General features: G+C 37.4%; 9 protein-coding genes and 2 pseudogenes across 14 annotated transcripts; 6 read left to right on the top strand and 5 right to left on the bottom strand.

Moving 5' to 3' along the window:
• Positions 1–1,624: 1,624 nt before the first annotated feature.
• Positions 1,625–5,559, bottom strand: LOC103704325 (PTI1-like tyrosine-protein kinase At3g15890). Its single transcript, XM_039131657.3, has 4 exons — positions 4,995–5,559; positions 4,615–4,765; positions 2,585–2,847; positions 1,625–2,504 (listed from the first exon to the last, which is right to left on the bottom strand). Exons 1-4 carry the CDS (start codon positions 5,036–5,038, stop codon positions 1,835–1,837), a joined length of 1,128 nt encoding a protein of 375 aa, XP_038987585.2. The 5' UTR covers positions 5,039–5,559; the 3' UTR covers positions 1,625–1,834.
• A 15,707-nt stretch (positions 5,560–21,266) lies between these two features.
• LOC103704399 (NC domain-containing protein-like protein) lies at positions 21,267–25,428 on the bottom strand. Its single transcript, XM_039131666.3, has 3 exons — positions 25,266–25,428; positions 25,059–25,132; positions 21,267–22,171 (listed from the first exon to the last, which is right to left on the bottom strand). The coding sequence occupies exons 1-3, from the start codon at positions 25,283–25,285 to the stop codon at positions 21,483–21,485; spliced, it is 783 nt and encodes a 260-aa protein (XP_038987594.1). The 5' UTR covers positions 25,286–25,428; the 3' UTR covers positions 21,267–21,482.
• Positions 25,429–36,772: 11,344 nt separating this feature from the next.
• Positions 36,773–42,165, top strand: LOC103704400 (aluminum-activated malate transporter 1-like). Its single transcript, XM_008787669.4, has 6 exons — positions 36,773–37,055; positions 37,201–37,341; positions 37,636–37,917; positions 39,751–39,863; positions 40,299–40,448; positions 41,726–42,165. The coding sequence occupies exons 1-6, from the start codon at positions 36,773–36,775 to the stop codon at positions 42,113–42,115; spliced, it is 1,359 nt and encodes a 452-aa protein (XP_008785891.3). The 3' UTR covers positions 42,116–42,165.
• A 1,791-nt stretch (positions 42,166–43,956) lies between these two features.
• HDA08 (histone deacetylase 8) lies at positions 43,957–48,220 on the top strand. Of its 2 annotated transcripts, XR_016399105.1 has the most exons (5): positions 43,991–44,362; positions 45,226–45,806; positions 46,269–46,575; positions 47,567–47,738; positions 47,836–48,220. XR_016399105.1 is itself a non-coding variant. In XM_008787563.6 (4 exons), exons 1-4 carry the CDS (start codon positions 44,098–44,100, stop codon positions 47,569–47,571), a joined length of 1,158 nt encoding a protein of 385 aa, XP_008785785.4. In that variant the 5' UTR covers positions 43,957–44,097; the 3' UTR covers positions 47,572–48,220. The 2 variants fall into 2 exon arrangements, 1 of the variants encoding a protein (XP_008785785.4); XM_008787563.6 differs by having other exon boundaries at positions 43,957–44,362; positions 47,567–48,220.
• Positions 48,221–57,111: 8,891 nt separating this feature from the next.
• On the bottom strand, positions 57,112–58,881 carry LOC103704327 (E3 ubiquitin-protein ligase PUB23 pseudogene; annotated as a pseudogene).
• Positions 58,882–70,476: 11,595 nt separating this feature from the next.
• Positions 70,477–71,875, bottom strand: LOC103699652 (uncharacterized). The gene has a single exon (XM_008781661.6). It carries the CDS (start codon positions 71,785–71,787, stop codon positions 70,885–70,887), a length of 903 nt encoding a protein of 300 aa, XP_008779883.4. The 5' UTR covers positions 71,788–71,875; the 3' UTR covers positions 70,477–70,884.
• A 14,800-nt stretch (positions 71,876–86,675) lies between these two features.
• On the top strand, positions 86,676–90,406 carry LOC103704402 (putative disease resistance protein RGA3). Its single transcript, XM_088715121.2, has 2 exons — positions 86,676–90,095; positions 90,213–90,406. Exon 1 carries the CDS (start codon positions 86,822–86,824, stop codon positions 89,903–89,905), a length of 3,084 nt encoding a protein of 1,027 aa, XP_088571247.2. The 5' UTR covers positions 86,676–86,821; the 3' UTR covers positions 89,906–90,095; positions 90,213–90,406.
• A 3,627-nt stretch (positions 90,407–94,033) lies between these two features.
• On the top strand, positions 94,034–97,733 carry LOC103704328 (putative disease resistance protein RGA3). The gene is made up of 2 exons (XM_088715120.2): positions 94,034–97,423; positions 97,541–97,733. The coding sequence occupies exon 1, from the start codon at positions 94,176–94,178 to the stop codon at positions 97,416–97,418; it is 3,243 nt and encodes a 1,080-aa protein (XP_088571246.2). The 5' UTR covers positions 94,034–94,175; the 3' UTR covers positions 97,419–97,423; positions 97,541–97,733.
• A 5,208-nt stretch (positions 97,734–102,941) lies between these two features.
• LOC148714525 (ABC transporter G family member 22-like) lies at positions 102,942–107,111 on the bottom strand (annotated as a pseudogene).
• A 14,056-nt stretch (positions 107,112–121,167) lies between these two features.
• On the top strand, positions 121,168–122,487 carry LOC103704404 (nuclear speckle RNA-binding protein B-like). The gene has a single exon (XM_008787673.5). The coding sequence runs from the start codon at positions 121,423–121,425 to the stop codon at positions 122,107–122,109; it is 687 nt and encodes a 228-aa protein (XP_008785895.4). The 5' UTR covers positions 121,168–121,422; the 3' UTR covers positions 122,110–122,487.
• A 6,874-nt stretch (positions 122,488–129,361) lies between these two features.
• LOC103704329 (glycine-rich RNA-binding protein RZ1A) lies at positions 129,362–135,434 on the top strand. Of its 5 annotated transcripts, none has more exons than XR_003385085.4 (5): positions 129,362–129,499; positions 131,839–131,964; positions 133,332–133,878; positions 134,302–134,515; positions 134,593–135,434. XR_003385085.4 is itself a non-coding variant. In XM_088715118.2 (5 exons), exons 2-4 carry the CDS (start codon positions 131,854–131,856, stop codon positions 133,854–133,856), a joined length of 792 nt encoding a protein of 263 aa, XP_088571244.2. In that variant the 5' UTR covers positions 129,362–129,499; positions 131,839–131,853; the 3' UTR covers positions 133,857–133,878; positions 134,302–134,341. The 5 variants fall into 5 exon arrangements, 4 of the variants coding, with proteins under 4 accessions (XP_088571244.2, XP_088571243.2, XP_088571245.2 ...); XM_088715118.2 differs by lacking the exon at positions 134,593–135,434 and adding an exon at positions 132,180–132,335 and having other exon boundaries at positions 134,302–134,341; XM_088715117.2 differs by lacking the exons at positions 134,302–134,515; positions 134,593–135,434 and adding exons at positions 132,180–132,335; positions 133,965–134,246.
• The last annotated feature ends 8,745 nt before the right edge of the window (positions 135,435–144,179 follow it).

Raw genomic sequence — 144,179 nt, 5'->3', positions numbered from 1 at the left:
GTTGGAACTTAAATTGGAGCTTGAGTCGCCTGTGCTTGATGATTTCATAAAAATAAATGGAAGCTTACTTTTTGCTTAAAAGTTTTTGCTTGGTTTTGATTGATGACAGGCTTGAGATGTTGCAAATAGTTGAGGGTCGGCCCGGTGGTAGGCTCGGCCGAGCTTGTTTGGCTAGAAAATAAGCTAAGTTTGAACTTAAATGGAAGCTTGAGTCGTAAATGAACCAAGCGTGGTCGAGCTAAATTTGCTTGTCAAGCGAGCTGTACTTCGATATCCATTGTCAAGCTCACTTTGAGCTTGAATATGCCCTTTTTATAACAAACCAAGCTTGAGAACCATGATCACCAGTTCCACTTATCACTTTTGCAACATGTTGGTAAGAATAATAACATGACTTGAATATCAATTTGCTTGTCAATGACTGATGAGGGGCCCCCAAATCCGTGCCTTGTCCGCTATATTTTCATTTCCTCTGCCATTTCCAGGGTTCTCTGCACCCACAGTCAGAGATGCCTGACTCAAGCTTGCTGCCCCCCTTGGGATGGCGACCAAACTGCATCCCTTTCTGGAATCCCCCCTCATCTCATACTTCCTAAGTAAAGAGTGACCTCCCCAGGAGTTAAATATGCAGGTTGTAAAAATATTTGCCAAAGAAAAAAAAAAAAAAAAAGAGAAGGAAAGAAAAGTAATTTTATTTTTCATTTAATTATATTCGGTACATCTCAGAATTAATATATACTCGTGTACAAATGCCATTTAAGAAAAATAACATAGCCTGATGTAGGATCATGTTAATATTGAAAAATATTATGGGTTGATATAGATTATTATGCGATTCTTAAAACTACGCCAATACAAATTTCTCAAAGCATCTAGACTTAGGATTTTAATAATCAAATCTGCCTTTGCCATTTGCTAGTATAATCTCTGTGTCTTGGGCAACTAGTGGTTTCATTTGAGAAGCTAGATAAAAAGGATTCCGAAATCCCACCAACCTCAGAGTGCTTTATCCATTTACGATTAATATGATCTTCCAGGATGTACAAATTTCTCATGAAGAATCACATCAAAAGTTTCATTCTTAATGTCAAAGGGAAGTCAAATTTTTGGACCTTCTTAAAGATATGTTTTAATTGTCCCATGTATGTTTCCATACGAGACTCCACCAGCGGACCCCATGACACGTTCAGGCGAGACGATCAACACTAGTTGTTTTATATGATCATTTCAGCTACGATTTGTAAAACTTAATGTCTTAAGCTTAGCAAAAGCTAGGTCTTGTTGGACATCATTGTATGAAAGGAAAGGAAAGAAAAGAAAAGAAAAGTCTCTCTCCTGTCAATTAACCAACACTAAATAAATCCAGTCTATTGTTTAGACCTTGAAAGCTCAAACCGCGTGCCTTCTATCCCTCTAGCAGCATGGCAGCGGTCCATTTAACAGCCAATCCCAGCTTGGTGCACCTGGCCGGCTGCACCATTGATCCTCTCTTACCTGGAGTAAGTTGTCATCGAATTAATGTTACAGCAGAAACAATTATAACCAAGGATCTGGTGCAGTCTAAACCATGCATATAGTCTACGTTGAGGACACTAACAATGCAAATCACTACAGGACACATCCCTTGTAGAACATTATAACATCATGCATTTCTTCCAGTCCTCTCAGCATCCCTCAATATGAAGGTTACAACAGCAAGCCACATAAGATACAAGCCCTACTTTCCAAAACCCTTTGAATATATTTGGAACCAAGGAAGAACCATCAAAAAATCTGCTATCTACAATCACAAAAAAGAACTTTTGTACTCAGGAAGGAATTTGCTGCTAAAAGACTAGCTAATATGTGCTGCTGCTTCACGTAATGAATAAGTCCCTTGTTTCACATCAACTCTTGAATCCGTCTCCTCTGTAATACAGTCTGAGTTATCATCTGGACCTGACACTCCTTGGCAACTCATTGTTGGTTCTGGCCTGAACATCTCATCATTTTCGAGATTTGATAACTTCTCCTTGGACTCCCCTTTGAGCAAGTCCACCACCTCAAGCATTGTGGGTCTCTTCTCGGGTTTGCTTTGTGCACAAATGAGAGCAACAAGCACAACTCTCTTCAGTTCTGCCTCCTCATAGTTCCCATTCAGTCTTGGGTCAGCAATTGCCCCGAACCTCCTCTCCCTAGCCAAAGGAAGAGCCCAGTCTGTGATTGCTTGCTTCACTGCTGGGCTTCGCATCTCTATGGGTTTCTTTCCACTACCAAGCTCTAGGAGGAGTATTCCAAAACTATAGACATCACAACTCTCTGAGGCCTTCCCCAACATAGCATACTCGGGAGCAAGATAACCAAGCGTGCCTTTCACCTTTGTGGTAACGTGACTTGCACCATCCGGAATGAGCTTTGCGAATCCAAAATCTGCAACCCGTGCCTGAAAATCTGAATCTAGCAAAACATTGCTTGCTTTGATGTCTCTGTGGATGATATGAGGTGTGGCATGGTGGTGAAGGTAGCTGTGTCACAAGAAAACAGTAAGTCAGAAGCCATGCGATAGACAATACCTAAAGCTGTGCACTGGACTTTGCAAACTTACGCAATCCCCTCAGCTGACCCTATTGCAATAGACATTCGCCTACCCCAGTCAAGAACACATTCTGCTAAGTGCCGACCATGAAGATGTGAAAGCAGACTCAAGTTAGGCATGTACTCGTATACTATGAGGCGTTCCTGCCCTTCAGCACAGTATCCACGTAAAGTCAGAAGATTTTTATGCCTTACTCTACCCAAAATCTCAACCTCAACAGCAAATTCCGTCTCGGCTTTGTTGCTCCAAACTCTCAACCTTTTAACAGCTATCTGCACTCAAAAGGTCAATGGCACTAAATTCTTTCTTTGATGACACAAAATGAAGTACTGTTGCAAAAGAACTAAGAAGCGAGATAAAAATTACAGAAACAAAAAAAATGAATGTAAGATAACTAATTCGCAGCTAAACGAACAGCAGGTATTTCCTTAAGTGCTGTTAATTTGAAAGATACACCCACTATGCGTATAATTACCCCAAGGAACAACAATTTTGAAAATGCAGTTACCTGAATATCTTTAAAATAGACGAGGGCTTACTGCTGACAAATTTACTGATAGAGCTCAGTAGATATTCTGCTTCAGATGCAATGCTGAAGTTCCTTAAATTAGGCAAGGACATAGCACCAACAAATTTAAAGAATGATGATTTTGATGGGTATCTTGAATGCATTCCTGATTTATTCTGCATTGCATATGGATCTTCAGGAGGAGCTGTAATTCATGGCATGCCAAACTGCAGAATCCTATACCATAAAATACCTCTCATCTTTAAGCTCTAAAAGAAAAAGTCAGTCTAGCCTACAACAGTGAGTTTTATGCACACTTGTTTGTGAAAGCATCATGATCTTAAGAAATCCAAGTATGGTTAATTAACAGGGTAACTTGCTTACTCATTGGGACTGCAAATATGATAATATGATCAAGTAATGATAATATCGAGGCACTCCAAAAATTATACAAGCTAGGAAAAGAATAATCATAACTTGTATCTTGAAAGCTATGGCTGTTACGGAGAAGAGAATTATATTCTACAGGTAAAAACTCATCTAGTTCTAAGCTTTTCAGTAACTTTAATTTGCACAAGATGCTTGTGCTGTGCGGATCTCGTCGTCCAAATCTACTGTGTTCAAAATCCTTGCTCAAGCTTTGGATTTTCATGACTTAATGGTTCAGATTAATACCAATATTTAGAATCAAATTGTTGGATAAAGGCTCTGGTTCATCTTGATTAGTTATCATTTGGGGCTTCCATTTTATATGTTAGGTGACAGCAACAAAAAAAATCCAAACAATAGGCAAGAAAAACCATCATCACTGGATATCACCAAGACTAATCATGCAGATAGAAGCTTTATCGAATAAAACGAGTGCAATATGCAACTTCCTCCAAAAATTTACATATTTTGGATCTGACTTCACCACATAAGTGAAAAAGAAAAAGCACGACAACTCAAGGGTGCTCGGATTGCAAGAATATTAATCCAACATGAGATGGATGTGAATCTAACTCATAAGATGCAATCTGATTGTGCAAAAGTGGATCCTGAAAAATGAATATCAATTAGGGAGCTAAAACCAGTTCTATGTAAGATCCTGGCTTGTTCACTCAAACTACTTCAAAAACTACTAGTTCTTGTGATGTGCATTATAACCATAAGGAAATGTCTCATAGGGATGAAAAGTGAGAGTAGCAAGAAACCTCACCTCCAATCGAATTGAGCCACTGAAAAATAAAGGCACTAACAATCTAAATACATACAAGATCTGGAAGACAACAGGTGCATATAGTTAGCTCCATGGTTGCTACTTGATGTTGAATATGATAGGAAGAAAGGTTTGAAAACTTGGTTTCAATTTCAGTTTTAAACTTTGGTAAGACAAGTTCCCTAATGTTCAGAAATTAATTTCTGGGATAGAGTTGAAATCATTCGACAACTTGCATAAGAAATCGGTACAAAAGATCCAAAATCCAAGTCCAAACCCACAAAACAGATATGAATCAAGAAAGAGAGAGGACGAAGAGAAACGATCCAAAACCTGAGACCCGTCCCAGAGCTGGCCCCAGTAAACGCTGCCGAACCCCCCTTCCCCGAGCTTGTTGTCATAATTGAAGCTATTCGTCGCCGAATGCAGCTCCTTGAGAGAGAAAACCCTCCACGTCGTCGAACTCTTCTTCCTATGCTCCCTCCTGCACACCAAAGTCACCATCTTTTCCCTCATAATCCAATCAAAAATCCCGCCAGCTTCCATCTTTTCACTCAGACTCCAATCAAAACCTCCCAAGATCCCATCTTTCCTACTTGTGCCCAATCAAATTCACTAAAAATTCTTCTCCCACCTCTTCCAGTGCTCCCTTTTCTTTATGACAGAAAAAAGTAAAAACACACAGAGAAAAAGAGAGAGGAAGAACAACATACCTATTGGAAGTCATTCCACAGCAGAGCAAGGAGCAGAAAGCCATCTGAAAATTCTTCGGGTCTTCCGATCAGTCGAGAGATGCGTGGAAGGAAAAAAAACAAAAAACAAAAAAAACAGCACAGCGGAAACGCGGAGATTTGGAGTAAATAAAAGAAAGAAACAAGAAACAGGGCTGGATATGGAGAGGGAGAGGGGGAGAGAGAGAGAGAGAGAGAGAGAGAGAGCGGAGGTGGCAAAGGCAAGAAAGACACGCAAAATGGTAACTGGAATTACGACGATGGAATGAGGCGTGAGGAAGCGCGAAGAAGAAGCCACCAGCAACAGCAAGAAAGCGTCAAACACTGCCACCTTTCGGTGGCGTCTTTCTTTTTCTTTCTCTCTCTTTTTCCCGTTTCCGTCAGGGATTCTGGGGCCTGCTCACTCGCGGAGGCACTCCGAGGTAATGGACGGGGCTGGACTCGCGCCGGAAGAAGACAAACAAGAAAGACGCATTTCCCTACAGAAAGCTGAGGGTGCCTTCCCTCGGTTGGATTCCAGGAGGACGGAGACAACAGTCTCACACCAGTCTTGGCCAATATTGGGAGTGCTTGGGAGAGTGCGCTTTTTTTTTTTCTATTATTATTTATTTATTTACCTGTATTGTGCGACAAATAGTGCGGTAGACTGAGTCATTCTGTATAGGATGAAATTTTCTAAAAAAAATTTATAGATTACTTCGTAGATTCTTCCAATTACATTTTATAATATTTTATTTTTTATTTTTTCTGAATGTATTTATATTAAGTTTGTACGGTCAATCGTCCTATAAAATGAGAGATTTCAGAAATTTATATCATAATAACCTGCTAATTGTAGAGCTAACATCATTTTATGTAACATATAGTGTCCAAATCACGCCGATTGGCATGCAGACATGACACAGACTAGCCGAGGGAGCAGCCTGGCGGCTGCCTTGCAAGGACCAAGAGACAATGTTAAAATTTTTGGAGCAAGGACAAGATAAAAATTCAGGAGGATATTACTCATAGACTTAACTAATTAGTAAGAATAATTTTTAAAAAAAGCTGAAGATAAAGGTTAGCCAACAGCTCTGGAAAAACATAATAACTCATAAAGCTGGAATTAACCACCATGGAAAAGGATATCTATTCTTCGATTATGATCATTTGCACCTCGCAAACATCAAGTTCTTGGTCATAATTTTTTTTTTCTTTACAGTCGACCAAGTGTGGCCCAAGTGCCCAACTATCTCCACTGGTACAGCAAAGAACATTTATTATCAACATTGCCGGCATCGTTAACGTTAGTAAGCGTTTGAGATAGGTAGAGTATTATGCACTGTTAGAATTATTTGATGGACACGTAGAGGAAACAACGAGGATCGACATTATCATTGGTCATATACTTAGATAGCATGGGCAGTCATTTGAGACTTAGTATAGGTCTATAGGCCTAGCATTAATACGTGCAGCTAGCATAGACTCCTAGAGGAGACAATGAACATTGCCAGCGTCATAACATTAATTATGAAATTCTAAATAATGTTAAGTGAAAATTGTTTTATCAACGATCTTACAATTTTCTTGCAGCAAGAACATTAGTAGATGAAGCCGCTCCCTACAATGCTTTAATCCATGGCAGAATTGGATCATGTTATTGGTTTCTTGGATGTAAACATGGATGTTTTGGAAGGAATTGCAGCGTTTGTTAATTTGAGCATCCATTGTCAGAAAAAAAATTTATCAGAAAATAGATATATCAATTAATGAAATTTAAGTAATTCCTAACAACCAGGACTTCTAGGTTCGAATCTTATCTTGGATGATGTATCTCCAGATATTTCGACTTAGGTAATTGAATTACAGATTGTTGTCCCTCCAGCCTTCTATTTTTTAAAAAATAATTAGTGAAATTTAGAAAGATATGGTGCAGTTTGCAATATCATTAATATGAAGACCAAAGCAGCGGCAACTTTACCAATCGGAGGAAGAGCTGGATTAGGAGGGCGTCATCACTTTTATTTTATTCTATTAATTTTTAGTGATGGACGCGGAGAGTTATATTGGCTGGGCCAGGTGAGCAATAATACAAACATGAACTGCGGATCACCAGAAACGCCTACAACTCGCTTCCCGAAGGAATGCCCACGGGGGGCTATTGGAAGTAGTGAATAGTTATCCAGTTGCCTTGTTTCCGGTGGTTTTAAGTTTTCTCTAGCCTTTTTATTAATTGATCAATTCTTGGTCTGGTTTGATAATTCTTGGTCTGGTTTGATGGTACGTTTTATATTATATTTCTTGGAAGCCAGTACGTTTGTGGGATAATTGGACGGCATCCGCAACCCGTGAGTATGACGACAAGTTTGACGCCAAGCGCAATGGGAGGAGACCTTTCCCACAATGTTACACACTCTTGGGGGTGTTTATCGCCTCTACGCTTTATAATATAGGGCTCGTTTGATTCGGAAAAGAAAGAAAGTAAGAAAGTATAGCCAACAAAAAAAAAAAAAAAGTAATGAGATGTCTTTTATAAAAATAAGAAAGTTGTATTCTCATAGAAATATAATTTTCATATTTCATGAAAAAGTTTTTTTCATGAGAAACATGAAAAAGTTATTTTTCCATGAGAAACATGAAAAAATTATTTTTCCATAAGGCGAAAATCATTCCATCTTTATTTTTTTTCAAAAAGGCCTTTCAGCGTTAAAGAGGCATTAAACACCTAATTTTTATTAAGAGTATAATAGAAATTACACATACTTTCCTAGGAAAGTGGATAGTCAACCAAACATAAGTTCTCTGAAAATCTGTCACTTTCTCATTTTTAACTAAACATGCCAAAAGTACATTTCCAGACATTCTCTTTCTAAAAATCTTCTTCTCAAGAATCATATTTTTAGGAAGAAAATGCTTCCCACGAATAGTGATCAAGATGTGTTTTAGATGATGGCTGTCGGTAAGGGGGAGAGCAATATGACAGTTTATATAGAATATGAAACCAATAAGATAGAGTTGGATATAGTAGAGGCACCCTCTGCACTTCCATCTACCCAATAAGAGATTGATGAGGAAGCTGGCATCTAAGGGCATGAACAAGGGCAGGAGCAAGGCGAGAGATTAATGGATGTTAACATCCAAGGATTTGAGAAAATTCCTGAATAGGGCAGAAGGTTTAGTAAGAGGCCTATGAAAAAAGAAGAGTACCATATAGTCAGTTCCAACAGTGATGGTTGTCTACCATTGAGTGACTACCTGGATTTTGATGAGGAGGATGATGAGCTGTCTGAGGAGTATATTGATGACTTAGTGGATGATACAGATGTTCAGTGTCCTCAGAGAGGAGCTGTAGAAGAAGAGAAGATGGTTAGGAAAGAGCCTGGGCTTGGTGATAGTGATGAGCTTAGAAGCATTGGTAGCTCATCTGTAGGAGAAGGTGATAGCTCCATTTTTCCAGAATTCAATGAGGACACAAATTTCTCAAAGCCTATAGAATTGAAGGTGGGAATGTTTTTTTGCTTCAATTAATGTATTTAGAAAGGCTTTGAGGTAGTATGCTATATAGCAAGGCTTTGACTATGTGTACAAACACAATGAAAAATCTACAGTCACGGTTGTGTACAAGAAGAATTATGGTTAAAGGATTCATGGCTCCCATCTATAGAAGGCATCTACGTTTCAGATTAAGAAGTTTAAACCCACACATAAATGTGGAAGATATTTTAAGAATCACCATGTGAACTACAAATGGTTGCTAAGATCTACATGGAGGATATCAGGTTTGATAGTTGATACCAAATGAAGTGTTAAAGAATTTGTTGCAAGGGTCAAAAGGAAGGTTACAGTGCAGATCTCCAAAGCTCAAGCCTACAGGGCAAAGAGATCTCCAAAGCTCAAGCCTATAGGGCAAGGACAAAGGCGCTCCTAGCTAATCATGGGTCGCATAGAGAGTAATATGGAAAGCTGTGGAAGTACTATGATATTATTAAGAGGACTAACCCCGGCAAGATCTTCAAGAATACCCTATATGCAGCAGGAAGGGCTTCTACTGAATATATAATCCGGTTAAAGATGAAGGCGCTAGCTGACTTAGATAAAAAAGAAGCAGATTGGCTGCTTAGGTTATCCCTATGGTGTAGGCATACATTCAGTCTTAGGCTAAGGTGTGACATGATACTCAACATTATAATGAATCATTTAACAGTTACATCATGGAAGCCAGGGATGAGCCAATTGTCACATATTTGAAGACCATTGAAAGGCTTCTGATGCAAAGGTTCCAGGCCAAGAGGCAGGCTGCTTTAAAGTACAGTGGTCCTATATATCCTAAGATTCAAGAGGTGGAGTTAGCAAAGCTACAGGCCATGCAGTGAGGCAGCAGTTTTGAGGTGGATCACTATGATTTTACCCATATGGTTGATCGAAAGAGAACTTGTGGATGCAGAAAGTTTTAGCTTACTAGTATATCATGCTGCCATGCAGCGGCAGCAATTATGTTCTCTAGGAAAGAAGTTGAGCATTATGTGGATCATTGCTATTCCAAGAACATGTTCATGAGAGCATATGAGGAATCTATCAAGCCTGTACTAGGAATGCAGTCATGGGATCCGTCTTAGTTTCAGCCAGTAGCTGCATCCGCACTTAAGAGAGCTTCTAGTAGGCCCAAGAAGTCGAGAAGAAGGGAGGAGGATGAAGTGCAGGACTCTCACAAGGTCAAAAAACTGGAGGCAGTCTTAGGTGTAGCAACTGCATGCAGTAGGGGCACAATGCCAGGACCTGCAAAGGTCCTAAGAAGGACAAACCCTGTAGATAAGAAGCTTCCAACAAAGGCTAAGCCTAAGCTGCACCCAGAGATAAATATGCTTGGTTTGCATTTTTTTAGGTAGTGAACAAGAAGCTGGCACATTCAGAAGAAATGAACTTGAGGTGCATTGATCATCCTTTATTTAAATACAATCTCAAACTAGTTTATATGTACTATTTTGTCACCACCAATTTCAAATGCATGAAAGCACCCCTAGGAGCAGCTAGCTATCTGAAGCAGAAGCCTCAATAGCAGCCTCAACAGCAGCCTCAGCAGCAGCTTCAGCATCATTTTCAGCAACAACAACCTCCAAGAGTCAACTAGCAGCCTCAAGCTCTACCTCTAACCATTCATCCCAAAGAACTCCTTGGAGACCTTGATGTCATGTTTTGTCATACATTTTTTTTATATACAATGTCTTTTTTGTGATGCTTAAATGGTGATACATTGACTGATTCAATGGTACATTGACTGATAGATTGTATGTGGTGATACATGACTGATACATTGTATATGGTGATACAGTATCTTCTGGTGTATAAATTTAGAGATGCCTCGTCACTTACTAGACTTGTAACTTGAATTTTTAAGGAATTCTTTGATTTGTTAGGTAGACTTCGGTTAACATCTGACCTGACTTCTCTACTGATCTTGATTTTTCCTAACCTCTTTGAGTTTTACTAAGATTATCATATTCGGGTGCATTTGTGATGTTTTCTTTAAAAATTAAATAGTTGAATACAAAGCATATATCAAGGCTGTATTGATATCATAACATCACAAGTTACATCAACGATGACTAAACTTAATTACCTTTGTTACCTTGTTCATTTGATTATCATGATGAAGATTTTTTGTTAGTCAATAACTTATCTATTTGTTTTGGCAGCTAAGCTAGGTGTCATTATAATTCCAAACATTTCAGGTTACAAACAAAGCAAATCTAGCAGGGTTTGGCAAGAAAAATGTTTGAAAAACATGTCAAATTAATCATGCCACATCTTTGATAGACCTATGCCAAACATAGCTTTGTTTCATACGCCCATCAATAAAATCCTAAACTTATTTGCATTTGTTAAAACTTTCACCTATTCATTAACACGCTAATGTAAACATCACAAGTTGAATCTATTTTGTAAGTCTTGCCTACCTATTGAGATATTTCATAACGTGTGTAGAAACTGAAGAGCATAGATAAATATAAATGCCCTTGCAACACTCCTTGGCATCCAAAATGACATTTTTCTTTAAGAAAAAAAACATATTTCTGGTAACATCTGTGAGATGGTAAATCATCATCTCAGCAAATACCCTTGTCAAGAACTTTATGCTCTCACTGAATTAACATTTCTTAATAACCTTTAAAAACTTCAATGAAAGGCATTACAAAAGTCAGCACTAAAAAATATTTTCCTTTTTTAATCCTACAAAAAAAGAGAAAACCATGCCAGGCCAGACATGACAGGGAAGTTTTGTTGTCCATTTTATCAGTTCAAAAGCCCTATTTTCCCAACCAATTACATGACTTTCCCATCAAAGTTAATTTACTGAAAGTATACATGTGCATTGTAGACTCTAAGCATACATAAATCCTTCATCATGTTATTTGGCATTTATTTCCATGAGTTTCTACATTAACTTATTATTGCATAAATGACTTCTTTAGCATGAAATAAGTTTGAGAACTACAGCAGGATAACTGTCAGCTAAAAACTTTAACTTGAGTAAGAGATCTCGAAACACTTCCCAGATACAAACCTAGACCTTTCTACATAACATATGGCAAATTAAAACAGGCTGAATTTCCACCTTAAAAGCATCATTCGCTAAACGTACATAGTCGACGCTTCTTCGATGCTTTGTTTTATGTGTTGGTGAGAAGATTTTCGACGCTTATTAGCATCGGCAATTATATTAAAAAATGCACAAGTTTTCCAGTAGCGAGAGGAGCTAGGGGTGGGAAATCTTCTATGGTTGCTGGACAACAATAATTCTAGTTTCTTTTTAAACTTTGTAGTGCATTGCACCTGCCTAGCACTGGTCTGGATGTCTATCAGCAATCCAGCTCCAACGTACATATATGCATGTGATGGTAGCACCCATCGTTCTTATTTAAATAGTCTTGGATACTGTCCTATTCTGTCACAGTTTGGAACGCGTACAAATCAGTGCCATACTTTCTGTTGTAGTAGAAGACAAGGCATGCATGCTTCCAGAAAACGAATATCAGAAGACAAACTAATAGGTACTGCTGGGGTCGCACTTCGTAGCCTCCCTTGTCATTTGCTGGGGTGAAGTCTGCTATTGTTTGTCAGATAACAAAGGGCTCTGAATGCCCTGAAAATGACATGGTTGGAGAGGTTTCTAACCATTGAGTCCTTAGAAATGTTCCCCCTCCCTCTGGCTTTTGTTTGCAAACTTTGGATACAGCATCTGAAATTGCTAACCAGTAGTCTGATCTGAAAAGTTATCTGTTGGAGTGGGGCCACTCCATTTATGTAAAAGATTGTGAGGACTTGTGCGGGTGTGTGTTTAGTCCCACATCGCTTATTCGTTGGATAGATCTTGGATATTTATACAGGATCAAGAAACCTAAATAATACCTTCCGGGTAGTCATTTTGGATGAAGTTTTGGATTTTACAAATGGTATCAGAGCAGGCCCGGCCCATAACCTATGTGGACTAGGGAACGCTGTAGCACGAATCCACTGGGGCTGACCACGGATCGATTGTGGTGTTTGTCATTAGATTTGAATGGATTGAACCCTTAGCCTGATGTGGGACTAAACACACGCCCGCATGGGTCCTCATATACGGAGGGATCAAGATACCCAAATAATACCTTCCGGCTAGCCATTTTGAGTAAGGTCCTGTATTGTTACAAAGATAGTGGGTAATTTATGCTCTTCATGTTCCAATGTTAAATGTAGTCAGACACTTTGCACTTTAGATTGGTCAGGTTCAGCAGATGATGCAAGTAAAGCTATAGGTTGATTCATGCAGAGCGAACATGGATTGAAGGAATGGGGATCTCAAAGTTCACCATGCATCCAATGTGTTAATGAGCCCAACCAGCATGAATGCCTAATCTAGCGCAATAAGAATCCAACCATAGTCTAAACTTAGGGCGCGTTTGGTTTGCAACTAGAATCAGAATCAGAATGAATTAAAATGAGAATTGGAATAGCCATATTTTCCGATATATTTGGTTTGTGACCTAAATCGAAATCGAATTTGAATACTAAGGAAAAGTAGGAATTGGGTTTTGGGGCATTTTATGCTCCCCATTGGATCAGAATAGGGATAGGACTTACCCCAACCAAATAGCTGGAATGTGAGTCACTCATTTTCATTCTAATTCTAGAATCTAACTCTTTCCAACCAAACTTACCCTTAGCTCTAGCATTTGTAGGCCATCCTTAGTACAACTGGACTTGGCCTGATGTTTTAATCTATAGCAGAATTGTGCTCAGACCTGGCTCAGCCAATTACAGCAATTGAGGCACACTGGTGACATTTTGGTGATTACCCACGATGGGCATTTTAATTTGATCATGAATGCATCATTCAGAGAGCAGACACCACTAGACCATTGGTCGATTTTTTTTTTTTGATCACAATGATTACAATATACAGGGGAACATAGGTTTATCATTTAATTCTAGGGAAGCAAAACAAAAATCAGTATCAATAATCTTTTCCGAAGGTCAAGAAATAAGAAAGGCTGTTCTCCTTCTTCTTTGATCTTATTTTCTTTTTGTTTCCCTTCAAATTTTCCAGGCTGCAATTTGGTTGCTTCTTTACTACTTAACCTTCTACAGTACTGACTCTTTACAAAGGGTTATGTGAAAGAAGTCATTTATGTCTAGCCTCTTGTATTACTTAGGTTACTAAATATCCGTTCTGTAAATGATCTAGTCTTTACACACAAGCACCTGGAATAGTAAAATTGACATGATGAATCTTTCTAAGTAATACTGATTCAACATTAGATTTTACTTTTTGTATTAAAAAGCAGTATGTGAATTCTGAACTAGTCTCAGCCCTTAGAATGCAGGGACTAGTTGAAAATTCGCACAATGATTGCATGTGGCCCTTGTAAGGAGTCAATATTGCAACTCTCTTTGTAATGATAAAATTATGGACTCTTGGACCAGTTCAAACCTATCATTAACTTTTTTACATGGATTGTAGATGCCCTATGATTGATGCATTAACATCGAACAACATTAAAGAACCACAGATCTTGAAGATTCAAGGTACCATCACCATTCTCGACCTTCTACTTAAAATGGCGCAACATGTTACATTGCACACAATGACTTAGCACAAGCACATGGAAGGTTAAAAATCTAATCAAAATTTTCAAATTTGTGCATTACTCTAACCGACAGCAACTTAACTATGGTTGAGCAGCCAGCCAATGAGAGAGATTACCATGCAAGGACATCATCTGAAACTGCACACTTGTATACCTGATCTAACTTAATCAAAGCCTTTACAACCATTAAATAACCACAATTACAACAATGATTTAATTTGCTAGTATAGAATTGTTTTGGTTTAGGTTTAATTTGATGGTCCAAGGAGCTCCACAGAACCAATTAATCTCTCTACAGAAGGCTGTCCAGTAACCAAGACTACATCACTTATCTGATTTATGAACTCTCTAATCAAATATTTCTTGCATCATCTACACATTCCATAGCAGTACCATTCAAGATATAACTGAAGCTTAGCTCCCCTCATTCCAAGATACTGATCTGGAGCCTCTGCATATTTACGTTAAGCTAAGAGACAGGGCACAGCTTGAAGGTTCCATACCCTTCAACATATTGGCAGCAAAGATGTGGAAAGCATCAGCAAGAGTTTTATGCATTGAATAGAGAGTTTTACTTTAGTTTTTGAGCAAAGTTAGTCTTTTGATGATCATCTTCCACAGGACCTTGCAGAATTGAACTCCACAGAATTACCTATGTATCGTCTCGCAAAGAACATGCAAGACTTCTCTCAGTTATCTGCAAGACTTTCCAAGTTTCTGTTATACATATTCACCATGTTCTCTACCTTCCAAAATACCGTATCTTCTCTACCTTCTCATTTGCTTAAGGCCCTACTACTTAGGCCATAATGAAGTAGCAGAACTTGACTCCTTTCTCTCAAAAAATACATATTGACCTCTAACTTTCTTCCACCACAAGTAGTAGGTAGTACTCCACTTTGTCACCATCCCTAATGGAGAGATTGTCCTTTAACATTGAGGAAATTTACTATGGAACCAGATACCAATGACCATCAATATACCAATAAGGAGCTCTTAAGTGCTCCAAATGCATAGCTCATATCTCTTCTGATCATCGCCTGCTTGATTTCATGAAGTTCAACTGCAAGATCACTATCTGGGATCTTGACAAAGAGTAATATCGACAGCCTCGACTGCAACATATAGCGTTCCATTCATTTCTGAGATGCATCATATCCAACTTATGACCAAACTGCTTCATTTCTTCCCTTGCCTGCTCCACAGCTTTTGAAACATAGGGACATGTTTGCAAGACACATGACCAAGCTTCTTGCAACTTGGTGAATGGCTGGAGATCCCTGAGGCTTATGATGGTAGCTTTTCAGAAATCCTAGATGGGCTATGATGTGTCATCATGTCACAGCCCTTGGAAGGGAAGGATTCCCTAGGTTAGATTGATGTGATCCTTATATGGTGATGGCAGGCTGTTCAGCGTGTTTCTGTCATACTAGAGATGGACTTTGTCTTAAAGTTGGCAATTGCACGCAGATAAAGTTTTATCAGCAGTCCTTGGTTACATAATGTACCTCCTTAGTTTAAGTGGCCATGCTTTCCCAATAATCTTCAGCCAAACAGTGTGGATTTGAGTTGCTGAATGCTATGCTATTGGTCAGAACAGGACCAAAATTAGCTCTCTCTTATGCTTACATTGTGACTAACATTCTCAATTCTTTAAAATTCACAATATTCCTCTCTTGTATGAGTTTTGAGTGCTATTGACAGAAGGGAATGAGCTTTGGCTTGTGACGAAATAAGGCCGCCACAGAAGATATATTCTCATGTGGCTTCACATGCTTTAGTGTTGGATATGACCGTGACAGATCATCCGGCTAGCTATATTATTGAACAAGTTGTTCCTAGAGTGCCAACCAGTCTAATGAAAGCTGTTATGAGACCAGCTATATATATACATGGCTGTGACAGATCCCACTTGCTGCATTTTTGTCATCTCTTACCAGAATCTATCAATCACCCTAAGTAGTTTTGCATGCCATGTAATAAACTTAGATAGTCTGATTGACTAGAATTAAGCCAGGCATGGGACTGGTTCGAAGCCTCATTTTTGCAGGGCTCCAAGAGACTAGAATGGGTTAGATGTCCCTTTGCTACTATGCCATGGATCTTATGCAAAGTCAGAGATAAAATTTCAATTGAAGAAGCTTAGATAGCCGATGCCGGCACTGCTAGAAGGTTTTCGTGTTACGACTATTCTTATGTTGATCTTTCCAGGGTGGCAAGGGCTAGAATAATAGAATGAAACCATATGGGACAACCTCTATCATCAAGGTCAAAACTCAAAAGCATATGCAGCTGCACGCAGCCAAATTATTCTGAAGCTTGGGCAATCAAAGAGGCCTTGATGTTGGGTAAGCAAATGGGTAAGGCATATTACGTTTCTTTTCTTTCTTTTTTTGTTCCAATTGCAATCCGTGTTATGTTATTACTATAGAATATGACTGCTTGCTATTATATGGATACTTCAACAGGAAACAAGGACCATGATATCAAGCTATCTTAATGGACACTAAGGTCGCAAGAATGCTGCAGTAGGTTAGACATCGACATGTGGTAAGGGAGCCGAATAAAGTGGCAGACAAGCAGCTTATTGTGATCAACAAGTCGAGTAACTTTTTTGTTTCTGAAGTTGTTAGTTTGATGCATTTGATACTAGCATAGAGCCATTACCCAACGATTGTAATTCTTTTGCTTATGGATTAAAAAGAAAAAAAAGTGCAGTTTTAACTTGTTTTTCAAGGGTCAATCCTCCTGCAAATACAAATCATAGAATGATGAGATCGAAGGTTCTTTAGTTTAGCAAATTGAAGATGTGTACCAAAAAAAAAAAGAGAAAAAAGATGCACATGACAAGAACAAGCAGCTTGGGTTCTAAATGAGCTGCTTGCAAAACACTCAACTCATGCTCAGCATGAAATTCTACTTGATCTCTGCTTGCTCAATTAGCAAATGAGCCGAGCTGGAATATGGCTTAGCTTGCTTAATGTTGGTGTAATTAATTATTTTGATTGCATCATAGTCTTAATTTGAAATAAATTTACTATGATACATTATTTTGATTTATAATTAATAAATATATAAATTTGTTTATATATTCTTACTTTCAGTTTAAATGAGCTGACAATGAATAGCTCGAGTCAGCAGGCTCAAGCTCATTTAAACCCCTAGAACAACACATTTGTATCTTCCACAACACTCAGCTCTCCTTCCAGTTTGTCCACATTTTGCAGCCTTACCACAAGAGACAGGCAGCCCTCACACTGTCATGCCCCTATGTATCATAGCCCCGCATTGAGTAATGAAAAAGGTGCCACATGGGCATATTAGTTTGGGCTGGTCCTCCTCTCAACAGCTTAAGATTTTGGACTATGATACCAAGGTCGAGGACCTGATAGGATCAAGTAGGATATGGGCCTCCTCTCTCGAGTAGGAGCCAACCGTAAGGAGGGCATCACAAGATTGGGTAGGAAAATTGTTATACTCCTACATCGATTTATAAAAATAATGCCACATGGGTTTATTAGCCTGGATCGATCGTCCTAGTAGCAGCTTATGTTTTTAGACTGTGGGTCCATAGCACATGGCAAGCCTTAGGCCACCATATACCATTCCTTGACCTCTCCAAACACAGCTCAGAAAGGCCATTAGGTCTCCTTCCTTTCCACCCCTACAAATATTCAGACTTTCTAAAATCTCCCCATGTCTATGTTGTTCCATCAATCTAGTAGAACTTCCCCTGCCAAGCCTCAAGAACCCGCCGGCGACTATGGAAGGAAGGCCACTATTGGCCTCCCATTCAATGAACTAAGACCAAACCTAAGGAAGGCATATGACATGTTCGACCAACAGCGATGGAACTTCCGATGGCATGCGCAGCCCGAGTGGATAGTCTTCGACTATGCAATCCACTAGATTCAACGACTTCGATATGCCATGCATGTAATTCAGCCTCAATGGTGCAGCCGTGATGCACCCATCGTCAACTCTGATGGGTCGTGAAGCTGCACGGGCAACACCAAAGCAATTGACAATGTCACGCTTCAGATTCGAAGTATGACACGACCGTACTACCGAAGAGTACAACCCACGATAACACGAAGCTAAACATTACATCTTAAATTTCAAATCCATCTTAACTTCCAAATTCACCTAAAAGAAAATAGAATAAATAGAAATCTAATTTCATTATCCATTAAATGCCACCAATATTGGTTCAGAGCATCTAAATCCAAATATAAATACCAAACCTATAATCCTCAATATTCAGAAAATCATTGACTACAAATTCAAAGTCAATTTAAAATATTAAAATTTTTCTACAAAATTGCCAAGTTTGCTAGCGCGAACTTTAAGCCTGGACCATCCTTTGTTCCTATCGATACCAACTTTAACTCGTCGGCAGATAGTCGTTTTCGTTGGATGCTAGTTTCAGGATATCGATTTTTCTAATATTAAGGACCATACATAGCTATCTGAGAGTCTTTAGAAAACTTATATTTTTATCTTAAAACATACACATAAATAGATGAAAAAATACTAAATAGCACAATCAGATTCATATTTCATAATAAAGTTATTTTTATAAAATTATTTTTCATAATAAAGCATAATTTTTATAGCACATATGTTGATTCAAAATTTTAAGAAAAAATATGATATTTTGAAAAACAATAAGAAGTGCAAGATCTACTTTTCTCTTTTGTCTTAAATTGTCAGACTTCGCCAGACGACTCTGCTAGACCTATTTAAAATATTAACAGCGAAACTAATTTCTAATTGATAACTATAATCGAATTAAAGTAATAAGAAACATGGATGATTAACCGAATGATAGCGTTCGACGATTCTGGATGGATCAGGCCTGAGCAATTCGATTAATGAATCATAGGACATGGACTCGATCAGAGCCAAGATCATTTAACATAGTTCATCATCAGTGGGTTCTATGAACACTAGACAAGGCCAGGCGATCGGTCCATTAGGCATCTCGAGCACCAAGGGAGTTTAGAGCCTCCTTTCAGGGATCGACTCGGATTTATAGATCAGGTCGACATGACCCAATTCTAGATTCCTTAGATCTTCTAAAGAGAGAATAAAGGGAGAAACAAAGAGAAGAGAAAGAAAATAAGAGAGAGAAAGAGAGGGATGGTTCTCTCTCTCCTCTTCTTTTTCTTTTTTTCTTATTTCTTCTTTCTTGGCAAAAGAGAGGAAAAGGAGGCGATTGGTGGCTGTGGTCATGGTGGTCCGGCGAGCACAATAACGTGCAGCTGCAAACTCAATAGGAAAAAGAAAAAAGAAGGGGAGAGAGAGAGAGAGGAGGATTGCTTAGGATAGAGAGTTCTGGAGGGAGATAGCTCTTTCTTTATAGAGGATCCCTAAGGTTCCGGCGACCCTAAGACTCTGAATCCTAGTCGGAGTCGCCGAAGGAGAAAAAGACTCCCTTTGGGAGTTTTCTACCCTTGGCCCAGTCTGGGCCTTCATAGACAAAGTTGTCTACTAGCCTCATGAGGCCTAGGAGCTCCTCGCAGCTTTTTTAATGCTTGCCACATGCCTCTGGCATGTCTGAAGTCCATCAACTTGGGAAGGCCTTTGAAGAATGCCAATGAGTCACAAAGCAAAGCTGCATGAAGTTCGAACAGGATTGGCTACGACAAGTCAAGGAGCTCTACCTAGAGCCAATCCTAGTAGACTTGTTGAACATTCCGTGGCATGCATCCAGCAATAATTCAACCTATAAATTTGCGAGTCATGAGTTGGGCACTTTAATCATTCAGCAAGAGTTCATCCACTCATCCCTTCCTCAGCCCACAAGACCAACGTTTCTACACTGCTGACCTCCCAGAGTTCAATCAGAAGTGGGTTTTCAGCTCTGCCCATGGCTGGCTAGTGACACTCAGACTGGGATTCGACTGCAATCTCCCTCCATCTTAGCTAAGACCCATCGCCTCATTCTGCCAGTTCCTTCATCTCCAAGACCATCTCAAGCTCCCATCTAACTTTAGCTCTTGCATTCACATCAACCATGATAGTGATCCTTGAGCGTGATAGATGGCACAGTGGACAATAGAGGCTATCCCCCTCCCCTCCTTTTCCACTTTAAAGCCTAGTATTTTCAGGCCAGATAAGGCTGAGAAACATTCTTGACCTAATTATTCCTTCATTCTTCAAGCCAAGGAGGTTTGTTAGATGAGGACTTCATACAAAATCATATGATCCCATTGATCGGAAAAGCAAAAATGCTAACAGAAATATGGGTCCTTATGAGGGAGGGGGCGATGAAGATTGCATATTATGACCAAGAACGGAAAAATATGAAAGTTTTTGCCTCACATCGCCTAGATTTATAGAACCTATGTTGTCGTTAGTTCATATCCAAGCAACCTGCAGTTAAGTATCTCATTCAAAGTCTCATTCAATCACAAAACAGTATTCCTTTCTCTCAATAAAACTATATTAGCAAGTAAACATATATTGTTATAGAACTCGCTGCTTTTTGGTTTCGTCTAAAGCCATTTAATGAAACTTAACAAGCAAACAACTCCAACTTGTAATGGAAATAAGATCTTACAGTAATAATCTATAATCAGATAACACTCCCTTCAACTACAGAATCATGATAGACAAAAATCCAAAAAATCTTGTCTTTAATTAAATCCTACATTTTATTGCAACAGACTCTTTCCTAGTTCAGATAAATTTCTGACTTTAATGCACTAGAACTTTCTACCATGTTCCCTTGTTGCAGCAGCCAAAGTGAACAACACCACCATATGACCTCGAAAACATCATTAACTAATCCATCAAGTTCAAAACGTTACAGGCTCCATTCTCTTCCTTTAGAGGATTCATAGTATAGCAAGTTATGTGTGTGTGCACGCATGCGCCAGCGTGTGTTCGAGGATAGGGTAAGCATCAAGTGGGCAACGCTGACGGAAATAGCCCAAATATTAACTGTAAATAGTCCTATCCAATCAAGCTTAGCTTTATACCAACAAATCGCAGTTTATCTATATATCCCAAGACATTTTCAAATATCAAGTGAGTCCACTCAGCAAAGCATTTTAAACCATGAATGACTAAATTAGCATATTTTCACTGCCACATAATATCCCTTAAATTAAAAATAAACATCCAAAGACATGAAACCAGAATATAAATAACATTGACTGATTCATCTTTTCCATGATTTAACAGCAAGATTTTTACAAAGAACATAGAATAACACATATGAAATCAGTCCAATCAAGCAACTTATAGAAGGCCATTTGTGCAAGCAAGCCTCAATTTAATGTATGCTTGAAACAGATATATATTTAGAATACAAGCAAAGTTATAAATGATATACCTTCATGAGGCATAATCAGAAGCACTAACCATTAGCAGGCAGAGCCATCTGACTTCCACTCTCGACCACCTGAACTCTACCTGTTGCTAGTCCTGCTGTCAGATCCTCCACAGCCACTTTTATGACATCCCTCCGGTTTCCAATGTCAGCAACATATCGGCTGGCACAGTAAACTCCAACAGCTGTTGCTGCCATTCCATACACATTTGTTGTAATAAGTCGGAATGGTGTTGATAGAACTGCAGCAAGTGGCCCACCTATGATTGATATCGCCTGTCCACTTTGTCCAACCACTCCTTGTTCCGCCACAAGAAGTCCTGTCTTACAGTAAATGGCAAAATCCTCACAGTTGTTCTTGAATACATTGTAGCATCTGAAGCCATTGTTGAGCAAATGCTTAGCCCGATGGACCACTATTTCATCCAGATCAGAGACAGCAAGAGTGCATGTACCACCCCGAGCCTTGGCAAGGAAGAGGGCAGGGCTAACACTGTACTCAAAGCGGTAAAGGACTCCACCAGCCAGGAAGCAATCTAGGCATGAGGACGCTACACCATGGGACTCAGCTAGATGGGCGCTGCAGGTTGGACAGGGGGTTCGTCTTCGGTTGGGGCCAGAACTTGTAAGGACGAGATCTAAAACAGTTCCAGTCCCCACTTCTTGGCCTTGTCCTCTAGTGAAATGGATGACCTTATCATCCCCGACGTAAATTCCTGTTATGCATATAAGAAATAAATCAAAAGAAAAGTAATAATAGGAAGATTCAAAAAAATAAAGTCAGTTATACTAGAGATCTAAATGTGGAAGTAATATTGTTGTTTGATAGATGAACATCAAACACATCTTGGAAGGATAAAACATGAAAACAACAGGAGATCAATCTTAATGGAAATGGAAATGGAAATTTGAAGAGAAAAATGGTACTTCAGAATGATTCTTGAGATAAACTTGTCGACTCAAGGCCATCAAACACTTCTTAAAATGTAAGTTCCCATTAATTAGCATTATAAAGATCTTTTCAATTCATAAGCAAAAATAGATTAAGAAGCAAGATTAATTTTATGCAGTTGCACTCCATATCTTGATGGATCTACCAAAATCCTCTGTACATTACTTTTTCCTTCTGGAAATGAGGGGGAAAAAACCCTAACTTCACCCTGGACCTCCATGTAGGAAATGGAAAGAGTAGTCATGACTCATAAGAAATATATTTACTTTTCTAGTTGCCAAAACATTACACTGTATCATGATAATATATCTTAAACATGCACATAAATAGAGAACAAGCAAGGTATAAGTCTAAGCTATGGAGGGAAGAAGTCAGTAACATCACATTGCTACAATACATGATCATCTAAGCTGGTCCAAATATTAGTTCTTAAAGCAACAGATTTTAATCTTCGAAAGGTACAAGAATCTTGATGTAAACAATAGGAATGCCATTTAACAAGGAGGTGTTCTGCGAATATTATTTGATGATAAGAAAATAAGAGACATAAACTTATATGTGGAAAGGAGAAAAAAGAAAAAAAAGCAAAACATCAATGAAAGATAAACATGTGAAGCCACCAGAAGCATAAATTGACAATACGTGATAAAGAATGATGTAGGAAAGAGCTCTCCTTGTCATTTGTTAGGTTGCCTGTACTTGCAGTCACACATAATAAAGAACTCAATCAACAATATAAGCAAAAAAGTTACGATATCTGAAAATCCGGAATAAACACACAACAGCAAAGATACATGACAAAAGCTGAAGCCTATGTAAATGCCATTAGTAAAATATAAAGGCAAATTTGCAAGAGTAAGAATTATCCCACTCTAAGATTGTACTTAAGCCACTAAAATTTGCTCCTTTGTCAAACAGACACCTCGCCAAAATAGATATCCCATAATAAGTGGGTTTAAGGAATACTACCATCCTCACTCATATAAAAAAAATATAATAAAAGTTGTTCTTTTTGAAGATCATAATTGGACTTTTGATCAAAAAGAATGCCAATTGTTTGTTAATTTTTGTATATGAGTCTTTGGTCCCACGATGATGCTAATTTGTCGAATATTTCTGACTCTCCTATGCTTACGACCTATCAAAACTTTCTAGGGAGACAAAGCCATGGATGCTTCATTGTCAATATTGCACCATGCCGGTTCAACATGGTTTAGCACCAACTGGTACCAGTCAAAACATCTTTGGACCCCCACCCATTTTCTCTTTCATTTTTGGCAAAGCTTCTTTATCTTAGTTATCCGTAGGGGAGCTGAAAGAAAGGGACACTTAGCAACGTGTTTACCAGGGTAAAATGAAAGAAACCATACTAACAATGTACAGCCTACTCCACATCCTTACTTTTTAACTTTTCATAACCGAAAACATAAAATATGGCGAGCTTCTCAATCTAAACGAAACTAATAACTTCTTGACCAGTTATTGCTAAGAATTGCCACATTGATGCATTTAAATGTGAATTCTACAAAACCAATAGAAGTGATTTTTAAAAGGAAAGAGTTCCACCAGAAAAGCATTCACTAAAATCACCGATTCTGAAAAAATCAGATGAAATCATGTAAGTCAGATCAAATTTCAGACATATAGTTGAGTAGGACCCAATCTCATGATTGGCTGGCTACAGGACTGGCAGAAACCAAAAAGCTCCAGAGTTAAGTAGGCCACCTCATCCTCTTAGGCGTCATCTTTTTCGCTACTTCTGGCTTAGGAATCTTAAGTTCAGTATGTCGATCAGAATAGCATAATGGTTCCTTCTTTTGATGAAAATAAAGGATCCATCTTAAAGAAAATGCCTCGCATATTTATTATCTCAATATCATGACAAATTTAGTTGCATGCAATCAACGAGCAACCCAGATAGTATAAGGTAACATTCAGTATTCATCATTGAATTTAGACTGAAACATAGAGAGACATCCATATTTCTCCTTACTTGCGGTTCCCTTTCCCTTCATCTGATGCTCAATCCAAGCTGGTAAGGTCCGATTTAACGAGCAGAGAACTGAGCAGCGAGAGCTCAATCTTAGACATGAAGGTTTTTAACAACCAGGCTGTATGATGATCAAATGGACAGGAGACAATGACTTCATCATGCCCCACTACAAGCGCCTCTTGTTTCAATCAATGCCTTAAAACTAAACTAATTAACACGAAGAGTTAGTCAACATGAAGAGTTCTCCTCCATCCAACAACTGAAACATTTGGGTTCAACCAATAGCCTGCTTACTAGTTCCTACCTATTGACAAGGCGGTCTATTTCCAGGTGAATCATGATACAATTAACTACCAATCAAGCCCACGTCACAACGTCCTCTTATATTTTTACTGGAAGAATTCACACCAATATATTTGTGATGTTATAACAAGAAAAAAAGGACCTTTGTCCCTTTGTTTACAATTTTGGAATAATTCCTCCTATGGATCTCTATAACCAACACCAAAGAAACAAAAAATCCATCTATCAATGCCAATAAGAACATAAAAGAAGATAGAAACCCCCAATATTAAAAAGTTTTCATCACTAGCCCTAATAGTAATAATACCATCAAGGGAAATCACGGGAAAAAAGAAGGGATGAGAAAGAAATCGACCGTGATGGGCATAGACGTAAGCAGTCCTCCACGAGTAGATGTGATCCCCTGGCTTCAAGCTCTCCTTCCCGATCCTATTCCATTCATCATCAAATTCACCAACCCACCACCATCCAAAAAAAATAAAAAAAATTTTAAAAAAAAACCAAAATTGGTATCTGATTCAAAGAAAACACAAATAAATCCAGAAAAAAAAGGAATTAAAACCTGTTGGAAAGAAGCCCCATTCTCTCAGGAGTGCTACCTCGATCCCGATGCCGAAGAGAGAAAGGGACGACGGCAAGAAGAGAGAGAGAGATTCGGAGGCTACCGGTTTCTACTTTCCCTTCTTCGGCTTCTACGGGAGCGAGGACGTAGATGGGAGACAAGTGTCGTATCTAACGGTTCCGAACGTTTTGCTTCTGTATCTCGCAAGACGCCGTCTGATCGCCTGCGGGTGGATTGATATTGTGCAGTTTCTAGGAGCCACACGAAGATCAACACGTGTCCTGCAGGTTTGAAACCGCCACCGCCGGGTTTCTTACATGCCTCGGAAAGCGATGGGAGTTCGAAACTTGGATTCGGCACTCGATTGTGACGGATAGGAGCGGCTCCATCGGGGAATCCATCCATACGTATACCACGTGCGTCCATTATTGTTCTCTCTGAAGGATTATATCAAATATCTGCAGGGAAACCTTCCATTATTAACACGACAAGGAAACCATTTTGGTGACTTATGCTAGTGTAATTTTTCACATGCAATATCGGGTTAAATATGCCCTGCATTACCTAGACCTTCAATTTAGGATTGAAAATGTCTCGCCCCCGTCTCCGCAGGGCATGTGAGGCACCCAGTGCCCACGTTGGGGCCATATGAGGGGAAGAAATATGGGACTCCTCTGTTAGATATTGTCCGATTTCGGAGCTTCACGCAAGCGTCCTTCACCCCTTCCCGATTTTATTTTCCTTCCAAAATACGTATGCAGGATTTGAAGACACCCGCCTCATATGTCTAGGCTCTGTAACGAATCTTTCCGATATAGGACTATTGGGTCTCACGCCCTTCCCACCATCGAATAAGAGTCGTCCTCGGCTCTGATACCAAATATCACGCCCCCACCTCCGCGGGGCACGTGAGGCACCTAGTGCCCACGTGGGGGCCACATGAGGAGGAGAAATACGAGGCTCCCCTGCCAGATATTATCCGGTTCCGGGGCTTCACGTAAGCATCCTTCATCCCTTCCCGATTTTATTTTCCTCCCAAAATGCGTCTGCAGGATTTGGAGACACCCGCCTCATATTCCCTGGCCTAGAATGAGTCTTTCCGATGTGGAATTATTGGGCCTCACAGGAAAGGCATTTACAAATTTCAATAAACTAAATAGAATATTTATTAAAAATAAATTATTGGTTAAAAAGGAGTCTAAAAATTGAACAAGCAATCATGATGATCCATATCTTGCAGACTATTATATGTGGTGTTCAATATTTTGTCATCACAAACATCACGGTATCTAGTCAAAATGGCTTGCAACTCCTTACTAGTCCAACATATACGAAATAAGATTATGCAAAGAACGAAGCATTCAAGTATAAAAAGCTTTTGCTCATTAAAATTATCTTGTTGGGATATAATATCACATATCATCTCCATCAAGAACTAACTATTGATAGACAATGCTGATAAAGTTCAAGAGTTATGAGTTACATCACATATGGGCCAATGCTCAACGATAGGTTCAAGTTAGCGTGGACTGAACAAATACTACTCCACTCCACGTCAAATCTTAACCTGAGTAATATTATTGCTGTATAGATAAATATTTTCCATTCCCCTTGTTAGATCAAAGTACATATTTGAAGTCATATAATAATTAAAAATTTTGTGATGATAGAGGGACCCCGCACCCTCCATCATCCATCCACTACTATCCCTATGGCTCCGAATACTATTTCTCTGCCTCAAGATCACTGTCAATTGATGAAAAAATTTGGTGCTCCGGTCGCCCTCCAAAATCCACTGCACTCTGGACTTCTGCTAATAGAAGGTCTCCTGCTGGCGTAAAAGAGAGTTATGCATAGACAGCTTCAATCTCAGCTCTGACAAAGCCTTCGAAGATACACTTTCATGCTCCTCCTCCTTGAATTGGAGAGAAGCAATTGTGCCTTTTATCTCTTCCAATCTCCTAAAGATGTCGCCTGTCTCTTCTCTGTTCCACCTCCAGAGATGGTGCTTGAGTAATTCAAGCTTGTGGGTCACTCGATACATCATGTCATCCCTTACCGCCATATGCCACACCTCTTTGACAGACCTCAAATACAAGAGCCAGATCTTCTTGAAGCATAAGGGGCAGCAATAGGGAATGGAGGACTGCATGCAAATGAGGATCGGGCAGTGGTCTGATCCAATGTGGGGTAGGTGACGCATGTGGTAGTTCGAGAAGATTCACCCTGCCATGGTAAAAGCCTTATCAATCCTCTTCCAAATTCTCACCGACCTTGGGGGTTGTTGCATCAAGTGAACCTCAACTCGGTGAACCCAAGGTCCACTAAACCATCAGCAACGATAAAATCTTGAAACTCTTTGACCTCGGCCTTGCCAGAGAATGCCTTGCCCCTTGCTTCTCCTAGAGCCCATCAATACGGTTGAAGTTACTCGCCACCACGGTGATCAACTCTACTCTTGCCATTGGCTATCACCGAGGTCCACTTCGGCATCATCATTCAAATACTACATTGTGAGAGAGAGAAGGGCAAACGAAGAATTGTGCATCTCAAACAACTAAGCCTTCTACATCTCAAATTAACGTTGGATTGGCTCAAATGAAATTGACTCCTTGGAGTGAAAATCCCAACAATAAGGGATGGCACGACTCAAAAAGTTTTGAGGAATAGAGCGAGTTTGGCCAACCATGGCTCTCCAGCGATGAAGATATCAGCGACACGACATGAGGAAGTTGGAGTAGGTTGAATTTGGATCGAATACCATTACATCTGCATTCATATTTATTTTGTTAGATGAATACAAATATAGATATGGATGTTAGTCAGATGTAGACATTTATATCCATATTTGTTTTAAGCAGATATGGGTATAAATCAGATGCTGGAAGTATGGATATAAATACGGATATATATCGAAGAATTAAAATTTATGATCAAAGAATCAAAGATATTTCTAAGTTGAAGGTAAATCAAGTTAATAGCATGTTAATGTGGTTATTTATTTTCTTTAAATGTTCATGAGTGTTCAATAAAATTAAATAGGATTACAAATAGAATCGGATATTCGGATATGCATTGAATAGTTTTCTATCCATATCCATATCTATTTTTTTTTAATGGATACACATATAAATATGAATATTAGTCGGATGCTCAAATTTCTATCCATATTCTTATAGATTCCAAGATAATAATGGGCATACATAAACATTATCTGATCCACTTTCACATCCACTCCTAACTAGTAGTGCGCATGTGCCATGATAGTGATCAATATTTAATTTATAAAACAAATAATTAGATTGTTATATATATATATTAATAATCAAATAAATATCTAATAATTTATTGTATTTATTGAAAATAATGATGTAGATTTATCTTCTTTTTTCTCAATAATAGCTTGCACAACAAAGTAGACTTTTCCTCTCCTACAACATAATAACAATTTAAAACAATACATATATATATATATATATATTGCATCTTCCATGATTGAACTCGAGATAGTAGTTAAAAAATATTAAAAAATTATTAGCTATATATGTTATCATCTCTAACTATCAACAATATATTAGTAGAAGGAAGTATTTCATTTCAAAATATAATAGCATGTATAGTTCATATGTTTATTTAATCAAATTTAGGACATGAAATGTGATGTCATTTTGGGTTAACTATTTACCACTTACTAAAATTTTTAAAAATACTTCCATGCTATAGTTATCAATATTTAATTTAACATCTCTACCAAGCGAAGTATATTTAAACTTGATCTTTATATTTAAATAATTTCTCATGTAGATTCATATATTATAAGTTTATTCAGTCATAGTATCAAGACTCTCTCTTCAATTGCCATGCCTATATTTATACTAATAATAGCTATATATACAGATTTATGTAAAGTAAATGTTACAAGCAGAATCATATTTGAACCTTCTGGTCTTTTTTCTAAAGAAGGGACTTGGCTTAAATTCATCTACTTGGGTATACAATCAAAAGGAAACAATTAGTAATTTTGATACTTTATTTCAGCTAATAGCTTTCAAGAAGTTATCCTGAGAATCTTTTCTTACCTGGGCCATCCCACAATGCCTCCAGTGATATAGTGGAGTTGTGGTAGTAGAGCCAATTTTGGAACCCCTATATAACCTATTAACTAGCCCGGGTCGGGGGTGCATGTTTCGCATGTAAGAAGGATTCACTTTGAGAAGGATTCACCTTCTTTTGCACGAATCTACCATTGGATCATCCACCGATCATTTTGAGATCTATGCACGCAGATGAATGACGGAGTTCATAGTGCTTTGAGTGCCCAAGATAAAGGAGAATCTCTAATCATAGTGAAACTATATTAGTAGATGAGGCATGTTCTAAGAACATCCTAGTACTCTTTCCAGCATTAATCTCCATGCAGTATTTCACTTAGGTAGGGGGAAAGCAAAGCACAAAAGCGACAATAACAACCAAGGCCAGCAAACAGGCAAGATAGCAATAATATATATGAGTTTCCAACAAATCCTACATGATCCCTCAACTAGATTTATTTGACAATTCCAGATGTCTTATGTGCAGGCATTCATGACATGTGGAGGCCAAAAGTCATGAGGCCTTCATATTCATGCTGATTGTGGTCAACAACTTTTTATAGTCAATAAAATTTTGGGACAGGTAACTTTCACTATTTGAGTGATAAAACTACTTAGTTGGCTATCAGAAATATGTCAAACTTTGATTGGATTTCAGAAAGCTTAGGATCTTAATGGATGCACCTGGCGTGAGCTTGCGATCCTCTCTGGTTGGATAAAAGTTCTTACCCAACATTTGATACATTATCCATCTCATCTTAATTGAACTCCAAAAAGGATAAGCTGTGCCAAACTAAGCACTAAAAGGTTGAATCCAAGGACTCCATTATACTGTCCCTTACGCGTTTACGTAAGCCAAACATGGCTATCTGAGTAGCATGTGTCATCAAATTATCTTTTTAAAACAAGTTTAACCTAACATAATCATGCTAGTGCTTTATCATTTAGTTCAAGAATGCGCTTACGTGACCGTGACATAATTAGACCAAGTAAGTGTTATCATCACAACATAATCAACTTTGTTTCCCTATGTGACACTTCTAAAGCACCACCATACTTTTCAGAAGCAACATGAGATAAATTAAGGGGCTGACTGAGCTAACACTATACTTGAAGCAACCTATTATTATTAATAATGGTTGCCTAAGAAGTACAAGAAAACATGCAATTCTTGGTACGGAAAGGTTTTAATAGAAGAGAGGGGCTAATAGCTCTTAGATTTTTGCTACTGTCTATAGAAAATAACTAAAGAGAGAGGAGAATGAACGAACTAATCCGTGTCTTAGTCACGACAAATAGGCAGTTTAGGTAATGAGAAGGAAATCTTAATGGCATAGCCACTAGGGTATTCCACTAAAGAAGCCCATGCTCATCTCATGGGGCTGTCCATTAAGAAGTCTACGTCTGGAACCAGGGAGGTCATAGGCACTATGACTAGCATTCGCTTAGAAAATGAAACATCATTGCATGAACGCCACCTCATAATTTATAGAAGAAAGCTATAGAAAGTACCATAGATGGGCACTAACCAGATCCTCAACTAACTGTATTGGATGAACACCCCAAAAAAACCCCAAAACACAAGGAAAGAAAAGTAAAGTGCTGCCCATAAGATCATTAAGCTCCTCATCAAAGAGCAAGCAGAAAAACTTTAGTATTATGCAGCACCGACAAATCTTTAAACAACTTCAAAACAAATATGAGGACTGACATCACTGAACTCTTGTTGCCCAAGAATTAATATTCTTTCATTTCATTCTTTCATTTTACTATGCTACTTATTATAAGCAGGTAGAAAACAATTAACGTATTATCAAAGGAAAAGAAAAAACAAAATTTGTGCCATTTTGGGTGAGATCTTGGGTTGTTACAAAATTCATGGACATTTTGGTAAGAAAAAGGGGTACATATTATATTAATGAATCAAAGTGAATTGTGTGAATGGAGCATATCACTCATTAATTGTTTATTATCCGCCAATTACTGAATCAAATCAACAGTTGGCTGGACAAAATATCCCCAGGCAAAAATTCACTATATATGCTTGCATGGGATGTAACATCATCTTCATAATTTGTGGAGGTCTTATGCTAAATATATATGTTTTCACAATTGGTAATAGTACCCCTTCAATAAAAAAAAAAAGAAAGAAAAAAGATAATGGCAGATTCACTAGCTATATATGATACTATTAATTAATTGATAGCTTACCTAAGGTCACAACTCACAAGTGAGATAAACATATGTATGCAATATTCACTAAGAATATACTACTCAAAGGTATGCATGCGGACAAATTTAGTATTAATTCACTAAGATTCTGTCCATGATGTTTCTTCTTTTTTTTAATAAATTATCAAGGCATGTAATAGTAAAGCACATGTCTTCTGGTTGATGGAGAACTAGATAGTGGTAGCTGGGTTTTGTGTACCATGCAGAATAAGTAACTGAGCCAGCATGGAGAATCATATCTGATGGGCATCAGATCATCAAAAGATTGTTTCAAAGCACAGAGGTTTCTTTTACTGAATCAAACACACTTGGACATGAGAAAAATATATTCCAGAGTAAACATCCTAAACAAGAGCCCAGAAGGCTAAGAACCCCTGATAATGTTCAGGAATAACTTGGCAATAGCTGGATAAACTAAGTGTCTGCATGCAAATGCTTGTGTGAATGTATATATTCTCATATATTCCCCATGTCTGGCTAATAAACTCTCTTTTCATCTTTCTGAGGGGACTGAACCATTTCATAGCAGGTATGCATGCATGGCTAGAGGTGTGTAAAGGGATTGAGCATCCAGAAGAATTAGGGTACGACGGAGAGCCGGAGAGGCAAGGGAGTGGGAGTATGGTAAAGGTATAGTGGGCTGTAGAAGCACCACCAGTTTCCTCGTGAGAAGGTACAACCTCCAACTTGTGTAGCGAGAGCTGAAAGCATCAGTTAGATAAGAGCAAGAATTAAAGTGGGACTGTCGTCTAATCACGGGCTTCAGGCTTTGTTATCCTAAATATAGTTGTTAAGAATCTGAGAACAAGAGATTGAAGTAGATATCAATGTTTGCATTTTAGTAATTCATAATAGGCAATACATCGTGAGAACAATGATGGATTAATCGAAATATTTGTTCTTGAGATATCTAAAGGAGCCTCTTTGTCCCATAAACATAAAGCTTTATGAAGGATTTTAGATTGGCTTTAGATGTGATCTCCATTTAATAATTATTTCTATTGAGAACTAAGAGTATCACAAGACTCATTATAGACAAATTTGGCTTGTTCAAATAGATCTGGATAGGGTCTAGAAGCAAAGACGTAACTTTCGGAAACTTTAGCTTTCTTATGCAATATTAATTTTTAGCGAGACAAATACAACCGAGTACTAGGGGACTGCTACGTACCATCCCTGTAGAGATTTATCGGACCTCATCGACATAGATTTTATTGATGTTCGGGGCATGAAATGAGCGGTTCAAAATGAAATTTCTTGTTGAGTAAGCTTTTGACTTAACATATGTATTGCAATCTAAAAATAATTAGGAGATATAAGGCAAAGTTGATATAGAAAATTAGATTTTTCACATAACCTTTTATTGTTTTAAAAACTTTCATCTTTTCTTAATTAGAAGAGGAATTTGACAAGAATTGGAAAAGATAGAATTCACTACTTAAATGCTAAAACCATACTTTCAAAAATATTTTATTTTCATATTATTTTTGTGAAGGTTTTATTTTGAGCAGATGAAAGTAAAACACTTCTTTCACTCTTCGATCATATAAGAAGAAATGCCTTGTAATGATGACTATTATTTATTTTATAATTTATTTTCTATTCTAATATTAAAATGCCACCTTTTCCAATTCATAAATGGGATTTACCAGCATTTCTCTTTGATGATTTTGATTGAAATCAAAATAATTTAGAGGCCTAATGTAGATTTATATATGACATATAAAAGTGAAAGAGCTTTTAATTTATTATTTTTTTCTTTTAACTAGAAGTTTAGTGGGAGTGCCACTCTTTGTTCAAACCAAAAATGTCTTCCCAGTATTCCATTATTAATTCTTCTTTAATTTTTACTATTAGAATCACTAATAATTTCACTAATAAGAACAATATCCACATGCATTCTTGGAAAGCTTATTTTAGGTCCTATTTTGATGTTTATTTTGATAAGAAAGATGCCTTGCATCATTGAAAAAAAGTAAGGAGAGAAAACAAAAAAAAAAATGAGTTGGAAATCTACATGAAAAGACAGCCTTACATTGAATAGTAAAAGAAGGGTGAAGGGGTTGGTATGCTAGTTAGGTTCAAAGCTCAATGGCATAAGTTTTTGGATCAAGTTGGATTTTGATTTTTATGCTAAGTCACTTGGTTCCAACTCCTCGTCTACTTAATAAGTGATAGCAAATCCAATGGTAATGATTTTGGGCATGAATCTTGAAGCATTAAGGCACATAAATATTGATGGCTTTTAGAAAGATAATTATGGATGATGGAGTTGAGCTATGATAATAATGACATGCTAAGTTGATAAAGGAGACTGGATGGAGAGGGAAGTTAGGTTGAAGCTTGAGCTTGATGTGGCAAGGAAGGTCGATAGTTCAAGATATCATATCAATGCACAAACTTGAGCATGATTCTTAGAAGAGCAGGTCTCATGATGTAGCAACTAAACCCTAGCATGGTAAAAGCATGAAGAAACACATCATGTACATTCAGAATAGCATATGATAAGTAAATTTGAGTGCATATGATGGAAGCATGTGGGAGCACATGATGAAACATTTGAAAGAGATCATATTGAGAGTTGTGGATCTAATGAAAAGAGAAGTTGATAAGGATATGGACGAAATTCATACATGAGCCAAAGATTGTTGGAAATTTATATGAGAAAAGATAGTTCCATATAGTAAAAAGAAAAAGTGAGAGAGTTGAGCTACTAATTCACCCAAAATTCAATGGCATAAGCTTTTTGGTTAAGTTAGGGTTCCATTAATATGCATGTTTGTTCATTACAAGTTGTGAGTTCCACTCTTCCTAGATTTTCTAGATTAAAAAAATGAGAACTTATAACAGCGTGTGCCTAGCTCCACTTCAATTAGATTATTATAAAAAATGTTTCATGGTGTTTGCTAACGAATAAGAAAAGTTTTTATTTTTTGGGCCTACATAATATTTTCATGAAGTGGGTGCTATAAAGTTTATTGGGCCCACATAATGTTGGAATGAAATGAGTGCTACATATTTTCTGGTTAGTAAGTATATGGATGTTTCTATTAGGATAAGCTTCAATTCATCATGGCATTACTCTTTTAAGATATTTTCCTATTTCAATTCAACAAAAGATGATTTGTTTGGAGAAGATTTGGATCACTATATATGGTGATCTCAATAAACGAAGAGATGGCTGCTTGAGCATTATCCAATAACACCCTTTCTCTTACAGTCACTCTTGTACTTTGAATGGGGACAACTCAATGCATGGGAAGCATTGGATCTATCTTCGCTTCTTTCATTGACCATTCCTTTCTGTCTTGCAGCCACTAGGTATAAACCTCAACCTTCTCCAATTTATATATCTATAATACTAGTGGAGGACAAGAAATTACAATTTTAAATACTAAAATCCAACGAAAAGGGATTTATATATTCCCACAATTTAGGGTTTTCTCAAAAACAAATCTAGCGAGAGTGATAAGTGGAGGTCAAGAAAAGAAAAAACCTATCGAACTTGACCTAGAATGAAAATATAGAGAATTCATATAACGACTAATCAGGATCTCAACCAAAAAGGATGGTTGATAGGTGTTATTTTGGTTCTTTTTCGCTATATAAGTGTGGGGCCTTACATACTTTTCTTTTTGAGCCATGATATCCTTACTAGTCTAAGTGTCCATATCTAATCAAAACTAATCACAAGCACAACAACAAACCTGTGTTAGTCCTAAAAGAGCTTGTGCTGCAATATTCTCTAGTTCACATAGGTTGTATACCAAGTCCTTTTTGATGCTATATATAATAACTAAGAATCTTACACAAAAAAGCTAGACAAAAGATATTGAGTTCCTTATTTCTGTGTAACCAAGATATCTCTAGTATAAACTAATGTAGGACTAAACCCATGCATGTAGGGGTCTCATGTTTTAAGTCTAACAATATTTTCTTGGCATCCTTTGCTCACTTATAATCGGCCATGCATTTACCATCACATAAGTAAGAAAAATGTGTGATCAAAATAGGGCCTTAATCTTTTTCTCCATTATCAAGATCATCTCTTTATAGTTTGTTCTCTATTTCTCTTCGAAAGTGAGATATATTTGATCTTAGGAACACTAATGCACCAAAGCGAAGTTGGTATTTAGTTTTTCAATCTCAGGAGCCTTTATGAAAACTTGTCTAGAGAGGTTACTCGGTAATTTGTGGGGTTAGCCAAGATAATAGAAACATTTGCTAATATTCCCAATAAAGTTTCTAATATGTGAGAATTTTGACCCTTCTTGACCAAATAACACACTTAAAAATAAACTTAAACCTCCTCGAAAGGCCTACTTGGATTTTCCTATTGGATTGGGATGAAAATCCTATATGATTTATGGATTAGGCCAGTCCAACCGACAATAACACAGACTACATACCGGATTAGGCATGTATTCATAAAATACCCAAAAATAGCTTTGGAGTGGACAGACCTGAATCTTATAGGGTGAAAAAAGATCTCAGCAGGTCTTTTTTTGCTTTCTATAGGATTTGGGCCAGTCAACTCTAAAGTTATTTTTGGATATTGTGCTTAACCTTTGATCATGGTGGTTGTGCTGGCCCAATCTACAAATCCTATAAGATTTTCAGTCCAATTCTATAGAAAAATATAAATAGACCCTAAAAAGTTTTATCTTGCTAGCTCCCACCTGCAGGAGGCTGGCATCTATCTAAAGGAGAATAAATATCAAGTGCTATCCTTTTGGGATCTAGTCTCTAAACTGGGTCGGTCTAACCAAGACCACTGCCCTTTTGATTAGCTTTTCCCTATAGTATTAAAAGCTTATTTCGTGCTACCCTTGCCACTCTAGCTAGTTTTTAAAACCACCACTGATCTGGTTCAAAGATTTTACATTGCTGGTGTATACCTGGGTCAACATATTAAGGATTTCCTTTTGGAAGGACCATATCCACTATATCTTTGCTGCTGCCCCATTGCACCTTGCCAGCGCACAAGATCATTTATATTTACTGAGACTTAATTACTAGTCTCCTTCCCGTATAAAAGCTCCACCACTGGGGACTTCTCTCCTCCGTCCCACTTGCCTTTTCTCTCAAGAAAGCTTTTCCCCAGACAAGAGCAAAAGAAGGCCCAACGAGACCATTTTCTCCTTGGTTCATTCAAACCCCCCATATCCATTAAATTCTCTCACCATGGAAGTGGGTCAAGGATGCACCGATGAGGTCAGTTACTTACCATGGTGGTCAAGTCTTAGCTTGGCACTGAACAAGTTCAAGGCCAAGGTGGTTGGATTGGCAAAGAAGGTGAAGAAGATAGGAAAAGACGATCCCCGACGAGTGGTTCATTCTTTCAAAGTAGGCTTCGCACTCTCCTTAGTTTCCCTCTTCTACTACATCTCAGCCCTATTCGACGGCTTCAGAACATCGGCCATTTGGGCGGTACTAACCGTTGTGGTGGTCATGGAATATACTGTCGGTAGGTAATTCATATATATCAAGATATCTCATAGAACCAGCTGAAAGGAACACACACACACACACAAAAAAAATACTACCCCTTCGTCCTACTTGAATAAAAAGAGCTCTGATTCAATTTATTATTTTCATGTGCTGTTCTCTAGGTGGAACACTGAGTAAAGGCTTGAACAGAACTTTTGCAACATTGTTGGCCGCTGCACTTGGAGTTGGTGCTCACCAGATAGCCATTCTCGCAGGGGAGAAAGGAGAGCCTTTCCTCCTTGGGCTTTTTGTGTTTCTTTTAGGTACATCATTCTATGCTTGTCTAGTACATACATACATACAGTTGCACCCAACATGCAATATTCTATACGCAAACTGGGTATATAAGCACACATGGGTCATCAACATGCATATAGATGCATGCATAGTTCTTCATGTTTAAACATATGGGGGAGCCTTGTCATGTTGCATCGCTATTAAGGTGATATGAAGATATCAACATCCGCATGGTGATGCATAACCAGTTCGCCAATGTGGTCATTCTTAGATGCATGTGGTGATTAACGTACATGATAATTGGGCCACTGGTCATGCAGCTGCAGCGGCAACGTTCTCGCGATTCATACCAGAGATCAAAGCAAGATATGACTACGGGGTGACCATATTTATACTGACATTTAGCCTGGTGGCGGTGTCGAGTAATCGAACAGTAGATGCATTTGAGCTTCTGCAGTTAGCTCATCAGAGGATCTCCACCATTGTCATTGGGGTAGCCATCTGCCTCTTGACCTCCGTCTTCATTTGCCCTGTGTGGGCCGGGGAAGATCTCCACAAGCTTGTGGCTGCCAACTTGGAAAAGCTAGCCAGCTTCTTGGAAGGTAAAACTCAAAAGTCCAGTATCTAAAACAGAGTGGGCTTACATTATGGGACATGGGTTGTATCTTTTGCACCAAAGAAGGATCCATCTTCCTTCATGCGAAGCCACCATCATTGGATCACGCAATAGTTGCTTTGCGATCTATGCAACAGATAAATGGAGGAGTTAGAAATGCTTTGAGATCTATGCAGGGTGTGATCCAATGGTTAACATCGCGAAAGAAGATCGATTATTCTTTCGTGCCAATGATACAACCCTAACTCTGTATTATCAGGCCTAAGCCCATTTTGAAACCCATAAATATTGTGATTGAAGATTCCTACTTGCTCACAATAAAAAAAATGGGAGATGAAACTTCAAAACAAAAGGTAAAAATAATGACGAAAAGGGGGATAATATTGTCAGAACAAGTTTTGTTATTTTCAGAATTATGAACTATAAGCAAATTATTATAATATCATCCACCATTATTATTATTATTATTATTATTATTATTATTATTATTATTATTGTTGTTGTTGTTGTTGTTGTTGTTATTATTATTATATACAGAAGGGGCCAAAGACCCGACACCACAACTATGATTTTGAAGTATACTAAAAAGTAGAATAAATTACAAAATTTTTTTAAATATTAAGATAAATTATGTTTATACCTAATAGTTTGAAAAAACTATGTTTACATCCATGAGGTTTATTTTTGTCCAATACTTTAACTCATAACTTAGCAGAATATCAGTCAAATCATTAACCTTAAATAGAAAGCAAATACTATGTCAGAAAAAAATTTTAAAAATAACCAAAATAACTTTAAATGACATAACAACCATTCAAGAATATAAGAAAATGCGTACATCTTTCTGTCCATCTAAGAATAATTTTGACTTTTTATATGAGGTAAATGGTTTTATTAATGTCGTTAATTTAACTGAGCGTGGTATATATTTTATAGACTATTAGATGTAAGTATAATAAATATAAATCTCAAGGAGGTTTTTTATAACTTACTCTAAAGAGTATTATAGCCATTTTGTAGGGTATTGATTCGAAAATAACAAAAGCAATATCATTTCACATCACAAAACAAGCTTTGTAATTATGGATTTTATTGACCAAATTGGGCCCCTTTGAAGGGGACATGCTTGGGCATAAAGCTTATATGAATTAAGATATCCCATGACCAAACCATGACTAGAATCATATCTAATGCATAATATGGGTCCATATATATTAGCTAATCAAAGTTGACCCTCCATAAACAACTTTGAAGTTGAGTCCAATCCATAAATGGAGGCTCATTTTGAACTTGACTCAAAATGTCCCTCTTGATTTACCGAGTGAATCATATCTCGGAGCAAATCCTCAACCAAATCTACTAAGGTTTAATCTTGCAATTTGGCTAACAGAAACTAAAGTAATAGGCTTGCATATATCCTCATATATTTTCTCCAGGTAAAGCATTCTCGCCAGACTAAGGATCTAAATTTGTTCAAATTTAGTCTCAAACGCCACGATCAGCTCATGATCAACCCAAATGGACCTGTGTTGCAGTGTCTCTTAGTCCACATGGGGCATGAGCTCTGATACTATTCGTTACAACCTAGAATCTCATAAAAAAAGGCTAGTCAGAAGGTATTATTTGACTTCCTTAATTCTCTATAAGTATCTAAGATATTTCTAGTGAATAACCGATATAGGACTAAATACACTCATACACGGGTCCTCACAATATGGAATAAAAGAAGACGATGATAATGATGTAGCCGCACTTAAAGCCAAACGAAAACCTTTGTTTTCATTTTAGCATTATTGTTGATAATGGGATATTTTTGCAGGATTGGAAGAAGTGTACTTTGGGGAAAAGGTTGGAGGAGAGAGAATGGAGAGCAAATGCTTCCTCCAAGCTTACAAGAGTGTGCTCAATTCCAAGTCCAATGAAGAATCTCTGGTGAGTTTGCTCATTATCCGCCCCCTGCCTTCAGTGTTTGACAATTGCATGTTCAGCTTAAAGTAGCAAGGTTGGAAGAACTGTCTCGCCAAGCAAGGGAAACAAAACTTTATCCTGACTTTATCCTAGACACATCCAAATTTTAAGCTTATGTTTATATCAAAAGTTTTTTTTTTTTTTTTTTGATGAGGCACGAGCAAGCCGGCGGTCGTAATAAAAAAAATAAAAAATAAATAAAAATAGACTACCATACATTAGTTTCCATGTGTACAGATAACAAAAGTTAATTACAAATTATTCTTAGATTGAGCTATTTCTCAATGGGAATAGGTCAGGTCCAATGCCATTAGTCAGATTATTAAATGTGCGGCGGGCCTAACTCGCTTTGTTTCTCAAAGGGATCCCTTTACTTATGTCTGCAAGTAACTAATGCAGGCAAATTTGGCGAGATGGGAGCCAGGACACGGCCATTTTGGGTTCCGGCATCCTTGGAAACAGTATCTGAAGGTTGGGGCTCTCAGTCGCCAGTGCGCCTATTCCATGGAGGCTCTCATGTCCTACATCAACAGTAATGAAAGGACCCAGGTATGTGCAAAAATGAAAATTCTTTCTTTTAGTGCCATTTCATTTGAACCCCTTAATTTTACCATTGAATCCAGAACCTAGACAAGTTCCTAGCTCCTTTTATCTGGCCTCTGAAGTTTGAACCAGATCATTTGTCAGCATCATAACATCTAAGAAATAGTTTGGAAATGAGATAGGATATTCGGGGATAAGCTATCATAATCTCCAATAGATATACTTAGTTTCAGGATAATATAGGATAAGGTGGGATAAGTTTCTTTTTTCGACTGGTTCTAAGGTCCCTAAGGCATTGTTGGAACGGGAGATAAAAAAGATTTATCCCTGCTTATCTTGGGGATAACTTTCAAACACCTTCAGCTGTCGGGTGGATAACTTGTGCTCATATAACTCCCACGTTTTTCCAAACGAAAATTAAGATTTATTCCTATTTTTTACCAGTATAAATTAATGGATTTTTTGCTACAAATTTTTTGTTATCCCCAAAAATAATCCCTAACCAATAAGTTATTGCTAATCCTTAGTTATCCGTGACCTGACTGAACTATTGAGGATCAACAACACCAAGTTCATTTTTTGCATGCTTATCATTTATTCCAGGGATAAACTAGGATAAATACCTTATGCTACCTCTTATCCAACTACCAAACTAGGTTTAAGGGTATATCCTGTCGCGTTCTCCATCGTGTGATCCTAATCCACGAATAATCGATCATTCGCTGAACCCAATTCATATTCCTGAGCTTGCCATGCATTATAGACAGGCTCAGTGTGGATGGCAGAATAAATATTTTAAGAATAAGATGATGTTATTTGGAAATGTTTGGAAGAATAAGGCTTACCTCATGACACACAAATTTTGTACATTTGGTTGGAGTGATACAAACATGCGTTTAATATGCATGGAATCTGCCAGTATTTGGATTTCATCACAAGTACCAAATTGCTCTCCCACTTTATTGGAAGGGATAACTTTCTTTTATTCTATAATATAAGTTTACTTCACCAAAATGGTGGAATAGAATTATGCCCTCCTACTTATCTTTCCTCATGGTATAATCCTATTTTGTGTTTTTCAGCACAAAAAAAAAACACTATTCCACCTATCCAAGAATCCTTAACTTTTGGCAATGTTGGTACGAGCGAGACAACAAAAATTATTGAATCTTACAGGGACCAGCCACTAAAATTTATACCTGACTAACCCAGATAACTTACAGAACACTTATGATTTGAGCTTTATTTATTCTTTGCTAAACAATTAGGCTATGCCTTTACAGACTCCTGCAGATTTAGAGCTCAGAAAAATGATCTCATCCACATGCAAGGAGATGAGTATTGAGTGTGGCAAAGCATTGAAAGAACTGGCAGCTTCCATTGGAACAATGACAACACCTGGTGTCTGCCGCCATAATATTGCCATCGCCGCAGCCACCACCACACTGAAAGCTTCGCTCTCCGAGGAGGGCATCCCCTCAATGATATTAGAAACAGCTATCACAGCATCCTTGCTCTCACAAGTAGTCCAATGTGTGCCCCAAATTGTTGCCTCAGTGGAGGAACTTGCTCGGCTTGCCCAGTTCAGGGATTGCGAGACCCTTCATAAAGCAACAGTGAAGCCTTTAACTGAAGGAGGAAGCCCTGGCGTTGTCATTACTGTAATGGAATAGCAGGATTATTCCGTGGATTATATATGTATGGCAGTATGGGTGTTGAGGAATCATAGTCTCACTAGGGATGATAGCGCACAGATTTTTATCATACCTTGTATGACAAATTGGGTTCCATATGTTACATTTACAATGAGAAAAATATGGCACCCATACAGTGATTCATTTTAGATTTCTAGGCTAAGTAATGGTTGTGGTCTTGATAGCTTCTTGCTGGAGAGTTTGGAAACTTGCTGAGTTTGAGTTGATATCCATTCATCAGGGTAAAGACCCCTATATACACACACCTTGTCAGCTACACATGGTATATGCAATCAGTTGTACATGGAATGTATTTCTAGCTACATATAGTTTGTAGTATCGACTATGATCTTAGCCATAATCACCCAAGTATCGAAATATCCTTCTATTCACAGAAAATTTATATATTATTGGACTAATCCAAGAGGGCTTAGCAGTACCAGGAGAGGAGCTTGTGAGAAAGTAGTCCAGATAGCACCTGTTGCGGCTTGGCAGTTTGAAGTTTCAAACCATGTATATCAAGTGAGTAGGGAACTAAACAGATTCTGGCTTGGTTAACAACAGAAGTAAATCCATCTTCATTAGTTGATCCCAAGATCTAAATACTTAAATATATAATGAGTTTGTATGACTTGGTTATGTTTAAATGGTTAAGATCCACGAAAGAAGATCACATAGCTTTATGTACCTCAACATATAAATGTATTCCTATTTTATATATGTTATAGATATGGATTTATATTAAGCAGGGTCTTTACTATGGTGCTAAAAAAAAAGTCCATACCATATTAAAAAAAAGAAAATAATGCTTTATATACCTCTAAGTGCCGTGCTTATTAGTTTAATTCATTTAATTTGATTCAATTTGTCGTAGGTCGAGTTAAGTTACCCATTTAATAAAATGGTCAGGTTCAGATCTGAATTTTTAATTTATTTAATTGATAGGTAAGATTTAGGTTGATAGATTTTTTATTTATCTTGTATCCAATCTGACCGATATTTGATCCAATCTAACTCGAATGCGATCCCTACCCGTTGATGTAAGGCTTCGTGTACCTTGATCCAGATTTTTGCGAACCATCAAGGGTAAAATAAGCAATCAAATCTTCTAAGATAAATACACAGGAATAAATTAAATTGAAAGCCTCTTAATACGATGCCTTAGATTGTAGTTTAGTTATTCCATTGCTTGCAGGTTACCTGTTACCATGCTCTTTTGACAACCGATCAACCATTTCCACTGCCTTTGCCATTTGATTTATTTTTTCTTGTGATTTAAGTTTGAGTGTCAGCATTTGTAGTTTCATGAGGTATTGTTCTATTGTTTGCAAATTCCTTCAAAACTGATATTGTGGGGGAATACACTTTTTTTTTTTTTTTGGTGAAAATGAGAACTCCTTCAAAACAAAACTAGATTAAATTAATGCCTGAGAAACAAACGACAAGCTTGCTCTAATATATTAGAATATGATTAGAAATATTGTATTTTTGAAAGAGGATTAAGGCCTTTCTTTTATAAAATTGCTAATATGTGTCATAAATCCAGCTTCTTTTTCTTCTTTTTTTTTTAAAAAAATATTAGGGTGGGTTGTCAATTTTTTTTTTTATAATAGAGGGCGAGAGATTCTATTCTATATATGCTAGACTTATTTATAATTAATAATTATAAAAATTATTAAAATACATAATAATTATCAAAGAATATTTAAAATATATTAGTTATTTATATTTTTATATTCCGAGCTAATTTGATCCAAATTTGAGCAAGCCAAGCCTAGCACAACCTAAACTCATTTCCTTCCCAAGAGAGCCAACTTTGTACGAACGGTTCAGATTTTATCAAAGACGAGTCCGCTGCTCAGACCCTGACGCCATTGGAGCCCCCCATTTAGCTCTCGAACCCTCCTCCCCAAAACCCTAATCTCCGATTCCATAACCCCCGGCTCCCCCGATCCATCGCCATGACTCCGCGATCCTCTTCTCCTCCTCCCGATCTCATCCACGTCTTCTGGCACGAGGGCATGCTCGCCCACGACGCCGGCACCGGCGTCTTCGACACCGGCATCGACCCTGGTTTCCTCGAGGTCTTGGAGAAGCATCCGGAGAACGCGGACCGGGTAAGGAACATGGTCTCTATCCTCCGCAAAGGCCCCATCGCCCCCTTCATCTCGTGGCACTCTGGTCGGCCCGCCCACGTCTCCGAGCTCCTCTCTTTTCACTCCCCAGGTGATCCATTTGTTTTGGATTGAAAGAAGGATAGTTTGCCATTTTTGTCCTTTTGGTTTAAAATTAGTTTTTTGTGATTTTTTATGCTCAAAGATTTGATTTTTTTTTTTTTTTATAGTTGCGAGGGTCGAAGCTCCAAAGTGTTCCACTTGCTAGATTGTTACTGAAGTTAGTCCAATAAAAGCGAGAGGAAATGGAAAGTTACCATCTTTTTAGGTAACAATTTGTGGAAGCAAGTTTGTGTCGTCAGGATAGTGGAAGCTTGGGCATTATAGTTACCTTAGACAAAGTCTTGAGGCCCTGAAACATAGATTGTGCACTCCCCTCCCTCTCATGCAATCTATATATCTTCATCACTAGGATGGTAGTATATATATGGGAAAGAAAGAAAGAGATTTTGAGTGTTTGGTTATTTATTGATGCACATATCTATGCTTTATATATTTATTTAACAAAAAAAAAGAAGATATCAACCAGGGTGTTTGAAGGTTCAAATGCCGCAGTTTGAAGTACAACTGAATATGACATCCACTGTCTAATTCAATTTTCCCTTCTGATAAGAACAAAGAGAGCAAAAACGTTTCTTGCCTTGACAGAATTCAAAGGTTATCTGATGTATCAAAACTAAAATCATGCCATTTACCAATTATATTGACGTGGAGGTATCTCCAGTTCTAACATCTTCTCCCTTAAACGTTAGCTGGTTGAGTTTCATATTTTATATGTCAGAATGCACAGAGGGTGTACAAAGCATTTGCCTGAAATTGTGCAACTTTTGTGATATGTTGATGTGGTAATGGCCCAAGCCTAGTACTTGCTTCGATAAAATCACTTTTTTTTTTGTTTTCAAATTCATATGTCAGAATACATAGAGGAACTTGCACAAGCCAATGGAGCTGGAAGCAAAGAGCTCTGTGCTGGAACTTTTCTGAACCCTGGGTCCTGGGGTGCTGCCCTTCTGGCTGCTGGAACCACATTATCAGCAATGAAGTATATATTAGATGGACACGGGAAGCTTGCTTATGCTTTAGTACGTCCGCCTGGTCATCATGCACAGCCTTGTCAAGCTGATGGTTACTGCTTTCTAAATAATGCTGGGCTTGCAGTACAACTTGCTCTAGATTCTGGCTTCAGAAAGGTTGCCGTAATTGACATTGATGTCCATTATGGCAATGGCACAGCTGAAGGATTTTATCGCTCAGATAATGTTCTCACTATCTCCCTTCACATGAATCATGGTTCCTGGGGTCCATCACATCCTCAGAGTGGCTCCATTAATGAAGTTGGTGAAAGCAATGGATTTGGGTACAATCTGAATATACCTTTACCTAATGGAACAGGGGATGAAGGGTATGCATATGCAATGAAAGAATTGGTTTCTCCAGCTGTTCAAGTATTCGAACCCATGCTAATTGTTTTGGTTGTTGGTCAGGATTCTAGTGCGGTAAGTTGATTTCATGCCTGTGTCATTTTAGTATTCTTGTGCACATTTTTAAAGTGTGGACATTCACTTCTGCAGCCATGACAAATTCAGAATATGTGCTAAAAGCTACAGTCATGATCCTGAATTACCTTTACAAAGATAAGAATAGAATTGTATAACATAGCCATTTTTAACGCTAATGTATCCAATTACCTTTTTTAGTATATCTAGTATGCTGTAGGAGGGACTGTTGTTTCTTGTCTTCTTCAGGCCATCAAGTTATATAAGCTTTCGCTGTTGTAAGCATAGACCTTTTTTCATTTCAATAGGAAGACTTGTCTGTCCTTTCATAAATTGTTTGCTCTGTTATTGTATTTAAGTATCAATTATCTGTGCCAATATGGATATCTGAATATGTTTTTTTTAATGAGTTCATCTTTGGTAAAATAAAGATTTCCTTTGTTGACTTCTCTCTTGCTTCAGTTTGATCCAAATGGAAGGCAATGCCTGACAATGGAAGGTTACAGGAAGATTGGGCAAATTGTTCGCAGATTGGCTGATACCTATACCGATGGATGCATCCTGATTGTTCAGGAAGGAGGGTATCATGTAACATACTCAGCTTACTGTCTCCATGCAACACTAGAAGGTGTTCTTAAACTTCCAGCTCCGCTACTATCAGACCCTATTGCTTATTACCCTGAGGACAAGGCATACACTGTCAAAGTTGTTGATGCCATCAAGAAATATTGGAAAGAATCCATTCCATTCTTGAAGGATCTTTACAGAGGTATGCATGTTTTGTATATTCTCATTCCTTAGCAGACTAGTTTGCACTGTCATATTTTACCTGCACGAAATTCTAGAATGTTATGACAGATTTATGCAGGGTAAAGAAAGGCAGTTCATATCTTCTCAATACTGTAGGTTCATGTGCACTCAAAGTTGCTCAAATTGGTTTCAATTTTCAAGTATTATATCCTATTCTAGAGAGTTATAGTGCTGTAGCTTTTCTTCTTGCAATTGAAGGCCCATGTATATAGTAATATGCTTCTGACTCATTTCCCTAGAACTATTTGATCTCAGCACAAGAAGTAGTCTGCCTTTGCATATCTGATTGAGGATTTGCATCTCGACTTTTAATATGGTTCAAATTAGAGTTACAATGCAAAATGTTTGGAAACATTAGAAAAGAGGTACTGGGGGCCTTAATCCCTTAGAAATTTTGGATAGCATGCATGAAAAGGATTTGTAATGTTTGTATTAGTTCTGAATTCATCACATAATCTTTACTATGTACAAGGCAAATGTGAAATGGCCAGCATGGCTGGATTTATGCATACAGTGCACCTTTAAAAAGGATTGGTCAATATGATTCAGGCACCTTTTTTTGTGTGTGTGGGTGTGCTCTAACATGTGTGTCTGCAGTAAATTAGATCAAGTGTGGAGTGCTACTTGCTTTGACTTCCCAATGATACTATGAACAATATACCTGTTTCCTGTCCAGTATGTATTATTTGAATTATTTCTTAGGGTTTTTATTTGCCATTAGATGAATTGTTCCCTTAAGGTGGACCACTAGTAATTCATCTAAGGCTGGGTGTTTTATCAGAGCATCATGGACTAATGGAAGTTAAATTGCATCTATACGATTAGAGGTGTCCATTCATATTTCATAAGAATTACTATTTTCTCTTGTAACATATTTGATTAGATGTTGTATGCATTTGGTTGTACATATTGGTAGGCTCTTTTCCACTGAACAATTTTTCTTTTGACAGATTAAGTGGTGCTGCTGTGTTGATGGTTTTGTAAAAGAATTTTTTGGAAGGAAATACTAAAGAGGGTAAGCCTTGGTAACTTGTGAGATTGCTTAATCGTGACTTGGAGGTCACGGTTTCAGAACACAGAAACAGCCTACACATTGGGCTGTTCTTTTACTATTTCCTCCAGGTACGGCGAGCTGATTTTATTCTGAACTTCTCTTGTGACATGCGATATTTTGTGGATACATCCCCTTTTCATACGCCGGCTTCCTCTTTTATATCAGGCAGCTCTGTAAATGGTGTGGTAGTTTGAGTGGAGTCAGGGAACGGAATTTGACATAGGGTTGATTTGAGTAAATCAACCCATTGTCTCAACTGGGAGGCTAAACTGAACAACTTTCTTTAATTCAGTACCGTTTTTGGATGTAATAATATCTTCATTAGTAAGCCTAGACACAAGGGGATGGAGGAATGCGGAGCACTACCACAATATATAATTCTAGGAACTTGCTCTTTCTTTTGTTTAGGCATGTACTGTTTCATCTGCAATATAGTGAGGTGAAAATATATTATGTCGTACTTTTTTTAAGTAGATCATTTTGATGTACATCTGTTGATCTTGTGCAATTTGTAAGTGAAATATATACTTTTCCTTTTGCACTAGTTAAAGCGAGCATGTAAGTGCATGCGAATTCATAACAAAGCATGAGGAGAATACTATATATCATGGATATGAGCAGGTGATAATGCAGTGGGTTGAGTAGGATGTGAATTTAAAATGTCTAGCAACTAAATTCAGTGTCAAGGATTTAGGCCTATGGATGAACCATTCACTCAGGAAGGTGTAGGTTGATCAGGTGTACTTTTGTGGGTACATGCTAAACTTATGGGCTTCACATATGTCATCTATAACTAGATCATTTACCTGTTATTCATACGCACCAGACGGTTTAAATGTTTGCAATTTTAGATGCGAACGGCTTATTTAATATATCAAGCCTAAATGTATGCATTGGGTATTCTAAATACGTGTCCTTTTAATCTGTGGATCACATAATATGACGCTAGGGGCAATTCAGAGAAGACTTGAACAGTAATCAATCTTGTAGAAAGGCAAGAATGGCCATTTCTGCATGTATGCCAATGTGAGTGTCTATTTATGTAAAATACCCATCAGCAAACAGTATCACTAAAGAGTAGATGTATGGTACATTTTTGGGGAGAAAAAAAAGGTGTAATTAGAAACAAAATATGTGATTCCAACTATTCTGCTTAAGAGACATTTGTAAGTTCTCTACTGTAATCACATTTGAAAATAGGAGTGGGAATGCTTGAGTTGTTTAACTCGTTTAACTTGATCCAATATGTTGTATATCTAGTTGGATTACTTGATTAATAATATGGCTAGGTTCAGATTTGGATTTTGATCTATTTAATAATTATGTCAGGTTTGAATCAATAGGTTTTTAGCCTAATCTGTGTCGAACCTGATTTGTTTTTGGTCTGACTTGATCTCGCTGCCACCTCTACTCAGGCTGATTGTGAATATGAGAAATTTTAAATCCTATGCAATTGATTTATAAAACTTAGGCATTTAGGTCAGATGCTCAATAAATTAAAAGTGCTGGATGGGAATGATTTTTTTTTTAACCAATTGCACTCAAAAAAGATAATGGATTACAAGTTTTCTGTCTTTAACATATTGGACAAAATAAAACTTTAAAAGGGATTAGATCTCAAGAATCTAATATTGTTCAGATCACAATAATCTAATATTGTTTTCAAACATTTTCAATTTCCAATCAATTTCTTACCGGCCATAACTAGGTTGAAGAAAAAGAACTAGAAATAGCTAATGCCGAGATATATCCATCAAATTAATTTATCTCTCTACATTTCTCTGTTTTTAAGAGAGATATTATTGTAACATCACATCAAATATTTTGTTTATTTTTAAGTAGGAAGCAAAGAAATCTAAACGTGTATTGAATTCTGCAATAAAGGGTTCTAGGGTTAGCATATAATTTTCTCTTGCTATTTTTTACCTCGCTCCAATACTTGTACTTCTTCTATCCTTTAAATTTGTAGATAAAAAATTCTTATACTTCATAATTTCTTGAACAATGTTTAAGAATTTGCAAAGTGCCAGCACCAGTAATCAACACAAACTTTTTTATTTATAACATCAGCTGCCAACAATATTTAAATTTTGTTTACTAATATTGATTTGTAAATAATATGAATATATATAAAAAGAGTGGTATTGATATATAAATAATTTGCAAAATTATATAAGATCTTGAATGGTACAAGTTATTCTTGTGATTCCAGCACATCAATTAAAGGGTGAACACAGTATCGTTCTTCTTGCAAATCATAATTCTTATTACTTTTTAAGAAGATACTTCTGGCAAATCATACTTTTTTGAAGCAAACACTGTTCTTCTTGCAAATCCTACTTTTTATTACTTCTTTGGAATATGTTCTTAAACAACCAGTGTGAGAGAAGAAACAACTCACAGCAACACAACTAGCAAACATGAACCAATTGGAATCACAATAGTAAACAAAAATACAAAAGATATAAAGAATCCTTATGCCTCATGATTTTCTAATCTTTATTTTTATCATTATTTGATATGTCAATTTATTTTAGAATTTCAATTTCCACCAATATCTAAATTTTATTTTTCCAACTTGATATGAAAATATTTTGAAAAAATATCTTTAATTTAAAATAAATAAATTTATTTTTTTCAAATGCATGTTACAAATCATTGGAGGATAAAATCCATATAAGAAGAATTAATAAATATTATGGTCATGAAGTAATGATGTTTGTTTTCACACATTGTTGATTGATTTCTAAAGATTCACACTTATTTTGTTTTGTATTTTATTTGTTTCAGTACTATGATTTAGCTTAAATTGGCCTAATTCAATGATTTTAGCAATCTAACTTAACTTTAAATCAAATTATTATATAAATGTTGTTTTTCAAGTTCTTCTCATGTTTTCTTTTGGACTCAATCTCCTAGGTAATTTTAAAATCCTCTTTAACAGAAGTTTACTAGAAAAATCTAATTATGCTTAGTTTAGGATTAGAAAAGTTAGGAGGTATAGCACAACACCCTACCACAGATGTGTCTTAACTCCTGAGTGCCCCACAATCTCATGGTTAACCCACTTTGGCTATGCAAGGATTTTTATTATTATTATTATTATTTTAATGAATGCTATACACGGTTGTTATATAGATTAAGTATTCCAATATTAAAACAAGTCATTTAACTTTGTTATTTACCATCGCTTCCTTGGACAATATATTCCCTTGCCACTTGGGCACTGGGGCGAGAGTTCCGTTGAAGTCAGCCCTCAAGATACTGGGTATAGCATTGGTATTGGGTAGCAAAAAAAAGCCGTAGGGATCTTAATTAAAAGAAAATTATAGAAACTATTTATCTAAACTATAGCACTCCTAAAAGGAAATAGTAGGAGACATTAGACATGTCCATATGATTGACTAAAATACCCTCAAATATCCTATACTTAGCTTTCTTTTTTATAAAGTCATTTTATTTTGTATTATAAATATAATAGTAGTTCAATTTGCATAGTGAAGAAAGATTTGGAGGTTAATTGAGTTAATTCTACTCATAGTGATATTAGCTCTTCTAACTTATTGAGTTTGGAGTAAATTATTTTGGAAGGAAGATCAATTTAAATTGTCTAATCAAATTACTAAGAAAATCTAGGGTTAATTCACTTTAAATTAAACCTAGATATTTTGGGTTCTAAAAAAGTTGTGGAGATCATGCATTGACCTTAAAACTTGACTAATAGTTTGAGGGTTAGTTATGGTAAGTACACTCTACATAAATTAAGGACAAATAGAACTAAATGTTTTGCTCTAGTTCAACTTGAAAATTTGAAATTTGGATCCTCTTAATCCCAATGCAAAATGATATTTCGGTCAGAAATTATTTAGTGGCCTTAGAGTATTTGATGGCTTAGATCAGACTGCATAGCAAAAGTGTGGTGGTTTAAGTTATTTTAAAATTGGTTAGAAACAATAATAATTTGATCTGAAAGGTATTATGATAGAAGATCTGAGTTAAGGAACGAGAATATCGTGATTCTTTGGCTACTGAAGGTAGCTATACAATTTTCACCAATGGATTCTTCTATTGTTGATAACTCTTGAGAGAATTTTTGGGCATCTCTAATTTAGAGTTAATAGATTGATGGTTCTTTGGTTAGGCTCAAACCTAAAATGTTTGGGCATATCTCCTTTTTCTAGCTTTGATATTTTCACTTTATCAATTTGAAGAGGTTTGAGGTTTTTCTAGGATAAAGGTTGATCATTAAATTATGGGCGAAGTTAAGTGAAGAAAGAGGATTATAGATTATGAAGAGCATTTGATGCTAAAACTTTTTCTTATTTTTGTTAAGCCAATTATGATTTTTGTGTGAAATTAATCCAGAGCAATTGATTTCATGAGCAAAGGATTATGGTATTTTAAATTCAAGGTCCGGAGGTTGGTGCTTTTAAAGGAGATCAAAAGAACCTGCTATATATTATAGATGGAAAGGATCAAGTTTTGAGATGCCATGTTTTTGTATGTCATAATTCTTTATGCTAAAACTTGTGAGTGGCACTCTCCGAGAGAGACTATTTAGGAGATCAAGGATGATATGATGGTTTCATATTTTCAAAGTTTGAAGCTTCAAGTAAGTTAATTTTGAGGACAATTTTTTTTTTTTTGGGAGCATGTGATACCTAGCCTTTAGTGAATTGGGCCTAGTCTATTTGACCGGCCCAGTTGAATTTGGCCCAAAACAAAAGGAAAAAAAATCGATACATGTCATGCATGTGCCTGGAGAGAAGAGGACTTCCGATGGGAGTCTTCCTTCTCCCGATCTCACCATATGAGAGTCGGATTCAAGTCGCCCCGGGTCTATTTAGAGGCCCTACCATAGTCTACTCTCACCCCCACCGGAGTTGCAGCCTTAATCGGAGCTCACTGTTGGCGTTCTCTTCATTTTCCTCTCTGAATGCCGGTCGCCATCTGTACCATCGCTGTAGCCTAATGCCATCGGAAAACATGGTAAGGACCTGACCCTCTTGAGCTACCCTTCCTATCTTTCTTTCGGGCTCGTAAGAAGCTCCAACGCATGCCGGTGATCACCGAAGTTTGGACGAGAAAGGGAAAAGCTTTGTTTCCCCTATTTTGATTGGTTGAACCTTGTTTTTTATTGATTTCAACTGTTTTCGCTACTGGTGCTTGTCGCCACGGGCTCTCTCCGGTGCCTCGCATCGGCTGATGGCCATGGCTGGAATTCCGGTCGCTTAGGTTTCGTGGATTCCATGGTTTAAGGGGTAGGAACCCCTATATTTTTGATCGGTTTGGTGCTACCAGCCACCGGTCGCTAGCCATCCGTTGGTCGGTCATGGGTCCATTGACCCTAGACACCACCACAACAACCATTCTCACCTTGAATTCGACCGGTGAGTCACCGAAATGCTTGTGAACAAGGTCCCCCCTATTTCACATTCTTTACTGTTTTGCCGATCATCGTTGGGCGTTGCATGCCACTAGCAGTGCCGTGTGTCGTCGACCGTTGGGATTGCCGACCACGAGCGTCATCGAGGGTCTTCCTCTGTTTTGGAAAGGAGAGAGAGGGAAGGAGAGAGGGCCTCACAACTCTCTTCTTTTTTCCTTATGTTCTCTCTCCTCTCTCTACTTCTCTCTCTTACTGTCTCTGTTTCTCTCTCTTTATCACTCTTTTTGTCTTTACGTGTTTTAGTGGACTAGTGGCTGGTTTAGGTACTTTATGAAGTCAGGTTGACCCTTGGAGGGGTTCTGACTATATTTTTTACGATGGTTTTTGTATTAAACTATATTTTGATCATGCATGCTTGTGACTAATAGTATGATGGATAGATATATAAGTATAACTTACACTTGCATAATTGGACTAATGGATATGATGCTCTGGACTAAACATGTTATATTGATTATCTCGTCATTGACGGAAAACGTGACACTTATCGATTTTTACGTTATAGGCTAGATATGTGATACTTATTGATTATCCTGTCATAGGCAGAAAACGTAATCATGGTTAGTCTAAAGCTGAAAATAAAAAAATTAATATGTAAATATGAACTTGATTGAATAAGCAGAAATTTTAGGCTGACCTCGTTATCATTGATGGCTCAGTGATAGGTTAGAAATTTGGAAGCATGTGTCTTGAAACTTGACAATTCTCGCGGGTCTAATTACCCTCAAAAAAAGGGAAAAAAACTTGACGATTTCCGAGAAAGGGTGTGCGGCGGACACCCATGGGTATTTTGAGGAACAAAAAGCTCTGTAGAGTAGCATGTGTTTTTGGAGGGTAACGACCCCACCGTGTGTTATAATATGGCCGCACGGTGGCCTCCAAGTTAATTCATTGAATCCAAGTTGATGCCATCTAGATGCTGAAGAAAGGCAGTTAATTGCATAACAAAAATGTCCTATAGTTGAGAGTGATCACTCCTATATAACACAACTTCCCCTGCTTTTCAAGAAAAGGTAAAAGTCCGTCATAAATACGTAACACGAATGCATAAAAAGAAGGAAGAGTACAGCATAGGGGTGCAATCGAGTCGAGGTAAATAGCTAGAGACTCGAGCTCGACTCAATCCAAAATACTTGGGCTTAAAACTCAACTCGAGATAGATTAAACCTTAATATCTAAGTTTGAACTGAAATGGATCAAAAAAAAATATAATATTTGAGATTGACTCAACTCGAACTCGACTCAAATATCAATCGAGCCATACTCGAGCTCGAGTTTGAGCTCAAACATAATTACAAAATACAGTTCAAACACAAAATGACATAATATTATATTTTAAAATATTAAATTAATAATATATATTATCAATAAATATAATATCATTAAAAATATATTTATTCGACTAGGCTTGCGAGCTTTTAAGTTGAGTATTTTGCTATTTAAGCTTGGTAATAGCCAAATCGAGTCGAGCACAAGTAGCTCGCGAGCTGTTCGGCTCGTTTATACCTCTAGATTGGATCAGATTGGAGTAATTTTGTTCATTAAAAGGCTATGACCTTGAGGGTACGAGGCAATTTCTACAAGCACCTAGTCAAATGAGTCGAGATCCCTCCATAACTCGAAAGATATGGCTACGTGAAGCCATGAAGTCCACCTGCTCGTTCCACCTACATTTCTTGACATTTCTACTGAAGTTGAGGTCAAAAGGGTGGTCCTTCGTGGGAGTGGAAGGTCTTCAAAGGGTAGAGCGACCACTAGGGAGGGTTCCTGGGTCGGATCACGTATTCCCATTTGACTGCATGGAGGCCACAAAACAACCTTTATATCATGTGGTTGTGAAGAGCTATGGCCTTCACAAGTCAAAGCACATCCTGCTCAGAAAGATTGAAAGCAATCATGGGGTTGTAAAGTAAGTGGTTTGGAAAATAATGAAGTGAAATTTCGAATGTCTATCCGGAAATTAATGTTCTCTCTATATCCAGCACAGCAAGGTCCCACAATTCTCGAGTATTAAAGACAATATTACTACACTCTTTTGAAGAAAATTATGATTTCACTTTGATTGCCAGGTAGAGAGTTATGAGCACTAGGACAACCCTAAGGGAAACTTATGATTTTTATGAAATTTAATAGATTTATATGCTGCCTTTTATAATATTTTTTCTTGACCTAGTGATGGAGGCCCTTTCTATAAGGAATGCAGGAGAAAATATAAAAATTTAAAAAATTTATTTTTATATGAACTTTATGATTAGAATTTTATGAGGACTCTAGTATTTTATTTTTATCAGATTCTTATTACAATTTTAGGTTATTTATATAACTCATTGCTATGTAATTGTCACAAACCAAGATCTTACCTAAAAAGGTTAGCCGAAAGGTATTTTTTGGATTCCTTAGTCCTATATAAGTATCCAATATCTTCTTGATTATATGAGGACCTATGTGGGCGTATGTTTACTCCTAGATCAGTTATTTGACTAGGAGATCTTGGGTACTTATAAAGGACTATGAAAGCCAAAAAATACCAACTAACTAGCTTTTTTAGGTGAGGTCATGTATTGTGACAAATGGTATAAGAGCAAACTCGGCCCATAGCTCATGTGGACTAGGGGGTACTGTGGCACGGGCTTATTGAGGCTAACTACAAGCTGATGTGGTGCTTGTGATTAGATTTGAATAGATTGGATCTTTAAGCTAACGAGGATATCAGGGTTTAAATGAAGGGAGTATGTGAGGACCCGTGCGGCCATGTGTTTCGTCCCACATCAATTATTCACTAGGTACTTATACAAGATCAAAGAATCCAAATAACACATTCAGATTAGCTATTTTGGATCAGGTCCTAGGTTGTTCCAAATTTTTTGGCACACGCATGTCAAGGCTGCAAAAATACCTTTCGTCTAATCTTTTTGGCTGAGGTCTTAGGTTGTGACAAATGGTATCAGAGCCGACCGACCCATAACCCACGACCCATGTGGGCTAGAGCACATTACAGCATGGGCTCCTAGAGACTAAGTACGGGCCGATTGTGGTGCTTGTGATTAGATTTAAATGGATTTAAACCCTTAGCCTGATAAGGAACGGAGGGAATATGTGAGGATCCGTGCGGGTGTGTATTTTGTCTCACATTGATTATTCGCTAGGTAGATCCTGGGCATATATACAAGGCCAAAAAATTCAAATAATGCCTTTTGGTTAGCCATTTTAGATGAGGTCTTAGGTTATTTGTAGAAGAATTCCTATATGAAATTTGAGACTTAAAAAAAAAAAAAAGAAATTTGAGATAGGCTGCCTACTATTTTATCGAGTAGCAAATGGAAAAAGAAAAAAAAAAATCTGGAGGAGGCACCACCGTTTGGAAAGTAAGAGATGTTCATTAATTCCCTTGGGGTGGTAAGACTTACTCCCTAGATTCATTCTTTATTCAAACTTTGAACTAATAAATCAGTTTTCTTCCCCTCTCAAGTCCTCGTCTGGCTACTCGCCCAGGCATTTTCTGATTCAGTCAATACTTGTGATGATCCATTCCGGTAAGCAGAACATGGACATGATATAACAGACACGAAGGAATGAGTTGCTTAACTCTGCTTTCAAGAGAAACAGGCTGCTTACGAAGCTTTCTTAACTTCACAAAATAATAAAATTACATCATTCGAGGCCATTTTGAGCATCCAGTTGAGGCAATGAAAAAAGACAAATATATAAGAAGGGCTAAAGAAGGTCCTGCTGATTGAGGCCTCCTTCGTTTGATTATTTCCTCCGATATAAAGCCATGTCAACAAAACATTTCAAGCACTCCATGCAAGTTTTGATCCAGCCTTTCCAGCGACGCCCAAATAGTTTACTTAAATTTTATATCATACATTCACATGCAGGTAGGTTCACTGTATATGAATTCCAATGGTACAAGTACCAAGCTTATTATAGAAGTACAATACTTCCGTATATTTATAAACATTAATTGAAGAACATGAGTTGAAGCAAAAAAGAAATAATAATAACAATAAAGAGAAGAAATTTTATCTCATCATCTTTTCTTTTCCTGTCTCAATAATAACTCATTGTCAAATTACAAAGTATATATACCATTAATTAAAGGATGGAAAACATTTCTCGGAGTGTTGTTTCTGCCTTTAGGGGCATGAATTTAGGCCCACTGAATCAATGATCATGTACATAAATTTGGACTAGCCTCCCTCTATAGCCTAATCTTTTCATCTATCTATCATGAAGAAGGATATGAAATAAGGAACCGAGGAGACAAACAAGGTGACTTCTGGAAGACCCTTGAGTGCAACCTAAGGATCTCCTTAGCCTTCTCCTTGGTCTTCATCCCACAATCCATTTGGAGCACCAAGCACAGCTTGGACACCACTCCAATCTGCTGCATCTCCTGAAGAACAGCTGGGGTCGCCGAGAACTTCGCCACCGAGTTCAATATCCTCACCCCCCTCTCGCTCGCCAGCTCTGAAATCCTTAGTATCTTCTTCGACACAATTGCGATGCCTGCCGCATGGCCGACCAGCTCCGATCTCCCTTCGGCGCACCCGCAAACCCAGTCCAGAACCACAAGCACCAATTCACATACTCTCTTCTCCGGCTCATCAAGCAGCAGCTCGATTAGGACTGGCACAGCACCAGCCTTAGCTGCCTTGATTCGATTCCTTCCCCATCGACCAAGCCCAGCGAGGACTTGCAGTGCTGCTTTGTCAGCCTGGGGCGAAATCCGATCATGAAGCACATCTACGATCTCTTGGAAGAGTTCTTCTCTAACACCGGCCAACTTGGCCGGTGCAATCACTCCAAGCATGGACTTGAGGAGTAATGTTGCGCAGGCACGCGATTGGTAGTTTGATTGCTGCAAAACGGATGTTAATGACTCGATGAGGTCTTCGTTTTTGACGGCGAAGTCGAGAAGGCGCTGGTCGGAGATTTGAAGCAAGCAAAGAATGCTAAGAGCTTCATCACAAGCAGTAGTAGACTCCACACCATCACGGATCAACATTCCCTCTTCACCTGGAGTGGAGCAGTTCTCCTTAACGATGGAAGCCAAGAAGTCGAGCACGCCGGGAGTAGCCTCGACGCACCGCTTGCTCCTCTCGCTCTCGGATGCAGCCTCTTTGAGCTTTCGAAGGGAAGCGAGCTGCAAATGAGGCAGCTTGGCATCGTCGATGAGCTTGGCGATCTGGGCCTTGTCGATCGGCGGCTTTGGTGTCGGGAACCGTTCGATGCCGTCCGACGAGTTGAGAGCGCACCATGCTTGGATTAGTCGCCGGAGAGTGTGGTTCGGGGTGAGCTCGCACTCCGGTAGGGACTGTTTGGTCACCGGACATGTGTTGTGCTTGCCGGAGAATATCCACCGCTCGATGCTGTCGCGCTCGTAGGTGATGCCGGTGGGGAGGGTGACTGGATCTCTCATAAGTTCGAGAGATATAGGGCAAAGGAAGTAACATGGGATCTCCACCTCTGCCATTAAAACCAGATAAAAGAATTGGAGTTTTTGCCGGGGAAAGGTTAGAAGGGGTATTCTAATACCAGCACAGAGATCGGCTAGCTTTAAGAGGAAATGAAATTACTTGATGGGAAGATGACAACTTTGAAAGCTGAAATGGATGGATTAAGAAGAGAAATGAGAAGATGATGGGAGAGAAGAAAACTTTGGGACTGCTTTCTTTTGAATTGAAGGCACCTAAAAGGAAGAAGGTTGTCTCTGGGGAGATGGAAGCTGATCAGGGATCTTGTTGGGAGTTGAAAAAAGATTAGTTCTATTTATAGAGGGAGGAGTTGAAGATGGAAAGATTCAAACCCCCAGGGGAAAACAAAAGGTCAACGCGGAGGCCGCTCTGGGAAGGAAGTTTCAACCTTTTAGTAGGGCATTTTGGGGTGGTCTGTATATAATTTTATTCTTTGTTAGAAGCGGGAATATGCCTAAGAGGGTTGACAAGTTAAACATGGAAGCCCATTGCGGCTGGATCCATACACTGAATTTTTCTTCTATTGACCTTGTCGTTATCTCTTTTTTTTTTCTCTTCTCTCTCTTGGTCTACTTATCTTCGCATATGGGCACCGTCATGGAGAATATATGAATTTTGACCCACACCATTGTGTACCATATTGTGGTTGGATTCTAAAACTGAGAACTGAGTAGTGGAAGTTAATTTGGACCGGAAAATATTGTCTTTTACTTATCAACAAAGAAATTGTAATTGCATATTTTGCTAATTAATTAGTTCATTAGTCAGTCAAGGAAAATTTGAATGGACACGACTTCCAAGTAATACTTTTTTTCAAATAATTAGAGTATTTTTCTTGTTGCTTGATTAAATAATTCTCTTTTGCGAAAAAAAGGGTTAACATAATCGTGAGCAATTCAAGAATCACTTATAAGTTACGAGTTAGTGGTTATCGCTTCCATGTTCTACGACTATGGATGATTTTATGATAATAGATACTGCATCTCAATGACGTAAAATTTGACTAGCTAGCCAACCTTACATATTTTAAAAAATACTACTATTCTTACCAAATGTTTGAGAGAATAATTTCAACCGGAGGGGCAATTATAAAATTTTGTTAAGTGAATGCATAGTTTACATCTGTGTGCTTATCACGCCAAGGAAAAATTCCTACAAGCTGGTTGATCTTTATCCAAATAGATTTTAAAATTTTGATTAAGAAATAGAGTTTGATTTCTTCTGAAGGGCGGTGATGGGATCCCTCCAGCTGGATCTACGTTAGCCAGGAACGCCGACGCCGTTTACTTTATCAAAGCCGACGTCTCGGTGCGGGGATAAGCTTATCCGTCTCTCACCGTTCTTTTGAGCTTTGACTTTCAACAAAAAGCAAGTAAGGCAAGTGAAAAAATAATATATCACGTGGTTTCCGTGGTCCAACTTGGAGACTGGTATTTGCATTGGGCGGACGCCAAATGCGATGACGTGCATCCAACCATCTTCCAATTGGATTAAAATACCGTGTCAATCCCTATCATATTAGGTGGCATTTCACTCAAATTAATAGCATAATAGTTGTTCTCCTCGGAACATAACATATGCACAATAGTACAAAGGATATATATATATAAAAAATAAAGCAGTAAACTGGATGGCGACTTATATGGCAGATCATTCTGATAGTATTATTTGGATGAATTATTCATTTACTTTTTATTCCTTCTTGTGATATAATGATGTATTCGAACTAAATAGATTTAAAATATCTCTATTATAAGCCGCACACGCAAAAAAAAAAAAAAAAAATTGCTTCCTAACACCACCATATTCCTTCAATAGCTATGTTACAGAGATTGGTAGGAGATATGAAATCATATGGATGATAGGCAGAAACAAATAGAGTGACAAGGTGGAGCATTTCTCATATATTTTTGGATATTTTTTTTTCTTTTTTTTTTTCTTTTCATTTGTTCGAAGAGAAGGGGAATGACCCCCAAATAGAACCATAACATCTACTGAAAGTAATATGATTAGATTTGTTAGGAAGGCTGCTAGTGGTTCAGTCTTGGGGTTTAGGGTGAACCTAACCGGGGTAAGTCCTACTTTGAGTTGGACCGGGGTTTAAGCAGGTAGAGATTTATCTATGCCTGAAATTTATCTAAAGCCAGCTGAAATTTTTTAACTCAAGCTGGAAGAATGAACAACAATTCATAAACCTATCTATTAGCACACCTAACTGTTCTTAGGGTAAAAATGTGAAATATGATTCGCATACACTTTATTTAATTCATTTTATCTAGTAACCATACTATATGTATGAGTAAACTTTTTTTTAATTCAATTTATCTAAAATATATAGCTACGACTGATTAATTTGTTTCCTTGCAGGTCAAAAATAAAAATAACAAATCACACTAATTCAGTATTTGTTTTACTTTAACTAACATAAGTTAGAATCCACCTTGGCCTAGAAGTACATCGAGACTAATAAATCAGTATAGTCTAATGGCAAGAACAGTTTTGCATCTACAAAGTACAAAATGGCATACTACAAAAAATATATACTAATATGCAAATTTAAAGTCAAATAAAAACTATACTAGAAAACTCAGGATTTTCCTAATATGACATCTTGTGATAGGTTTATATAACATTTTTAACATCTATTTCAATATTTTTGGAGGAATTGAGTCTATTTGCCCGCCAATTCTGACCTTGTCCAAGTCGTAGATTAAATACCAACTTACAGGCCTATTGGTTTTCAGGAAAGAAATACTGATTCGAGCTGGAAGGTATTGATTTGATAGGCCTCATGCTTAATGGGTTGCCCATTCTATGAATCCAGCAGCAAATTCAGTTCAATCCTGCTATGTTACCTAAATAGGTCCTGAGTGTAGCCTTTTCCATTTTGGACTTCTGAATTGCTTTCACAAGTGATTTTTGATCCTCACTTCAAGTAGAACAATTTTATTAGCAATATCTAGAAAACACTTATAGTTGATGAAACTTTATAATCTCAATCCTCCTTTTACAATTTTATTAGCAATATCTAGAAAACACTTATAGTTGATGAAACTTTATAATCTCAATCCTCCTTTTCTCGCCCCCCCCCCCCCCCCCCAAAAAAAAAAGAAAGAAAAAAAAAATCCCTCAATCTTGCATCCAATGAATGCAACATCAGGGGACAACAGTTGCGTCCATCCTTTGCTCCGAGATATCTAGGCAATGGTGAGGGATGGAGGGGCTTTTCAGGTCAAACATGTCTTCCGTGAAGCTAATGAGGCCGCAAACTGGGTGGCTGCTTATGTAGTCAGTCACTCGGATAGTACCTTATGGGATGGAGATGAAGAATTTTCCCTGTCACTTCGAAGTATTTTGTTTTTTATTTTTATTGGGTGCATCTATATGATCCATCTGTCTTAACAAAAATAAAAACAAAAAAAAATAAAAAGTAGGCCCATGTCCAGTTTACTTGGACTAAAAGTAGTCGTCTCGGATAAGATGGGTGGCCAGAAGGGCCATGGCCCATGCTTGTCATGTCCAATTATCATCACGAGAATTAAAGCAAGCCATTACAGCATAGCGTTGGGCAATAATTATAGCGTGTCTATAACGCGTCATAAGTGGCCCATGCACAAGTCTGCTGTCGTGAGTGACACGGATTCTTGCGCATTTAACACGATCTAAAAATCAAAACACCACTAGTCCAAATTGTGTCTTATTCTCTCTACAATTTGAAACCTACCTTTCGTCCTAACCACATATGTTGCATAACTGATATATTACATTTAATGACATGTTCTTTACCAAGATTTCAAATAACAGTATTACTCCATTATAATCTCTTCCAATTGAATCTGATAACAATGATTATAATAACCATTATTTGTCCCATAATGATTAATTAAAATTTTTAGTACTAAAATAATAATGATTATAATGACTACTATATATAATGGTTGCATAATGAGAAGTATCGAACGATAATTCAGAATAATGACATCATTTTCTAAAACACTATATACTTAAGTAAAAAAACTATTATTTTCATGTTGTACAAACTTTTTGGTGAGAAAATTGGTTAAAATAGAATTTAAAAATTACTTTTTCTATTAAAAAAATGTACAAATTAAAGCTTGTTTGGCATTATTTTTATTTTTAAAATAACATCATATAAGTCGAGACAAACAACATGTTTGGTGCTCTTATTTTTATTTTAAAAATTATATTAATTATTTTAAAAAAAATGAGGGTTAGAAATTCTAATTTTATTATTTTCCAAAATAAGAAACTCTTTTTTGACTATCATCATAAACATCTCCTCTATTGCTACTGCCGCCTCTGGCTACCATCACTACTATCTTATCCACCATATTACAATCGCTGCCATCGCCACCCTCGTCACTCTACCACATCGTTACCGCTTCTACTGCCACACCATCATCACTATCGATCTCAACCATATTGCCAATACTTTTGCCACCATCGTCAACCACTAATATTGTCATCATTGTTGCCACCTCTGCCACACCATTGCCACCATCACCACTTCTTTCACACCACTATATCTTAGTCACCAGCACTACTGGCGCTGTCCCACTCGCCATCACATATTTATATTTTTAAAAATAACTCATCATACAAACATGTTCATATTTTTTAAATTTAAAAATAAAATAAAAATGTCTTTCTATTTTTTAAAATGTAAAAATAAATGTGATGCTAACCGAGACTTAAATGGCAATTATTGTTTTTGGTATAATATACCATCATAACACTAAATAATTCATTGGGGCAATTGCAAACTTTTCTCTATTATTGTAGATACAATATTGAGAGGAGACCAAAAAGATTTTAATGGTGGTTACAATACTATATTGGATGTTATTCCAAACCTTTTCGTGCACCTAGGAATCTAAGCTATATTGTCTAATGGACATAGTGAACACATTAAGAGCCATATTGCTTTATCATAGTATCAAGCTGATTATAGCAGCAGACTTCGGAAATTAATACGGCTTTATCTACCTTCTGCCTTGTCTGATTTTATTAACCATAATGTCTCTACGTTTGCTGCGGTCGTAACATTATAAATTTCTCCTGCTATGCTTCTCATAAGAACCTGCCTGATCTATTTATCTACGGAGTATTTTCTACATATTCTCATGGGTTGCTTAGAATTATCTTGAAATCCTTCCAAGTTTTTTTTTCTTTTTTAGGACGGGTGGATAAAATCAAAAAATAGTATACCTCGGAGTGCCGGGGCAACTCTCCATCTCTAGCCTACAGGGTACTGCCGGAGTGACAGCTACATAAGCAGCCACCCAATCCACAGCCCCATTGGCTTTGGGGTATACATATTTGGCCTAGAAGGCCCCTCCATCCCTCACCATAGCTCAAATGTCCTGGAGCAATGGGTGGTCACAACCATTACACCTTGAACCCTCCCTGGATCCAACTGATAACGGTGGCTGAGTCACCCTCCAGGATGATGGACCTGGTCTATAACACGCACTAGGCATGGTGAAGACCCGCCCAAGCAGCCTTCAGCTCCGCACTCGGAGCCAGAGTGTCAAATAGCTGACTGCCCCCAGCAGCCACAATCCAGACAGACGAGTTCCGAATAACAAAATCCGCACCGCCCCCCGTGCCACTGTCCAAGACTGACCCATAAAAGTTAATCTTGAGAAAACTCGGGGGTGGAGGCTCCTAGGTAAAAAATACTGTATGAGATGCTGCCGAAGCAGAGTAGGAACCCAGATGTTCCGAGCTGTCAAGATCCCTCCAACAGGGATGGTGTGACATAGCCCTGCCACTTGCACGCAGGCACTCTCCACCACAAGTCTCGGCGACATACGCCATTCGCCAAAGATTCAAGCATTTCTGGCCAACTAGATCTGGTAGGATGTATAAATTGCTCGAACCGCTTCCTAACGAAGCACCGGGGACTCCGAGCCTCGACGCTTGGCCTGTAAGAACTGGTCCTACGGCTCTACACTTTCTACAGGACCCCTGCCAGATGCCAAGTCATCCTAGCCCATGTACATTGAAACAAGGCATGGTCTACCGTCTCGTCCACACCACAAACCCCACGCTCCAATGGAATCTTAATCCTCGTCCTTCAAGAATAGCTCCTGGGGAAAGACGATCCCAGAGCACTTTTCAGACGGAGCCTTGCAAGTTCTTCAGGAAGTATCTTTAGCAACTGTGCAAGGCACTATGATTCTTTGAGCTGTGCTTATGTTATCTTGTTTTCAGGCTATCAGGAAATTTGCTACGACTTACAGCTATTTGGAGTCTATGGCTTTTGAATTCTATGAGCCAGTTTTCTTCCCTATTGCTTTTAGCATGGTGTTTTTCTTACTGTTTGATATGCTGATTATAGTTATACATTCTTTAATGTCGATGTTTATCTATCTTTTTATCCGCATGTATGGGTAATCTTAATATGTAACTCTCGGACTTTGTAATCTTATTTGTTTTAGAATCAAGCTAAATGCTTCTTCTTGCTAGTGATGTAGCTGGCTATGCTTATGTCAGAGCTATGTGAGTAGCTGATTTATCAAAAAAGAAGAAGAAGTAGAAGAAAAAGAAGAAGAAGGAGAGAGAGAGAGAGAGAGAGAGAGAGAGAGGAGTGAAGTTTAGCGGTGAGAGTGAGGTTTTGGTGCCTCACAAGGCACCCTTTTAAGAGTGAAAGCAAGAGCCGAGCACGGCTCTTGGCACATAACCTTTTTTTTTAATATAAAATTTTTTCCTCCTTCTAATTTTTATATTTTTTGTATTTTTTTATTTTAATTAATATTTGTTATAGATCTTGGATGGTGATACTTTTGATCAACATCGAAAAGCATGTCACTCTAAAAGCTATTACATAATAATACTTAACAAAATTATTAATTTGCATTATATTTTATTTATGAATTTATACTTTTATATTTTATTTTTTCAAATAAATTTATTATTATAAATATTTATTTAATTTATTTGTATTATAATTTTTTAACCACGTTAAATACTCTTAGTGTGGTTAATTTGTTTCACTCGAGCCTTCATTCATGGGACTTAGAGTTTCCCATGCCGTAGCCTTGACGTCTCAACTTATGTGGTGCTTTATAAATATCATTGTTTTAATACAAATATACTTCAATTAGTTCAACTTTAAAGGGAAAAAAAAAATTAAAGAAGCCTGCATTTATCATACCATAAGATCATTACAACAGAAACTGCCTAAGTCTTGGTCCATGGAATTTGATCCTCTGTCATGTTAATTATAGCATCGTTATACAAATGCCCCCCTCCTTAACAAAAGCAATCTCATATAAGCTACACTTTCACTCAAGGGAGAGAAATAACATGAGCACACCATCTAAACTCCAAAGATAAAGGTATATTCGTCAAATGATATGATTAAACTTGGCTATGATTTCCTTCCCATGTATCATTACGACGAACCATGATTTAACATAGTCCTTACAGTTTGTCTTCATTTGAAGGCCTTTCCATGCACGTTCAAACCCCTGATAAGCGTTTTCCCCAGGTGCTAGAGTGTCTAACATTAGTAACTCTTCCATCATCATCTCCATCGAATTAATATTGGTTGCTCTCTCACACCATTGCACATAAAAAGAACGACATGCATAGACACGAAGCCCATCATACATATCGCCATGCAGGTGTAGAATGGGCGAGGCCCATCATAATAGCAGGCTACAACAGCTCGCATTGAAACCCATGCATCCTTCCTTCCTAATCTTTTGCAGGATAAACCTAGTCTTGTAAGAAAAACTCTAATCTATTAAATAATACCATAGGATAAGAAGCATTATGATAGAAAGCTAAATTGAATCAAAGACCAGTCTGATAGGAAGCTGAACTTAACTACTCTTAACTATTAGCCAGGTGTGATCTTCTTCTCATCATATTGCTTCCTGCTTCATCTACTTTTTTTCAATGGCTGTTGCTTATTTCTCTCCCTTCGCATTATACATTCCATTTCTATCTTCTTTGACTCTCATATATATACTTCTTTCATATATTCAATAAATTGAGTGGCTCAGCTTTCCTTCTCTCAAAATAAATAATATCGTAGGATGTGTCAACGATTGGTGCAGCGTTGAAGTAGTTTAAGTTAGGAGGCAGACAACGCATACGTAAGCGCGTGGCATGCATGGATCTAACTCGGGCATCGAGCGCCAGGAGCACATGACACGCCATTCGACGTAGATTGGGAGTATAAAACAGACCATGCATCAATTTATCACATTCATTCCCTAAATTTTCAGCCCGGCAAGAATTTTTCTAAGGGGGAGCTTCCAAGGTGCGATCATACATTCAAGCCACTCCTTCAAGCTACAAATGCAGCCCACCCGTGCATATGGAACAGCAATCCAAGTCAAATTAAGTGACCCCAAAAAATTGGTAATGAAAAGGTTAACAATACATAACAAATTTGATATTTTTAATAGATAGCTCATATATGCATATATACATACATGCATGCATACATATAAGCAAAATCCATTCGGGATCTAGCCAAGATCAGCCAGCAGCTAAATGCGACGAGATCGATGCTTGAGTGAGAAAGATTGAATAGGAAAAACGGATACCGACTCAGATTTGATGAAGTGGTGAAGTATCTTGACAACACGACTGTCTTGGCAATAGGAAGGGGACACGAGGGAGCCAAGATCTTGGTGGGTGGTCTTGGCAACCGGCCAGGCCTTAGCTCGAGCCTCGCCGGCCACCCTGCCGAGGTTTCAAGCACTGAAATATATTTTTACCATATTTGGTTAAAAATTACCCTAGAAAATAGCACTGAAAAAAAGATTACTATATTTGGTTATAGATAATCTTATATGGCAACATTGCTAAATTTCCAACAATAATTTCGAATAAACAATTCATGTAATGATATTTTTTGTTCAAACCATTTATTATCCATTTTTAGCCCGCTTGCATGAAGGGTGACAATATTGACCATATCGAATATTGAAATATATTACATAAGTTGGTAAATATTTTTAAATTAAGTATACATATGTCAAAAAATATAATTCTTATTATGAATAAATTTTAATATTTCTAATTTCTTATTAAGTAAATATAGTTGAACACAACTATAACGTTAATTGATCCTTAAAAGCCGAAACCACAATCATTCTCTTTATTCTACGACCCCTGGAACAGAAACTTAATTTCGAAAAAAAATTAAATCATTATATAAGAAATTTAAAAATTTGGATTTAGTATAATAATGTGACAATATTAAAAGGGACCATTTTTGGGTTTCAATGAAAAAAAGTGGTAGCACCCCAATGGTATTTATTTTATCTTCTCTCTCAATAAAATACACATGATACTTACCATTTATCATCCTCATTTCGTACCAAATATAATAATCTGATATAGAATTTATTTTCCCATGCTAGATTACACCCAACCAAATGAATCCTAAATTGATAAGAAAATGAAAGTCTTACTTGGATACCAAATTTGGTGTTAGTAAGGAGTTCTATAAGATTCCTTAACACGTACAAGATCAAAGTAGTACAGCAAAAGACCATCTTAAAGCAAAACTAGAAGAAAAATGGTAAACCAAAAGTTAAATAAAACTAGACTAGAAAATTAGAAGCAATTAACTAAAGGCTAATAGATTAAGAACTTAAACCTAATTTATGGTTATTTAGAAGGCCCACACCTCTTCTTCCCAGGCAGACCTTTAAACTTGTACCTCCTATTTTTATAAGCCCTTGGTAAGAGAACTCTGGTCCCTCACCAAAGCCTTCTCTCCGACTATAACCTCATTCCATGGAGCCACAAGCAACCTCTCACCATTCAAGAATTTGAGAAGAATCTCAAGAGAAAATTTTATCGATACTTTTATTGATTCTTAAAAATACACAAAGGGTATTTATAGAAGAGATCACCTAAAACCAGTATGCTTTTCCTTCTTATAGAATACAAATTTTTGAAAAACTAAAGATACAAATATCAAATGAATAGTGAAAAATAGTTTTCAAACTCCTACTAAACTCTAGTTCATTTAGCATGAATTTCTAAGAGAAAGACATGTAAAAATTCGGACAAAAATAAAAGAAAAATTATCCTTTAAGTAATGGCATGTAGAAACCATAAAAAACGGGCCGAGATAAAGCTGGTTGCCATTTGAAATGAATTAAATACCCATTTCAGTTCAACATTTCCTTCTTGGAGGTGGAAATTAATTAATTTCCTGGTGTTTCATATTCCGTCTGAAAATCAACACACTTTCCGGATATCAACTCACTTAATATTGCTGCTTTGCATGCATTGCGGCCAGCCATTCTCTCGGTAAACAAAAAAAACGAAAAAAAAAAGGCTACAAGAAGAATGCTTGACCTTACTGCTCTGATACCCAAACGGTATTATAGTATTATAATTATCACATACTGTTGTCTATCCACTCAAAAAAAAAAAAAACTTCATTGTCTTGGATCATGGACCTTCTCTTGGATCTTTCCCATGTGTTTACTAATTATTGAAATCTCCAAAGTCCACAGTCTTGAGGTCGACCGCAGCCAAGTGTCGATCGTTAAGAGAGTCAAAACATTGAGAATGACTAAATAATACCAAATAATAGAAGTTTGGAGTAGCAGGTTACACCTTGGAAATAAAACTAGTATCCTACAACAGCTATCCACAGTGATTTGAAAGAGGTGCAAATGTGTGGCGTCATATTTTCTTTTTCTGTAAAAAAAATAACATCCATAATTTAATTGTTACATTGTCGTATCAGTCATTATGTAATGAAAACAATGTTTGCTATTCATCATTTGCACCATTTACTAGATAAAATAGTAGTGTTAAGATTTAAAATTTGTGGCAGCGGTCATAATTGTTTATTTAATCATTAGTTAGAATATGGTTTTATTCGACCAATAATAATTTCGGAATATAAGATGTTAATTTTTCATTATAATTGCTTTTTCTAGTACATAATGGTAAATGGCAACTGTTATAACTATTTTAAATTGAAAAAAAAATTCTTCCTTGGCAAATTATATGGCAAATAACTGGTCAACTATGGTTTCAGCAGAGGTATGATATAACAATATGACTACAGCATTGTTGAAGCCTATTGGTTAGAATGTACAAGTTGGGTCAAAACAAAACTTAACAGTTGAAATGAATACAAAGTACAATTAAGGAACCCTATACTATACTTGAACCTAGACTTAAAATTCCCAGGGTTTTGGATTGCATATGTTGGAAGTTGATCCAACTATCACTCATTGTGCTTCATAAATTTTGTACACATTTTCAGTAAATATAAAATAGCTCGTTGTTTTAATTTTTCAAGCAAAAAGTATATTTTGGCTGGTTATTTCGCTAAACATGCTTGTGTAAGTTATCAAGTAAATGAACTTAATCCACAAATATTAATTCATGTTCTCTTTGTATGCAGAACTGACCTTGTTTTGTAACTCCCATGAGTGGGTCCATGTACTGGATTGATTAGAACAACATCTAAATGGAAAATGAATATTGAATCTGACTTCAGAATAGAGCAGGCTGAACTCGAGTTTAAGTTAGTCCTGGAACAAATTATCCACCTGCTTATGAAGTGGAACTATTGTTGCATTAGAATTTAACAAGGTTCTTGAGCTGGGATGAGGCATCTATCTCCATACAAAGCTTGTTTAGGGGAAACAATATGAAGAAAACAAATGTAACAGTGGCTAGGTAAAGTAGGACGACTTACCCATGCAAAGAACCATTCTTGAGTAGGTAGTGGTGGACCCTTTACAAGAATTGGTAAGCCCCACCATTGCCCGTGCTACGTAGCATGAACAAAACTACAAAACATGAGATGGCCCACGATGGCGTTAAAACTTCAAAGACAAAACCAACCCCATGAGATAACAAACTACTCTCTCTATCTCTCCCTTTCTCTTCTCTAGCTCTCTCTGATATAGGATGCTATAGAAGTCGCAACCCATTGTGAGCACAATGGCGATGTCACCCACTTAACCTCGGGTCCACACCATGTCACTTCACCGTAAGCATTGCTCATCACCAAGTTAGTCACGTTTCATTCATAAAGAAGTCAAATTATTGGGAGAGTGGAGAAGATCTTACACCAAGGCAGCAACTTGCCAAGAAAATGTGGCATTTTATTCTATTGTTTTATGACATGATCAGTATACATCTTTCCACACCATAGTTCGTTTTATGCAACTCTTTTGTTCATTCTCCTTCTTACTCTAGCTCTCTCATTCATAGATATGCAACACCAAGTGAAAGAACAATTAACAAGAAGGATATATCACTCCCTTAAGACCAATAGAAAGCTTCCAAACTTGAGTAATCCATTGTGCTCCAATCATTAACGACAAGGTTTTGATGAAGACTCATACTGTCTTCCAGCTGCAACGACCCAAACCCTTGATAATTAGCCGCTTCGCATGTTAAATTTGGAATGATCGGACAACTTGATGAGAAGAAGCTGCTGACGCCTTCGGTCGGGAACGCCGGCGACTCGCATCCACTTGGATCCACAGGCAAGTTGTGCTCTCCAATGGATTGCTGGTTTCCATGAGCCAATGGTGCTTCAGCAACTGGCTCACTTGCACTTTGGCATCCCATAAGTCTATGCTGATGAGGTAATTGGACAGGCGTTTGCTGATTCCAATTGGTGTCACTCTGCCCTCCACTCGAGTCGAAAGGCTCATCGATCCCCCGGGGCAATTCAGGCACGGCAAGGCCAGGTTCCACCTCAGGATGCTGGTTCAAGAACTTGGCGTACAGCGAGGCAAGATCAATTGTAGAGCCATCAGTAGCGGTCGATGCATCCATTGATTGGAGCGAGCTGCTTGAATTCCCCACCATGCCATCCAACGCAAGGTCCGGGCGAATCTGGCCCGACAGCCGGCGGCCATAGCTCAAGTCTGAAGCGGCGACCGTCGACAGCCTGACCGACTTCCCCCTGCGATTCTTGCGGCACCCACCGCCCACCGGAACATTGCGAAGGGAGCCACCCTTAGTCCAATACCGCCGGCAGCCCTTGCAGAAGTACCGGGGCTGGCTAAGGCTATAGTTGTTGTAGTAGCAAAACTTGGTGTTGGAGGAGTCGCACCGGGGGCAATTCGGCGCAACCTCGACGTTGGGCTTCCACCGCCGGTCGACCGTCACCGGCCGGGTAGGGCATGGGAGTATATCGTCCCACGACGACCACATTAAGAGGCCAATCTCCAATCCAATTAATGGATGGAGGAAGAACTAAGAGGAGCTTAATTTGGAAGTAGAGATAGAGAGGAGAGGGGGAGGAGAAGGGGGGGGAAGGGAGGGGTTTTATTTGCAGCCAATAGGCTGCAAGTCAGTAAGTGAGTGCATGTGCATGCAAGTTTGTACCCAGGTTTGGTCTCAGTTAAGACAAAGGATGTGATTTGTTTATAAGCTAAATAGCTGTGGACGGTGTACTCCGTAGGCGGGTAGGCCGTGTCCCTGTTTAGGACAGTTGTCGTGGTATGATTGGTTAACCTACAAGAGTCTACTTCCCGGGGGAAGAAGAAGGGGAAGCAAGTGCCTTGCTGCTGCCGCCAGGAAATTAATACACTCCTCATGATCAAAGGAAGCATTGGGTTTTTGATCATGGAGAAACGAGAGCTCCACATACACCTAGGTGAAGTGAACCATATATATATATATATATATATATATATATATATATATATATATATATATATATATATATATGCAAGGAAAGAGGACTTCCGGACTGGGCTTATCTCAATAAAAAGGTCCAACTAAGCTTAACTTTGGGTAAATCAATTACAAGTCAAGTTTGCATTGAATGGAATTTTGTAAAGAATTGGCCAGAAAGTGAGCATCCCAAGGGCTAATGAAATGGAAATGTTATATTACACACCATAGGATCACCCAAGAGCATCCCAATACAAAATATTTCTAGATTATTAGCAATAATATATTTACAATATATTTCTGGATTTACTTTTTTTTTTGTACAACTGCTGATATGTAGCTTTTCTTGAGAGGAATGAAGGGAAATCCACCCGGTGTTATAATTAACCATGCCTAAACATAGAGAGACGTTGCCATCCAACATTCCAAACTTGAAATCTAAGACTGGTAGGTAGGCAAATGACTATACGGCTATTAGTGCAATGAACCAATTGACCGTGTGTAACTTCTAAAATTGATTCTAATTTTAAATAATAATATTTTTAAGAGAGAATTCTTGCCATTCATGAGAGATGGTGTAATTCAAAAAGCGCGACATAGGCGGGTCATACCTTATCAACAAGCAATTAAATAAATAAGAGAACGTCTAACCCTATATATCAAACTCATTTCTTGATTTAGTTTTCGAGTAATTATTTTCTATACTGTATATATTATGTAGTCCTGCACGACGGTAATTATAACCGGTCGTTTTTTTCGGATTCTATTTATCAAGCATTGTATCTTAGTATACTGTTATATCAACCAATGGATGAATTAGTGACACGCATGGTCATATATTGCATATATAAAATAATTTTTTTATTTTAATGTACTCTTTACTGTCATTTATTTTCCAGTGATGGTATACCGTACAAATTATAACGTTGTACGAGCAAAATTTTTTTCTCCCTGGTCAAGCCAAGAAGGGCCAGCGAAGGAGACATAATGGCGATACCAGCATGAACCAGAAGAAGCCCACTGTTTCAGTTGGAGTACATCCGATCACGTGTTTTTGCACTGCCATGTTTGATCACAGAAGGCCGTACGATTCTGGACGTCCAATTAATGCACCACCTTCTATAGGACACAACCAAGAGAAGCACTCTGGGCCACACGACTGCTGGTGGTCCACCGGATCGTAAGGTCACCACTGGGTAAAGTGGGGGCCACGTGAGAGCTGCCGTCAATACGGTTTACGACCCAGACAGAGACGCGTGGCATGTTTATAATGGTGGATAAGAAAGGCGAGAACAGGTCACGTGCGACGTGACGGGGACTCAGAAATGTGATGTTGCCGTGTGCTGAACACTGATCGCGTCATCTTGGCCGGTCGGATCGACTCACGCAGGGTGAATTCAGGAAGGCAATGATTGATATTTTCTTCTTCTCCTCCTCCTTTCTTCTTTTTAATACGAAAACGAATACATCCAATCAAATCAAAAAATAAAAAATTTTAAAATACTCCAAACATTTCTCCTCCTTCGATCCATAAGATACTTTCTAAATAACTCGCTACATATACTGCCATCCAGTCGGCTATCTCATTAGCTACATATGATTGCTTTCGGATTAGTATTTTACCATCTGATCCAGAGTTATCATTTAGAGAAAAAATATTATATAGAGAAAAAAATATTATACACCTATAATTTTCTTCTAACTTAGTAGAGAATTTAATTTTTCTATTTAATAATTAATGAAAAAAATTTGTATTCATGTAGTATTAAAAATAAGAGGAGCCTTTTGAGCTTCCTTTCATGTGAATTTTTTTTTTTAGATGAGCATGGTAGGATTAGTTTGTTTGTTCGTACGTTTTGTTGTATATTCTTATAAATGGCAAAAACCAAAGTTAAAATTTTTTTCTATCCTCTTCCTTATTATTAGATTTCCCACGTATGACTTACCATCTTATTGCAAATACAAGATTCTATTGCTTGAGTTCTTTCGCACTTGTACTAATATATTTGTGTGATACCATTAAGTTCTTTCCAATTCTATTGGTGGAATGTTTGATCATCATTTGATTTTCTTTTCATGCAAAATATTTTATTTTCTTTCTTTCTCTTAGTCTAATGGCCATTCTAGCGTGATCTTGAATTTTCTTAGTCGACAGTAAGTCATTGAATTTGCTATTACATTCACTTTTTGTTTACTAACGACCAATCTTATGAAACACAACCTAGATGCAGACCCTTTTGTCATCTTAATCATGAATCAGTGGCTCAATATTTGTTGGGCATGATTTTAACTAATGGCATAATGAATAAGCAAATTGATAAAAATAAATACTAATACTGATACTAATAATAATATCATTATATATATGTAGCACATATATCATAAAATGTGGTATAAAAAGGTATATAAATTAATAGATCCCACCAAAGATATCTTATAGTTACTTATTTCCAATTGAACTCAAAACCAACAAGTTTTTCAATAAATTATATTTTTCTAAATATGAAATAAATGATGCATATTTCAACTTAAATAACTAGCAAGTGTGTGTTGAACAGATATAGTAAATATCACAATCATCATATATCACTAAGATGCCAAGTATAGGAGTTGGAATGGGACTAACAACAAAGAGAGTTGGGAATATGGGATTGAACTCTACTTTTAAAATGCAAATAGAAAAGAATGTAACTTATCCTAAATAATATTTTTTAGCACTTTTAAAGTGGTTGATTTTGTTAGTTGGGAAATCATGTCAAATAGTTAGACTAGTTTAGGGATTTGTGATTGACCTGATCTATGTAGAAGAATTAGCCCATCTAGGTTTTTAAAACATTGATAATGATCCAATAAAAAATTCCAGATGAGCAACAACGAGCTTTGTATTAATATATTATTTTTATGCAGGATTTTTTTCACTATTAAATTGTTTCTCTATCACAAGGTTATTAGTAGAAATGATTTAAAGATATTTTATTTAATGGAAAAACTATTGACTTTTGACTTAGATGATTATATAATGTTGAAATTTTTAAGTCTGCTTAGAAGTAAGGAACTCAGATCTTGGACTAGGACCTCTTGCTTTTGAATTGAATCCTTTCAAAATCATAGTTTTGTTGCACACTTTACTACCAAAATTCTTTATCAATAGATCAGTGGTTCACCTCAAATACAAACAAAATAAAAAATTAGTATTTCAATCACCTTGAAAAAACAAAAATTAGCATTCCATATGGTAAGACCGGTTATGTGCATCTTTGCTAGTTTTTCCTATCAATCACACTTTCTACTTAGAATTGCCTAATGTTAAAATATTGCACTCTGAACATTACCTTTTTCTTTTTCTCTCTAGAGGAGATTAACCCAAAATTTCTGTTTTGCATTCATATTTTTACATTAACTAGGTTTTTTTTTATAGTAATCACACTCCTCTAGTAAGAAGATCTTCTTCATTGTGGTGCATCTCTATCTATTTGACCTTGGATGATTTACATTAGATGGTTCTCCTCCCTTCCAAAAAAATCACACTACAAAAAAAAATCTTTTCCGGCATTTTTTAGAGCCTATACCGACGCTTATAAGCCTCGGTAATTTTTGCACTGATACTTTTAAAAGCATCGTAAAAGTACCGTGTAGGTGGAGGTGAAAACTTTTTCTGCCACCGCTTTTAAGGGCCTGTATATTGTAATTGTGGGGAAGGCCCTCGTTTTTGAAGGCTTGCTTTGGTGTCCAGCAGCTTGATCCTATGTTCCTCTAGTTCTATTTTACTAATACAGCACAATTCATTTAGAAAAAAAAAAAAAAAGTATATATGAACAAGAACTTGCACAAGGTTTAGCTGTACTAATTAAATATAACTAGCTAAGAAATCAAATTGCTTGATCCTATACTAAGCACAACAAAGTCACTTAAAATATATACTTGCTAATTAAAATATAGCTTGTACTGAAGGGCAGGATGGTTAGCTGAAGGCATTGTTTGGTGGATGGACCCGAACTATAAGCCCAAATTTGGGCTTTGACCATGTGAGCTCAGACTTGAGATGCAAAGAATGGAGGCATGCTTGGGTTGGAAGCCAAGGTTGTTCATGAATGCCAAGGAGAAGACTTCACCACCAATGCCTCCTGGATTCATAAATTGGTAGTGTACCAAGGTGGGAGGGGCCCTCAAGGTCCGTATCCTGCCATCATTGCTCACATGGGGTTAGTCTCCCAAGGCTGCACCAGCCATCAGGATGATAAGATATTGTGTACATTTGGCCAGAAGTTTTGTGCTCCTTCGTTTTTGGCTTCCCTCTTGCTGAGTGAATAGTGTTTTCTGGTTTTAGTTATGCTTCTTTTTTAGGTGGGGATCATCAATATCTACTGTCCCAAACAAACCACAGAACCTATCATGATTCAGCATAGACTTGGTAGGCAATTCAGTGTCATTCATGGCGTTCTATGTAGTGCAGTTTGGTATGGTTTGGCCAAGACCAGCTTGTACTGCTGTAATGGCCTATGGGTTCTATATTGGTCCCACTTCTGAAGCCAGAATTATTCCAATATGATGGTAATGTTGAAATATACAATAGCTCCCTCGTCTTTCTCGCATATGTCACATGATTTTAACTACTTTCGTTTGTACCAACGTTGCAACAATCTAGGATCTCATCCAAAAAACTATCCAAAAAATATTATTTGAGTTTTTTGGCCTTGTAGAGATATCCAATATCTATCTAATACATAACCGATGCGGAACTAAATAGACGTTCGTATGGGCCCTCACATACTCTCCTGTTTTAGACATTGCGTCCTCGCCTGGCTATAAGAGTCCAACTCTTTTCAAATCAAATCACAAGTACCATAAGTCTAATCACAAATATCATGATCAGCTCGTGTTAATTCAAATGGGCTCATACTGTAGTATCCCTCAATCCACATAGATTATGGACCGCATTCTCTCTGATACTAATTGTAACAACCAAAGACCTTATCCAAAAAGGCCAATCAGAAAATATTATTTAGGTTCTTTGGCTCTGTATAAGTAATCAAGATTTACCTAGTGCATAGTCGATGTGGAACTAAATATATGTGTGCATAGATCCTCACACCTATAGATTTGTTCGCAAGTATTCTAATAAAAAGATATTTTGTGAGTAGCATTTCAAGTTGTTATGGTTGAGGGCAATATTTAAAAGTAAATCTAATAGACTTATAAATGACTAACTAGCCTGATAGACCATCTAAATCGAGGATCTAATGTTAACATAATTCACAACAAAAGATGAAAATAAAAAAAAAATATCTATGTTTTGCTGATATTTAACCTAAACAACAAGTGGGTGTCAAAATGGATGATTTTACAAGAATAATAACATATTTTTTATAATTTATTTATTAAAACTTATTGAAATTAAATCTATCTATATTTTAAAACGTGTAGATCATGATCAAGAAAAATGAATGTAGATTTTTGACTTATATGCCCCACAATGTAGTTTGGCATATCAGGGCTTTTGATACAATCTATTTTTGTATCAGCTGGAAGTATAAGTTAAAAATCACCAAAGCATATAATCATTTCTCTCTACACACACAAACATATATAATGTGATCATCAAATTGATTGACCTATTGACCTATAATTAATTGTGGAGTTGATAATTTTATTAATCAAAGATCTAATATTGAGTGTGAAGTCTATATAACAATTATTCATAGTTTCAAAAGATATTGATATCAGCTTTAACTTACATCCTCCTCATTTTTTCATAGTTAGTATATCAACTGATGGAATCTCCCCCGATTGAATTGGAAAGCATAATTACATTTATTTTAAGATCAGGATCATATTATTTCATTTTAAATTTCTTGAAAGCATAGTTAATCATAAGGTATAACTCATAATTGAACTCGTCGACTTTTATTTTTTTTAAAAGAAAACGAAGTCTAGACTGATGGAGCCACCTTCATGAAAGCTTCTGATTAAGTCCTTCTCCGTTCATAGGCATTAGTTCTTTTTTAAGACAAGAACATATGCCATGATCTGTTTATGTTAGAGAGTTAATTTCATAACTCAAAACAAACTAGTGTAATGAGTCACTAATCTAGACAATTTGGAGTGTGACAATTCACTCCTATGGGCGATTTCCACCCCAGAAAACCATACACAAGCGCATGCAAAGGACTCTGCTATGGGCCACTGGTGTTAAATTCCATGTGACACAAAGTAAGTTGCCTCCTCTTTTTGTAACAGAACGTGGCTTGAATGAGAGCCAATGGCAAAGTAATGTGACGAAACTTAGCAACTATACATGTATTTCGAAACCATGGCCAACCCTAAATAGTTGGGATAAGGCTCGATAGTTACAATTATGGTTATGTATTTCAAGCCATGCCAACTATGCCACCCTTCTGCGATCATAGATGATAAATCATGGTCATCCATCTCATCAATTATGGCGATCAGTTGCAATTGACTTATTAATTGCAAAAAAAAAAAAATTGATTATTTTCTCATAACTCGAAAGATGAAGAGAACCCTTAGAAATCATCTCTTTTACTACATAAGCATCCAAACAGATGAATGACACTAGGAATTACAACCTTTCATACGTTGAATTGGTCTTGGTGTTGCCTTAAAGCCAGTAGGCCTTTCTTTCTTCTAAACTTTGTCTACTTTTCACACCGAAGCAGATCAAATATTTGGACTAATCTAGCTCATCAACGTTGGAAGGCTGTTGGAAGAAACAGGGGAAGCTTGAAAGAAGATTTGAAGACTTTATTGATTGATTTCTTTCTTACATGATATGTCCTATTTATAACATTACATTGACGGAATAACCGACTAATAGATATGATAACAGATTAACTAAAAGCAGGAAAACGGTTGAAGTAGTTATTCACAGTTCTTGAAGTTCTTGGAGTGAAGTGTATCCAAGTGAAGTGTATCCGGAATACAGGAAGATGAGAAGAGAAGCAGAGTTAAGTTTGGTCCTCAATATTGTGTAGCATCTGAGTAATTCGGAGCGCTGTTGTCGAATCAAGACCAGATGTTGGTTCATCTAGAAAAAGAAGTGAAGGATCGAGTAGGATTTCATTTGCAATACAGAATCTTGCTCTCCCACCACCAGAAATTCCTCTCACTAGAGCTCTCCCTATCATCATATCTTGGCAACTGCAGTAGAAACAATATTCTCATTCTCATAATGGCATATAGAGCATATCATGGTCTTTTTTTGTTGAACAAGAAAACACCATCTCTGATAGAATATGCTAAATGTATTTGGATACTTATGGCAGACAAAAGTACATATAAATATTACATGCCATCTGTATCTACAATGTTTTGGGGTTTAATCCCTAGCAATGGTAGAGAGAGGCTGGGATTTACTTCAGCATGTTTGGCCTGCCTACCTACAGCTTATTAATTCCATACCATCCTTATAGAAGTGTAAAGCAATTGCATCCAGATGAGCTAATAGTTAAATCATATGCATCTGTTACAGCATCTGAAAACAAAGGAAAATAAAATGACAAGACCAATCACTAGAGAAAACAGATATAAAACTGCTTGAAGGCATTTTTTTCTTTTACGAGAAATGGTGAAAGTCCCACTCATCCTACAATTACCTAGGTCTAGATTTTTAGAGACACACTTCCAAAGAATTGAAACCAGAACCTCAAATTAAATGTCTGTTTCATGCATTTTAAGATCCTAGCACTGATGCTAGTTTTTAACATATATTAAAAGGAAGTATGATGCATTAAACACTATCTAAAGCCAAGGTGGGAGGGAAACAAAGTGATTGAATAGAGGTGTCTTGTATGTATGACAATCATTCTCTTGAAAAGGGCAAAAAGGTGTTATGATACAGATTTGCTAGTTGTAAATATCTTAACTGATAATTGTAACCGAAAGCACTTACTTTAGCATCCAACATTATACTTTGAAGCCCCAGAAAAGATATTAGTACCATAAGACTTTAGTAGTTGTTATAGTTACATGTACTAACTAATTTGGTTCCTTGTATGCAAAGGTTAAACACTTGCTACTTGAGGGCCTATAATCCTTGTTTGTGAAATGTACTATGAAAGCTCCTCTATTATGTATTTTTTTCTTGTGGCCGACAAAAAGCCAGCATAACGTCGATCAATTGATAACATTTGTAAATGGCTATTCCTTTTCCATTTCTCAAACCCTCCCTCTGAAATTGACACAATGGAGTTACCCAACTGCAAAGATATGTAAACCTTTGGTATTCACAGGATCGAGACAACAAACCAACTGATCCTTTTCTTATGCACAATCATTTTTGTATGATTGGTACTGTGATCTTTAACACATAAATCATATTTTCCCAAACATATATTGCCAAGTATTAAGGACTGGTTCTGATGGTTAAAGAAGTCACCTTTCTAGTCCAAGTACAGAGATGACATCCATAGCCCTTTCTTCCTTCTGCTGTTTTGTTAATTTTTTCAGACGACGGAGAAGAGCAGCATATGTCAAGGTTTCTCTCACTGTTAGGTGTGGAAAAACAACATCATCTTGTAGCACAAAACCGATCCTGTGCATCACCAAAAATTTATTATGAGGTGCCAAACTATCTATGGTAACTCATCATTTTTTCCTTAAAAATTATCAAAACTGGTGTAAGTTAAGGATTAACATTGTAACGATTGATGAATGTATGTGTTTAATTATATGACTAACCATTGTCACACCTTTGTTTGAGCCATTTGGAGTATGGTTGGTCATTGTAAGTGATGCTGCCACCATGACCCTTTATGTTCGCCCTTCCACTGAGCAGGTTCAGCAAAGTTGTTTTGCCACCTTCTGATGGTCCCATGAGAGCCAGTACCTCGCCCCGGAAAACAGAACCAGTGACCCTTCTGAGAATGTACTTTGTGGCAGATGGGCTATTTGCAAGCTTCACCAATATCTTGTATCTCACATCTGAAAATTGTGGGCAGTTGGGGGAGTAATTAATATAGCAGAGGAAACATACAGGTGATCATAACTCGAGAAACTACTCATCATGTGATGTCACCTTTAGGTATATGGGCAAAGTGGGCTCTATCTGCATTGCTTTCCAGATTTCAGGAACCAACCCTTTCTTGGAAGACATAGGTGACTCATTCACTGCATCATCTTTTATTTTGAAAATTATGTTAGAATACATATGGAACCTTGAGTCAAAAGCTGTCTTAGAAAATTGCTTCATGTGATTTTCTTTTATTTTATAGTCTCATTTTAAATTGTCGCTATTTTAGCCTTTCTAAAAACAAGGCTTCCCTTACTTTTCAGACACACGCATACAAAAAAAAAAAAAGAAAAAAAAAAGAAAAAAAAATAAAATCAAAACATATCAGCTGCTGTGCAAGTCCACTTCATGTAAATTAACTTCAAGGCTCATACTGCAAATATAACTTGGAGCTCTTTGGAAACTGCTGCGCAGAAAAGGCAAGCAGTTTTTTGTAATATTAAAGCTTGCTTCTGACTTGTGAAAGAGAGCTGTAGGGATGGTGCATCCCTTCAGTTGGGTGAATGTTGTCTAGTTCTTTACTGCAGGAGCAAGCCATTAAGAATTAGCAAATCCTGGAGAATGGAGAGATTTGTGTTATTAGTGAATTGCTTTAACTTTCATTACATCAGCCATATAAGATTCAGCACATGTGACTAGGGCAACATTTTAGTTGAATCAAATTTCAAGCTTTCAACAAATAATCATTCAGTAACAAGGTTGCTAATGCCAAGAATGCTAATAAGATAGTAAAAATGCTGCTTCAAGGTCCTATAGATATCGAACTTGAAGCTCTTGAAGATGAGAATCATTTAAGGACAGAAAGTGTACAAGCGACCGGATTAAATGGGCCAACGCCAGCAATAGAAGGCCTACAAATGACATGCCCAATTTCCTTTAAGGTTCCAGGACAGTGATGGACTACTCCATCGATACAACTGAGAATCGTGCACTCGTTGCACGTGTCCTACTGAAATTACCTCTTGTTGATTCCACTTTCCTTGTAAAATTATGCTCGCTCTCTCTCTCTCTCCCTCCCTCCCTCTCTCCCTCCCTCCCTAATTTAATACCAGCATCATGTTCATCATATCCTCTTCTACTTATACAGAAATCTGAACTGCAAGACTTCCTCACAGGAGGGATGGCATGGTCTTGAACTGGTCTTGAATTCGAAATGGCTTGGTATGTCTCCTCGAGATTCAGCTACATGTCTTGATTTGAGGACGTTAGCACTAGTTCCTCCATCTTTTCTGCATGTTGTTATATACTAAGTGTAACAACCCAGGATCTCACTAAAAATGCCTAGTCGAATGGTATTATTTAGGTTCCTTAATCCTGTATAAATACCCAAGATCTATCTAGCGAATAACCGATGTGGGACTAAACACACGCCCGCACGGATCCTCATATACTCTCCCCGTTCAAGCGCTGACGTCCTCATCAGGCTAAGGGTTCAAATCTATTCAAATCCAATCACAAACACCACGATCGGCTCATGGTCAGCCCCAATGGATCCGTGCTGTAGTGTCCCCTAGTCCGCATAGGTTATGGGCCGGATCTGCTCTGATATCATTTCTAACAACCTAAGACCTCACCCAAAATGGCTAGCCCGAAGGTAATATTTGGGTTCTTTGATCCTGTATAAATATGCAAGATCTACTCAGCGAATAACCGATGTGGGACTAAACACACTTCTAAGCATGAACAAATGGATGAAATATATCTCTTAGTATTTTTTCTTACATTTTTTTCTTCTGCGTCGATTCTTGCTCTCTCTCTCTCTCTCTCTCACACACACACACACACACACAAATATTGTAAAAAGGTAATAAGTGGCTATGAACTGAAATAGTTCATGGATTGTGCACACATTCACACACAACTGTGGAAAAAGGGAAATAAGTGTGGCCATGAACTCGAACGTTTCTTGGAAGGTGCTTGACAACCATAGCTGCAGGTCAAGTTATGAAGCATTGCATTGCTTTAAAAAAACGAAGAAGAAGAAGAAGAAAGAAAAGAAGTCATGAAGCATTGCTATCTATGCCCTGAATACCAACAAAGTAGCCCAAGTTTTGCAGGGCTCATACTGCCTCCCACACCTCCATCTCCGACACTGGAAAAATCAAGGCTGCATTCTCTGCCGTTCCAACTGTGACTTTCGGTCTCGGGAGCTGCCTAGCTGCCTCTGGTCCACTATCCTCCGTCCACCTGGACATGAAGAAATTGACTAGGGCATGTCTGACCCGCCCTAACTCTAAGGGAGCATATCGCATTCCTCTGCCTTCTAATGATGGTCATCCGGTAGAAGAATCTGGTGTTCCGGTCTCTCTCCTTTATCCACTGAATCCTAAATTTCTATCTCTAGAAGACCTCCTGCTGTCGCAACAAGGAGTGATGTGTGGCAAGCTACTGTCGTAGGGTCACCATGACGGCCTCCAAGAGCTCTCCTCCCCTATCCTTTCTCTTCTGAAGATCAGCAATCGATGCTTTCACCTCCTCCAATCTCCTAAAGATGTTGCCCACTACCTCTCGGTTCCACTGATGAAGCCGCCACTTGGCGAGCTCCAGCCTGCATGAAATCTTCTGCATAAAATCACCTTGCACCGGCATCCTCAACCCTCTCGAAAAATGTCCCAAGCTAGGGGTATGACAGCCACACTTTCTCAAAGTAGAATGGGTTGTGGTGAGTGGAGCGAGAGATTGTGAAAATCAAAAGCGGACAATGATCCGAAGCTATCCGAGGTAAGTGATTGACCTAATAGGAGGGAAACCAGATGGCCCGGTACAAGGTCGCGACGACCCTGTCAAACCGTTTCCATATCCTGGCTTGGCCGGACTGGTTGTTGCACCAGGTAAACCTTAGCCCAGAGAAGCCGAGGTCCACCAGTCCATTCCTCAACATGAAGTCTCGAAAGTTCCTCCTATCCACTGAATCAGTGTAAGTCTGCCTCTCCTCTTCTCACTGGGCTCTAGATACAATTGAAGTCGCCCACCATCACTGTCAAAACATCTTGGGACACCAAGTCGGTGATCTCATTCCAAAGGACTCTTCGTACCCTATAGCCTGTGCTGGCATACACACCACATAAGACCCACGGGGCTTCATCAAGTTCTAAAATAACCATTACAATCTGCTGTGAGTAGTTGCGGAAGACATCCATAGTGGCCACCCCCCGCTTCCACAACACCAAGATGCCCCAGACAGCTGCTGGGACTCCACTACAAAGGACTCCAAATCAGCTGCCATGCGACGCTGCACTCGACATAGACTGTCTCTAGACAATCGTATCTCACATAGAAAACAGATCTTCGGATCATTCCACTAAATGAATCTCCCGAAGGAGGTCATGAAGGATGGCTTAGCCACCCCCTATAGTTCCATGCTAAAATCTTCATGGAGCACCACCCTGATGAGTGGGCCTTGACATTACCCCCCCCCCCCCCCCCCCCCCCCCGAGCCTTAAGGTCCTCCAATCCATCGTGGGCCAGCCTAGCTCATTGGTCTCCTTCATCACCCATGCCCGAAACCACCCTCATCACCGCCGCCTTCACCTATTGCACAACCGTGGGGTGATTCACGGCCAGCACTACCCTGCCCATTGCGGTCCGGTTGCCACTAGATTAGCTATATTATTGTAGATTGCCGGTCACGGACTAGTGCGTGATATTGTGGATAGCCTTACCACGGTAGGAATGTGGTATCATTGATTGCCTCTTGCGGGCGGAAAATGTGACTATGGTTAGTCTAAAGCCAAAAATAGAATGTTGGATATGTGCATGTGAATTTATTTGATAGGTATTGACTTGTTAGTCTAAAGCCACAAATAGAATATTAAATATGCGCATATGAACCTATATAATAGGCATTGACTCTAGACTAGTCTCGTTATTATCGATTGCTTTATTACAAGCTAGAAATATAGCATCATTAATTGCCTCCTCATGGGTTAAAAATATTACACTACTGATTACCCTATCATAGGCAAGAAATATGATCGGAGTTTGTCCAAAGTCGAAAGATAACTATCATTAAATCCGGATCATGCTTATTAAAAAATGACAAATAAGTTATTTGAAATCACTATTGAATAAAATGGTTAATTTGATGTTACATGAGATATCATAGAATGGTTATTTTGATATATAATGCATATATGCATATTTTTTGGTTTATTTAAGTTATGCTGGATTGTTGGCAGGTGATTTTTTGATAATGTATTGATTATTTGTTATTTTTTATATTTAATTATTTGTGGAGGTGTGTGTCTGGAATTCTTACTGAGAAGTTAGCTACTTCTTTTCATAGCTGCAAGATACTTAGCGCTGAGATTTGAGGTTTGCGTGGAAAAAAAAAAAAGTATCTTTGATACTTTGAGACCAAAAAAAAATGTATTTGGATCGTGATATCATAATTATTTATTTTAGAAATGACAAGTTTAAGTAATTTTATTCATCCGGTAGATATTGCATATTTAATAGGGTTATGTCCTATAGAGGTCATGCATCAGCCCGAGTTGCGTTAACAGCTCATTAGATAAATTTTATGTATTAGTAGCTGTTAACCAAATCCTAGCTAATAACTCTTTTAGTTGATAAATTATATATGTTGAATCAATATGTCAATCCTCGGGAAAAGTTAGATACATCAAATTTTGTAGTAATCTGACTTGATGAGCAAAGATGCAACATTATTGTTTCTTGTCTCCTTATCTAACATTCCACCAAATTAAAAGACTTAATAATCCAACAAAATTATAAATTATTGCTGCAAGTTATATTAGCTTCATGGTTGGTGGCCAGTCTACATCTTTGTCAGCTTTTCTCCACTGGCTTTACTCGAATGGAACCAGTTTTTCTCCACTAGCTTTACTCGAATGGAACAAACTTACGTTATATCGTTATCCCACTTATCAAATGGAGCAAACTTACGTTATAATCAGTCAATTTACACGATTCCGTTTACTACACTACACGATGAACTAAGGAGAATATTTTCCGGCAAAAGATATAGCAACAGTCAGTTCAGTGCTTCAAATCCAAGGTAAAAGAATAATGTTCTCTTCTGCTTGTGAGGTTTTCCCTTGGATTATGTTTAGGATGTGCAGCAGAGAGACCTCTCAGTAAAATATATCGCTACCGTGATTAATTTAGTATTTATTTATTTACAAAGAAAATATTATTTTCTATTATAACAGAAATAACGACTATTATTAGCCTAATCGAATTATGAGTTAAATTACTGGTTATGAAATAATGGATGTCATGATAGCTGTTCTAATAGAAAATAGTTGATGATGGCAGCAGATTAACTACTTAAATAAAACCAATACAGCCGACAAAGGGAATCTGGTGCTGTAGAGTTGTCCTTTTCCTTCTTTTTTTAATAAGCAATGGTGGAAGAAGTATTTATCAATAAAGTAGTTTTGCTTTAGGTCCCTTTCCTTCCTCCAACAAGCGTCTTTATTTTCTTTTTCTGTGGCGATTCCGTTCACCTTGTTTATACATAGGCTTTCAAGGATCCGTGGTGCCCCACAGTTTCCAATTCTCTTCCCTTATCAAAAGATGGCAATGATCTTACCCGCTTTCGTGGGAAGATACATGAAGAAACTCGCAGATTTCGTAGAGGGTGAGGTGTCAATCATGCTCGGAGTGAAGGATGAGCTCCAGAAGCTTCAGAGAAGACTGGAAAGGATGAGAGGTTTTCTTGAGCATGCAGAGCGGAAGAGGCATGAAGACACAAACATCAGTAATTGGGTGGGGGAGTTGAAAGATATCATGTATGATGCGGATGATATCATCGACCTTTGTATCATCGAAGGCGGCAAATTATTGGAAAGCCATCAGCCCGTTTCTGCGGTATGCCATCCCTTCCCTTTATTTTCTTGCTTCGGTTGTATGAAGTTCCGCTATGAAATTGGTGACAAAATTAGAGATCTTAATAAGAGGCTGAAAGAGATTGCAGAGGATAGATCAATATTGCCTAAACTAGAAAACCCTAACCAAGATGTCCAAGAGAGCGGAGTGAATGCGCGTCAGACTTTTCCCATTGAGGCCAATTCTGATATCGTAGGGACACAAATTGAAGAGGCAACCCAAAGTCTTGTGGAGTCGTTAGTCAAAGAAGATAAACAAAAATCCTGGATTTGGGGGATTGTTGGGATGGGTGGAATCGGCAAAACTACTCTCGCTTCGAATATATACAATGATGAAAGTATAAAAGAAAACTTTCCTATACGAGTATGGGTGTGTGTTTCCAAGAATTTTTCAGACACACAATTGCTGCAAGAGATAATTAGGAGCGCAGGTGGAAACTATGGGCAGGCTGAGACGAAGGCTGAACTCATACCCATTCTTTCCCGTGTCCTTTCTAGAAGGTTCATTGTTGTATTAGATGATATATGGGAAGCAAAAGTATGGGACGATCTGCTCAGATATCCTTTGGAAAGTGCAGCGGCTGATGGTAGGATTGTGATCACCAGTCGAGACATAAATGTGGCTAAGAATATGAGAGCACGTGTCCACCATGTTGACAAAATGGATAGCAATGAAGGCTGGCAATTGTTGTGCAAGAAAGTCTTTAGAGATGACGAGAAGGAAGAGATCATCAATTTAAAAGAAATTGGGATGAAAATTGTTGACAAATGTGATGGTCTTCCTCTTGCAATCAAGACCATTGCAGGAGTTTTAAGGTCGAAGGAGAGAACCAGCATAGCATGGAATAACGTTCTCAGAAGTGATGCATGGTCTATGAGCCAACTTCAGACAGAACTCCCAGGAGCCTTATTTTTAAGCTATGAAGATTTATCATCGGATCTTAAACAATGTTTCCTTTTTTGCTCGTTATATCCTGAGAATTTTTCGATGACTTGTGATCAACTTGTTCGGTTCTGGTTGGCTGAAGATTTTGTAAAATCACAAGGAGATGTATTGTTAGAAGATTTAGCCGAAGATTACTATAAAGAGTTGATTTGCAGAAATCTTTTACAACCAGATTCTAAATACGTAAGTCAGAGGGTGTGCACAATGCACGATCTGCTGCGTTCTCTTGCTCTGTTTTTGATAGGAGATGAGAGTACTTTTGTTGGTGATGGAAAAACGTGCACCACAAACCCCTTGACCAAGCTTCGTCACTTGTCAATTTCAAATGTGGGAGAGAGGCTAGAAATCCCTGATGCAGTGAAAAAGCAGAAATGCTTGAGGACTCTAATAGCTTGGAACAGTCCCAAGACAAAGATAGTTGAGCATGAACTTGGAAGACTCGAGCAGCTACGAGTTTTGGACTTGACCGGTACAGGACTGGAGAGCCTTCCAGACTCGGTGGGAAACCTATTACATCTAAGGCACTTGAATCTTGATCGAACAAATGTCAAAAAGTTACCAGAGTCTATCAGACGCCTTCAAAATCTGCAGATCTTGAGTCTCTCGGGCTGTCAATCCTTGCACATGCTTCCCAAGACTATCACAACTTTGTCCAATTTAAGATGCCTTCGCCTCTATGAAACTCCGGTGAGCCATCTCCCAAGAGGAATAGGCAAACTGACACATCTCAACAATCTTGAAGGATTTGTGGTCGGTGATGATGGAGGCAAGCAAGACCAGGGGTGCAATTTGGAGGAGCTGCAATCTCTGTCCCAGCTGAGAGCGCTGAAGATAGTTAGGTTAGAAAGGTCACGAGCAGGAGTTTCAACGCTTCAAAACAGCTGCTTTCTTAGAAGATTGTTTTTGAGGTGGCTGCCACCCGAAGCTGAGAACAATCAGCCACGATGTGGAGAGGATGCAATCCAAAATGTGAACAGGATATGCAACGATCTCTCTCCTCCATCCAGCCTAGAAGAGCTTAGGTTGGATAACTTCTTTGGTAGTGGGTTTCCGGGCTGGTTGATGTCATCCTCATTGGGCGCCTGCTTTCCTCACCTGGCATTCTTGGCCCTTATTGATTGTAAATCATGTCCAAAACTTCCTCCACTAGGCCTATTGCCCCAGCTAAAATTCCTTCGGATTTCAGGGGCAGACGCAATCGTAACGATCGGACCCGAGCTTCTTGGTCGCCGTTCCTCAGCAATAACTGCATTTCCTAGGCTTGAATTCTTGGTGCTCACACACATGCGCAACTGGAAAGAATGGTCATTTGGCGTGGTGGAAGAGATTGGCGATGAAATAAGAGGAGCCTCTAAGCTGCTGCCGCATCTCAAGGCCCTGCATCTACAGGACTGCCCCGAGCTAATAGCTCTTCCAGAAGGTCTGGCGCATGCCACCAACTTGCAGCGCTTGCAAATTCTGGACGCCCACAACCTGAGAGAAATCAAGAACCTCCCCTCCTTAACTGATACGCTCCACATCGAGAGAAACCTGAGGTTGGAAAGAGTATCCAACTTTCCCTCGCTGAAATCTTTGCAAATACTGAATTGTTCGAGGTTACAACACGTGGAGAATCTTGCTAAGTTGCAATTCCTGTGCCTGGAACATCCTTCTACAGCACAGGGGACCTCAGAGATATCAGTGCAAGAAACGGAGTGCCTCGCATCGCAGACGTTTCCAGTAATCTTGATCAACAAACAAAGCACCTCCCACAGTGGTTACCGAACCTACTCGGGCAGCATCAAAATGCTCCGACTGGGATGCAGAAACTTAGAATATTTGGACTGAAATGCAGCTCACCACTGTTTGAGAGCTTCCTTAAGGATCCGCCAAATTGGCCCATCATTCAGTGGATCCCTGAGGTCTGGATCCACCACATAGGTGGTTCTTCATGGATACGGTATACCAAGGGACCCCCTTCCACCGTTCAAACCAACGTGCAACCAAAAGAGTTGACAAGTGACCTCTCTTGAGCAAGGTGATTGATACTTCCATTACGTTTACATTTCCCTCATTAATTTGTTTATCACCATTAGACCAGCTGCCATATATAGATGCCGTTAATCTCATATATATTAATTATCTCTATTCCCAGATACAATTTCGTGCGGATTTAGCAGTTGGGATGGACGTGCTCAGTGTTTTTACCTTTTTTTCCGTCATGTAAACTTTGAATTGGACTTGGATATCTACTCTGTAATTTCTGTTTCTTTGTGTTTTGATGGTATTATATCATTATCCTGAATGTAACCTTAAGAATTCATATGCAATAAATCATGATTTCATTCACCCTCTCCATCTTTTCTATTTATTTTTCCTTCTATATCTTTTTTTTTTGTTTTAAAAGGATCCTTCTCGATCGATCTTGGAGATAAACTTCTATTGTTTGATCTCGGTACTTCTTTTATGATACTTTTGCGATTAAAGATTGGTCAGATGTATAAAAACCTATGATCATAGTGGCTTATATTTGATTGAGCATCTACTTTTTTTGAAAAAGTTGTGTGAAATATCTTTTATACTCTTAAGGATAGTTCTTGAGAAAGAAAAGATCTCAATTTTCGAATGGTAGAAAAGTAGCTTTTCCAGGCCACTCTTGAGTTTTTCATTTTTATGAAAGATGAGAATCTTATTTTCATAGGAATACTACTCTTTTTTTTTTTGAAAACTTCAACTAAATAAGTGGCTTTTCTTCGTTTTTCGTAGACCACATTTTTCATCTTTCTTTCCCTGCGAACCAAACGAGTCCTTCCCTATTATATTTTGATCCAAATATTATAATGATTAATGTAATAACTATAAATTTGGTCTTATAAATAGCCTCTTGACGGGCTTTGAAAAATCCTTTTAGGAAGAAGCTCTAAATTAGAGCTTTTGCCAAGTAGAGATTTTTTAACTTCTAGGAAGATTAAAAAATTGTTTCGGGGTTTTTACCAAATACACATATATAGGCTAGAAGTACTTTTCGGGCTTCCCTTCAAAAGATATTCCGAAGGAGGACTTAGCATCAAGGAAGAAATTGTTGCTCACAATGGGACTCTTACTTCGAATTTCTTTGTTTTGTGCTAAAATGACACCTTCTAAGCCACCTAAATTGCCTACTTGATCATCTAGATTGCCAAAGTGTTCTATGACAAGAATATAGGTGCCTGATATTCCAAGGTGGCAATCCATGATTTTGACCATCAACCCAACTTGCAACAACTATCCTAAATTAACCAGATTCAAATTTTATAAAAATAAGTTCGGATCGTAAATATGTTAGTCTGACTTGACCCATTTATTAAAAAGGCTAGTTTTAGATTTAGAGTCCGAAACCATTTAAATATTGATCCATCTAATAGTTGCCTCAAGTTAATATAATTACAATCTGACCCATTTAAGAATCATTTATTTGATTTATTTATTCAGTGGGTTAGGAAGGCAACGATGTGTTACCTATGTAATAAATAGGTTGGATTATGTTATGGATTTTTGGCTTGTCTAAGAAATAGGTGGGGCTCGTATTAACATATTTTTAGTCCCACTAGTATTTGATCCATATTTGATCCAATCCTTTAATTTACTTCTATAAATAATTTAAGAATAAAGGGTATATTTGCCATTATAGAATTTCATATACTATAAAAGTACGACATGGCAATGTATGACCATCATTGGACCTATTAGATTTGCTTCTAATTTTTTCATTTCCAAAGTGTGATTTTAGTGGTGGGATGGATATAATCACAAACATAACCTTTCATTCTATATAGTTTTTAAAAAACTTTATTTTATTTTTTCTTTTCCGACTAGGAGTCTAAGCAACCACTCTGCCGTGAAAACTTAAAAAATTGACTCATTTAGTAAGATGAGCATCTTTAGTATTTTTTTTGTATAATATTGTGGATCCTCTTATATTTACAAAAACAAAATACTCAAGAAGGCTGTAAATCCAGAATTTGGTTAGACCCAAAATGCCAACTTTTCTCTTTTAAAACCATTTTTGGGAGCATTTTAGAGACAACATTTTTCTTATAATAAAAATTTTAGAAGCATGTTTGCACGATAGAGCTACATATTCCATCAGTTTGGTTAGGAGAGTCTCATTTGCAATCTGATTTTTAAAAAAAAATTGAAAATATACGCATCCTTCAAAATTTAATTCTGACACTTAAAAAAATACAAATCTAATCCCATCATAAAAAATATTTTTTAAATATATTTATATAATTAATTAATTTTTCACATTTCTCTTCTAAGAATCCAAATCTATTTAAATCCATGATCAATCTATGGTCAGTCTCAATGGGTCATGCTGCAAGACCTCACCCAAAAAGACTAGCCAAAAGATATCATTTAGACTTTTGACTAGCCTTTTTGGGTAAAGTAGCGGTTGGGACAAATGGTATTAGAGCTGACCTGGCCTATGATCTATGTGGACTAGAGGATACTACAGTACGGGTTCATGGAGGTTGATTATGGATCGATCGTGGTGTTTGTGATTAGATTTGAATGAATTTGAACCTTCAACCTAGCAAGAATGTGATAGCTAAGGCTGCAAATGGATCGGGTCGACCTGTGACCCGACCCGACCTGAAAGCTCTAAGGGGAGTAGGAAGGATAGCAACAGGCATAGGTTCCCAGAATCCAATGGAACCTCGGCCCGTCAGGATTCTCTCTCGATCTATTACACTATTGATGCCTCTGTCTCGGTAGCTGGTTTTTTTTTTTTTCCTTCTGTTTTTTGGTTTTTATTTCTTTTAACTTTTGAAGGGAGAAAGTGAGGGAACGCTGAACTGAATATGGGTCATGTGCCAGTTTTCTGCAATGGAATTGGATTTTGGAAGAAGGTCTCGGATTTTTTTTGCCCTCGTGAGAGGGGAGCTGGGAGACACCAAGTTCCGTCCAATCAGTCATATAGATAAAAAATAGTGTGATATGAAATTTGGCTTGTAGACCGACTTAGTTAGCACGTCACGGGTCATCCATTCTGACTGGAGGTCAATTGCAAGTCCTTCAAGCCATGGGTCACCCAGCACCTTATAACTATGATATGACCAAATTAGATTTGCCTAAATTCTTTTCGAAAAGCGCAAAAAAAATGGATCCGATTTGGACCCGGACCCGATTCGGACCTGACTCGGATCCGACCCGATCTTCAACCGGGTCAGATCTGGAACCAAAATTAGGATCCGAAAAAAAAAACTCGGATTGGCTCAGGGTCACTTAGGACCCGACCCGACTCATTTGCATCCCTAGTGATAGTTTAAAACAGAAGGAGTATGTAAGGACTCATATAAGCATGTGTTTAGTTCTACATCGGTTATTCGTTGGATAGATCTTAGTTACTTATACAAAATCAAGGAACTCAAATGATACCTTCTAGCTAGTCTTTTTGGATGAGAATCTGGATTGTGACAAATAATATCAGAGCGGACCTGGCCCATAGTCCATACGGACTAGAGGCTCTATAGCACAGGCTCTTTGAGGCTGACCACAGGCCGATCGTGGTACTTGTGATTAGATTTGATTTAATTTGGATCCTTAGCCGAAGAGGACGTCAAGGCTTAATGAGAAAAATATGTGAGAACTAAGAAACTCCAAAAATACCTTTTAACTAGTCATTTTGAGTGAGGACCTTGTTGTTATATATTCCCCATTATAACGAAAATAACAACTAATATTTGGCCAATTGAATTATAAGTTAAATTACCGGTTATAAAATAATGGACGGCATGATAGCTGTAATTAGCTATTATAATACAAAGTAGCTGATGATAACAGCTGATTAACAAATGGTGGTGCTATGGCGTGATGATAACTAATTAAATAAAACCAATACAGCCGACAAGGGGAATCTGGTGCTGTAGAGTTGTCCTTTTCCTTCTTTTTTTAATAAGCAATGGTGGAAGAAGTATTTATCAATAAAGAAGTTTTGCTTTAAATCCCCTTTCCTTTCTTCTAACAAGCGTCTTTACTTTCTTTTTCTGTGGCGATTCCGTTCACCTTGTTTATACATAGGCTTTCAAGGATCCATGGTGCCACACAGTTTCCAATTCTCTTCCCTTATCAAAAGATGGCAATGATCTTAGATGCTTTTGTGGCACGATACATGAAGAAACTCGCAGATTTCGTAGAGGGTGAGGTGTCAGTCATGCTCGGAGTGAAGGATGAGCTCCAGAAGCTTCAGAGAAGACTGGAAAGGATGAGAGGTTTTCTTGAGCAAGCAGAGCGGAAGAGGCATGAAGACACAAACATCAGTAATTGGGTGAGGGAGTTGAAAGATATCATGTATGATGCGGATGATATCATCGACCTTTGTATCATCGAAGGCGGCAAATTATTGGAAAGCCAACAGCCCGTTTCTGCGGTATGCCATCCCTTCCCTTTATTTTCTTGCTTCGGTTGTATGAAGTTCCGCTATGAAATTGGTGACAAAATTAGAGATCTTAATAAGAGGCTGAAAGAGATTGCAGAGGATAGATCAATATTGCCTAAACTAGAAAACCCTAACCAAGATGTCCAAGAGAGCGGAGTGAATCCTCGTAGGACTTTTCCCATTGAGGACAGTTCTGATATCGTAGGGACACAAATTGCAGAGGCTACCCAGAGTCTTGTGGAATCGTTAGTCCAAGGAGACAAAAAAAAATTCTGGATTTTGGGGATTGTTGGGATGGGTGGAATCGGCAAAACTACTCTTGCTTCTATTATATACAATGATGAAAGAATAAAAGAAAACTTTTCTATACGAGTATGGGTGTGTGTTTCCAAGAATTTTTCAGAGGCAAAGTTGCTGCAAGAGATAATTAGAAGCGCAGGTGGAAACTATGGGCAGGCTGAGACGAAGGCTGAGCTCATACCCATTCTTTCCTCTATCCTTTCTAGAAGGTTCATTGTTGTGTTAGATGATATATGGGAAGCAAAAGTATGGGAGGATCTGCTCAGATATCCTTTCGAAAGTGCAGCAGATGGTGGTAGGATTGTGATCACCACTAGAGACATAAGTGTGTTTGGGAATATGAGCGTACTTGTCCACCATGTTGACAAAATGGGTCGTGCTGATGGCTGGGCATTGTTGTGCAAGAAAGTCTTTAGAGATGACGAGAAGGAAGAGACCATTAATTTAAAAGAAATTGGAATGAAAATTGTTGACAAATGTGATGGTCTTCCTCTTGCAATCAAGACCATTGCAGGAGTTTTAAGGTCGAAGAAGAGCAGCATAGCATGGAATAATGTTCTCATAAGCGATGCATGGTCTATGAACCAACTTCAGACGGAACTCCATGGGGCCTTATTTTTAAGCTATGAAGATTTATCACCTCATCTTAAACAATGTTTTCTTTTTTGCTCGTTATATCCTGAGGACTTTCCCATGCATCGTGATGATCTTGTTCGGTACTGGCTGGCCGAAGGTTTTGTAAAATCACAAGGAGATGTATTGTTAGAAGATTCAGCCGAAGATTACTATAAAGAGTTGATTTGCAGAAATCTTTTACAACCAGACTATGAATACGTAGATCAGAGTTTTTGCACAATGCATGATCTGCTGCGTTCTCTTGCTCTGTTTTTGATAGGAGATGAGAGCACTTTTGTTGGTGATGGAAAAACATGCACCACAAATCCCTTGACCAAGCTTCGTCGCTTGTCCATTTCAAATGTGGGAGAGAGGCTAGAAATCCCTGATGCAGTGAAGCAGCAGAAATGCTTGAGGACTCTAATTGTCTGGAACAATCCCAGGACAAAGATAGTTGAGCAGGAACTCGGAAGACTTGTGCAGCTACGAGTATTGGACTTGACCGATACGGGACTGGAGAGCCTTCCAGACTCGGTGGGAAACCTGTTACATCTAAGGCACTTAGATCTTGATCGAACGAATGTCAAAATATTACCAGAGTCTATCGGACGCCTTCAAAATCTGCAGACCTTGAAGCTCTCAGGTTGTAAATCCTTTCACATGCTTCCCAAAGCCATCACAAGTTTGTGCAATCTAAGATGTCTTCACCTCACTGGAACTCCGTTGAGCCATCTCCCAAAAGGAACAGGCAAACTGACACATCTCAACGATCTTCGAGGATTTGTGGTCGGTGATGATGGAGGCAAGCAAGACCCGGGGTGCGATTTGGAGGAGCTGCAATCTCTGTCCCAGCTGAGAGTGCTGCGGATAGATAGGTTAGAGAGGTCACAAGCAGGAGCTTCAGCGCTTGCAAACACCTGCTTCCTTAGAAGATTGTTTTTGCACTGGCAGCCACCCGAAGCTGGGAACAATCAGCCACGATGTGGAGAGGACGCAATCCAAAATGCGAACAAGATATGCAACAACCTCTCTCCTCCATCCAGCCTAGGAGAGCTTACGTTCGACAACTTCTTTGGTAGTGGGTTTCCTGGCTGGTTGATGTCACCCTCCTTTCCTCACCTGTCATTCTTGGTCCTTACTAATTGTAAATCATGTCCCCAACTTCCTCCGATAGGCCTATTGCCCCAGCTAAACTACCTTCGGATTTCAGGAGCAGATGCAATCGTAACTATCGGACCTGAGTTTCTTGGTCGTCGTGCCTCAGCAATAACTGCATTTCCTAGGCTTGAATACCTGCAACTCTGCCACATGCGCAACTGGAAAGAATGGTCATTAGGCGTGGCGGAAGAGGTTGGCGATGAAATAAGAGGAGCCTCTAAGCTGCTGCCGCATCTCAAGGCCCTGCATCTGGAGGACTGTCCCGAGCTAATAGCTCTTCCGGAAGGTCTGGCGCATGCCACCAACTTGCATAAATTAGGAATTCTGGGCGCCCACAACCTGAGAGAAATCAAGAACCTCCCCTCCTTAACTGATATGCTCCACATCGAGAGTAACCTGAGGTTGGAAAGAATATCCAACTTTCCCTCGCTGAAATCTTTGCAAATAATAAATAGTCCGAGGTTACAGCACGTGGAGACTCTTGATAAGTTGCAATACCTGAACCTGAAACATCCTTCTGCAGTACAGGGGACCTCAGAGATTCCCTCGCTGGAGTGCCTCGCAGACGTTTCCAGTAATCTTGATCGACAAACAGAGCAACTCCCACAGTGGTTATTGAACCTACTCGGGGAGGATCAAAATGCTCCGACTGCAGTGCAGAATCTCAAAAAATTTAGGCTGAAGTGCAGCTCACTACTGTTTGAGAGCTTCCTTATGGATCAACCAAATAGGCCCATCATTCAGTGGATCCCTGAGGTCTGGATCGAAGAACTAGATGGTCCCTCATGGATACGGTATACCAAGGGAACTCCTTCCACCTTTCAAATCAACAGGCAACCAGAAGAGTTTGCAAGTGGCCTCTCTTGAGCAACGTAATTTCTACTTCCATTACGTTTACATTTTTCTCATTAATTTGTTTATCACCTTTAGACCAGCTGCCATATATAGATGCCGTTAATCTCATGTATATTAATTTTCTCTATTCCCAGAGACAATTTCATGCGGATTCAGCAGTTGGGATGGACGTGCTCAGTGTTTTTATCTTTTTTTCCTCATGTAAACTTTGTATTGGACTTGGACATCTACCCTGTAATTTCTGTTTCCTAGTGTTTTGATGGTGTTATATCATTATCCTCAATGTAACCTTAAGAATTCATATGCAATAAATCATGATTTCACTCACCCTCTCCATCTTTCTATTTATTTTTCCTTCTATATCAATCTTTTTTTGGTTTTAAGAGGATCCTTCTCGATCGATCTTGGAGATAAACTTCTATTGTTTGATCTCGGTGCTTCTTTTATGTTACTTTTGCGATTAAAGATTGGCCACATCTATAAAAGCCTACGACTGTTCCAGCAAGCGAGAAGCTTCAAACAGTCAAGTCACCTCCTCGATGGCATAAAAACTGAATATTTTTTAATTTCATGTACCCGATCTTTGGCTAGGCTAAAGACTCTCTAGGTGGGGGCTCAATATGCCTGACGGGTTGCTATTGGGAAACCATAGGGACAATGTCTAGAAACTCATGCTTGGGGTGTTGGTCCGTTGATCGTAGGAACCGATGCACAACCAGACTCTTGAAATAGACTTGCAAGGAAGCACAATCATGGTGAACTTATGTGTTTCTACTCTGTTTGGAGTTATTGCTGGTAGCAAAGCTTTTGTGAATGTACTAGTAGAGCTTTTAATAAAAAATTAACTATATTTCTGAAGTATTATAAAATTTTAATATTTATTTGATAACCAAACTAAGAAAGCATTTTTAGTATAAAAAAATAATAATAAATAAATATAATATAATAACAATAGTAACATAGTATTATCATAATATTAGTATAGTATAATATAATATAATATATCTATTATTAGTTAATACTTATAATACAATACTTTTATAGAATTATTATTATATATTGGTATATTATTACATTATATAATATTATTATACTCTATGAATGTGGTATTATTATTTTAGTATAATATTATAATAGTATATATTATAGTAATATTTTTATATTAATATAATATAGTTTAAAATATTGTTAATCTATAATTTAGGACGCGTTTGGTTTGCGGAAAGAATTTTTTTCACCGGAATATTTTTCTAAGTAGCTGATTCCTGAAAATATGCTATCTGAGAAAATGATTTTGACATGTTTAGTTCACCTTGCGAAAGTGGTATATTTCATAGTGGCTTATATTTGATTGAGCATTTACTTTTTTAAAAAAGTTGTGTGAAATATCTTTTATACTCTTAAGGATAGTTTTGGAGAAAGAAAAGATCTCAATTTTCGACTGGTAGAAAAGTAGCTTTTCCAGGCCCCTCTTGAGTTTTTCATTTTTATGAAAGATAAGAATCTTATTTTCATAGGAATACTACTTTTCCGTCTTTTTTTTTAAAAAAACTTCAACTAAATAAGTGGCTTTTCTTCGTTTTTCGTTGACCACATTTTTCATCTTTCTTTCCCTACGAACCAAACGAGTCCTTCCCTATTATATTTTGATCCAAATATTATAATGATTAATGTAATAACTATAAAGTTCAGGGATAATTTGGTCTTATAAATAGCCTCTCGACAGGCTTTGAAAAATCCTTTTAGGAAGAAGCTCTAAATTAGAGCTTTTGCCAAGTAGAGATTTTTTAACTTCTAGGAGGATAAAAAAATTGTTTCGGGGTTTTTACCAAATACACATATGTAGGCTAGAAGTACTTTTCGGGCTTCCCTTCAAAAGATATTCCAAAGAAGGACTTAGCATCAAGGAAGAAATTGTTGCTCACAATGGGACTCTTACTTCGAATTTCTTTGTTTTGTGCTAAAATGACACCTTCTAAGCCACCTAAATTGCCTAGTTGATCACCTAGATCGCCAAAGTATTCTATGACAAGAATATAGGTGCCTGATATTCCAAGGTGGCAATCCATGATTTTGACCATCAACCCAACTTGCAACTATCCTGAATTAACCAGATTCAAATTATATAAAAACAAGTTCGGATCATAAACATGTTAGTCTGACTTGACCCATTTATTAAAAAGGCTAGTTTTAGATTTAGAGTCCGAAACCATCTAAGTATTGATCCATCTAATAGTTGCCTCAAGTCAATATAATTACAATCTGACCCATTTAAGATTCATTTATTTGATTTATTTATTCAGTGGGTTAGGAAGGCTATGATGTGTTACTTATTTAATAAATATGTTGGATTATGTTATGGATTTTTGGCTTGTCTACGAAATAGGTGGGGCTCGTATTAACATATTTTTAGTCCCACTAGTATTTGATCCATATTTGATCCAATCCTTTAATTTACTTCTATAAATAATTTAAGAATAAAGGGTATATTTGCCATTATAGAATTTCATATACTATAAAAATACGACATTTCAATGTACGACCATCATTGGACCTATTAGATTTGCTTCTAATTTTTTCATTTCCAAAGTGTGATTTTAGTGGTGGGATGGATATAATCACAAGCATAACCTTTCATTCTATACAGTGGTTAAAAAACTTTATTTTATTTTTTCTTTTCCGACTAGGAGTCTAAGCAACCACTCTGCCACTCTGCCGTGAAAACTTAAAAAATTGACTCATTTAGTAAGATGAGCATCTTTAGAATTTTTTTTTTGTATAATATTGTGGATCCTCTTATATTTACAAAAACAAAATACCCAAGAAGGCTGTAAATCCAGAATTTGGTTAGACCCAAAATGCCAACTTTTCTCTTTTAAAACCATTTTTGGGAGCATTTTAGAGACAACATTTTTCTTATAATAAAAATTTTAGAAGCATGTTTGCGCGATAGAGCTAGATATTCCATCAGTTTGGTTAGGAGAGTCTCATTTGCAATCTGATTTTTAAAAAAAATTGAAAATATACGCATCCTTCAAAATTTAATTCTGACACTTAAAAAATACAAATCTAATCCCATCATAAAAAATATTTTTTAAATATATTTATATAATTAATTAATTTTTCACATTTCTCTTCTTGCTCTATTGATGGGCCCCACTGACGATGCTGCCGTGGCTCTTTTGGCCGAGTCAGGCTGTCATCACCTGGATGTCTTGGAGGAGGAGCTGCGTACGAGATGGGATGAAACAAAATCAGTGCTTTTGATGCGATCTATTTTTGTATCGGCTGGAAGTAAAAGTTAAAAATCACCAAAGCATATAATTGTTTCTCTCTACACACACAAACATATATAATGTGATCATCAAATTGATTGACCTATAATTAATTGTGGAGTTGATAATTTTATTAATCAAGGAGCTAATATTGAGTGTGAAGTCTACATAACAATTATTCATAGTTTCAAAAGATATTTATATCAGCTTTAACTTACATCCTTCTCGTTTTTTCTTAGTATATCAATTGATGGAGTCTCCCTAGATTGAATTGGAAAGCATAATCACATTTTTTTTAAGATCAGGATCATATTACTTCATTTTAAATTTCTTGAAAGCATAGTTAATCTTAAGGTATAACTCATAGTTAAACTAATCGACTTTCTTTTTTTTAAAAAAAAAGTAGTCTAGACTGATGGAGCCACCTTCATGAAAGCTTCTGCCTAAGTCCTTTTCTGTTCATAGGCCTTTAGTTCTTTTTTAACACAAGAACAAATGCCATGATCTACTTATGTTAGAGAGTTAATTTCATAATTCAAAGCAAACTAGTGTAATGAGTCACTAATCTAGACAATTAGGAGTGTGACAATTCACTCCTATGGGCCATTCGCACCCCAGCAAATCATACACAAGCACATGCAAAGGACTCTGCTATGGGTCACTGGTGTTAAATTCCATGTGACACAAAGTAAGTTGCCTCCTCTTTTTGTACCTTACAGAACTTGGCTTGAATGAGAGCCAATGACAAAGTAATGCGACGAAACTTAGCAACTATAGATGCATTTCGAAACCACGGCTGACCATAAATAGTTTGGATAAGGCTCGATAGTTACAATTATGGTTATGTATTTCAAGCCATGCCAACTATGCCACCCTTTTGCAATCATAGATGATAAATCACGGTCATCCATCTCATCAATTATGGCGATCAGTTGCAATTGAGTTATTAACTGCAAAAAAAATATATGATTATTTTTTCGTAACTCGAAAGATGAAGAGAACCCTCAGAAATCATCTCTTTTACTACATAAGCATCCAAACAGATGAATAACACTAGGAGTTACAACCTTTCATACAGTGAATTGGTCTTGGTGTTGCCTTACATAAGCCAGTAGGCCTTTCTTTCTTCTAAACTTTGTCTACTTTTCACACCGAAGCAGATCAAATATTTGGACTAATCTAGCTCATCAACGTGACAACTCTTGGAGTTCCCCTCCTCATTCATTTGAATCCAATAGACCCCTTCTTGTTCTGTGATGTTCAGAGGCAAGTTACACTTCTAAGCTAATCATCTTCTTCAGGAAAATATATGCCAATAGTCGATATCCAAAGATCATAGCTATCATGGCCTCTGCCTCCATTCCTCCATTATGCAGTTGAAGTCCTTTAACAAAAGTCGAGTCACAGGGACTATATCCGAAATGGCTAAGACTGAGGCAACTATACCGAATCTTGAGAAGTAATCTATATGTATGATAGTTAATAGACAAGCAGCGTATCCATGATATGAAGAATAGAACCCTCTACAATCACAAGAGCAAATAAACAAATACTATCATAATAGCACAATTTATCGTCTCATATAAGACGACTAGGTTATAGATATTGACGAAGGCATTGTTGACTAGGATGAGGTTGATGTACCTGCACAAAGAACCAACCAGCTAACATAAATGTGATAATGATCACAGAAGCTAGTGTTGTTGATTTCTTGACATTCATTAGAGCTGCACCGATCACAGAAGTAATTACACTAGAAAATCTAGTTCACAAGTCAATAAAGTTTGCAGTTGTAAAAGCATGTCATGGCAGTGTGGTAATCTACAACACTATGCATTTACTTTGCCATCTTTAAGTTATGATGCGGACTTGCATTTTATGAATCACCATTTCTTTTATAAATACATCGATAACCACGTCACGAATTGGATCCTATTTCCTAAGCTGTTGTGAATTGACTATTTTTTCCTCAAAAAATATTGTTTTCCTTCTTATATGGTGAAAAGGTTCCATGTACTTAGGATGCAAGGCCATAAACATGTGAAGGTTTGTGACTGATTGTATTATCGACAGTGATAATAACAAGAAGCATGGATATATTTTGTTTTAGAGTTGATCACTTGCAGTTGCAGGAGATTGGTTTTAAAGATGATCATGCAAGGAAGCGTGCAACATTTTAGCATCAAGCAAGCTCATTTGGCACAACATTTAGTTTCATGTTTCCTAATCATAAAGAATGATCAGAATAAGATACCTGAGCAGCTAAATGCTTAGGAATATTGTCAGAATACTTTGTAAAAACACTGTGAAGTCTGGTTTCAAGCCCACCATGAAGTAGACAATCAGCAAGAACACTGTAGGCAAGATGAGATCCAGTGGTAGATCACTCATGTTTCTAGCCATGAAGTACGCACTAAGCTTGTACATGTTTACAGATCTCTCTTTGGCAAGCATTGCTCTTTCTTGGGGAAATGTAAATATAGCTGTGAATACTGGGAAAAAGCCCCAAAAAATGGCAATGAAGAACAGAAGTCCTGCCTGCAGTATTTTACCAAGGCATGATGAAGAAATATATGCACTAATGAATGATTTTGACTGCCAACTTGTTCATGGAACAGATGCCTACCTGATCTTGAATCTTCTTTGGAGTAGCAGACCGCCACCATAGCAATCCAACTAGTACTGCAGTTGCCAAGACTTGGGTTACTCGAATCCAGCTTAAGTAATCATGGCGCCTCTGTTTCAAGCCTCGCCAGAAGAGAATGTAGTACTGCTGCCACCAAGTAGTCCCAGAATCCTTCAGGCTTGAACCTACTTGCATCTCCCATTTAGCGTCAATTGGCACAGGTTTTAGAAGCTTCTGCTTCTCTATCTGTGCAACTCTGGTTTCACAGGCATCCAAAAAGGACTGCAGTGCACATTTGAAGCAAGTCACAAAGCTTAAAAGAAAGCTTGGTCAGTGTAGAAAAGAATGAACGTTTTCACGAGTTATTCACTTCATGGATGTCCACAGGAGACGGCCTTTGTTCTTGGTGCTTGATTTCTTGACTTTCATGTAAAAACTTATCCTTTCACTCTGATGGTATTGATTTATCATTCATGTTACCATTGGCTACATCAATTAGAAACTCTGCCGGGTTCATTGCTATGATGGGAGAGCAACCAAATGAGAAGTACAGCATTGCTTCCGATGCTTTTCCAACATTCAAGGAACTGCATATGTCTAAGAGAATTAGCTTGTCAAACTTATTGAACAGTCTGCTTGATGGCTGGTGCATTGTAGTAACCACTGTCTTTCCAGTCTACAAAGTTGTGATTAAAATTAGCAATGGATCGATGGTTTTTAATCGTGAAGACCAGATGTTGTGTAGCATCTGAGTAATTTGGAGCGCTGTTGTCGAATCAAGACCAGATGTTGGTTCATCTAGAAAAAGAAGTGAAGGATCGAGTAGGATTTCATTTCCGATACAGTCTTGCTCTCTCCTACCACCAGAAATTCCTCTCAGCATGTTTGGCCTGCCTACCTACAGCTTATAAATTCCATACTATCCATATAGAAGTGTAAAGCAATTGCATGCAGATGAGCTAATAGTTAAATCATATGCATCTGTTACAGCATCTGAAAATAAAGGAAAATAAATTGACAAGACCAATCACTAGAGAAAACGGATATAAAACTGCTTGAAGGCTTTTTTTTTCTTCTACGAGAAATGGTGAAAGTCCCACTCATCCTACAATTACCTAGGTCTAGATTTTTAGAGATACACTTCCAAAGAATTGAACCCAGAACCTCATATTAAATGTCTGTTTCATGCATTTTAAGATCCTAGCACTGATGCTAGTTTTTTAACATATATTAAAAGGAAGTATGATGCATTAAACACTACCTAAAGCCAAGGTGGGAGGGAAACAAAGTGATTGAATAGAGGTGTCTTGTATGTATGACAATCATTCTCTTGAAAAGGGAAAAAAGGTGTTATGATACAGATTTGCTAGTTGTAAATATCTTAACTGATAATTGTAACCAAAAGCACTTTAGCATCTGACATTAAACTTTGAAGCCCTAGAAAAGTTATTAGTACTATAAGACTTTAGCAGTTGTTATAATTACATGTACTAACTAATTTGGTTCCTTGCATTAAAAGGTTAAACATTTGCTACTCGAGGGCCTATAATCCTTGTATGTAAAATGTACTATGAAAGCTCCTTTACTACGTAATTTTTTCTTGTGGCCGATAAAAAGCCAGCATAACATTGATCAATTGATCACATTTGTAAATGGCTATTCCTTTTCCATTTCTCAACCCCTCCCTCTGAAATTGACACAATGGAGTTACCCAACTGCAAAGATATATTGTAAACCTTTGGTACTCACAGGATCGAGACAACAAACCAACCGAACCTTTGCTTACGCACAATCATTTTTGTATGATTGGTACTGTGATCTTTAACACATAAATCATATTTTCCCATACATCTATTGCCAACGGTTAAGGACTTGTTCTGATGGTTAAAGAAGTCACCTTTCTAGTCCAAGTTCAGAGATGACATCCATAGTCCTCTCTTCCTTCTGCTGTTTTGTTAATTTTTTTCGGAAGACGGAGAAGAGCAGCATATGTCAAGGTTTCTCTCACTGTTAGGTGTGGAAAAACAGCATCATCTTGTAGCACAAAACCGATCCTGTGCATCACCAAAAATTTATTATGAGGTGCCAAACCATCTATGGTAACTCATCATTTTTTCCTTAAAAATTATCAAAACTAGGGTAAGTTAAGGATTAACATTGTAACGATTGATGAATGTATGAGCTTAATTATATGACTAACCATTGTCACACCTTTGTTTGAGCCATTTGGAGTATGGTTGGTCATTGTAAGTGATGCTGCCACCATGACCCTTTATGTTCACCCTTCCACGGAGCAGGTTCAGCAAAGTTGTTTTACCACCTCCTGATGGTCCCATGAGAGCCAGTACCTCGCCCCCGAAAACAGAACCAGTGACCCCTCTGAGAATGTACTTTGCGGCAGATGGGCTCTTTGCAACCTTCACCAATTTCTTGTAACTCACATCTGAAAACTGTGGGCAGTTGGGGGAGTAACTAATATAGCAGAGGAAACATACAGGTGATCATAACTCAAGAAATTACTCATCATGTGATGTCACCTTTAGGTATATGGGCAAAGTGGGTTCTATCTGCATTGCTTTCCAGATTTCAGGAACCAACCCTTTCTTGGAAGACATAGGTGACTCATTCACTGCATCATCTTTTATTTTGAAAATTATGTTAGAATACTATGGAACCTTGAGTCGAAAGCTGTCTTAGAAAATTGCTTCATGTGATTTTCTTTTATTTTATAGTCTCATTTAACTGAATTGTCTCTATTTTAGCCTTTCTAAAAACAAAGCTTCCCTTATTTTTCAGATACACACGCATACAAAAAAAAAAAAAAAAAAAACATATTAGCTGCTGTGCAAATCCACTTCATGTAAATTAACTTCAAGGCTCATGCTACAAATATAGCTTGGAGCTCTTTGGAAACTGCTGCGCAGAAAAGGCAAGCAGTTTTTTGTAATATTAAAGCTTGCTTCTAACTTGTGAAAGAGAGCTGTAGGGATGGTGCATTCCTTCAGTTGGGTGAATGTTGTCATGTTCATTACTGCAGGAGCAAACCATTAAGAATTAGCAAATCTTGGAGAATGGAGAGCTTTGTGTTATTATTGAATTGCTTTAACTTTCATTACATCGGCTATATAACATTCAGCACATGGGACTAGGGCAATATTTTAGTTGAATCAAATTTCAAGCTTTCAACAAGTAATCATTCAGTAACAAGGTTGCTAATGCCAAGAATGCTAATAAAAATAGTAAAAATGCTGCTCCAAGGTCCTATAGATATCGAACTTGAAGCTCTTGGAGATGAGAATCTTTTAAGGACAAAGAAAGCGTACAACCTCTTACCTTTGTGAGGGTTCTTTCTTGAAACCTCTAATAAGTTAGGTGAAGGAAAGATGGCACGAGCGACCGGATTAAATGAGCCAACGCCAGCAATAGAAGGCCTACAAATGACATGCCCAATTTCCTTTAAGGTTCCAGGGCAGTGATGGACTAGTCCATCGATATCAACTGAGAATCGTGCACTCGTTGCAGGGGTCCTACTGAAATTACCTCTAGTTGATTCCACTTTCATTGTAAAATTATGCTTTCTCCCCTTAATTTAGTACCAGTATCGTGTTCATCATAATCTCTTCTACTTATACAGAAATCTGCACTGCAAGACTTCCTCACAGGAGGGATGACATGGTCTTGAACTGGTCTTGAACTCTGGCTTGGTATGTCTCCTCCAGATTCAGCAACACGTCTTGGTTTGTTGGCATCAGGACTAGTTCCTCCTCCATCTTCTCTGCATGCTGTTATATAAGCATGAGACATACCAAGCCAGAATTCAAATGGCTTACTGAAAATATATAGCTCTCAGTAATTTTTCTTACATTTTTTTCTTCTGCTTCTGTTTTCGCTGTTTTGCCTTCTGAAATAGCGAGTTATGAAGAACCATCTTTCTCTCTCACACACACACACATACACACAAATGTTGTAAAAAGGTAATAAGTGGCTATGAACTGAAATAGTTCATGGATTGTGCACACATTCACACACAATTGTGGGAGAAGGGAAATAAGTGTGGCCATGAACTCGAACATTTCATGGAAGGTGCTTGACAGCCATAGGTGCAGGTCAAGTTATGAAGCATCACATTACTTTAAAAAGAAAAATAGAAGAAGAAAGAAAAGAAGTCACGAAGCATTGCTATCTATGCCCTGAATACCAACAAAGTAGCCCAAGTCCTGCAGACACGCATCCCTGCCTGGTGAGAACTGATAGTTATGAGAACTGCCTGGGGAGTGTACCCCTTGATGAAAGTAAGAGAAGCTATGAGAGAAGTTGTGCATGGATCTGAATGGCTTTCATAGAGTTGTTCGAAGTTTGGCCGAGTTGGTTAAGGTTTAGGAGCTACACATTTAAAGATACTAATTGGCAAAAAGTATGCTACATATTCTCTGAAGTTATATGCATCTCACTGTCAATTCTTTTCTCTTTTTTTTTTTTTTTGTTGAGCAATAAGCAACCTTATTAGCTGATAATAAGTGCCAAATCTTAGTATTAATGACTCCATAGTCCAACAAGCAACTTTCCACTAATTGTCACATGGTCTGTTAGACTGATCTTTCCTAGGTGCATGATTGCCAGGGCATCCAAAACACTTTCATGTGGTATATTTGTTTACATGTCATCAACTATCATGCATAAAAGTACAACCTTGCTGCAAGCCTGCATGCATATTCTCTTGCTTCAATGCCTGACTTCTGTGGATAGCTTGTAGTATTGATGAGACTTTTTTTGGAGCAAATTGTGATGAAATTTTTCATTTTCCTTTTTTGATGGAAAAATTGTGATGAAAGGTACCACCATTTCTCTATTTTTATATTTTTGAGCAAGGAAATTAGCAGTCCTACCAATAACTTCTATGTGCTCAAGCTCAACTCAGTCCTTGCAAGCATAGTAAAAACCATTCCCCATGTCTGATTCATGCCAATATGTGATGGTTTAAATGATGGATAAAATGATTTTTCTTCTTTAGCTGGAGGCACAATAGCTGCATCAGCTCTAATATTTTGCAAAACAAACATCATGTGTCCCTCACAAAGGAGAAAATATACTTTACACAGCCCTTCTTTGGGCCTCATTCTTCATACGCTCGCCTCGATGATTGGCCCATAAAAAGAAGATGAGGTGATTGGTGTGATGCACGGCTATATTAGTATATGCGGTGTAGGGATTATTATAAATTAATAGATGGTATTGTATGGGGTCTTTTTTTGGATGTTGGCCTTGATTATCCATCGGCAGTTTAGCTTGTGAGTAGGTAGTGGTTGAAGAGACCAAGTGGAAAGAGAAGAAGCTGCTGCTGGTAGTATCTCTGCGATGTTTCAAATAATAGATTTTATGTCCTTAATAACAAATTGGCTTGGCTCCCTCAATCAATGTTCTTCTTCTTTAATTCCAGTCTTCATTTTTCCTGTGCCTCGGCCGATACATAAGGTATCGGTGGATAAACTGCTATGAACATTCAAATAGGTCCTAAAATTTGTCACTCGCTACTTGTTGCAGTATAGATGTCATGTCGCTTCGAGCAACATGAGTAGGAAGTTGATGAATTTGGCACAATAAACATAACAATATGTTTAAACATAACAGTGCTTGATTTGTAGGATCCTCAAACACAAATCTTATGAGTCGAGTCATATGTGACATATACCCTTCAAAGATTTGCACATCATTCACCAATTGGATGCGACACATTTTGCAATAGATGTAATTTTACCTGTTTCATTGAAACTGCTCCTAAGAGTAACATGATATGTTTTAGAAGGTTCATGAAATGCCAAATCTCATGTGACAATTGTCCCCTCATCTAGATTGCTCTGTAAGTATAAGCATTGACGTTATTCCTTCTATTGAATGCAATATCCTCTAAACTAATACATGACTACTGATCTAATGTAACCTTTTTTTCACAATCATAACCTCAAGGGTAAATACCACAAGGACCGCACATCTGCCCTGTCTTATGGGGAAACAAGGGTGTCCACACAGCTTCACCTTTCGGCCGGTGACCTCTCACATCTGCCTTTACGTTTTGTGAGCACTGCCTCGTGCACTTTTAGGGTACCTCAAAAACTAGGCAGATGTTGAGTGCCCAAAAAAGATAATGTGAGGATCCGTGCAGGTGTGTTTAATCCTACATCATTTATTTGCTGGGTAGATCTTGGGTACTTATACAAGATCAGAAAGTCCAAATAATACCTTCTGACTAGCCATTTTAGGTGAAGTCCTGAGTTGTTACAAATGATATTAGAGCGGACCTGACCCATAACCTATGTGGACTAGGGGACACTGCAGCACAGATTCATTGGAGCTGACCACAGGCAGCCTGAAGAGGACGACAGGACTTGAATGGAGGAGTATGTGAGGACTCGTGCGGGTGTGTGTTTAGTCCCACATCGATTATTTGCTGGGAAGATCTTGGATACTTATACAGGATCAAAGAACCCAAATAATATCTTTCGGCTAGTCATTTTGAATGAGGTCTTGGGTTGTTATAAATAAAATGTCAAACTAGGTTTTTGCGCAAGAAATATGGTTTCATAACGCTTTATTACTGGTTTTACATCTGGCAGTTTGCCAAAAAAAGAGATATATGTTAACGAGTATACAAATATTGAATTCGAATCCTAGTACTGCTTCTTTTGCACCACAAAATCTTCTACTATCATGGATAGTTATACCATCATTCATCTCAGAGATAAATAGCTCTTATTCATTTCTTAATTATGATAAAATATTATTAGCGTAATACACGGCATGTCATGACGACGAAGAATAGCAATCTTCGAGTTAGATAATGTGACAGCTTGTCATAATACAGAATTCTGCGGTGTAAAAGTTGTACTGATGATCCCAAAAGCAGAAATATGGCACATCACCGTGTCAAAAACTACCTAGACTTTTTGTGCAGTACCCCAAACGACAGGAGGATTAGTTCGCCGTCCCTATTGGGTGGACTGGACGCCACGAGATTACTTCGTGAATGAGCACAAGGGGCATAAAGATAAAGATGGCATGTTAGGATGTATCACGTTTCAGCATCCAGTGCTTGATGGTCATCACTTGTGTTGTCATTTGATTCTCTATTTTCGTTGAAACGGACATCAGTCCTTCACTAGATATCAAATAATTTAGGAACGGTGCTGTATTTTCTTCTGATCCAGTGCTCTATCAATTGATATTGGAACACTGTGTTATTTCTTCTCTCACACGTTCGGGGAGTTGGAATGGATGACATGATAGCTATCGTACTCTGCAGTGCAAAAGTCGTACCATAAAGGACCTTGTTTCAATATACTTTGGGGCCAACCAAATAGCCAAGCATGTTGTCATCTTCATCTAGGTCCAATCTTGCCCATGGGATATTAATCTCTAACACTTTTCTTTAAGTAAAAAAAATAAAAATGAACAAAAACAATCTAGCTATCATGGCTTCAGCTTTGTAGCCAAGCAACCAATATAAACAAGCTTTCACAATATCAGAGGTATTTTTTTTGGTCTCTTAGTTCTGTATAAATACCCAAAATCTTCTTGGCGAATAACCGAAATGGAACTAAATACACGTTCGCATGGATTCTTATATACAAAACTTGATTAACCCCCCAATTGTACCTGAGCATTCCACTTCAATTGTTTTGACCAGCCTGTGCCAACATCAGATTGAAATACTCCAAAACTATACCTTCAACACGCAACAAATCATGCTCGTGGAACCATTTGACCATGAAAGTGTTTTCAAAAATTCCCAAAATCACTATGGGGATTCAAGCACACAACCTTCTGAGATTTACTTCCAACAGATGTGGTTTACGTTCTTTGGTCGGTCTACAAGTGGTGGTTCAGAAGCCAATATTTTTCAGTACCACTCGTGCTTGTTTTAGTTTGAGTCAAATTTGACGTTCAATGTTCTTGGAAGGGATGACTGGTTTCATTAATTACATGCTCCTTCAAGTCCTTTGCCTCTCCCATGGGCATGTCCCATTCTTGTAAACCTCCGTAAGCCTTGATCCCCAGCACCCGTCCCCTCGGGTTTCTTTGTGAGGTGACCATGGACTCTGTTGAGCTATGACTGGGCTATGTTCCTCGATGTTAATAAGAGCATTGCAACACTTTATATGTGAAGATCCATGCGAGCATGTGTTTAGTTCCATATTAGCTATGTACCGAAAAAAAATTTAAATATTTATACAAAACTAAAAAATTTAAATAATATTTTTTAGCTAGCCTTTTTGCATAAGGTCATAAATTGTTGTATAACATCGAGACTAACATCTGTAGAGATATATTAACCCAATGCCTCGACAGGTGTCACTAATGATCTTTTCATAGTCAAACTTCGCCTTGGTGGTGATCGATCTCATCACCAAATACCATGACTTGGTCAGGGTGGCCTTCATTGAAGAGGAATGTGTCCATCTTGAGAGTGTTTATATATATATATATATATATATATAGTGTTGGCAAAAAGAAGCAAGAACTTGGAGCGGGTTTAATGGTTTATGGACTTTTTTTTTGCTCAAAGACCTATAAGCTTGTTCCTTCAGACCTTTTTTTTTTGTTTGCGCAAAGACCTATAAGTTTGTTTCGTAGGCCTAACAGGTCATCAAGTCTAGGGGTGTAATGCAGCTGAGCTTGATCAAACTTAGGTCTGATCAAAATTGGTTTCAAATTATTTTGAGGTTGAAATCCAACCTTAAGCTTTATTTATTTATCATTATTTTGAATTCAATTTAAGCTTAATATCAAACCGAGCTATGGATGAGCCAATTGTCAGCTTGATAATTTTAAATGTATCCAGCTAAAATCAATAGAAAGTAGAATCAAAATTAGCTCAAGCTTGGCTCAAGATAGAATTTAAATTTGGATCAAAACCTCCTTCAAGCCTAGATTATCATTTACTTAATTCAAAGAATAAAACATACCCATTAAAATTTTCCAGTCGATCATCATATATGGTGGATTTCCCCAAAAAAAAACAAAAAGAAAATCAATTATTGATTTTGAAAGAAAAGGCTGGAGAAAATTATACATATTTTGAGGTCCTGAGATTTTTCCCTTTAATCCAATTATAAGATAGATGATAATCTAAACAAATATCTATTGGATATTCAAACTATGTATATCGAGTTTTTTAGCGGATATGCAAAAGATGTTCATTCCATGTATATCACCTACATCATACTTACATCCAGGGGCAAAATCATCTGATGATCCCTAAATATTTGTTATTTTTCAAAGAAACATTAATCTCGCATTTCTTGCAAAATTACTAGAGGAAGAGTTATATTTTATGCGGAGGATTCCTTCTCAATAGGTAGTCTTCCATAACAATTAAAAGTAATTATATGAAATGTTACAAAAAGACAAATCAAAGATATGAGTTGACTCGAGATCAACACTAATTTGTCTTGAGTTCCATTTAAAAAATTGGTCTCCTGTATCCAAAAATAGAGCTTATAATCTGTAATCACATAGGCACACATTCTCTTTCACTCTCCTACAAACTAGGTGCGAACAAGTCTCGAAGACCTACTTTGATCCATATAACATCAAAAAGATACTTAAGACACGGGATTTATGAATATATCTGTAAATAGAGTGTTTTAGACAAATCAAGTAATAAGATTTTTCAAGAAAATTCTTTCTCGAACAAAATTAGTCATAGTTCAATTCTGCATGCTTTAATTGTGCAACTATGGAATATCAAATCGACAATCATGTAAGGAGCGCTTGGTTGTCATAACGAAGAAGAAAGCCACATTTATTCTAATATCGCAGAGAAGATAAGTTAGCTAGCTATGTTAAGTTGGTTGTTAATTTCATGAGCCAATACTCAAGCTCGGCACACTTGATCTCACTGCAGTGCATTGCTTCTTTTTTGCATGTAATGAGACAAGTGTGCTCCTAAGAAAGGTACAAAACCTGTTCTTGGTTCATGCATTAATGGACACCAATACCTTATCCATATCAGAAAATGCATATAATTCTAATGAGCTCCGAGTAGGATAATTCATGCCAAAATCCAAAGGACCAAAGCCATACTAAAGGATCTGTTTAATAGCTCAATAATGTCCCACAGGCAACACATAAAAAAATTGAATAAATAGGAGACATTAGGTTCCATACAAGTACTGAGTTGGATCATGAAATTAATATATCCTAGTTCACCGTTTGTAGCTGTACTTCAAGCTTTAATTGTAGTGAGTACAGATATAAAGTTGCAAATTGTTGTTGAGAATTAAACTTGTTCTTATCCCTTTATTTATTGTTTTGATAATATACAAGTCTAGAAAGTTGAAAAGTTGTATTAGAAAATGTAAAGACTCCTAGAAGTATGAAAAGTCTGTCTAGAAAGTTGAAAGGTCATTATGTGGTTCATGTATTTGGATTTATTCATGTACCTAGGAGTCCTATAAATACCTTGTAAGTCTTGTGGTTTTATGAAAGCAAGGCAAGAGCCTAATTGAAAGAAAAATTTGAAGTATTTTTGCCTCTTCATCCTTTCCTCTCTAGAAATCTCTCTTCCTATTTTCCAACAAGTTGGTATCAGAGCTTTGGTTCAGAATCATGAACTCAAGCAGTGTTCCATCATCGGTTCCCAAGTTATCGAAAGAAAACTATGATATATGGTGTATCCAAATGGAGGCCCTGTTGGGTTCTCTTGACGTATGGGAGCTGATCGTTAATGGATATGTGAAGCCAGAATCAGCCGAGGCAGAAGCGGCATTGGAGAGGGCAGAAAAGAAGTTATTACAAGATTTGAGAAAAAGAGACAAGAAAGCTCTTTATACAATTTATCAAGGGCTTGATGATTCAATGTTTGAAATTGTCTCTGAAGCAAAGACATCAAAGGATGCTTGGGAACTCCTCAAGAAAGCATACAGTGGAATAGAGAAGGTGAAGAAGGTTCGTCTACAAGTTCTAAGAACTCGGTTCGAGACTCTACACAAAGAAGGTACTGAATCAATTTCAGATTATTTTACTAAAGTTTTGTCTGTTGTGAGGCAATTAAGAAGAAATGGAGAAAAGATAGAAGATGTTCGAGTGATGGAGAAAATCTTGCGATCCCTAGATGCAAGGTTTGATCTTGTGGCTACAGTAATTGAAGAATCAAAAGATTTGGAGGAGATGAGTCTAGAAAAATTGATGGGCTCTCTTCAAGTTTATGAGCAAAGACTTGCAAAAAGAGAAGAAGGAAATATTGTGGAGCATGCGTTGCAAATGAAGCTCACACTTGGAGACAAGAAATCCGACTCAAGTAGAGGAGGATTTCAACGAGGACGAGGCAAAGGTTCTCGTGGCAGAGGAAGAGGCGGTAGATGGCAGCAATCAAATGAAATGAAAGAAGGCAATGATGAAGGCAATTCATTTAGAAGTCGTGGACGCGGCCGTAGTCGTGGTCGCGGTCGAGGCTCAGGCCGTGGACGTGGTGGACAGTCAAAATGGAGGTATGATAAATCTGAAATTCAATGCTCTTGTTGTAAGAAGTTTGGTCATTATGCCTCTGAATGTTGGTATAATACTAACAACAATGAAGAGAAGGTGAATTTTGTTGATAAAGAAGAAGAAGAGAAGCAAGAACCAGTGTTGTTATTGGCTTATGACAAGCTTGAAGGCTGCAATTCCAGCACGTGGTACCTTGATACGGGTGCCTCAAATCACATGTGTGGAGAAAAGGAGTTTTTCATCGAGCTTGAAGAAAAACAGTATGGCAACATTACTTTTGGTGATTTATCTCAAAGACCAGTAAAAGGCAAAGGTAAAATTTTGCTCGAATTGAAGAATGGTGAGCAAAGGTATATCTCCGATGTCTATTATGTTCCAGACATGAAAAACAATATTTTGAGTTTGGGGCAGTTGCTTGAGAGAGGATATGATATACAAATGCAAAACTCTAGTCTTTCTATTCATGATAAAAACAATACTTTGATTGCTCATGTAAAGATGGCTAAGAATCGAATGTTTCCTTTAACCTTATCCGTTGATCATTCGAATTGCTTCAAGGCTACTATTGCAGATGATTCTACTCTTTGGCATCTTCGGTATGGGCACTTGAATTTTCAAGCATTGAAGATTTTGGAGAGAAAGAAGATGGTGATTGGTCTACCAAGGATTGAACACTCAAGCAAGTTGTGTGAAGTTTGTGTCTTGGGGAAGCAACATAGAAAGCCATTCATGAAGGGAGAATCAAGAAGATCAAATCAACGCCTTGACTTGGTCCATTCAGATGTATGCGGGCCAATTAATCCTACTTCAATTGGTGGTAATAGGTATTTTCTAACCTTTACCGATGATTATAGTGGCAAAACTTGGGTTTACATATTGAAAGAAAAAAGAGAAGTTTTGAGCAAGTTCAAGGAGTTCAAAAGCATGGTTGAGAAGCAAAGTGGTTGTTACTTGAAATGTCTTAGAACTGATAGAGGTGGTGAATACACCTCCGATGAATTCAAAAATTTTTGCAAGAAGAATGGGATTGTACATCAATTCACTATGCCTCAAAAACCGCAACAAAATGGCGTATCGGTGACGCTGTTGTTGAAGGAACCGTAAGAATCGAACCATCATGAATTTGGTGAGATGTATGTTGAAGGAACGAAGAGTTCCTAAAGAATTTTGGGCTGACGCTGTTGTGTGTGCAACTTACTTGATTAACAGGTTTCCCACAAAGAGAATTGGTGATACTACACCGGAGGAGGCATGGAGTTTACGGAAGCCAAGAGTTGACCACTTACGGATTTTTGGCAGTGTTGCTTATGCCAAAATCCAAGAAGAAAAAAGGACAAAGCATGAAGACAAAAGTCAGAAGTGTGTCTTGCTTGGTTATGGAGAGAATTCTCATGGCTACAAGCTGTACAATCCAACTACCAAGAAGATTGTGATGTCAAGAGATGTTGAATTTGATGAGGAGCAAATCTGGAATTGGGCAAGCAATGACCAACAAAAGCAGGTTGTTTTTGATGACGAAAAGGAGCAAAGAGACACAAGCGAAGGGCTGAATGTTGCTGAAAATTTGCCACAATCAACAGCTATTAATTCATCTTCTTCAACAGCGAGGAAGACAAGGAGCATCCAAGACTTGTACAATGTCACAAGTCAAATTGATACTGATGATGAGTTCAATATGCTATGTCTTTTTGCAGGTTTTGATCCATTAACATTTGAAGAAGCTTGTCAAGAATTAAAGTGGAGAAAGGCGATGCAAGAGGAGATACATGCCATTACCAAAAACAATACATGGGAGCTTACTTCACTTCCACAAGGACACAAGGCGATTGGTGTTAAATGGGTTTTCAAGACCAAAAGAAATGCAAAAGGAGAGGTGGAGAAGCATAAAGCAAGGCTTGTAGCTAAAGGCTATAAGCAAGAGTATGGAATTGATTATGAAGAAGTGTTTGCCCCAGTAGCTCGGATGGAGACAATGAGAATGTTGATTTCAGTGGCGGCTCAAAAGAAGTGGAAGATCTTTCAAATGGACGTAAAGTCCGCTTTTCTCAATGGGCATCTTAAAGAGAAGGTCTATGTCAATCAACCCCCTGGTTTTGTTGTGCAAGGAGAGGAAGAGAAAGTCTACAAGCTGAAAAGAGCTCTTTACGGGCTTAAACAAGTGCCAAGAGCGTGGAATTCCAGAATTGACGGGTACTTTATTCAAAATGGATTTAGTAAATGTCCATATGAACATGCTATATATATGAAGACTAATCTGCAGGGTGATGTTATGTTCATTTGTCTCTATGTGGACGACTTGATTTTCACCGGAAATAATTTATCCATGATTGAAGAATTCAAAGGCTCGATGGCAAAGGAATTTGAGATGACCGATTTGGGTCTTATGGCTTATTTCTTGGGCATTGAAGTGAAGCAAGGAAACAATGGAATTTTCATTTCTCAAAAGAAGTATGCAAAAGAAATCTTGGCAAAGTTTGCCATGGATGATTGTCAACCAGTTGATACCCCGATGGATTGTGGGGTGAAGTTAACCAAGAAAGGTGAAGGTAAACTTGTGAATCCAACTTATTATAAAAGTCTTGTTGGATGTTTGCGATATTTGACTTGTACTAGACCCGATATTTTATATGGTGTTGGTTTGGTAAGTCGATTTATGGAGACTCCAAAGAATTCTCATCTAAAGGCAACAAAGAGAATTTTAAGATACATCAAAGGTACGCTTGATTATGGAGTGTTTTATTCTTCACATGCAAATTTGGAGTTGACTGGATTTAGCGATAGCGATTGGGCTGGAAGCTATGATGATCGAAAGAGCACTACAGGGTTTGTGTTCTATTTTGGTGAAGCCGCGTTTACGTGGTCTTCGAAGAAGCAAAATATTGTTGCTTTGTCAACATGTGAAGCTGAATATATAGCAACATCTTCATGTGTTTGTCATGCTATTTGGTTGAGAAAATTACTTGAAGAGTTGCAGTTGAAGCAAGAAAGTTCAACAAAGGTTTATGTGGATAACAAATCAGCTATTGCATTGGCGAAAAATCCGGTTCATCATGAGAGATCAAAACATATTGATACTCGGTTCCATTTCAAAAGGGAACATGTGAAGACAAAAGATGTAAAGCTCATTTATATAAAGTCAAATGAGCAAGTTGCTGATATATTGACAAAGCCACTTAGTGCTCAAGTTTTTCAAAAGCTAAGAAGGTTGCTTGGAGTGATAGCACTTGGAGGAACAAGTTTAAGGGGGGAGCATGTTGAGAATTAAACTTGTTCTTATCCCTTTATTTATTGTTTTGATAATATACATGTCTAGAAAGTTGAAAAGTTGTATTGGAAAATATAAAGACTCCTAGAAGTATGAAAAGTCTGTCTAGAAAGTTGAAAGGTCATTATGTGGTTCATGTATTTGGATTTATTCATGTACCTAGGAGTCCTATAAATACCTTGTAAGTCTTGTGGTTTTATGAAAGCAAGGCAAGAGCCTAATTGAAAGAAAAATTTGAAGTATTTTTGCCTCTTCATCCTTTCCTCTCTAGAAATCTCTCTTCCTATTTTCCAACAATTGTCAATTGAGCATGGTCTAGAAGCTCCAGTGCATATATACTTCAACTGACAAAGAAACAGGCGTCAATTCGGACTCCTTTTTGTGAAAGCTTTATACGAACTCCTCTAATATATTCAAAACATCTACAAGAACTTCCTCATCCAAGGTCTCAATAATCCAATCATAGAGGAGAGGACTGTCATCATGCAACATAATTTGGGGTGAGAGCCTCCTTTGCTCAGTCAACGGGAGATCTATCTAAAGCAATCATTTGGGGATGGGCAATAGGACATTTCCCATTGAGAAATTCTTGTATGTATTGACTCTCTATCAAGGCAACCATTTGAGCATGCTATGAAAGGTGATTGTCTTAGGTAAGATGAAAGGACGCAAAGTTTCTCATATCACTGTTCTTTCCCCTCACCATATGCTCTCATAACATAAAAATAAGAGAAGATTTTGCAAGTTACTCTTCCTCAAGGCGAGGGAGTAGGAGACATGTATTTATAACATTCATATAAGAATATAGAAATGTTTTCCTGATTAGAGGATATCATTTGCATAATGAAAGAATAACAATTATATAGAGGATTCCTTATCCATGTGTAACCTTCTAAAATAAACAAACAAATATGAAATATTACAAAATGAGACAAATAAAAAACATAAAACAATCTATCTTGAGTGAGACCTCCATTCAAAAGATGGGCCTCTTGCATCCAATATGAGCCCTGGTCAAAATCACTGGCTTACATTCTCTTTCAGCAACTTTGTAACGAGGCTTTAAGCCGAAATTTTTATAGAGGTTTTTTTTCAAGTAATTAGATTCTATTCTGTTCTCTTTATTTCTAAACCACCAGTTTCGACCTTAAATGGGACTCTATTTTTTATTTATATCTCTTCTATTTCACATTAAATAATTATCATTTTCTATTTTTTAGTCTATAAAATTTATGGAAATATATCGGCAGCAATTAATTAAAAGAACTTTTTGATAATTTAAATTAGAATTTTTTTTGGAATATTTGAAAGCATCTTTTATCATCATTCAATTGTTTTTTAAATATGCCGTTAGTTGGATCATTAGATTTTTTTGTTCTTTTTTGCAGTGCTCACCACCCTCACCCTGGCTCGGTCATTGTTGGAGCCGGATCCCATGAGGGTTGGTGGCTTCACGCGGTGTGAAGGTGATGAAGACCAAAGCGTGCATCTACGTGAAATCATTAATCTTTTCATCGTATCATGGTAAGACAAAGTCTTCTAAGTTCTTGGATAACTCGCCACGTGGAGAATTCTAGCTGAAGGACAAGCATTCATACGGCAACTTTTGCTGCAAATGCGTTTAAGGGAAAACTCTGAAACGAATCGTAGAGGACAGAGGTTTGAGACAAAGTATACAGGGACTAGCTTGAGAGATTCTTGGAGATCATTTGACCCTTTCCTTGTCGTTGTCTTGCTGTTTTTTATTTATTTTTTCTTTAGTCTTGTTTGAACAGGGATAGTTAAAATTTGGAGGCTCTTGATGGTTTACGGTACCTCCATTTTTTTTTAAGGCATTAAAGTTTTCTTGAGTTGCTAACTGGACTTGTCTTGGTGGTTGGCATCCCTGGCCAATATGTTGAAGAAGTCCTAACTCATTACTAACTCAAGACGGTGGCACTGAGATCTCACCAAACTTTTTAATAAATAAATAAATTTAGCTACCCATTTAAAAGAATTTCGTATGTTCTCTAAGATCTAAAAGAGAGCAAACTTTGATCATGAGAATGTTTGCATATATAATATGAAAACATTTACGAAAGGTACTATGAAAAATATTATCATTCACTAAATCCAATTTAGAAGGAATTGTTCATCTGTGTGGTGACTAACTAGAAGCAAAGTCAAATCATTGTTTTATGCTATTTTAGGTAAATTTTAAACGAGACAGCATGCACGAGAGTGAAAGACAGCATGCTCGATGCAAATCTAGCTAAAATTTCAAATGAATATTTCCAGTAGGTTTTATTCATTGTATACTTTCTAGTAACTCAGCCTATATTTTACTCAATTAGAAGCGTAACTGATATAATATATCCACTTAACACATCTTGATCCAACCAACTTATAATACCTTGATTCATATTCAAGAATCAATTAATGGATCAAGTACGTTAGCCTAGATGCTTACCTGAATTACCCAATTCAGCGAACTTGATGCAAATTTGGTCGACATGAAACAAGAGCTTTAACATCTGCCCACAACCATATCAATTTGGCATCTGAGTTAGCACGTATAGGGAGCAGGTTGCACAAACTACACTTGGTACGTATATTATAATGCCGTGGGGCGTAGAGACAAATGAAGAATTGGCCTTGATGCCGTTCTTAGATCCCTTCAAACGATTGACCAGGTCCCCAACTTTGACTGACTTCTTGACTACATCAGACAAGTACCTCATGGACCCCGCCGCCCCTGCCACAAATTTCTTCACTGCACTCTTCCCTACCCCAACAATATTCCTGTTTAGTTCTTCATAGCAAATTCCCCTGGAAACCCACTCATTGCTCAACACGTCATCACATAGGAACTTGAATACAAAATGATTTGTGAGCAGGAGAAAGAGAGATTTCTGAAGAACCTAGCAGCAGATCATCCTTTTAGTAGTCTGTCTGACCTGGCAGCATGCCATAATCCGGCTCAGCTCTCTGGCATCAAACAGCAAATATCCTTCTCTGACCCTGTCTTCATGTAACCCACCATAGATGACCCTAGCTCTTAACCAATCATAAGATCACACGCCAGCTAAGAAGACTGTTTGCTGTATAGGTTAGATTACCTTCAAACCATCTTCTTCTCCGTGGACGAGTTCAACATATAGAGACCCACTAATTAAGGTCTCTCCTCTTCTCTTCTCTCTCGATCCTTCCCTTTCTTTTGCTTTACCAAGTTATCATATTATTAAGCACTCCATTATTTCATTGACTTTGGCGTTTATATATCTCATATGCTGTCCTGTTTTCCACAATGTCGACTCCTCTCTCTTTATCTATCTAGACCTTGCTCAGCTTCAGCTCAACAACTCTCTCCATCCCAAAAAGAACGCTATGGACCCCTCCGAGCTACGGACAGGGCGGCCGTCGCCACGGCGAGAGCTGCAAGGCCCCCGGCCGACCCCTCTCAAGGTTCAAAAGGACTCACACAAGATCAAGAAGCCTCCTGTTGTGCCGCCTCCTCAGCATCGGCCGCCGGTCATAATCTACGCCGTCTCTCCCAAGGTCATACACACCACCCCTGGCGACTTCATGTCGCTGGTGCAGCGCCTCACAGGTGCCTCCTCTTCTTCCTCTTCTGCTGCCGCCGCCGCTGCTTCTCGGTCGCCTTCCAATGTTAATACTGCTGGAGAAGCACCGTCCCCCGCTGCCCGTTTAGCTGCGATTGAGAAGGGAGCGCACAACTTGGATGGCGAGATGCAAAGGAAGAACGGAGAAGATGTATTGGATCAACTAGGAATTGATGGTGGCACGACGACGATTCACCGGCACAGTTCGTTCCCAGGCATCTTGTCCCCGGTCCCAGCTTCTCTCCCATCAATATCTCCTAACTTCTTCTCACCCAGGTCGATGGAAACGAATTCCCTTGGCTTCTTTCATGAACTCAGCCCGGCTTTCCAAGCCAACAAAAATTTCGTGGAGAATACCTTCTTGGTTAGTCCTAACAATTTCTTGACAACACCTGTTGTACCTTCTCCTGGTGCTTACTGGGACCTCTTCAACCAGTACCAGGATTTTTAGTTTCCATAGATGCGAGCATAGAGAGACAAAGGTTGAGGAAAGAGATCGTTGGATGGCTCGTAGTGGGAGAGGTGCATGAAGACAAGACTCAGTTGTTTTCTTGTTTTTTTTTGGGGCCCTTGATTAATTAGGTGGTCCATATCTGATGGATACTCCACATCATTGTGACATCACGAACGAACCTAACCTTCTTATCTCTTTGATGCAGGCAGGTTCATCTGTAACAAGAGTCACACCAATTGATAGATTTTTAACTTTAGCGACAGGTCTTTCTTTGGCGTAGCCACCATTAGGTTAAGTTCAGAGGGTGACCGGCCGTTGAGATACTTAATGTTTTCTTATTTATTTAATATCATTATTCATTCATTTGCTTGACAAGGTCTTCTTGCAATTAGTATTATGTGCATTATATGTAATCTTTCATTCCAAATTCCAATATGCCTCTTCGATGCGAGCATGGGTGCATGTATGCGAGCATGCGAGCAGGGTGCATATATGCATTGAGCACATGCATGCACTCTATGTGTGTGTGTATGTGTCTATGGTAGCTCGCCTATGTGATTTTTTTTTATTGTATTGTACATGTGATTAAAAGGAAATAGGTCATGAGGTCCTTTGTGCGAAAGGTTATTCAATGTTTCATGCAATATGCTATACCATATGTGAATAGAAAGATCCATGAGAATTAAGATTGAAATCAGATTGGATACCAGTATATACATATCCATATTTGTTTTGTTTGATGAATACAAATACAGATATGAATATTAATCATATGCAAAAATTCGTATCTATATTATTTTTAAATGAATATGGATACAAGTTAGATACTAAAACTATGAAGATAAATATAAATATAAGTTAGATAATTAAATTTTATAATCACAAGATTAAAGATATTACTAAGTGGACGGTAGATCAAGTTAATAGCATGTTTATATGGTTATATATTTTTTTTAAAAAATCATGAGTGCTATTTAAAATTAAATAGAGTTACAAATAGAATCAGATATATATTTGGATGCAGATCGGGTAGCTATCTATCCATATTCATATTTGTTTTTCTTTGACAAATATGGATACGGATATGGATATTTGTTGGATGCTTAGACTTCTAATAGATTTAGATATGAAATCGAATCTGAATATATATTATTCGGTCCACTTTCATCCTAGTGAGAATCAAAATATAAAATGTTCCAAAAATAATAAGAACATGTGTACATGTTCTATAATGTCATTCTTGTGTGATCAGCCACATAATTGCATCTGTACATGCTTCATTATGCATGATCATGGATCTCCAAATGTGTTCAAGTAGTCGAACGCACGCGAAATATCGCAATGGTCATTCATGCCTAATTTGGTCCTATTTGATCTAGAAAACTCTAGCTAACTTGTTTGACAATACTCTCAACTGAATAATAAAAAAATTTTAAAAAATAATTAAGAGAAAGGGAAGATAATGCTTAAATACCTTTACATATATATCAAATCCATAGTTATGCTTTGGTTGGAGATCTTTTGGGCGATCTGCCCACAATTTATGATGGTTAACCTCTTTGAATAATACTTTTATAAAACAAATCTATGTGTACGACCACAGATCCAGGAATATCATATGATCTTATCTTGAACAAGTGAGAAGGTGGTTTCACAAGAAGAGTCTTGTCTTCTTATGCATTAAAGATGAGCTTTAGATAGCATGTAGCTGATTTTACAAGGAATTTAGTCCTAATTCATAGTTTTGCTTGACGTCAACAAGAAAGCCAGTCTTAGAAAATTTTCAAACTTGACTTATGATTTTCTTATCATTGTAGCTAGATTGAGTCTAAGTTTGCAACCCTAACGTGGGATTATTTCTAGTCATACACGCAGGTGCACATGTTGATCCACATAGAAAGATGCATATGATTTGATCGTTATCTCATGTAGAATAATAGATATACGTCCCTCCTATCTTGCTACTCCAAACCGAGAAAGTAAAAGTAAGATTTGATTGATTTACTTATATATTATAATAAGATATTCATTAGTTTTCATGTCATCAAGAAGTAAAGATGTCCTATCTGGACTAGAGAGCGACTAGTTGTTTTGGAAGTAGTCAATGTAATAGTTTATGCAACAGTTAGCATCTCTAAGACCCCATCTCATGTTGTCCGTAAATAGCGTTAGATGAATATCAAGTGAGGTGCTTAAACAATTTCTATCATATTTTGTAGTTTCTGAAGTCAATTAATTGTAAGAAAACTTGGATCTTTCTTCAGATAAATCCCTCAGTTTATATGTTTTAGGTTCTCTCTCTTTGTTTTCGTTACGTTGTGGAGTCATTGAAAGGATTTGCATGGTATTTAAGGATACGTACATCGAGACAAGTTTACAAAGCCCTGGAGGATGACAAAGTACAAGAAAATGGCTGATTAAGGCTCCAAAATTCTGCAGAATGTAACTAGAACAAAAATATATCTGAACCATGACCGCCAGTACGACCCTTCTGCCTGATAATTATATTAACATAAATAAACTTAAGAAGCTGCTTAGCTCGATGGAATATCGATCAGAACCATCATCTATTTGACAGAAAGGAGGGGAAGCATGGTTGAAGATATCTGTCCACCATCACCAAATATAATTCTCAAGAACTTTTATATGTTTTGTTTTTTTCTGAATTTATTCAGAAAAGTTGAAAGAATTATTATAAAAATGGATATCAGGGCAAGTGAAGAGAATAATTAGTATAAACAATAATGGCCAGATGCAATCATGATTCAATATGTATACCCATCACCTGAGATAAAAAAATGTCTGAATTGTTTTTCTTGCCTAGCTAAAACATAATTCAGACAATAAAATAACAACTTGTTTGTATTGTTGACACAGTAATCATAATTTCTCCCTCAGCAAATATGGTGAAGACATGATATGGATGTTTAAGGAACCATCGTACTCTCACAAAAACATTGTTAAGTAGTTGAGCATAACCACACCATGCATGTTTTATCAATAACATCAGAATAAATATAACATGAAAAGAGGCCCTATTATTTCTAAATAATATGGATCCTAAGCAAGTGAAAACGACAGTAGGAATAGATATTTCATTATCAGACCTGGAGAGGGGCCTGAATATTTGAGAAGAGGACAAGCAATTGAAATCAAAATATGGTGTATTTTTGGAAAACATCATAGGGGTTACAACTTTGGGAGGGAAGAGAAGTTCAAAAGAAAAGGAGGAAAGAGAACTTTAAATGAAAAGGATAAGAAACTTTTCTTTGTTAAAAAAAAGAAGAAGAAATGAATATGGGGAAAAATCAGAGAGAAAGATGATGAAGATATGTAACAACACAAGATCTCACCCAAAAAAGCTAGCTGAAAGATATTATTTAAGTTTTTTAGTCCCGATCAAGTATCCAAGATCTTTCCAACAAATAATCAATGAGGCACTAAATACACACCCGCACATGTCCTCGTATACTTACCACATTTAAGCCCTGACATCCTCGTTAGGCCAAAAGTTCAAATCCATTTAAATTAAATCACAAATACCATGATCACCTTGTGATCAGTCCTAATTATGGACTTGTGTTACAATATTTTTTAGTCCACATATGCTATAAGCCGGATCTACTTTGATGCCATTTGTAACAATCCAGAACCTTGCTCGAAAGGGCTAGCAAGAAGATATTATTTAGATTCCTTGATCTTATATAAATACCCAAAATTCTTTTGGTGTATAATCGATGAAAGACTAAATACTCACCCGCATGGGTCCGCATAGGATACGAGGAGTCATAAGCTTGCCGGAACATATATGTTGAAACCTAAGTTGATCGATCTAATATGGTGGAGCCGGAAGAAGAAGAGATATGGTAGGGGGATCAAGGAGAAGAAGATGCATAAGATCAGGGGTTTTACTTGTTTTATTTGTTCTTTGACATCAGACATCTTTGAGAAATGCAAGAATAATTAGTTGTTGGACTATATGTGAGATCTTTTGTTCATCTGTATAACCGAAAAAATGTTGAAATAATACACAAACATCTTGATTCCACAGCAAGCATTTCATGGTTTGATTCTTGATCTAGATTGACTTTCATCTATTGTGGTTTGGATGTGAAGCATTTTAATGCCATGATGTTTTAGTTCTTGTTTATTTTATTTCGTTGTAAATCTATTCCTTGATATGTCATCTCCTAGGAGCCGAAGGACACCATTGATCAGGGGAAAAGCCTTAGAGGGAGGCTGTTGGTGCGGAGGAGGTCTTGAATGGAAGCTAGGATGACCATGGGGAGAAAGAGGAGATAAAGAAAACTTAGGAGGATAAGGGCCTGGTGGAGGGCATTTTTATTGAGGGAGAGGGCAATTTTGTTCTTTATGATGGCATGCTAATAGTGTTGGCTGGTTGGTGAATGATGAGCAAGAGGGCCATTTTGAAATACTCTGAAACTTGAAGGAACACTTTGAAAATCTTTAAAGATGGGGAGGTGTGTAGGAATGGCCCGGAGAACGAAACTATAATTTTTCTTAAAATAGAATACCAAGAGTTTTGAGCGAGTTTTAACATGTAATGGGTGATATGTTTTCGGGCATGAATCTTCATTTAGTGTAATATGGTTTCCATCTAGAAAAAAGTTAGCAAACAAAAGTTTTCAAGCTAGGTGCTTATGATTCAAATTTCTACAAACATGTGATGATATAAAGTTTGCCATAGATTCTACTTAGGATGCATGTTGCATCAACTATATCCAACTCATGAGTACACCTATAGTTTAGCCTAAAATGCCGATAGATAGCGACCATCACCATTACACTCATATAAACAAGTTCTCTAAATATACCCTGCAATTTATTACCTTGCAGAAATTCTATCTCAACCTTAACATAACTCTTCCTAAAATTCCTTTGCAATTAGAGTACAAAATAACCAAGGGCATAGTCCCAAAACTTTGCTCCTTCCCGCCATTTAATCATTTTTTTTTCTCCTTTGAACTTTTTTCATAATATTTCTAATTAGAAAGTTGAGTTGACACAGATGATGGCTATTTTTGGGATTAAAACCAATCCCTAATAAATCATACAAATATTATTATGAATAATTATTTAATTAAAGTGGCACCAATGACATCATCTATATAATGATAATATAACTTTCAGCACATTATATCTCAAGCTATTAACCAAAAGAAGCATACGTTTTTTTAAGTTTGTCATTTTCCATTTCAAGACTTCTGCCCACTCATTGTGTAATCTATTAATGTAGACTATAATATTATTATTAACAACAAACACACAAGGAATAAGTATAATGCCCAAATTCTAATGCTATTTTCCAGATTACTAATTGGCATGCATATCCTTTGCATATACTTAAGTACTGAACTAGTCATACTAATATGTTAATAAATTTAGAAAAAAATAAGTGCATACCTCTATTATGATAATTAAGGTCAATATGAAATAATACTGAAAATCATGGTATTTTGAGACAATCCACATAAGTCACTAACCATAATTATGCATGCCATGTATAGTTAATAACCAATGGTCACATTTTATAATAGGTTTAGTACATATATCCAAATATATAGCATTAATACATATGATGTAAACCTTTATTTGAAAAACATAAATTTTATGTCATTAATTTCAGGAGCTCCATGATCTATTCAAGTCATATAGAAAGGAATGTGTTAGAGGCTAGGCTATTATATAGGCATTGATAATAGTAATCTTGAAATTATATGTTTGCCTTCAACAATACCCCCATAACATCATAATTGCATTTACAGTTTTCACTAATAAAAACTAGCAAATATAACATGCTGTAATCAAGAAATTTCTGTGAGAGCTTCGTATCCTTTTAATATTATAAATTTTGTTTACAAAATATATATACTTGCACTAATATTATTTTATTGAATTAATATAACAAACAAGCATAGTGTAGGCAATACAATCATGACACAAATTTATGTGGACACATGTCTACATATTAATTTTTAAACATTATTTTTACTTTAAATAATATTTTTTAATAATTTTTATAAATAATTTAAGTTTTACTTTGTTTTTTCTAAAATGTATTGTAAGGCTCTAGCGGCTCCAAATAATAAACCTCCATAGTTGTCCTATAAAAGTAAACAACAAAAGTCATAAGCGTAGCACTAATTTAGCAATAGACAAAGCATTTTTTTTTTTTTTTTGCTTTGTTTTTATTGACTAGATGGCTCATACTTTGCTAGCATCAATACGTCCAACAAAATTAGAAAATATTATATCTGTAAACTAAATAGGAATACTAGATCGAGATGTCCATAAAGATCCACTAGAGTGTTCAATAACAAAAACAACCATCCAATATGCAGCTTTATTCGCTTTGCTATAAATATTAGTCACAATAAATAATATATAATTCTCATCTAGTCTTAGAGGATGTTTAGTAGTAGATCTAAAGTATTCTAGGCTAGAAATGGGCTCGGGCTGGCCCAAGATCTATCAGACTGTGCCAACTTCGGGTCGGCTTATAGACTAGGCTCGAAAGAGTTCAGATCAGATTTGTGCTTATATGTAGTGTTCATTTATTTTTGAGATCGGATATATATGTCGTTGGCTCGGCTCGGCTCGGCTCGGATCCAGTCCGAATAATGACTGAAATGAAATGGAGCCCAAATCCGGGCCTGAATTCAGGCCTGAGTCCATTGATTTTTATATGCTATTATTTGAAGAGAATGATGAAAAAGTAAAAAATAAATTAGAATAAATTTAGTTGAAAATGATATAGCATGTATCATTTACTTATGTTATAGAAGAGAACTTAGTTTTTAGCTGGCCTATTTACTTACGAAGCAATAATATATAATATTAAATTTTAATCGTGTTCGGGCTAAATTTATTTTTGGTTCAAATGGATGATTTTGACCGATCCAATCAAATTTGGGTGAAACTCAGGTGCCCATGTCAGGTTCAGGCCAAAAAAACACGGTCCAAAGCTTGAAAAAAATTCTGAGCCGGGTCCAGATAGAAGCATAGTTCTCCCCAGCCGCTTCCACTTCCAGTCGCAGGAGTATTTCGAAATTCTATCCGACTAGCTGAGTTGCCTTCAATGCGATTAGCCTTCCGTAGTAGGCGGAGCTTTTTCAATAAAATCAGTTTGGTCATTATTGGCATGGACCGGCCGAACCGGATCGGCTTAGTTCGAGCTCGACGCGGGTCAGCGAATAATTGACTCGAATCTATCCATATGACCACACCGCGGCACCTCTCCTTTCACGAACCTTAAAAAGGGGGCCGTCGACGCCGAGCTTCTTAGCTAGGGTTTCTTCCGCACAAAGAAAGCGCGGCAGAGAAGTCTCTCTCTTCTTCCCTCGAGTTGTTCCTCGCTATTTCGCAGGTAGATCGGGATCCAAACATCTGCGTACTATGGTTTCTGATCTCTATGTCTCGTTTTTTATGTCCAACTATCGGTGATTTTTTGCTCTCAGATCTTCTCATTTTCTTGTGGTTAGAGATCTTCGTGTTCTCCCTTTTTCTGTCATTTGGAACAAATCTTGTGATGCTTTTCTTCTAAGAACTTGCTGATAAATTTTCCACTATGTTTTTTTTTTTTTTTTCTGATTCCTTCTATTTGGGTTATAGATCTGAAAAATCAGAATCTCTAGTTCTCATCTTTGAAGACATATGTGCAGGGTTTTATTAATTTGCACTTGGTTTTGGTGATAAGAAATTTTATTACCGTGCTGAGCCTTTTCTTTTCTTTTCTTGTTCTTGGGAGGGGGAAGGGGGGGAGTTGCATAGAACTTAAGGTTCTGTCCATTAATTCTTGTCAGGTTAAATTACGTGAAAAATACAAACATAAGATTGTAATTTCTAGAGGCTAACAAGGATGATAAATTTGATTACCAAGCTATTATTTTTATGTTGCTTTATTTATTTTATTTTGCTTGAATGATACTTTTCTCTATAATTATAAGCCACAAAAATTGTTGATTATACGTATAGATAATCAAATAAACCACGAAGCAAGGCGTGGTTTCATCACATGAATCCACCAAGTCAAATACAAGAGTCATAAATGATAACAAAAGCAAGATGTTAAAAACGAAATGATTTAACAATGAGAATAATTAATATTGCAACTTGTTAGACAGGGGGGTGGGGGGCAAAGAAGATATAGGAAAACATAAAAGAAAAGCCATGAGCAAAAAAAAGGACAAGCAGAGGGAAAAGATGAAGGAAAAATAGGGAAGAAGAAAAGGAAGAATAAAATAAAATGAAAGGTTGTTACATAATAGAAGGGGAAAAGGAAGAGGAAGAAGAGAAAAGCACAATTTAAAAGAAAAAAAGAAAAGAAGAAGAAGAATAAGACAAGAAAATAATAAAATAAAATAAGAAAAGAGAAAATGATGAAGGTAAGAGCCTCAAGAGGAGGAAGAATAAGAAAAATAGATGCTGCTATTGGATGGCTGTTGACTGTCGGACAACTGCTGAAGGGCTGCTGGAGGGCCTTTGCTTAGCAACAGACAAGTGGAGGAGCAGACAGTTCCTGTTGAGAGCTGGAAAGCTTTTGGTGAAGGGATGCTAACTTGCCTTAGCATCAGGTGAGATGAGGAAGCATTAGATAGGGTGAGAAGTTAGGATTAAATGATAAAATAAACTATTTCCACTCCCATCTTGTTAATTTTGATTTTTTTTGGGTATATTAACAATAGTGCAAGTATAACAAGGCATGCATTTGCAAAATAAAAAAGAGAACTACACAGCCTAACAGGCTAATACTATATAAATTGGTTATATTTCCCGACTTTTCAATTCCTATAATAACTTCAATTGGATTCCCTCTTAAGTACTCAATTTCTAAACTTATACTGAGAAAGTGTTTTCAGCATTGCTGGACTCTAAGGAGAGGTCTTAGGGGAAAACTCTCCTCAAGTTGGAATTTCTATGATTCTGTGTAATAGAAATCTTATGTCCTCTGAAAATCCAAATTCATAGTGATTCGTTGGTCATAACAAAAATTCATATAGCAAATAAATCCTAAACAATTTCGTGGGGAAGATAGATTGGTGTCTAATCCACATTTAAATCCTTTTAAAACTTACCTTTTATTTGAAATCTCTACAGCCATTTGCATTTGCATGTTCATTATAACTAATATGTTTAACTAAAGCAATGCCTAGGTTGCTACCTTGATTCTTTAGGCACTGATTTTCACAACACTTCCACACACTTCATGTTGATTACCTGAGTACTATGTAAGCAATTATCATTGTTGATGTTGCTATTTTTATTCACTTAAACTGTTCTTTCGGTTTCTTCCTGGTTTTGTGTGTGTTTATTAGTTTTCATTGTCACCAGTTATTCTCTTATTGTTGTTCTACTATTTTATTTGGTTGTTTTGTTAATTTTGTTAGTTATCTCACTTATCTGAACTTGATATGGAAGGCATACAAGGAAACGTTCAGGATGACGTATACAATGTCATGTTCCATTTTTTTTTTTTTTTTAATGCAATTCAATTGTTGTTTGTTTCATTTGTCATGTTATGTTTTGTTGAGTAATTTGTCTGCTGATCATGTGTTGGTTACGGCATACAAGTCTTGCTTTCGATAAACAGGACAAGGCAAGTTTAAAAATGCAATATATGAATTATTCCTAAATTGCATGCTTATGAAGTCTAAAATTTATTACTTACATTTTTTGTCCTTTCATGGGTTCTTTCTCCATCTGCAGTTAAATCAACTGATAATGTCAGACATAGAGGAGTACCGCTGCTTTATTGGGGGCCTGTCATGGTCAACTACTGATGGAAATCTGAAGGATGCATTTGAAAAATTTGGCCACCTTACCGAGGCAAAGGTACAATCTAGGATTATTTACAAATTTCTCTGTATAAAAATCATGCGATAATGTATTTGCTTTTTCTTTTTCTTTTGTTTTTTCTTCTATTGCTCTTCTAAGCTCCATGCTTTCCACCGTATCTCAGTATATGTGTAAGCATTCAAGAAACACCTATAGCAGTTGTAATTTGGTAACTTCTTGCTCTGTTTTCTCTCTTTTCTTCTTATTTTCAGTTAACGAAAGGAAGAGGATATGCCCTAATACGTTCAATTTTCATTGACGGGGCTCCTACCTGTTTATCAGAATTGGCAGATTCTTATTCACTTTTATTTTCTGTGTTGATACATGTTCTGGTTCCACGTCTTCCCACTGTCTCTCAAAAATATCAAGTAAAGCAAATAATTATTGTTCTATTTAAGTGTACCTAGAAACCATGCTATTGTTGGCAGACAACAAAATGGATGGTTTTTATTGCTAGCAAGTTATCATTATTTGATCATTACCAAGTTTCATTTGCCTTGTGCAATCTAAGCAGCTACGTAATAGGGATCAAAATCGCGATGAACTTAGAAAACCATGTTATTTTTTGTTGTTGTTTTTAGATACTCTAAACCAGGACTCAGAAATGGCCTCTCTATGTATGTATGTGAACATATGTGTACATATATGTATTTGTGTGTATGTATGTATATGTATTTACATATGTAATGGATTTTTAACAGCTCGACACTCAATAGGACTGACTGGCAAGATAGATTATATAGCTGACTTACAGAATAATTGCTTTTTTGATCATGAAGAAGTTTTTCTTCTTTGTTTAATGTAAATGGTATCATAACAATATTAAAATCTTGACGAACTCAGGAAATCTTTTCCAAAGATCACTCATCGAGTTATCTTTTACTGTTCCTAAATATCTCTGAAAGTAGGGAACAAAGAGTTATTTGAAGATAACTCTTATATATTGAGGATATGGAAATGCCTGACACTCAATGGGAGTGTTTGGCAAAGATGGATTATCAAGATGACACACCCTTAATAGTAGCATAGCAGAAAATATATTAGTGGTGAACTTACTAAGCCAAATTATTTTTTATTGCTCTGAACTAGGAATCCAAATGGTTTGCGTATAATCTTTATATACTCTTTGAATTTTGGAAAATTCTGATACTCATCAGGGATGACTTTTGAATGGATTTTAACACTGACCGGTTCTCAACAGTTTTAATTGCTCAATATTTATAATTGTTTTGATTTCTAACTGAGAATGCTGGTTTACTTTTCATCTCCAACTGAAGTATATTACTTTTTGGCTTTTGATTTTCACATAATCTGTTACTTGAACATGTGCATTTCAACACAGTGGTGCTCTGCTGGTTCTGTAGGTAGTTGTGGACAGGTTTTCTGGTCGATCTCGTGGATTTGGTTTTGTCACTTTTGACGAGAAAAATGCTATGGAAGAAGCCATTGAAGCGATGAATGGAATTGATTTGGATGGACGAGCTATCACTGTAGATAGAGCTCAGCCACAAGGATCTTCTAGGGATCGTAATGGTGACCGTGATTATGATCGCTACCGTGGTCGTGGTCGTGATCGTGATCATGGTCGTGACTTTGGTGGAGGACGTGGTTCAAACAGTGGAGAGTGCTTCAAATGTGGCAAGCCTGGGCATTTCGCAAGGGAGTGCCCATCTGGTGATAGTGCAAGAGGAGATAGGTATGGTGGCAGGGATGATAGGTATGGCAGCGGGGGCAGTGGTAATAGTCGTTATGGACCTGACCGTAATGGGGACCGATATTCTGGGCGCAACAGGGATGGGGGAAGCCGTAGCGGGCCAGGAACTGATCGATATAATCGTGATCGGTCTGGTCCATATGAACGTCCCAGTGGAGGGGGCTACAGATCTTAAGGAAGTGTTGCTTTTTTGCCAGGTATGCAATAGCTATGCTATAATATATCATGCTTTTATGTTAAATTTGACACATATATGTGTTTCTTCTTAAACATTATTATGCAGCATTGAACTAGTGCAGTACTGCTCCAAAAGTTTTAAGGTGGCACTGGACCTTGTTACTGGCTTTGCTGGATATGTTCTCCCGTTAGTGTTTCTACTTTGGATCTGCTAGGATTGTGGTTATTTTATAATGTTGGGGCCTGGATAGATACAATTGGTTCTGATATAATTGATGTTTCAGTTCCCTGTTATGTCATTTTGATCTGGTGCCTCATGCTTGCTTGACATGCTATGGGCATTTGGTCTTTAAAACTTTGAATTTCATTATTGCTTTTGGATTCTCAATGATTTTGTGGCATTTTTTTCTTTGGTTTCGGCTTCTTGGTATGTTGTTCATCAGGATGCTACTGGAGGATTCAATGGGATGCTTTCATTGAGTAGGATCTTTGGTTATAACTACAATTAATTTGGAGTGTCTCTTTGTTGGGACTTGAAAAAACCGATTATTCACACTTGAGAACTGCCTGAAATAATAGAGTATCACCAGTGGTCTCTTGTGCTGTTTTGATGCCCCCCCGAAGATGGTTTGACCCTACTTGGTGGGAAGAAACCTGGTAAAGTTAGACTTTCCTACCCTTGAAATTTTTGATTACTTTTTAATGTGATGATGATTGTGTTAACCTTTTGGCAGGCTATGGTTTGGCCTTTGTGAGCATTTTGGATTGATGCTTGGGTTACTTGATGCTATTCTTGCATTATTTGGACATGGTTTTTTGCACATTACTGCTTAAGCTTTGCTGCAGCAGCAGTGATCTCCTGCAACATAGACATGGATTGATCTGGTCTGAAACTTTTACTTTTTTGATCAAAGGAGATCCCTCCCTGCATATGATGCTGCAACTTTTGTCAAGATCTTTGACAGACTCAGCAGTCATCGTAGGTGTGTTACTGTTCTTTATTTATGATTTTGGGCCAGACAAAGATTTTACAATGAGTCATCCTACTCAATGATGGGGTCATGATTCCTGGGTTTCTCAACAGAGGTTCAGTGAACAAGTCATCCTGTTTGGTCAAACTATGGTTCTTCCAGTTTCACAGTCTCTTTTTGTATCTATTTGCTATCTCTAGAACTTCGAGCCAACAATTTCACTTCTTGAAGGTTCTCTGTCGTTCCTTGGGTCACTCTGGAATTTTGCCATTTTGCTCTTTGAAATAACATATTTTGCTAGATGCTGAGATATGCTAACACAAGATGCTCTATGACCGTCCATGAGAATCTGTGACATAGAAATTTATGTTGATCCGGATCCAAGATCCTAAATGAAGAGGCCATTTTGCATGTCCATTAGTGTTCTCTTATGCTAGCCATAAGAATCCCATGATCTCTTGTATGCTCGACTTCTTTGGTAGGCTGAAGTACAGATGGACAACTGTATTGTTGTGAGGTATTCTGTTAAATTGCGTGATTGAGATGCTGCTGCATCCGCATGCTTGTATGTGTTTCAATCAGCAATGTAGTCGCTGTTGTTTGTCTGGGTTGATTCATCTTTCTGTTAAATTGCGTGATTTGAGATATCATTCTGTGCTTTTATTGCATTGCTGATATGTGTTTTCATCTTTCTTGTGGGTCTGTATTCCTGTGAACTTTTTTCCCTTTTATCTGCTATGTTATGCATTCTTGTGCGTGCGTCCTGGAGTGAAGGTTTTTTTTTTTCTTTTTCTTTTTTTTGTTGGGGGGGTGGCGGGGCGAGGGAGTTGAGCTCTTCTGTTCTTGCTCCTTTTGAAGTCATGCTGTTCTTGCTCCTTTTGAAGTCATGCTGGACATGATAAATCTATGCATGACTGACGCTTGTTCACCTTTTGGTGCCATTAAATCATACCACATGGTATATGCCTTCATTTGACCTAGTAGAGAAAAAAATGCCTATGTTTTTTGACAATTTGGAGCTTGGTTGAGGTTTGGCATTTGGATAAGAATTCACTGTCATTAAGTGTTGTTGATGTTGCCATAAGTTTCTAGATCTGAACCCATCATGCTTGCATAATGCTGAGTGTGGTAAATCTCTAGTTCTATTTTCTGAGAACCACTACTTTGTTAGGATGGAATTGCAATTGGTTGCGTTAAATTTTCAGTTTAGTTTTGCTTTGCTCTGGATGGGTTGCTACTTCAAACAAACTATGCAAGATGAGGCATATACTAAAAACTAATTGTGGGAGTAATCTGTATGAAAACTATATCTTTCTCAGAATGGCGATGCTTCCTTTTTCAGATTTAAAATTTTTAGCTATTCGCACGATGCTTCTAAACATTCTCCAGCTTTCTCCGCAAACCTCACAAATTTCTCTCATCTGAAAACTCTAGAGTCCTTCCATCGTCTACACTTGCCGCACTTTTAATGTTGACATGGGATTGCCGGGAGGTCTGAAGCACGGATTGGGATTGCTAGGTTTCCGGGCTCATTGTATATAGATCGGCTCCTGTTTTTATATGTTTCCTGTGTGTTTCGTATGCATCCTTCTGCAAAAGCTAAGCCCGTACGGCAATAGAATGGGATTTGCGGAGCGGTGTTTGGTAAATAATTCAGCTAAAAGCGAATGCTAGAAAAGATATATATAAAAAAGAATTACCAAAAGCTTAAGTTGTGAATTGGATTGGACTATCTGGAAGTGCTACTGCCGCCAAAGAATCTGTTTCGGCTTTGTGAGAAAGGAATTGTATTAGATGGAAAGACCTAACATAGGTGTACCGGATATATATTTTTTTACATATAATAGGCTCAGACAGCGCTTGATCCTATCTTTCTTAAAAAATAAAAAGCTCAAACTATTGCGTATCATCAAAAAAATAGTTTAAAATAATTGGATGGTCAGCTTACGTGAGTGTGTTCTAAATTCTGTACTGAGTCAAAATTGAGGAAGATGGTCGAACACTTTTACTTCAAGATCTATGGGAAATTCATAAAATGAATATATAGTTACATTTTAGATTAATTTCTTACTAAAATAAGCCAATTGCACTTTCACTTGTAATATAAAAAAATGTAAGTTGATGGTAGTTATGTTGGTGGTGTAGATGAAGGGGTAATAATGGTAGTAGTGGTGTTGTGGAGGCGATACGGTAGTGGTGGTAGTGGCGGTGGTAGTGATAGTGATGGTAGCAAGGGCTCCAACAACGTGTTGTAGGGATGACCATGCAGTGATGGTATAATCGAGTTAGTTATAGTAGTGATAGTGAAGATAGTGGAAGTGCTAATAATATTACAAAGGTGGTAACAATGACGGCCGATAGTACGGGAGTGATGGTGGTAGAGTGGCAACAACGGTGTAGCGAAAGTGGTGGTGGTTGAGATTGTGGTGGTAGTGGTGATAAAAAAAAATTATGAATTTCTTGTTTTTAAAATTATTAGTTATAAAAATTTTGTACATTTATTTTTTGAAAAAATAATAAAAGTGATTTAAAAAAAAGGAAAGTCAAAATAGTAGTACCAAATATATTTTTGTCTCATTTTTTGTATATTTAATTTTAAAATAAAAAATAAGAAGAACAAAAGCAATGATAAATAGACCCTAAACCCACACTTTCTAGCTTCTGGGTCCCATGCCGGCAAATATCTTATTATAGGCAAATTTCCTTAGGGCTTTCTAGGTGTCTCACCAAACAAAGATTTTTGCAACTTCTAAGTTCCAAAGAAATGTTCGAGCAGTTGGATTGAAATTCATCTTAATGAAAATATTCCAGCATGGGTGTGCAAAGGAACAAATGCGACCATCTAGGGATGTGTTCATTGTAGTATGGCATGGCAAAGGCCTATTCTTTGTGTTTTACCAAAATACAAAGAATAGGTAAACAACTCAGCTCAAACATGGCTTTTTCGAGAAAGCATTCCTGTTTCTTTAAACACTTGTCAGTAGTAATTTATGTAGGTAAAGCTATTTCTCAGTCGACCATACTTGTCCTAACCATTGCAAACTTATAGTTGTAGAAGGTGAAATTTGGATTCAAATCTTTTGATTATTTTTGTTAACAAAGATTTTTGATCTAATTATCAAGAGTCTCTACCAGTCCTTTTAGTACTATTGTTCCATCAGCAGAGTGCCGATCATCCTTTGTAAGGAGTTGGGCCCCAAATTATCTGAACAAGATGTGTCTGTGCTAGGCCTCACAGATAGCAACAGAAGACCTAACTTTCAAAGGAAACTTTAATAGTTACCAAAAGAAGGAAACTTTAATAAATATTTTGGTACATAATTAATGTGACATGATAAGTAGTACGAATAAAGTCAGTTTCTGATATCATGTAAAAGTCAATTGACCGTGCTGAGCAAAATGAATTCATTGCACAATCTCCCACAACAGAGAAAAAGAAGCTCATGTTAAAGCAATTATAATAATCATAAAAGAAAATGTAGCTGTATCCATTATTTGCATTGGCATGTATAAAAAAAAAAAAAAGCCTGCAAGATGACTCCTTTCTTTAAATGATAGCTATGAACTGAAAGAGAGAACTTATGCATCAACTACAAAGAGAGAGATTTAGGTTCATTTATTCCTCACAAAGAAGATTGAGGCACAACTATAAAATGCTTGTTTGGACTACAAAAACTCCTCAGATTAAAGTCCAAGAATTGGAAGGGCTATTACCTTATTGCTACAGACGCGGTTCTCACTCCTGCAGAACCAATCTTTGGACACATCATATCTTCATGGAGAACCTAAGGTAGGGTTGAACTTCAGTAGTTCATTAAAGAACAGCACTCTTAACACTTGCATACTTGAGCCTTAATTAGTATTTCCTTATAGATAGCTGCAATGTTTCAAACATAAAATTTATAAATCCGGCTAATTAATTACTTTTGATGAATTCTTCCTGGCTCTGGACTGGATGTCTAGAGATGCCTACGATTTGTAGAGGCTTATTTGATGTGGTTAAGGCAAAATTAAAACTCAACTGCATGTAATAATTCTATAATGAAATTATTCCAAGAATCTCCAAGAGAGAGAGAGAGAGAGAGAGAGAGAGAGAGAAGATGAGGTCATGCAATTTTGGACTTCTTTTTTTATTTACTTAATATCTGATATAAATGCCACGATCCGCACCGCAGAAATTGTTAATGGAAAGCAAAGTATAAGAGCTAACCTATATACCTATGTCTGATTAATTTTGAAGAATTTTTCTAGAATTATGATCACATTTCTGTTTCTAACACTCACATAGGATTTATGATTTAACTAGCTAGCTGATATTAGCCGATTGAGAACCCTAACCTAATTTCTTCAATAATATTAAATTTGTGAACTTCTGTAGGTGAAGTAATTGATGCAATTTATCTTGGATAGATGTCATGGTTATTCAATGATCATTTTATTGATTCGTCGTCTTTACAATCATTTGATGTTCTTGAAGTTTTTGAAGGCATGTTATTGCTCTAGTGCTCATCTTTTAACTAAATAGACAATAAACAACTGTATTGCTAATAATTAACAATCTACTAAAAGAATTTATGATCAGAGATGCAAACAAGCCAAACATAAGTAATATGAGTTCTCCTTGGGATTGCGCCAGAATTAAAATAACCCAACTCAAGCTTCGTTTGTATACAATTGAGCGAGACAGCTCGATTGGATTAAATTCGGTTGGGTCGATTCACACCAGAGCATGCTTGACCTCCAACTTGACCCAATTTTATATTTGGGTCGGGTTATGGTCAAGCATAATCCTTGAACTTCTTGGATTCAAGTCAAGACCAGATCAAGTTGGATCTATAGTTCAAGTCAAGCATCTAACTATTCTTTTATAGCTAAAATATAATAATTTATAATTAAATACAAAATCATGAAAAATTTAAAGAAGACTAAAAAGAGAACTAAAATTTGAATTTTCATTCAAAAAGATTTATTTTCATCCAAGTAATTGTTTATTTTTAAATTTACAAATTATGATTTTAAAAAATACTTGAAAGCATTATAAATAAGAATCTACCAAAATAAACAATGAAATATTAATGTTAGATATAATTTAAGTGAAAATAGATAAGAGAAGATGTAATTGTTAAATAAGAAAAAGGACTTAGTGTAAATACACACAATGCATGGAAAAGATATTTGGAGTGAAGGAGAAAAAGATTTATATGATTTGGATATTTAGGTTGAGCCATATTAGGTTTTGGTTGAGTTGGACTCCTTTTTATTGACCTAAATTAGTCTCGGATGATGTATCAGATTAGGTCGTATTGCAAAATATAAGATCCAGATCTGACCTAGAATTTAGATAGGATCAAATTTTTGAACCCGATCTAACCCACATGTCTTCTCATATGGATCAGGCTGGATCTAATTAGGTCAAAATCGGGACTAGTCACGGCTTGACCCACCCATTTATTGCCCTACTCCTCTCCAAGTTGTAATCTGCCTCCTCTATTAGTTGCAACATAGCCATTGCTCATATACTCACAGCCATCATGGAATTGGGGGCCGAGGACCAAACGATGAGGCCGCATTTTGGGTAGCACCGGTGGGGAGCGATTGAATTAACCTCCCATGGGAGTTTTGAATGTGGAGCTCCAGTGAGGGGTTTTAGGCTGGTATCTGATGGGATAAATAGTGGTGATGGAGAACCAAACAGGGATGGTGTTGGAAACTCAAGTCTTCCTCATTTATCTTTAACCTATCAAGCAATCGCAACCATTCAGATTTAATTTGTCAGCTAGTTACCATTACATTTAAATTTATAATAAAATATTTATATTTACAATATGTTAACATAAAATAAATTTTATTATATTATAATTATATGTATAATTATATATTATATTATATATTATACATTATATAAATGAGATGGCTTACTAGCTGAATCAGGAAGTTGAGAAGAATTCAAGCTTTGCTCATATGCTGAATGAGGGAGTCAAACTCAAGCTCAATTCCAAGCTGAACAAGAGCCAACTTGCGAGCTGCTAGCTAGTTCAGCACCCTTATTTATGATGCTATTGTCTAAGATTCGGCTCAAACTATTTTCTCATAGGATCTCCTATTTATAATCATTTTTTAATGTACTATTCTCAATAATTTGGTTCTACTTTACCTCGTATTGTTGCACTACTAGGATTGCAAATAGGTAGGGCCATATTGGGGCATGCTGGACCTCGATCCAATTTAATTTGTTGTCCAGATCTTCATTTGAGGCTTACAACCAACCTGTTAAATGATCAACTCGGGTTAGGTTGAGGGAAAGTATGATCCAAACCTATCCTAAAATGTTTAGTTCCATCAGGTTTGCAGTTTCGTAAAGTATTTAGCTATTCTTTTATGATTAAAAAAATAAAAATTTAAATATAATTCATTAAAAAATTAAATAAAAAAACTAAGAAAGGTCAACTTGAATTTCATTATAAAAACTTTTTAACTTTATCGAAGAATCGGTCCTTGTTACCATGCAAGTTTACAAATTATCATTTTTGAGAAAATATATTGATGTATTTGAAAATATTACAAAATAACAATGCACCAAAATAGAGAATGAATGTATAAATATAGTTAGTTAAAGGCTGGTGAGAGATCATGGCAATGTTAAGGTAAACAAACAAGGATTAGTATAATGTAGGATTCTTTCAATAAATTGGAAAAGATATTTACGATGGAGGACAAGTTTTATATAGTTTGGGTTTCTAGTTGAGCTAGATCGTGTTCGGATAATGTCAGGTCCAATTTTTGTTGATCTAAATTAGACCTAGATGCAATACAAGTTAGGTTGGGTCAGAAAATGCAAAACCCAAGTTGACCCGATTTTCAAGTTATGTCCATTTTTCGACCTTGACTTGGCCCACAGGCCTTCATAACACCAGTCTAGTCAAGTTGGTGCGAAGTCAGCTCACCGCTCGACTAGGTCGGCTCATTGGTCAACCAGATGGACCCAACCTATTTGCAGCCCTATGCACTGTAAAACCAACAACTTCAAATAACTCAATTTTTTCAGTGGCTATTAAGATTCTCCATACCTGAGTTCCTCTAGAGGAGGGTAGCAAGAGTATTTTCCTAAATCCTCGAACCTAGAATTTGGAGGACGCTACTGCATTCTGCTCAAACATAGAATACGTTATCTTCATTCTAGTAATAATGGGAGAAAATTCATGCATAAAACGAAAGCGAATTATGCCAAAAATTCTTCTATTCTTCATTCTGTGTTATTGCAGACATTAATCTAGTATTTTGCCTCCCCCCCCCCCTCCTCCTCCTTTCCAGCAGTAATCTGGTTTAATTTTACACAATTGTGTCGATGCTGTTAGCTTTTATGACTTAGTTTATGATTTATCAAATACAATCTCTTATGCAGAATATGAAAGATGAGAGACTTGTAAGGACTCTTTAACTCCCTTGTCCCAAGTCATCCAATACTATCATAATTCATTTAAGTATGCATTCCAGAGTATCTACAACCTCAGAGTTGCATGTTTCTTTGGACTCACGCTATGACTAAAGGCTCTAACTTTTATGTCCTTCCACCTTTTTTCTTTCCACACCTTCTTCCCACTAGATGGCTAGGGATTGCGTCCACAAGTTACTTTGCTGAGCACATAAGTCCTTACAACTTGTGCAGTGGATTGTGTACGTGCTAGTTGTCATGGCAAATATTAACATCACAAAATATATAGTCTCGAAAAAAGTTGCCATTCCATCTGAAATCAACCATGTTAATTACTGATGGATGAGGCCGAGAGCTGCATTGCAGCAGTGCTACGATTCCAAACTATAGTGGTTATATCAGTGGCATCTTTCACTGTATTTTCCTCATTATAAGTGTCAAAGCCGTATCCATGGCGGTGAAATCCATGGTCCTCAGGGAAGGACTCCTATTTACCCCTTTCTTCTCTCCCCCCCCCCCCATAAAAAGACAGTGAAATCCATTGGGGAAACCTGTCAACAGCCACCTTTGCTTTCGTCGGCCATATTTTCCAAATCCATCCCTCAGAATCCCCAAGTTGCTCATTGGGCTCCAATAGAAGATTGCTAATCTATACAATATGTATCAATTGATTTAACTGCAATTTAACTCGAGCCGGGAAAAAAGATTTCTTTGACCTCACTTCTTTTGGAGAAGAATCCTAGCAGAAAAGCAAGAACTCGGTGACCCTTTGTCAGAATCCGTACAGGCATGTGTTTAGTCCCACATCAGTTATTTGCTGGATAAATCTTAAATAGTTATACAAGATCAAAAAACCAAATAATACTTTCTGGCTAGTTTTTTTAGGTGAGATCTTGGATTGTTTCATCCCTTTTTCATATTTGTGAGAGATAAGGCAGATGACACACACATACACACAACTAGAGAGAGAGAGAGAGAGAGTATTTTTCTTTTGATAGGGAGAGGTGGAGTTGAAACCCAAGGTGGTGGCATTCCCACTAAGTTTCTCCTGATCTCTTATCATAGGAATATTCATTAGTCTTTCCATTTATTTTTGATTTATTGTAAAGTAGTTATTTGATATTTTATAGGATATAAATAATTTTTTATTTATAAATTTTATTTGCAGCGAGATGTAACATATCTCACATATAAATAACCATAAGAGGGCATCAAAATTCTGCAATAAATAATAATAAAAAATGCATGATATAAGAACATTTATTAATCTTCCCATTTATTTTTCATTCATGGCAAAATTGGTTACTTTATATTGTAGATATGAAGTCATGTATTTTTAAATTCATTTGTAAAAAGAAAAAAAAAAATGTAAACAATGTAGAGGTTGCAAAGGTTTCACTCTCGAACCTCTTGACCTTCATGCGAACATTTATAATTAATCTTCTCATATGTTTCCATTTCATCAAAGGAATTTGTTGTTTTATATTTTAATTTTTTTTTAAAAATGACATTTTTAAATTTATTTGCAGTATAACGCAACAATATTGTCCAACTTCTTTTGCTTGCAGCCTTACACATGACCAAAGGAGAGCACCGAAGCTCTACAGTAAAAAGCACCATGTCACTATTTTACCACTAGAAATTTGGTCTTCTCCATGGGTGGTAAGAATTTATTTTACCCTTCTTTGGAGTCCTCCGAAAAGAGACGAGACAGAACAGGAATAAGATTCTATCGGAATAGCCCAGGTTCGAAACGTGCGGGCGTCGATTAAATGCGAGGACCGGATGTCCTCTGCCTGCTTTGTCCGGTGGAGTCGCCATCTAATCTGCCGGTACTTAGGTGGTGCTTGGTGGGGCTCCCCCGCGGATGGAAAGAGTATGAGTAAAACTTGTCTACTCGTATCGAATATTCTCCAGC

This window comes from Phoenix dactylifera, chromosome 2 (assembly GCF_051530095.1).
Source record: "Phoenix dactylifera cultivar Ajwa chromosome 2, Ajwa_hap1_PhDact_Kaust_v1.1, whole genome shotgun sequence".
Lineage (NCBI taxonomy): Eukaryota > Viridiplantae > Streptophyta > Magnoliopsida > Arecales > Arecaceae > Phoenix > Phoenix dactylifera.
The sequence above is the reverse complement of the archived record's forward strand: the minus strand, read 5'-3'. Positions and strand labels throughout refer to the sequence as shown.

Bases quoted from the DNA above. Each gene is read 5' to 3' on its own strand.
- LOC103704325 (XM_039131657.3), bottom strand. From the start codon at position 5,038: ATGGCTTTCTGCTCCTTGCTCTGCTGTGGAATGACTTCCAATAG. The intron at 4,766-4,994 runs GTATGTTGTTCT...TTTGGTGTGCAG, and splicing joins TGTGGAATGACTTCCAATAG to GAGGGAGCATAGGAAGAAGA. The intron at 2,848-4,614 runs GTTTTGGATCGT...TTTTGAGTGCAG, and splicing joins AGCTCTGGGACGGGTCTCAG to ATAGCTGTTAAAAGGTTGAG.
- LOC103704400 (XM_008787669.4), top strand. From the start codon at position 36,773: ATGGAAGTGGGTCAAGGATGCACCGATGAGGTCAGTTACTTACCATGG. The intron at 39,864-40,298 runs GTGAGTTTGCTC...TAACTAATGCAG, and splicing joins AGTCCAATGAAGAATCTCTG to GCAAATTTGGCGAGATGGGA. The intron at 40,449-41,725 runs GTATGTGCAAAA...ATGCCTTTACAG, and splicing joins ACAGTAATGAAAGGACCCAG to ACTCCTGCAGATTTAGAGCT.
- LOC103704404 (XM_008787673.5), top strand. From the start codon at position 121,423: ATGGACCCCTCCGAGCTACGGACAGGGCGGCCGTCGCCACGGCGAGAG.
- LOC103704399 (XM_039131666.3), bottom strand. From the start codon at position 25,285: ATGGGGCTTCTTTCCAACAG. The intron at 25,133-25,265 runs GTTTTAATTCCT...TGAATGGAATAG, and splicing joins ATGGGGCTTCTTTCCAACAG to GATCGGGAAGGAGAGCTTGA. The intron at 22,172-25,058 runs GTCGATTTCTTT...TATGCATAACAG, and splicing joins TTACGTCTATGCCCATCACG to GAATTTACGTCGGGGATGAT.
- LOC103704402 (XM_088715121.2), top strand. From the start codon at position 86,822: ATGGCAATGATCTTACCCGCTTTCGTGGGAAGATACATGAAGAAACTC.
- HDA08 (XM_008787563.6), top strand. From the start codon at position 44,098: ATGACTCCGCGATCCTCTTCTCCTCCTCCCGATCTCATCCACGTCTTC. The intron at 44,363-45,225 runs GTGATCCATTTG...TTCATATGTCAG, and splicing joins CCTCTCTTTTCACTCCCCAG to AATACATAGAGGAACTTGCA. The intron at 45,807-46,268 runs GTAAGTTGATTT...CTCTTGCTTCAG, and splicing joins TTGGTCAGGATTCTAGTGCG to TTTGATCCAAATGGAAGGCA.
- LOC103704328 (XM_088715120.2), top strand. From the start codon at position 94,176: ATGGCAATGATCTTAGATGCTTTTGTGGCACGATACATGAAGAAACTC.
- LOC103699652 (XM_008781661.6), bottom strand. From the start codon at position 71,787: ATGTGGTCGTCGTGGGACGATATACTCCCATGCCCTACCCGGCCGGTG.
- LOC103704329 (XM_088715118.2), top strand. From the start codon at position 131,854: ATGTCAGACATAGAGGAGTACCGCTGCTTTATTGGGGGCCTGTCATGG. The intron at 131,965-132,179 runs GTACAATCTAGG...TCTTATTTTCAG, and splicing joins GCCACCTTACCGAGGCAAAG to TTAACGAAAGGAAGAGGATA. The intron at 132,336-133,331 runs GTAAAGCAAATA...CTGGTTCTGTAG, and splicing joins CTGTCTCTCAAAAATATCAA to GTAGTTGTGGACAGGTTTTC.